The 134,866-nt window shown below is 45.9% G+C and overlaps 19 protein-coding genes and 1 pseudogene across 24 annotated transcripts; 9 read left to right on the top strand and 11 right to left on the bottom strand.

The window, feature by feature from the left end:
- The first annotated feature begins 2,100 nt into the window (after positions 1 to 2,100).
- Positions 2,101 to 5,888, top strand: LOC101782686 (U4/U6 small nuclear ribonucleoprotein PRP4-like protein). Its single transcript, XM_004984290.4, has 5 exons — positions 2,101 to 2,991; positions 3,859 to 4,312; positions 4,457 to 4,654; positions 4,740 to 4,821; positions 5,555 to 5,888. The coding sequence occupies exons 1-5, from the start codon at positions 2,246 to 2,248 to the stop codon at positions 5,647 to 5,649; spliced, it is 1,575 nt and encodes a 524-aa protein (XP_004984347.1). The 5' UTR covers positions 2,101 to 2,245; the 3' UTR covers positions 5,650 to 5,888.
- Positions 5,889 to 6,424: 536 nt separating this feature from the next.
- On the bottom strand, positions 6,425 to 9,979 carry LOC101782277 (R3H domain-containing protein 1). The gene is made up of 5 exons (XM_004984289.2): positions 9,324 to 9,979; positions 9,157 to 9,228; positions 8,223 to 8,308; positions 7,622 to 7,696; positions 6,425 to 7,465 (listed from the first exon to the last, which is right to left on the bottom strand). Exons 1-5 carry the CDS (start codon positions 9,557 to 9,559, stop codon positions 6,939 to 6,941), a joined length of 996 nt encoding a protein of 331 aa, XP_004984346.1. The 5' UTR covers positions 9,560 to 9,979; the 3' UTR covers positions 6,425 to 6,938.
- A 2,776-nt stretch (positions 9,980 to 12,755) lies between these two features.
- LOC101781878 (monocopper oxidase-like protein SKU5) lies at positions 12,756 to 20,548 on the bottom strand. Its single transcript, XM_004984288.3, has 13 exons — positions 20,057 to 20,548; positions 19,437 to 19,956; positions 18,971 to 19,337; positions 18,515 to 18,880; positions 18,364 to 18,442; positions 17,610 to 17,800; positions 15,868 to 15,964; positions 15,035 to 15,126; positions 14,232 to 14,935; positions 14,084 to 14,154; positions 13,596 to 13,685; positions 13,333 to 13,512; positions 12,756 to 13,141 (listed from the first exon to the last, which is right to left on the bottom strand). Exons 1-13 carry the CDS (start codon positions 20,183 to 20,185, stop codon positions 13,085 to 13,087), a joined length of 2,943 nt encoding a protein of 980 aa, XP_004984345.2. The 5' UTR covers positions 20,186 to 20,548; the 3' UTR covers positions 12,756 to 13,084.
- A 1,623-nt stretch (positions 20,549 to 22,171) lies between these two features.
- LOC101779748 lies at positions 22,172 to 23,188 on the top strand. The gene has a single exon (XM_004986927.1). The coding sequence runs from the start codon at positions 22,172 to 22,174 to the stop codon at positions 23,186 to 23,188; it is 1,017 nt and encodes a 338-aa protein (XP_004986984.1).
- Positions 23,189 to 31,402: 8,214 nt separating this feature from the next.
- Positions 31,403 to 32,384, top strand: LOC105913582 (annotated as a pseudogene).
- Positions 32,385 to 32,451: 67 nt separating this feature from the next.
- Positions 32,452 to 39,074, bottom strand: LOC101781074 (beta-adaptin-like protein C). The gene is made up of 15 exons (XM_004984286.2): positions 38,807 to 39,074; positions 37,303 to 37,500; positions 37,072 to 37,185; positions 36,728 to 36,978; positions 36,498 to 36,633; positions 35,882 to 36,061; positions 35,713 to 35,805; positions 35,205 to 35,416; positions 35,018 to 35,081; positions 34,750 to 34,929; positions 34,329 to 34,421; positions 33,851 to 34,248; positions 33,555 to 33,744; positions 33,262 to 33,465; positions 32,452 to 33,086 (listed from the first exon to the last, which is right to left on the bottom strand). The coding sequence occupies exons 1-15, from the start codon at positions 38,891 to 38,893 to the stop codon at positions 32,790 to 32,792; spliced, it is 2,697 nt and encodes an 898-aa protein (XP_004984343.1). The 5' UTR covers positions 38,894 to 39,074; the 3' UTR covers positions 32,452 to 32,789.
- Positions 39,075 to 44,542: 5,468 nt separating this feature from the next.
- LOC101778520 (protein IQ-DOMAIN 14) lies at positions 44,543 to 48,039 on the top strand. 4 transcript variants are annotated; one of them, XM_004984279.2, is made up of 5 exons: positions 44,543 to 44,795; positions 45,298 to 45,448; positions 45,567 to 45,878; positions 46,020 to 46,262; positions 46,977 to 48,033. In XM_004984279.2, the coding sequence occupies exons 2-5, from the start codon at positions 45,356 to 45,358 to the stop codon at positions 47,766 to 47,768; spliced, it is 1,440 nt and encodes a 479-aa protein (XP_004984336.1). In that variant the 5' UTR covers positions 44,543 to 44,795; positions 45,298 to 45,355; the 3' UTR covers positions 47,769 to 48,033. The 4 variants fall into 4 exon arrangements, with proteins under 4 accessions (XP_004984336.1, XP_022678841.1, XP_022678842.1 ...); XM_022823106.1 differs by having other exon boundaries at positions 45,000 to 45,448; XM_022823107.1 differs by lacking the exon at positions 44,543 to 44,795 and adding an exon at positions 44,805 to 45,188.
- On the bottom strand, positions 48,001 to 50,877 carry LOC101779467 (probable diphthine methyl ester synthase). Its single transcript, XM_004984282.3, has 6 exons — positions 50,460 to 50,877; positions 50,223 to 50,347; positions 49,451 to 49,680; positions 48,979 to 49,018; positions 48,627 to 48,718; positions 48,001 to 48,474 (listed from the first exon to the last, which is right to left on the bottom strand). Exons 1-6 carry the CDS (start codon positions 50,607 to 50,609, stop codon positions 48,293 to 48,295), a joined length of 819 nt encoding a protein of 272 aa, XP_004984339.1. The 5' UTR covers positions 50,610 to 50,877; the 3' UTR covers positions 48,001 to 48,292.
- Positions 50,878 to 50,999: 122 nt separating this feature from the next.
- LOC101779860 (sanguinarine reductase) lies at positions 51,000 to 54,123 on the bottom strand. Its single transcript, XM_004984283.4, has 9 exons — positions 53,620 to 54,123; positions 53,216 to 53,328; positions 53,031 to 53,084; positions 52,846 to 52,930; positions 52,311 to 52,416; positions 51,883 to 51,969; positions 51,699 to 51,796; positions 51,492 to 51,601; positions 51,000 to 51,264 (listed from the first exon to the last, which is right to left on the bottom strand). Exons 1-9 carry the CDS (start codon positions 54,077 to 54,079, stop codon positions 51,199 to 51,201), a joined length of 1,179 nt encoding a protein of 392 aa, XP_004984340.1. The 5' UTR covers positions 54,080 to 54,123; the 3' UTR covers positions 51,000 to 51,198.
- A 2,457-nt stretch (positions 54,124 to 56,580) lies between these two features.
- On the bottom strand, positions 56,581 to 59,467 carry LOC101780276 (50S ribosomal protein L6, chloroplastic). Its single transcript, XM_004984284.4, has 3 exons — positions 59,315 to 59,467; positions 58,112 to 58,420; positions 56,581 to 57,106 (listed from the first exon to the last, which is right to left on the bottom strand). Exons 1-3 carry the CDS (start codon positions 59,347 to 59,349, stop codon positions 56,770 to 56,772), a joined length of 681 nt encoding a protein of 226 aa, XP_004984341.1. The 5' UTR covers positions 59,350 to 59,467; the 3' UTR covers positions 56,581 to 56,769.
- An 821-nt stretch (positions 59,468 to 60,288) lies between these two features.
- On the top strand, positions 60,289 to 61,682 carry LOC101780672 (uncharacterized protein At5g39865). Its single transcript, XM_004984285.2, has one exon. The coding sequence runs from the start codon at positions 60,430 to 60,432 to the stop codon at positions 61,030 to 61,032; it is 603 nt and encodes a 200-aa protein (XP_004984342.1). The 5' UTR covers positions 60,289 to 60,429; the 3' UTR covers positions 61,033 to 61,682.
- A 1,384-nt stretch (positions 61,683 to 63,066) lies between these two features.
- On the bottom strand, positions 63,067 to 66,133 carry LOC101778124 (E3 ubiquitin-protein ligase SINAT3). 2 transcript variants are annotated; one of them, XM_022829856.1, is made up of 4 exons: positions 65,907 to 66,133; positions 64,897 to 65,122; positions 64,194 to 64,580; positions 63,067 to 63,716 (listed from the first exon to the last, which is right to left on the bottom strand). In XM_022829856.1, exons 2-4 carry the CDS (start codon positions 65,095 to 65,097, stop codon positions 63,396 to 63,398), a joined length of 909 nt encoding a protein of 302 aa, XP_022685591.1. In that variant the 5' UTR covers positions 65,098 to 65,122; positions 65,907 to 66,133; the 3' UTR covers positions 63,067 to 63,395. The 2 variants fall into 2 exon arrangements, with proteins under 2 accessions (XP_022685591.1, XP_004984335.1); XM_004984278.3 differs by having other exon boundaries at positions 64,897 to 65,119; positions 65,907 to 66,132.
- Positions 66,134 to 71,762: 5,629 nt separating this feature from the next.
- On the top strand, positions 71,763 to 78,520 carry LOC101777709 (protein DGS1, mitochondrial). The gene is made up of 14 exons (XM_004984277.3): positions 71,763 to 72,104; positions 72,557 to 72,671; positions 72,783 to 72,986; positions 73,271 to 73,399; positions 73,480 to 73,644; positions 74,241 to 74,435; positions 74,706 to 74,806; positions 75,523 to 75,612; positions 76,683 to 76,755; positions 76,834 to 76,862; positions 76,966 to 77,089; positions 77,314 to 77,424; positions 77,739 to 77,839; positions 77,921 to 78,520. The coding sequence occupies exons 1-14, from the start codon at positions 71,848 to 71,850 to the stop codon at positions 78,051 to 78,053; spliced, it is 1,827 nt and encodes a 608-aa protein (XP_004984334.1). The 5' UTR covers positions 71,763 to 71,847; the 3' UTR covers positions 78,054 to 78,520.
- Positions 78,521 to 81,781: 3,261 nt separating this feature from the next.
- Positions 81,782 to 83,564, bottom strand: LOC101779358 (annexin D4). The gene is made up of 4 exons (XM_004986926.2): positions 83,400 to 83,564; positions 82,887 to 83,305; positions 82,558 to 82,782; positions 81,782 to 82,446 (listed from the first exon to the last, which is right to left on the bottom strand). Exons 1-4 carry the CDS (start codon positions 83,440 to 83,442, stop codon positions 82,171 to 82,173), a joined length of 963 nt encoding a protein of 320 aa, XP_004986983.2. The 5' UTR covers positions 83,443 to 83,564; the 3' UTR covers positions 81,782 to 82,170.
- Positions 83,565 to 84,429: 865 nt separating this feature from the next.
- On the top strand, positions 84,430 to 86,366 carry LOC101776883 (annexin D3). The gene is made up of 5 exons (XM_004984275.4): positions 84,430 to 84,785; positions 84,898 to 85,043; positions 85,174 to 85,629; positions 85,721 to 85,810; positions 85,916 to 86,366. The coding sequence occupies exons 1-5, from the start codon at positions 84,701 to 84,703 to the stop codon at positions 86,117 to 86,119; spliced, it is 981 nt and encodes a 326-aa protein (XP_004984332.1). The 5' UTR covers positions 84,430 to 84,700; the 3' UTR covers positions 86,120 to 86,366.
- Positions 86,367 to 86,502: 136 nt separating this feature from the next.
- LOC101777289 (mitochondrial fission 1 protein A) lies at positions 86,503 to 89,160 on the bottom strand. Its single transcript, XM_004984276.3, has 5 exons — positions 88,968 to 89,160; positions 88,365 to 88,494; positions 87,484 to 87,605; positions 87,279 to 87,342; positions 86,503 to 86,896 (listed from the first exon to the last, which is right to left on the bottom strand). Exons 1-5 carry the CDS (start codon positions 89,058 to 89,060, stop codon positions 86,784 to 86,786), a joined length of 522 nt encoding a protein of 173 aa, XP_004984333.1. The 5' UTR covers positions 89,061 to 89,160; the 3' UTR covers positions 86,503 to 86,783.
- A 3,974-nt stretch (positions 89,161 to 93,134) lies between these two features.
- Positions 93,135 to 98,202, top strand: LOC101775941 (haloacid dehalogenase-like hydrolase domain-containing protein 3). 2 transcript variants are annotated; one of them, XM_004984274.4, is made up of 6 exons: positions 93,138 to 93,607; positions 93,909 to 94,015; positions 95,740 to 95,848; positions 96,736 to 96,897; positions 97,009 to 97,182; positions 97,788 to 98,202. In XM_004984274.4, exons 1-6 carry the CDS (start codon positions 93,338 to 93,340, stop codon positions 97,827 to 97,829), a joined length of 864 nt encoding a protein of 287 aa, XP_004984331.1. In that variant the 5' UTR covers positions 93,138 to 93,337; the 3' UTR covers positions 97,830 to 98,202. The 2 variants fall into 2 exon arrangements, with proteins under 2 accessions (XP_014660054.1, XP_004984331.1); XM_014804568.2 differs by lacking the exon at positions 96,736 to 96,897 and having other exon boundaries at positions 93,135 to 93,607.
- A 4,550-nt stretch (positions 98,203 to 102,752) lies between these two features.
- Positions 102,753 to 104,157, bottom strand: LOC101775529. Its single transcript, XM_004984271.3, has one exon. The coding sequence runs from the start codon at positions 103,819 to 103,821 to the stop codon at positions 103,108 to 103,110; it is 714 nt and encodes a 237-aa protein (XP_004984328.1). The 5' UTR covers positions 103,822 to 104,157; the 3' UTR covers positions 102,753 to 103,107.
- Positions 104,158 to 109,123: 4,966 nt separating this feature from the next.
- On the bottom strand, positions 109,124 to 110,223 carry LOC101775127. The gene has a single exon (XM_004984270.4). The coding sequence runs from the start codon at positions 109,943 to 109,945 to the stop codon at positions 109,370 to 109,372; it is 576 nt and encodes a 191-aa protein (XP_004984327.2). The 5' UTR covers positions 109,946 to 110,223; the 3' UTR covers positions 109,124 to 109,369.
- A 9,629-nt stretch (positions 110,224 to 119,852) lies between these two features.
- Positions 119,853 to 130,189, top strand: LOC101778540 (phosphatidylinositol 4-phosphate 5-kinase 4-like). Its single transcript, XM_022829777.1, has 15 exons — positions 119,853 to 121,225; positions 121,798 to 121,962; positions 122,058 to 122,223; positions 122,319 to 122,432; positions 122,752 to 122,945; positions 123,054 to 123,293; positions 123,474 to 123,760; positions 126,220 to 126,517; positions 127,780 to 127,944; positions 128,041 to 128,206; positions 128,303 to 128,419; positions 128,552 to 128,745; positions 128,823 to 128,929; positions 129,020 to 129,089; positions 129,376 to 130,189. Exons 1-15 carry the CDS (start codon positions 120,105 to 120,107, stop codon positions 129,671 to 129,673), a joined length of 3,702 nt encoding a protein of 1,233 aa, XP_022685512.1. The 5' UTR covers positions 119,853 to 120,104; the 3' UTR covers positions 129,674 to 130,189.
- The last annotated feature ends 4,677 nt before the right edge of the window (positions 130,190 to 134,866 follow it).

The raw sequence follows: 134,866 nt of genomic DNA, 5'->3' as shown, positions 1-134,866 counted from the left end.
GGGACACTCGGGACAGTGCACGCCTTTCACTCGAGCACGCGCGCGACAGAGACGCGCGGCAGCCGAGCCGCGCCGCGCCGGTCGAGCCTATTTAAGCACGCACGCATGCGTGCGTATCGTCGTCGACGAGGCCCCGGCACCGGTAGAGATTGATCTCGTTGATGGCGGCGAAGGCGCCCGTGCTGCGGACGACGAGCGCGGCTGTGACCGTGGCCGTGGCCGCGATGAGCGTGTGCGTCGTCGTCGCCGCGTCGCTGGCAGCAGCGGCGGCGACGGTGAGCGGCGACCCCGTCGCGGGGTTGCCGCTGCTGATGGCGGCTCGTGGCGGCGGCAGCAGCAGCAGCAGGGTGGAGGACGAGGAGCCACTCGAGATGGACTCGGAGGCGCACCGGAGGGTGGTGCTGGCGCTGCGGGGCGGTCTCGGTCTGTCACCGGGCAACAGGGCGCTCGACGGCAACAAGCCATGGTGCGAACCCCCTTGCACGGGCGCATCGGGTGAGCCGTACGTTCGCGGCTGTTTGAAAATTTATCACTGCCCGGGCGCAACCAACGCCCTGTCCGATTAGGTGTGGCTCAAACTCGCGCCAAACAACTTGCGTCGCAAACGACTGGTCTTAAAAAAAACACAGTGAGCTGTGAGAGAGACTTTTACCGTTGGAGCCAAGGCTGCATTCCAAAAAACAACATCAACAAAGCAGTGGCATCATATATATCTTGTTTTTTACCATCGCCCATGCATATTCTCATCAATAATCTGGGAAGTTCACGTCTGTAGTTTAATTCACCGCTTCTTCCTTGGGTAATTATGCACCTTCTGCTTTTCCTTTGCTAAAAATATGCTACAGCGTGCTTTATGTTGGTAATTATATCATATTACATGTGTGTTCAATAAAGTTTGCGAACATAAATGAGTCTGCTCGTGCATGACAATTGGTTCAAGGCATGCAGATCAATCGACATTTCAAACTTTTTCTCACTGCTTGTTCAAAGATGATACACATGGCTAGACTTCCTCCTCGCTATATTAAAAAATGACATTGGTACAAAACCATCATACAGGCATGCACGATGGCACACTCTTGTCAAATCTTGTCATTAGCGTATTAGTCCGTAAAAATATGTGGCTCATATGCCAAATATTTGTTAGGAAGCATCATATTAATCCATAAACCCGTGGTTTGCGACAGGTGGGGTTGGAGGGTTGTAGGTGAAAGTTTTGCTCGGTAATTTCGCCAGTGCCAGCAACGGCGAGGTCTTGGGGCGTTGTTGCGATGCCTTCGCTTACCTCGCGGGATTTGTTTAGGTGAAAATTTTGTTCAATTATCTGAACGGGTGATGGCGGCACATTCGTGTTGTTTCCTTTTTGAAGGCATCGCTTCGACACGCTGCATGCTTAGAGGTTGCTTCTTGACGGTTTGCTTGAGTTCATGGTCGAGATCAACTTAGTGCGGTTTCTACATGGGTCTATGGTTTTCTGGCAGATTCCAACGTCAAAAGTATCAAAAGTTTTTAAGTAAATGTAAGATGTCAATGGTATGACATAGAAGTTCTTTTTAACTTTCTTTAGTCTTTCTAGCTTTCTATCTTGTTTTACATGCTTCTTGGCCTCTTGTAAGTTGGCTATATATGTCCACATGTGAATATCGAGGTCGGCTTTCTATCCATTATAAAATAATAAACCTGTGGCTCATATACCAAATTTTATTAGGAAATCTGGTACAATATGAAATATGAAAAGCAACTATAAAAAATTATAGAATCAATAGATAGTATTTTGTTAAGATCTGATCCCGTAGTTACCTAGAATCAATAGATAGTATTTTGTTAAGATCTGATCCCGTAGTTACCAGGGCATAGTTATAAATTCAGAACTACTTAGAGCATATCATCAACTGGCATAAAAAATATTATATGATAATTGTTTTTTAAGAAAGACAATACACGTATGCATGGTTTACCCGAGATAGAGTTATAAATTTGAAATTAAAGTTTTTTAAACATGTTATAGACGTAGGTATTGACATACGCGCATGCGTTGCCATGTCGTCTGTAACTTGCAAGTATAAAAAAAATTTATGACTAGTTTTTTTAAAAAATATGGACGAGACATCAAACCGCTGCCTCTCCATCCGTCGTCCTCCGTCCCGCACGCACCGGGTTCCTCCTCCGTCTCCATCGCCGCCACCGCACTGCTTCCCACCTCAAAACCCTAACCCTAAACCCCTCCTCGCGGGAGCTCTCTCCCATGGAGAACCCCAGGCCGCAGCCCCCGGCCCCCACCCCTCCCATGGCTCCGCTCCCCGTCCCGGTCCACCCGCCCATCGCCCCCATCCCCGTCCCTCCGCCCCGCGCGCCCATCCCCGCCGCCGCCTCCTCCATGGCCTCCACCTCCGCCTCCGCCGCTGGGGGCGACGACGAGGCAGAGTACGAGGTCTCTGACGACCACCGCGCCGCGCGGGAGCGCCACGAGCGCGCCGTGCAGGAGCTCCTCCAGCGGCGCCGCGCGTACGCCATGGCCGTGCCCACCAACGACTCCGCCGTGCGGGCCCGCCTCCGCCGCCTCGGCGAGCCCATCACGCTCTTCGGCGAGCGCGAGATGGAACGCCGCGACCGCCTTCGCGCACTCATGGTGCGGCTCGAGGCCGATGGCCAGGTCGACCGCCTCCTCCGGGCGCAGGAGGACGACCAGGCCGCGCGCGCCGGCGAGGAGGAAGAGGAGGAGGAGCAGATCCAGTACCCCTTCTTCACCGAGGGCACACAGGAGCTGCTCAATGCGCGCGTCGACATCGCGCAGTACTCGCTGCCCCGCGCCAAGGCCAGGATCGAGAGGGCCAAGCGCCGCCACGAGGATCCCGATGAGGATCCGGAGGCGGAGGCCGACCTTGTCGTGAAGCAGGCTGGGGAGTTTGTGCTCGAGTGCAGCGAGATTGGAGATGATCGCCCGCTCACCGGCTGCTCCTTCTCCCGGGATGCATCACTGCTTGCCACCAGGTAATTCCTCTTAATCATACAATTTACATTTGGTTTTGTTCTTGTAGTCTGAGCCTCATAGGGGGGGATGCACAAAACTGCTGGGTATCGATCTTACTTTACTTTAGTAGTTAACTGTGGTCTCTGGATGTGCTCTTGATAATTGTTGCAATTATTGGATTTTGACTCAAACCAGTTGAGAAAAATTTAAGTTTCTGTTGGGCAATGATGGAAAATAATCTGCTGCACTTTTTGTTAGATATCCATGTTTCTTCAGTCTTGTACTTTTACATGGAATTGCACTTGTGCAGTTAATCTTGAACACACTTATGATGACTGTTTCATCGCGAACCAACTGTAACTAAATAAGTTCAGACATACCATTCGAAAACTCACTTTTGGAATTAATAATCAAGTATTTTAATGTTTGAAGTCACTGAGCTGTTAAGGATCCAGGACCAGATTTTTTCTCTCTCAACTTGATGCAGAATATCCAAATAGGTAGTCCTGTTTCATGTGGGTTGAAACAGGGCTGGATCCAATTTGCAGTATCCTGCCCTGTCCAGCCCACCATTGGTATAGCACAAAGCTGAATACCTAAGCATTATCTGAATAATAGCAGTGAGGATATAGTGATATTTACTTGAGTTTTTTTATCACAATTAGTTAGCAGTTCACATGCACCATAAATAAGTTTATTAACAGTTAAAAAGGCTCACTGTGCTGGTGTTTTTTCGTTGCTGATGTCATGTGCGATTGGTTGTTTATTTATCCTCACATTGGTTACCATATCTTTACCTTTGTTTTGAACCTTAATACGGAAGATTATGTTCTTGTACTCTTGCTTCTTTTTCAGGAAATAACCCTTTGCTTATCCGCATTCTGTAGTTCCTGGAGTGGATTAATCAAAATATGGAGCATGCCACAAATAACTAAAGTTGCAACCCTGAAAGGTCATACAGAACGAGCAACTGATGTTGCCTTTTCTCCAGCTGATGACTGCTTAGCAACAGCTTCAGCTGATAAAACTGCAAAATTATGGAAACCGGATGGATCACTTCTAATGTCCTTTGATGGTCACCTTGATCGTCTTGCTCGCGTTGCTTTTCACCCATCTGGAAAGTACCTTGGTACAGCTAGCTTTGACAAGACTTGGAGATTGTGGGACATCAATACTGGAAAGGAACTGCTCCTTCAAGAGGGGCACAGCAGAAGTGTTTATGGAGTTAGCTTTCACCCAGATGGTTCTTTGGTGGCATCTTGCAGTCTTGATGCATATGCTCGAGTGTGGGATCTGAGATCGGGAAGATTGTTCTTCACCCTTAAGGGGCATGTGAAACCTGTAAGTTCATGTTTTGTTTTAGCATGGAACTTTAGAAGTACATTTCCAGTATTTCCTATGAGATAATACATATTTTCTTGTGCAATTGTAATCATTAAGGGAATGTCTCTCTTGTTATGTAAACTAATTTTATTTCTATTTCAGGTCCTAGGAATCAGCTTCTCTCCTAATGGTTATCTAGTAGCAACTGGAAGTGAAGACAATTTCTGCCGAATATGGGATTTGAGGAAAAAGGAAATGTTATATTCTATACCAGCTCATAAGAGTCTTGTTTCACAGGTGAAGTTTGAACCCCAAGAAGGGTATTATTTAGCAACTTCTTCGTATGACACCAAAGCAGCTGTAAGTTTGACATGTCACTTATTTAACTTTATTGTTTTTCTTCCATTACTACCCAATTGATCTCTCATATATTCCATATTTTCAGCTGTGGTCAGCTCGGGATTACAAACCAATCAAAAGTTTGGTGGGCCATGAGTCGAAGGTTACTAGTTTGGATATTAGTGGAGGTAAGATATTAGCTTATGCTTTTCTCTATCCTTGTTGAGTAAATAGTATTTGTTCAGAATCCTTTCTAGAAGTGACCAATTCAATCTGGTGAAAATGAAGTTTGGCTATTCAATTGTGGGGAGGGGGAAAATAACTAGTTTGACTATTCAATTGTGGGGAGGGAAACAATAACAAGTGCAGTGCACTTTTAGATCCTTCCTTAGATTAACATTCGAGTTTCTTAACCTAGGAGTGGTAATTTGAGCAGTTATGCTATTTTGTACTCCCTCCAATTCAAATTATAGGTTGTTTTGCCTTTTCTAGATATATAATTGTTACTATGTATCTAGACATAATATATCTAGATGCATAGCAAAAGCTATGAATTTAGAAATGCCAAAACGACCTACAATTTGGAATGGAAGGAGTAGTGTTTAACTAGGATATTTTGTCTTTTATGATTAGTTGAGCTGTGAGAAGCACCACCATTTAAATTTTATTGGAATTGTACATTAGGATCTTAAGTAATCATTTACATCTTTATTGTGCCCTGCTTTGTTCTTTTGATGTCTGTTCTTCTGTAGTTCTTTTCGGGGAAATATGCCCCTAAAGCTGGACTTTTGTTCTCAGGAAATGTGCACTGTTTACTCTGTATGTTAGGTGACATTTGTAGGTTAATGATCTGCGTGTTGCGTTGTCTCTGTTGTCAACATGTTCAACTTCTAATTGATCATGCATGTGTGGTTTATGCAGATGGACAGCAAATCGTGACTGTGGCGCATGATCGTACAATAAAGATTTGGTCATGCAGAAGCAGCATTCAGGATAATGCGATGGAATTGGATTGAAACGTGGCTTCATTGCGCTTGCACTGTTCAGTTTGTCAGCTAGAAATAGATGTTCTCCCTTTTTCTGATCGGCGGCTCAAATTAATTGTTCTTGCATAGCACAGAGCTGTTTTGTAGCATGTATAAACCCTTAGCTTGAGAAATATGTTGTGCTATGCAAACTTTGAGGATATGCCTTGTCATATGCTAACTTCAATGGAATATAACAACACAATCATTCGCACAAACTTTTAGTGGCATTTGCTGGGGCGATTCCCTTTTGTTTTTTTTTATTTGGTATAAATAGGTTCAATGCTTTAAGTCTCTATATGAAATTTCTAAAGTTGGATGCGTTTGAATTTGGAGTTTTGCTAGTTGGACATGTTTCATTTGGTTGACTGGTGGATGTTAGAATAACTGAATGGGAAGTACGAACTTTTAGTTGAAAACATTCCAGTCTCTTGAGTGGGCTGTTTTAAAGTTCAATTCGGAAGTTCAAATTTTAATGTTGAAAATGTATAGTTACGAAGAGTATGTTTCACCACCAGTTGAATATGCTCACTCCCAAATTCTGTGTCAAGACGGAAGCAGTTGCATCCCTTTCGGCAAGTTGAGTTCCCAACTTGTTGTCAAAAACATCCATCAAAACCGTCGGTCCCAACAGTATCTTGTCAAAAATATCCATCAAAACCATCGGTTCGGGTTAAAGTACCCATCCTGTGGCTTCTGTAGGCTGGATGGGGTTACAACTTACACCTGCTTTTTTTTTTAAGGTTTAGGCAAGGGATGTTTCCGATTCCGAATAACATTGCAGTCGAAACTGCATATATTAAACAAAGACAATGTAAAGTCTAATTGCAGTATTGTGATACGTGTCTCTCCATAAACATACTACAAGAGTACACATTGCAGCTGACTGGATAAAAACACATACGACATAGTTGAGTGTCACTGATGACACTGTTTCTTCCACTCCTGTGAAGCACTTGGCATGCCATGTGCATCCGGCAAGCTCTTTCCCCAACTGAGCTTGCTTAGGCCTTGGGATTGCTTTGACAAGGATGTGGCAAACTACGCTCTTCTTCCAACCAGGACCACAGATCCTCTCGGTCAGTCCAATAGTTTACATCCAACCATGAAGACCTTCCATCTGCTACCAGCATCACAAAAGCCATTTCACAGAAGCAGATGAACACAAAAGAGCACCAACCATCACAGATTCATCTCATGCCATATGCGTGACAGGATAAAGAGTGCAGTCATAGCATGCATTGGCAAGCTTTTCCAATTCACAGCATCTCATCTCCAGATTACTTTGGTTTAGGAGGTGCACCATAATTTCCTTGAGCTGCAGACAGCCCCAGTGCATGTGCAAACATTCTTCTAGCTGCTCCAGTCTGCTCTTTCTTCAAGCTCTCAGCAGTAGCAGCTCTACTGTTAGCGGTGCGGCACATTTGGCTGGATGCAGTTTGATATGAATTCCTACTGGCTGAGTTTGGCTTACCATTTCGAACATTATTCTCTTCTCTATTATCTGGTGCAACTGGGTAATAGTTGTTCCTACTACGTGTCGGAATATTTGGTCTGTTCGGCAGCTGTTTTCCTCTGCCTGCTGTCGAGGCAATTGTCTCTGTGGAATTTTGAACTTTTTGACCAAGTGCATGTGCTATCATCCGTTGAGCAACAACAGGAACCTGTCTACATTTTGCATATGATCTACCATTTCCCTTGGCATCATCCCCAGAGAAGATTCGCTCACGAGCAGCTCGATAAGCAGCTTCCCTCTCCTTCAGTGATACTGCCGGAGAAACCACTGACTGCTTCAGAGGCTTCAAATCTGAAAGGTATGGGTTAACTGGTTACCCTTTCCCTCTTCAAAACCCACATCCTCTTATGTCAAAATTATGCTGAGATCCATGCAAATAAAATATGCAAGTTCCTATTTATAACCAGAAGACTTTTGGCCGAAAGGTAGAGTTCATGTTCTGTATACCTGTAGCATCTTTCAGATGCGAGCTTTTAGCGGAAGTATCTTCTTGGACATCTAACTTCCAAGGCTTTTGGAAATCTGCTTGAAGAATCACAACTTGTTACGCAGGAGCGAGTGCTCGAAACCTTACAGTGTTATGTCTAATAGTGGCCATAGTAACATTAAAACTTGGTGGTACTGTATTTAGAGTTTCTGAGGATAACAACAGCTAAGGCATGGAGTCAAAACAAGTATATCCTTTGAAGTATCAGCGTATGGCTGACCAGGTAAAAAAGGATATATCGGCTATCCACCCACTTAAAGCCCACATGGAGCAAGGCTGCAGATTTACTTCTTCAACCATTTTTTTAACATCTCAAGTTGCCATATATTGCTCACAAAACATTGCAAGTGAAATAAATTTGATTTTGGCCAAGTGACAGTCACTTCCTACTTCTTGACAGTTATCATGCAATCAGTAACTGTCATGATTGTCTACACTCTACAGCTCTTTAATAGGTACGTTACAACTGTCCGTAAGTCGACATACCAGATGCACATGATACAGCAGATCAAAATACCTCTTTATAAATGTGCAGCTATATTTAAACAAAGAGTGACTCACCTGTATCATTTCTTGTTATCACAACAGATGTGGAATCATCACTGTTGTCAAACTTCCATAACATATCACTAACAAGGACGGATGGACTGCAACGAACAAGACAACTAATTCAACCTAAGGGTAAAAGAACAACTGCTGAGGATTTACTCGATCAATGATACACGGCATAGTTTTCTAGATAAAAATAATATAGAAAGAAAAAAGCAGGCAAGAACAACAAAAAAGGCAATTCCAACACAATGAAAGCAACACATAATATGCTAAGGTTACAAGCTGCCATTGAATTGGCTCATGATAGCATGGTACCCAAAAGAATCTTCATAGATCCAAGTGACAGACAGTTTTATTTCAGCCCCAGCACTCCGAGGAACAGAATGAGATAAAGATACTCTAAACCATGGAAGTGATTATGTTGGAACTAGCCTAGTGGTTAGAGCACCTGAGCAGGCCCAGGTTCGAGTCCTAGATGGAGCAAATTTACGGGGCTGGAGTTAAAAAAAAAATCCCCTCGCCAACAACAGCCGAAGTTCAGGGGTTTTCTCAACCGTGGTCAAGGTTGTCTTTTACCTCTCACACAATGCCTTCAGGGAGGGCTTCCCCCAACGGGTCGAGTTTTTTTAATAAATTCAAATAGACCATCTTCCTACACAGGGACTTTGGATACAGATATACAATTGGAAAGTCATGTTAAGAAATAGACATCTGCATGTGTAATTGACTGTAATTTCATTGCTCTTGCATTCATCCGAGCATCAAGTGCTGGCAGAAAGATCCTTGAAGTACACTAATGGTGTGGTACAATAGTGATTGTGATCTAATGTTGGAATATGGTCTACGAAACACAAAAGGAAAGGTGTATACATGACAGACAACAGGTAAAGAATACATCATTATCTTATCAGGGAGAGATTTGCAAGCAAGCTTGGCAACATACATGGCTGTCTCAGGGCAGCGCTGGAGGACCAGATGTCGATCCTCGCCTTCACCAACCGATTCATGTGCGAACCTAAGCACAAGCAGGCAAAATTAGCTCTTGCACAGCCAGTCGGAAGTATTCGCAACATGACGCCCGATTAAACTAGCGCTAGCAGGCAGCAATACCCGTAGATTTCAGCAAGGCGATGCAAGAGGAGGCGGTGGTAGGCCCCGGCGGGCTGGAGCTCTATGGTGTCCGCCGCATCGTCCACCTCTTCACGGCCACCGTCGTCGCTGCAGCGCAGCTGCTGGAGGGCGGCGATGAGTGCCTCCTCAGTGGAGAGGATGAGGTGCTTGCTGTGCAGGTTGTCCTTGACGAGCGAGGCCAGCTCCTCGACCATGGCGAACTGGGTGGTGGCCATCTCGACTGGATTGGATCGGATTGCTAACGGAAGCGGCGAGCCAATCCAATTTCAATCTGCCGAGAGCAAACGGCCGCGGAGGAAACCCTAGCCTAGCCCCGCCGCAACTGCAATTGGAGAGGGAAAGCAATTGCCAAATTGCGTAGGGGAAACTGAGATTCCGCGAGGGATCGGAGGAAAACCCTGGCCTGAAGCAAAAGCAGCAACCAGCTAGGGCATGGACGCCGTGGAGGAGAGGGAGCGGGGATTAATAAGCAACGGTAGTGTACGCCATGGGTGTCCGTACAGGCGGAGGAGTCGGAACCCGGAAGACGGAGACGAATTGGAATTGGGGATTCTGGTGGCGTGCGGCGCGCAGGGACGGAGACGCGCAGACGCGGGGGGAGGATCGATCGGTCACGGGCTCTCGACGCTGCCGATGGTGCTCGTCTTGTCTATGCACGGTTTAAACTTGATCCTAAACTTAATTTCAAAAACAATGATCCTAAATTTCTATAATTGCTAGAAGATTTTTTTAAAACATAAATCTAATGATATGAATCTGTTTGGTACATCCCATCCTTGTAAGCAGAGATGTGTGTATGTTATGCACTTAGGGGATGTTTGGATACTCAGTGCTAAACTTTAGCAGTGTCACATGGGATGTTCGAATGCTAATTAGGAAGACTAAATATGAGTTAATTATAAAACTAATTGTAGAATCCTGTGCTAATTCGTGAGACGAATCTATTAAGTCTAATTAATCCATCATTAGCAAATGGTTACTGTAGCACCACATTGTCAAATCATGGACTAATTAGACTTAATAGATTCGTCTCGCGAATTAGACTCCATCTATGCAATTAGTTTTGTAATTAGCCTATATTTAATACTCCTACTTAGCATCAAACATCTGATGTGACAAGTGCTAAACTTTTAGGGGGTGTATCCAAACACCCCCTTAGACTTCTGAACATCTCTAAGGAAGTAAATCAGCAGACCTAATAAACTAATTTTGTCATTTTTTCAATAGTCATTAAATTGCACCCGCTTAAAATAATGAAATGGGATAATACAAATTTTTAATTGAAAAATGGACAAGTTGAATGTTGAATATGAATTAAAAGTTTGGGATACTGAATACGCCATGGTCTTCTCTGCTTGCATCATCGGCATCTCCACTAATGCTGCTGGGATTTCCCCCGTAAGACTATTGTTTGATACGTCAATATAGAACAGGGAGTGTAGGGTGTTAATCCAAGATGGTATTGGGCCGGTAAGTTGATTGTTTGATAGCAACAACATCTTCAAATTTGTGAGCTTTGATAACCAAATCGGTAGATTTCCAGACAATGAGCAGTTATGTATGCCCAGGACTTGAAGATTCTCAAATCCATCCATTGTTTCATCTTGTGTTCACCCCAATTAGCAGGGCCTGGAGGTTCCTGGAGCTCTTGAGGATGTGAAGAGTATTTGTTATATTTGTAAATTTGTTGTAGGTAAGTGATACGAAGGTGAGGGACTTCAGATTTTCTATTCTCTTTGACAACTGACCATGGAACCTGTTCACGGATAACCGCAGCACAGTCAAATTGCTGCATGAGTAGATGCTCTCTGGAATTGTACCGGTGAAATTGCTGCTGTAAAGATCTAAAACTTTTAGATTGGATAGGGTGGAGAAGTTGATGTTGGTAAGCTCTCCCTGGAAGTTGTTCCTCCTGAGGCTGATGGTTGTGAGACTTGCGCACTTGCTCAGAGACGTTGGTAGCTCTCCTGTCATGTTATTGTGTTCCAGGTGAAGCTCCTCGAGTTTCTTCAGCTGCCCTATAGAATCTGGGATCTTGCCACTGAGCCCAGTCATTGCTAAATCCAGGAAAACCAGTTTGGTGAGCTTATACATATGTGCAGCATCAAGTGCTCCTTCCAGCCCATTGTTAGAGAGGGAGAGATATTGTAATGAAAAATAAGCAAGAGTAACCAAATCAGGCCTAAATAAAAGTTGTTTCTCTTTTGCTGGCCCCGGGGGGGCTTATCCGCAGCTATTATGCTATGGGCTGTCAGTTTGTTTTGAACTTCAAGGAAATGCAGCTTGCGTGTTAAGAGATCAGCTGATTATGCTTGTTAAACCTTGAGAAGGACGCTTGACTCGGCCAGTCTGTGCCCTGTTGTCTTTGTATGTTTGGGTGTAGAGGGAGCCAAGGATGCAGTCTTTCATCTGTATTGTTTGTATTTATTAAATTAAGCTCTTTTGTCATGAATAGAGAGGATGAATTTTTTCTAAAATAAAGGAACATCAATTCCAAGCAGATGCAGGTAGCCTCCTTATCCCATCATGTACTTTGTTTGCTTCTCACGATGTGGGGGTTGACCATTGTTCAATCTTTCTTGCACTGTGCATGTGTCATGCGATACCTAATGGTGCCCGGTTTTTTCAGGCCAAGCCGTGGGCATGCTATGGACTATGCTCAGGTGCTGAGGGAGGTGTGGAGAGAATCGATCGGTCACAACGCTCCCAGCATCCTTAAAAAAAAAAAAAAAACTCCCAGCACATTGGCTGCATGTTTATGGTCACGAAAACCTACAGTGAATTGCTAAGATTTGCCAATCAGCCAGTACTGCTTGGATAGATACTGTTTTGGAAGGCACATATAGTTTGGAGCAATGTTTACAGTCTACAGTGTCCCAGCGCAGGTACCCGTTCATGTGTTTCTTGACCTGATGCTTCTATTTTCTGAAGAATGTTCCGCATGGTTTCCAAGAAGGTTGTTTGTCTTTTGCTGGCCCCAGGGGCTTTTTTACAACTGTTATCTTAGGGGCTATCACCGATCAGATTGATTTGGACTTCAAGGAAATGTGCCTTGCGTTAGAGCCTGTGTCCGAGAGCCTGGCTACAGCTACAGGTCAACTGCCTACGTTTACTAGCTAACCCTTGACTTGACGCTTGACTGGTCAGATAGTCCGTGCTCTTCGTTTGTTATTACTCTTTTGTCTGCATTCTTTGTATCGAATTTCTGTTATCCTCCCTCCATTTCAAAATATAGGTTATTTTAACTTTTCTAAATAAATAAATTTTGCTACGTAGGTGCGTATCAAGATCTATGTATTTATAGAAAAGCCAAACTGATCTACGTGTCATTTTAATTTTTCTAGATACATAGATTTTGCTATACACGTAGAAAAGCTAAAATGACCTACATTTTGAAACGGAGGGAGTACGTAGATTGGGTGACTTAACTTTTTATAGATGATAAAGGAAGCTTTCTTCCCGTATTAAAATGAAGTTCTAGCTTTGCTCTAAGCAAGTTCAACCTCTGCAGCTTCAGGTGCATCCAACCACTGCCTCTGTACAATTTTTGCCGCTTGTCAGAATAGAACATTCATGTTGACAAATCTTCACAGGGAGGACAGGTGCCAAAACATTCATCTTCATGAAGGCCTATGCAAAGGGGGGAATTTTTGAAAGATCCATCAATGCTGGAAGTGCTAGGAATGAGCGTGTCAAAGGGCCTATCTGAACTTTGCAGCCAAAGCATCCATCCATCAAGGCTATCTAGAACTGCTTGGCTGCTTCGCTTCCCCAGCTCTTTCGATGTCAATCGCCCCCTGCAATATCATTAAGAGTCAAAACCAAATGCAAGGTACAAGCAGAAAACAAATTGAATGGAAGAAGAAAAGAACATTCCTAAATCACACAAATAAGTGAATAACCATTGTGTAATAGAAATTTTACTGCACTAAACACAAATATCTGAGCGTTAGCATGACGAGCTACTGAAAAGGAACAAATACTGTACCATGTCAGCAGGAACTCTATTAGGTCTGTTAGCATCTGAGGTTGCTTGTCTAATTGGTTCTCTTCTCTTGTGCAAGGTTCTATGCAGAGAATCTACCGTTGAACCTTCAGGCTGCTGGCCACTTCTATCAGTTGGATCCGGGTAGCCTGGACCCCAGGTATACATGACAAACTTCCGGACCTGTTAGCAGTGAAATAAATATGCTTATCAGGGAGGCAATCAGAAAGATATAATGTGCATAGTTGGATCAGGACATCCTTCACCTTATCCCAATTCCGTCGAGCACGTCGTTTGCTCAGAATTTTCAGCATTCTGGTATCCTCATCACGAAGCTTCTTTATCCTAGCTTCGCACTGAAAGCATATATGTTAATATCACAAGCAGTTGCAGTTTTATTTTTATTTTGCTATGTAGACAGATTATTCATGGTTATTCCTTTGTTTTAGTGCCACAGAAAGCCAGAACTTTGCATGAATAACACCGAATGGTAGACTAGACAATTCCTTATGTGTCATTAAAGAAACTTGCAAGCCTTTATTTGCCATAGGTGTGTCAATGACACATGGGCCCACCTATGTCACTGACAGTGGCAAATAAGGGATTGTTTAGAGTTGGACGTGAGGGAACCAAATAAAAAGACAAGGGATGCAAAAATTTAGAAATCAGTGTAGACTATTTAATTTCATTGGTCAAAAATGGAAAATGGGCAAAGTTTCCACGGACAACAAAGCAGATTTTTGCATTGACTTACTTGGGACATGAGGCAGAGACAAATTGCCACACTGAAGGCATAAAGGCCACCAATACTCGCAATAACACTAACTGCAGATAATCATCTACATCAGATGCTAGAAATGTAAAATGTGCGCGTAAAGGACATGGCTTCATGAGAGACTCACCTGGACCTACTACACTCTCATTGCTGATCTCCACAATGTAGTCTGAGAGATAACTTATGTAAAGAGTAGTATTCACCACTCCATCACTGGGGTTCTGCAGGGACGCATTCAAGCTCCCGACATCTGAAAACGCAGACCCTTGGGTGAAGTCCTGAACTAGTGGCTGCAACAGCCTCAGGTTGCCAAGTTTGTTGTATATCTGAGGGAACAACTGAATCTTCAGAACATTGGAGTCTGGCCCCCTGAAAGTCCTCAGCTTGCCATCATCGGTATAACCGTCAGAGTTCATGGTGCCACTCACAAAGCTCACGTGCTTGTCGTTGCCGTGCTGCCTCGCGGTCAGGTTGAACTGGAAGCCGACGGCCGCGGCCGGTTGCCCCGGCAGGTCAACAAACTGCCAGGACACAAAATGGTCTCTCGGAGGCATCCGGCAACCGTTGCACTTGAGCGTAATGGATGGCCCCTGGCTCGTGTTTGCACAGCTGTAGGTGAACATCGTTGGCAGGGACACCAACCTGAAATCCATGTACCCCGGTGTCCCCATTGCGAACGTCGAAGGTGCAACTGCTTGAGCGCAGGACATGCCAGAGATGGTGGTGATGTGGAACTCAAGATCGTTCACGAAAGACAGCAGGTCTGGAGCGTTGGCTGGCTTGACTCGATGCATCTCAATGCTGCGTCTTTTGATAGCTTGATACAGAAGCCTGTGATAACCGATAATAAGTTAGCAGACAGTAACTAATGCTAGAAGCAAGCAGAGCAGCTGATTAATTCCAGTAAAAAGGTCTATGGGCAGCACTCACACAGTTAACAATCCGGTGAAGAGGATCAAGCTAGCCACTGAGCATGTGCCACCCAGCTCGGTCTTCCTTTTCCTTAGAACTTGCTGATCCCTCTGAATGTATTCACGAGCCAAAACAATGCGACTTTCAGGATAGACGTTTTCAATTTCCAACGAGACATGAGAGAATGAACATCAATTAATCGAGCAAAAATGTATGATCCTGTATGATAAGTCTGATAATCTATTCTGGGATGACAACAAGGGTGTTTGTGCATTCAGATTCGGCTCAGAATATTGCAATTACATGTAATGAACTACAGGATCAGAAGGGACAGCAGGGTCAAACTGACCTCGCGAGGAAAGTTTTCAAGAAATTTCAAGGACCGCAGCTGCATTATAGAAAAGAAGCAATGCAAGTTGGAAATTTTAGTTAACTTATGGAGAGGAGGAATCCAAAACACGGTGGCCCAAACCAGGGAAGCCGTTCGTCGATCAAACTAAAAACACTTGTTCAATGGTTGGTGGTATTTAAACTCAAGTTTTCTGGTAGAATGGTTCCATAAACCCTCAACAAAGAGAAGCATGTCCATAATTTATTGTAACCTTATTAGAAAATATGGCAATAATTGCACCTAGTCAACTAGTGAAGACAAGTGGCTTCATAAAATTTTCAAAATTCGAAACTACAAAACTTACTTCCAGATAAAAGTATGAAGGTCCCATTTGAAATGCGGGGTGGAAAACATTCAATTCCCAAGCGCATTGAAATGTTCCTTGTAAAGTTTCTACAGAATTCTCATGAAATTCGTGCAAACAGCAGTAGCGAGCAAGGAAGATGAATGGGGAACGGACCGCCCAGTGGCTATTGTCGAAGAGGCAATCGAAGCGGCTGATCCAGTACCGTGCCCGGAACAGCCTCCTCTCCCCGCGGGGGTCCCGGCCGGCGAACCTGGCGGCGGCGCAGAAGGCGAGCCAGGAGAGCAGCGCCGCGAGCGCCGCCTCGAGGAGCACGGCCTGGGACTGGGTGAGGCGGCGGACGGCGTCGATGGGGAGCACCGGCGCCAGGAAGTAGAGGCTCTGGTTCCGCGGCGCGCCCACGGCGCCCACCTTCCAGTCCCCCCACCCGCCGCCGGGCATCGGGGCGCAGCTCCCGGTGCCGTTGCCGCTGCTGAGGTGGTAGTAGTACCCGGGGTCGCACGCGCAGAGCGTGGCGTTGTACGCGAACATGCGCGCCGCCGCGCAGGACGCCATGGCCGACCCGATCCCTCCCCGATAGACCACCAGCTACCGAAGCTGCTGTGCACAACAGCAGAGAGAAGAAGAATCCAGCAGCAGCAGCTTTAGCCTTCTTCAGAGGCAGCTTTCTTTGCTTGCTTGCTCAACTCAACAAGAGAAGAGAAGCTGTGTAATTATTATATGCCTACTCTCCATCCCTCAGATCAGAGACATGCCGCTCCCACTTTGTTTACCATTTCTTTTCGTTGAAGACCAAACTTTCTTTAACCTTTTTATAGCGAATATCATGTGCAGAAAAGAGAGATCCAGAGCAAACAAAACGTGTGTGTGGATGCCACATCCCTGGATGTCACTGTCAGTCAAGTCAGCTGCTGATCGCCTACTCTTGGATGCCGGGGGAATGGCCTCAGCAGGTCAGCTTGCCATTATCTATTGATATGGTCATCATCAGTAGCTCAATCAAATCGGGCCAGGTCTTAAGCATTCACATTCCTGGTGGAATCCATGTGAAGAGCAGTACTCTGCCAGACGGACCCTCATGGCGATTGGGTCTCTTTTCTGCTGGAGTAGCAACGATGCTGGAGTAGCTCGCTGCAGCATTCAAAGTTCAAATTCAGAGTGGTCAAGACGGAGGAAGGACGAAGACAGCAGCAGCTGCCCGGCCACTGGGGACTGGGGTTCATCTGCACAACTTGACAGAGTGCTGGCCACCAACAACATCCACGTGCTGTCAAAGCATTTGAATCGGTACACGACTATAAACAAACCGCTACCACGGCAGAGGCAGGGCAGATTGAGCTGGACATCACTAGAACTTCAACACGATTTGCATTTTATTTGTATTCGACTAAGTAAAACATAGTGGTCTTCAATGAATTAACCAGTCAAATTACATACAGAACAATCAACTCACCTGACACCAAGTGCATTATTTACCTGCACTTGTCGAGGAAAAAATATTCTTACCCCACCCCTGAATCTCTCCCACTTTTGGGAGTTGCATTCAGGTCACTCAACGCTAACCAAATCAACAATCAAACGCTCAAAAACGTCATCCAGAATGGTTTTCTCTCAAAACTAGCAATTTCCCCCCGTTGTTTCATACCCCCAGTAGACAAAACTGAGTGTGGACTGCATCATTGCAACCATATAGTGAAGGAGGCCAGCAAAAATAGGAGCGAAAACGTGTTCCTCCACAGGGCAACAGGCACCGCATCTGAGTACACGAATCTATGCGATTGCTCTCTGCAGAGAAAAAAAAATCGACACCAAGTGCTATGTAAGAATTGGTAGGAACTAGTAAAAGTTGTGCTTGTGGTGCAAACTTTATAAAATGCACAAAGGCATAGGAATCTCACTTTTGTAGGCTTGAGAGTGCACCACAGAAAATTGCGTTATCAGGAAGTGTGCTGCTGTTGTCCTCTGGGTTAACCACATTGATGTACACTTCTTGCCCCAAGTACCAAGTGTCAAGATTCTGCACACGCAAATTCCATATGCCTGCATTGTCCAGAAACACAAGAATAGCTGTCCAAGCCCCAGGGAATACCTGCAATCAAGTAGACACAGTCCCAATCAAAGGCATGCCAAGCTAAAGGCTGTGCAACACTGCAAGTCTGCAATGATCCCTCACAAAGCAAATTTACAGTGTTAATCTATTTATAGATTACAGAGATTTATTAACCTGAAGCCTAGATTCATCCTAAACACAAAAGTTAAGTCAAGATAAATCAATCACATGTAGCCTCAAACTAATGTTATGGTTTACCGTCAGAATTTGCAGCTTCTCACTTTCTGTAAACTTATGAAGTCTTGTGTCATAGAAGTTGCTTAAACAAAGAAACTAATTATCTAAAATCATATCTATCCTTATTTGAAATTACACGAAATAAGATGGCGCAGAATTTACTCTAACCACTACAGGATTTCTTCAGCCAAAACCATGCAGGTAATTTAGCTGCTACCTGCCACTCCAACTAATATTGAAACTACAGCTAATAATTATCTGTTGTCAGTTGTGTTTTATGGGATTAATGTTAAAGCAGGGTTATTGATCATACTGCAACTAATGTGATGGTTAACTTGTACATCCATGAAGACAAGTTTGAGAACCTGGATTGTAGAGCGTGCAACACCATCCCATTTATTATAGGTGCCACGACTGTTTTCTGTCCATAATCCATAGTCCATCCTGAGAACAAACAACCGTGAGGAATCAAAGCAGATCTGGATAAAGAAGTGGGGAATATGGCTTCTGCATTACCCAACAACAAAGAATGCATAGCCATCCAAGTGGTAACTCTGCACGGTTGTGGCATTGTTTTGGAATATAATCTCCATGAAGCCCTTATAGGTGCCATTTATAATAGATGTGTCGACTTTTGGTAGTCGGTTCATGGGATGATTAGGAAAATCCAATTTGTAGACTCCTGGCACATTGAATAGTTGTGCAAGTACCAAAGGAGTTGATGGAGCAATGTAAGAAATCTCATTCAGAGTAGAACGCAGCTTCCCATCAATGAGCTCAGGTGGTCTACTCTGCAACAGATACACATCTGTCACGGTAATGTCACCATAATGGAATGAACCCTGAGGATTGGGCCGAGCACCACTAGCTGTAACATTCCATCTGAAACAGCACAACAGTTGGAGGATACATTATGTGAGCAAACCCATTTCGAAGTCGTGAATAGGAAAAATCCAAAATCTACTGAAGTACCTGATGGATCTTGCTTGGTTTATAGAGAATGCCGTGTCATACTGATCGTTCGGGGGATCTGGAAGAGGGCCAGAGGCCGGACCCTGGGAGTTGGAGTAATGGAGAACAGCGACACCAGTCAACTTATCAATGATGGCAGCATCAACAAAGCGAGCGCTCGCGACCACATAGTAATCAGTGCTGGCATTCTGATCCATGGTGACCAAGAAGGAGTAGGACTGGCCGACATGGATGTCCAAGTTGGTGTAGTTCTGCTGAGAAGTGTAGGAGCCTTCGGTCTCCACAAGGAGCAGGTTATGGTTCTGGATCCTGAAATTGAGGCTTGTTGAGACCCCAACATTGTGTACCCGAAACCTGTAGGTTTTCCCTGAAATGACAATCAAGATGATACTGCTGACTGCACCCCCCCCCCCCACCCGCTTTTTCATTTGGGCTAGCAAATAGAAATTCAAATGCCAATGCAAACCTGGCTCGACATTGATCCGCTCATAGACGATCCCCGGTGGAACCACGGACTCGTTGTACTGGTAGGGTCCCAATCCGTTGATGAGCACGCCATCTGGGGCGCCGAGCAAGGTGCCACCGTCGAGCGCTCTCCTGAGCTCCTTGTGCCCACGGTTAAACCAGTCGCCAATAAAGAGCGTGATGTCCCCGTCGGGGAACCCGAAGGGGATTGGTATGACGTCGCGGTTGTTGATGGTGATGGCGCCGTATCCCCCGGCGGCGCGGTGCAGCGGCGTGGAGGGGAAGTAGAAGAAGCTGCCGACCTGGTCCTTGACCTGGAACGCGTAGGTCCAGTTCCACCCCGCCGGGATGGCGCAGTTGGTGCCCAGCACGCCGTCCTGCCACGCCGTCTTGCGCTGCTGCACCCCGTTCCAGGTGAGCAGCAGCGGCTCGTCCAGCGCGTTGCGGACGTTCACCACCACGTTCCAGTTGGTCGTCACGTTCAGCGGCGGGCCCGGAAACTGCCCGTTGATGCCAATCACCTGGTGTGCCATTGCTGGTGTCAGCGCCGATGCCCACTGTTGCGAGGGGAGGGCCGGAGGGGAGAGAGGAGAGGAGGAGGAGAAGGAAGACGGATGGCACCTTTTGCTTGACGCCGAGCGGCTGCGCGGAGACGTACGACACCTCCCAGTCGTAGTAGGCGTAGGGGTCCCCCGCCCGCGCCGGCGCCGCCGACGCGGCTAGCAGGAGGAGCAAGAGTAGCGGCAGCATTGGCGGCGGAACTCGGTCGGGTCGGTCCCGGCGGCGCCGTCGACCTCGTCGTGGGGATTCGAATTCGAATCGCGGGTGGCGAGCCGGCAAGACGCAGCGGAGCACGAATCCGTTGGCCGATCAAAATCGAATCGATCCCAAAGCGGAACACGACCCCGAGGCAAGCGAGCCTACACGCGCACGCCGGTGAGGCGAGGATCGAGGAGAGGACCGGCGTTGGCGGAGAAAGGAGCGAGCGGACAGCGGAGCAGTGAGGCGGAGGGGACAGTGGAGTGGAGTGGAGACGGGAAGGAAAGCAGCGGCAGCGACAGCCGTGCGGGGGAGGCGGCGGAAAAGAAGCCGGCTTCGCCTCCACTCTGGAAAGAACGGGCGGCTTCTCCTTTCGCTTTGAGCTCAGCCCAACGGTCTGGCGGACGACGGATCGGGCCAACTTTGCTGGAGGCCAGCCGACGACCCTGATTGTCCAGCCCACCATCTTGGCGCCTTGTGTTGGGAGTGCTCTCTCCGATCTTTAAAATACTCGCCTCCGTCCAAAATTTTACTCCTCCATGCTAACAAAAAATACAACTATCGCTTCTAGTCAAAAAAAAAATTTCAAATTTGATCAAATTTATATAAAAAATGTACTAATATTCACGTCTTAAAATACATTTAGTATGAAAATATATTATATGATTAATTTATTGATATTTATTGTGTACCATAAATATTAGTTCTATTTTGTATCAATTTAGTCAAATTTAAAATTAGTTGACTTCTCAAGAAGCGAGAGTTGCATTCTTTTTGGGACGGAGGGAGTAGATTGTTATATATATAATAATTTTTATTATACATTTAAATATACATTATGTATAGCAAAAATTATGTATTTAGAAAAATCAAAACGATCTAAATTTGAAATGGATGAAGTAGCACTGACACAACTTTGAAAGATTTATAATTTATTATAGTATTTTAGGGTATAAGGTTTAAATCTTTGACGTAGCTTTTTCAATAAACATGATGACCTTTCGCGACATTATCTATTATACTATATGAAGAGGCTCCAAATCTTAGAGCTTTAGTATACGTATACAAATAAGGTATTGAAAAGATGTAGGGTCCCTTGGACCCAGGTCCAGCACAAGGTTTGCCTAGCCTGACTCGGCAAGCAAAGTAAACGAATGTTAGGTTGTTTGGATATTTTGCTGGTGCATGGAGCATGTTGTCTAATCCAGTTAGGCTTACTCGGAGCAGCTAAGGCCCCGTTTAGATTAGATTGTGGATTTTGAAAAACTGGATTTTAGATGGATTTTCAAAATCTAGATTCTAAGCAAAATCCGGATGGTGTGGTTTGGATCCTAGATTTCAAAATATGATTTTATGGTTGTTTGTTGCTTAGATTCCTTTTATGCCCTTTTTGCCCAATAGAGTGGAGAGTGGTAGATTTGGTCATTACAAGAAGGATGATAGGCAAAAATGGTAAAATGTGCATGCAGATTTTCTAGGATTATTAGAATCCAAACTTTTAGTTTGTGGAATTTGAGCTAGAATCTGTCCCGTTTGGAGGCATATCAAATTTCAAATTTTGGAAGTTAGAACCACGTAAATCGAGTTCCTACCCTCTAAACCAAAATGAAGTCAGTCAAAGTAAATCTGACCCGGGTGAACTTTTCGGCTGGCGTCGCCTCTGCCCGAATCTTGGCAGAGTTCGTGATGAACAACGTCATCGTAAACTAGTCAAATCTATGACCATAGTCAGTACTCGATTGTCAGTTAGCTTTTCCTTCTGCTCCGCTAGCAGAATCGCACTCGGTCAAAACAAAAGCAGAATCGAGCTCGGGTCTCAGACAGGGCGTCCGTATCGGACTCGCAACTTCTGAAAAGTCATCCGGTCAACCCGACCCTCTGTATAAACCCTTGCCGTGCCAACGTACCACATCATCTCCACGCCCCGTTCATCCTGGTGAGCGCTGCGATCGAGTTGCTAGTTTGCCACACCACGCCATGGCGGCGGACCGCGTCCTCCTGTCGCGAGACGACAGGACGACCTCCCTGGTCGAAATCGCCAGCGCCACGGCCACGCCCGGTGCGGCGGCGACCGTCGGCTTCCGGATCCTCGTCGTCCAGTGCTACCGCGCAGGCGTGCTGGGGGACGCTGATGAGGACGACGACGACGTGGACACGATGGAGGACGTGGCGTGCCGTGTCCCCGTCGACGAGCTGGTCAAGGGAGGCGAAGCCGCGGCGGCAGCGGTCGACCGCGCGTTCGAGGCGCTGGTGTCGAGGCTCGACCACCCGACGCTGATCCCGGAGGTCGCGCCGGAGGCCAGGAAGGCGGCCACGCAGGTCCAGGCGATGTGCGCGGAGCGGGAGATCGGCGCTGCCCTCGCCGGCGTCGAGTTCCGCCTCCGCCTCGTGTTCTTGGACCCGCTCGAGGACGAGTCCGAGCCGGACTCGGAGGACGACGAGGAGGAAGAGGTCGGGAGCGACCTGGAGTTCGACGACGAGTGCTGGGAGCGCGGCAGGTTGGACGACGGCGACACGGGGTACGAGGACGCCCACGTCGTCCCCAGCGACGACGACGGGGCGCTCGTGCAGTCCCAGCCGGACGGCGGCGCGTGGCGGTACGAGCACGGCCACGCCGCCCTCAACGACGACGACGACGACGAAGACGGCGGCGGCCAGTTCTCGGCGCGGCCGTTCGACGGCGCCCTGGCGCGTGAGGTCGAGCCGAGCGACGGCACGCTGCTGCTGTCGGGCTTCGAGGCGCGCGCCGACGGGCCCGAGCCGGGCGAGCAGCACGAGCTGACGCCCCGCGACGTGCGGCGCCTGGTGCGCCTCGCGTTCAGCGGCGGCGACGTGGAGGGCGACGAGGCGTACCAGCGGGCGCTGGCCAGCGGCGAGCCCGTGTCGCCCGCCACGCGCGCCGCGATGCTCGACCGGGCGCTGCGATCCGCGGGGCGGCGGCCGCTGGCGCCGTCGCCTAGCGGGATGCCTCCCCGGATGCGCACCGGATGGTAGTGGCGCTGGCGCGTGGAGTGCCGCGGAACCGGTGGGCGGTGATCCTTCTTCAGACTGTTTTCGTTTTTGCAGCTTTGTAGGTTCGTTGTTTCGTATTGTCATGTGTAATGGTTTGAAGCTGCATTTTTGAACTGAACTTGTTTTGATTGATGCTGTGCAAGCTATTCTTATCAATGTTAAATTAGAAGCAACGTCTTATATCTACAACCAAAGAATCGTGCGTAGCATCAGAACTTAAAGAGATTTTCTGCTATATCAATAGAAACACACTCGTCGAGTGTTGTTCGTTCAAAAAAACCCAAAGAGAAATCCATTCACAGTCATCTCTGATTTATGCACATTGTGCATTCTTTGTTGTTGTAACAAAAGAATAATGGTATTCCTTCATTAAAAAATAGTCATCTCCAATCTCCAACAATTCAAACAGATACTTCGAAACGGCAAAGCAATCGAAAATTGATCCCTATGTTTCTTACTCTCATCTGCCATCTCCTTATTCATTAGAGCATTTCTAGCAATCCCCAATAAATTAATATGGATATCGCAATATCATTTTCATTATTATTGGGAGAGTTGCTTTTGCAATCTCCCAATAATCTCATCTCAATCCAACTACCGTATTGGGAGTTACAACTCCTCCTTTATTTAAGAAGAGTTGGGGTGAATTATTAGGTTGTCTATTATTGGGAAAAGGGAAAGATAAAGGGAGACGGCTGGAGCACTATTTTCTTATTACCTCTCCCAATATGCTAGTTGGATTAGGGAACTGCTGGAGATGCTTCGTTACATCTGGAGGCTTATAATGCAACCAATATTATGAAAACCGGAGCTGTCCATGGCCTAGTGTGGTTGCATCGTGCAGCAACCCTCCGGCTGCCAGAGAAGTACATAGAAAAACCTACATTTCGTGGAACTACGTACTTGTGATCTCTGAAGGGCAGGGGCATCTCCTTGCGAAGGATGCATACTCCTCTTGCTAGCCCTAACTAGGGTTGGGCCAGCCCAGCTAGTGCAACCAGCTATGTTTGCTAGCCTGGTCTCCCTCCTGGGTCAGATCCTCACGGTGCAAAAATGGCCCACCAGCCTGCACCATGTGTAACGCAAAAGTCAACCATTTCACGTAGTGCAGGCCCGCGCGAGCGTGTTTTCATGGACGTGAGGGAAGGGTGGGAGACCGAGCGGGCTGGCGCCAGAATTTGGGCCGGCTAGGGTTACCTCCTGTTGGTATTTAGTGGTAGCCTTCCCAGCCGTGTTGCCTCCTCCCCCGCAGACGCATCGCCTCCACCGACTCCTCCACTCCTCTCTCATGTCTCCCTTTCACACTCGACTCCTCCACTCCTCTCCCCTCATCCCGGCGACTTGGAGGCGATGGTGCGGCTGGTGGCGGGGCGCCTGATCCGGAGGCGTCTGTGGTTACCTGCACCAGTGGGTGCGGGTACTTCTTCACCAGCGAGCGTGGGTACTTCTTCACCAGCAAGCGCCTGGTCTTCATCAGCAACGAACACTGGATCCGTGCTTCGTCTTCGTTACCAAGCAGATCTGCTACCTCTTCATCCCCGGCCACTTGAGCATCCTCTTCGCCCCCGACGTGACCTCCTTCTTCCTCTCCACCGAGCAGATCTGCCTCGTCTACTTGCTATTCCAGTCATCCCTCGGGTCCTCCACCGGCATGCGCTACTTCCTCATCTTCCCCACGATGGTCGTCTTCATCTTCGCGGAGCTATGGCCTGGAACTACAGTTCTCTTGCACTTAGGATAGCAGTTCATCTTGTCTGCGATGGGGTAGGGTCTCCTACGATGGAGTCTTGCTATTGTTGTTCGATCTTTTACTATTTGTTAGATGAAATCCGGTTATACGCGTGAAGGGTTAGGGTTTCCTCGGAGGGGATCTGAGATTAAGGTTTATTTGTGTGGTTAGTGGGGTATCCTCATCGGATCTGCATGTCTACTTCTTCAATTGTCCTTGTTTCTATGCCTTGGCTTGTTGTTTACAGTTGATTCAGGATGTTATTTACAATTCATGTGTAGTTATCAAGCGGATGTGGACTTGTTGCCATGAACCTGTCTGTATTGTTGTATTGTTGGTCTGTGTTGCCGACGAGGAGCCTGCCCATGGCTAATATAGTTGTTCTGTGATGTTTATTGAGCCTCTGAGAGGCTACCTTGGGTAGCAACCGTGGCAATGATGCTGTTGTGGGGTTTTCTTTATTGGATGACATTGAGGAGGAGCCTTTGGAAGGTTACTTTTCATAGCAGCCATGACATTGGTACCTGTTGGACCTGTTTACTTGTATGCTAGCTGTTTTTGGTCGATGATGTGTTCAGGAGGAGCTCCTGGGAGGCAACTTTGGCAGTAGCCAAGGTAGTGATACCTGTTGGACCTGTTGACTTGTTTGTTGGGTGGTTTTTGGTCGATGATGTGTTGAGGAGGAGTCTCTAGGAGGCTACTTTGGTAGTAGCCAAGGCAATGATCCCTCTGTTGCCATGCTGCCGTATACCGCCACACTATAGGATGTCTTTACTTCCATTTCAGTAATTAAATTCTAAAATTTCTTTATTTCCATGCAATAATGTAGATGGACTTGCATGAGTACCATGCTAGGATGGTTTCTCAAGATGTTGCTCTTGTTGTTGTATGCATTGCATTTCTATACAGTAGGCTTAGGAGGGGCAGGTCTGATTCAGATGAGGAAGAGAACTCTGTTTGGGTTCCTAGGGTAGTGGTTGATGCTGAGAGGCAAACAAACCTAGATAAGATATATAACCGCACAGAGGCTAAGTCTGTAAGCATATAGCTCCTTTCTTTCAGTTGGTTAACCTGTTTAGGGAGAGACACCTCCTGGGGTGGTCCATCACACCTTTAGGAGATCCATAAAGACTGTCAGTAGGTACTTTGCATAGGATGCAGTTGGGGAGCTAAGGGGTGAGATGATCAGAGCCCCTGATGGTGCCACCCATCCTAAAATTCTTGGGAGCTAGAGATGGAACCTATACTTTAAGGTACTTGGGTAGTTTGTATTGTACATTATTGCTGCGCTTTTATTTACATAATACATGGTACACTGATGCATGCATGTTAATTGTCCTAGGACTGCATTGGAGCTATTGATGTAGGCTGCTTTTAGAGGCCGTAAGAGCAGCACAACACGGGTCGCTGGGCCATGGGTTCTGGAGAGCCACTGAGTGTCTTCTCTGGATTTGGCGAAACAACAGAGAAGAAGGTGGACAAGCAGCAGCTGGTTGACCTCACCTCGACTTAGCAGGTGGACCAGAAGATAGTCACCAAGCCAACTGGCTCTGGTGAGGGTTCAAAGGCCCCTGGATTCTGTGCTGGGAACGAGAGGAAGAGAGCTGCCATGTCAGAGGAGTAGGTACTTGTCCTTACCAACATGACAGATGCTGTCAACAATGTGGCTGCTGCACTGAGGGAGACTGGGCCTGAGCAGGTGCACCCTGACCTATACAATGTTGTGATGCTGACCCCTGGCTTCTCTTAGGAGGCCCTCATTGTTGCTTTTAGCCACCTCTTGGACAGCAAGTCCCAAGGCAATGCGTTTGTGAAGATGGGAGAGAACCACCACACCCTTTGGCTCACGACCTGGCTAGGCAAGCACTACTACATGTGATGTAGTAGCTGCTACTGCCTTCTAGCTCAGGGAAAACAGTTGAGCAAGTCTCCATCCCTGACCACTCCCTTCTTTTGCACAGATCTCTATATACGTAGGTCTTACCGATTAGGATGTAGCCTCACTTGCACCTGACCTTTTGGGTTGGATTTTGGATTCACATGGGGGTGGCTAATTACTAATTAAGTTCTATGGCAGCATGGTAAGGTTAAGAATATTGAAACTAATTATTTGCTAAGGAACTGCATGGTAAGTAAATTGAAACTAACTATTGTACTGCTATATGCCTGTGATGCTTGTGATGTGATGCCATGTATGCCTGTTTACATCAGATGCCTGTTTGTTTTACTTTAGTAATTTGCCATCTTGATATTTTCCTGATATGCTTTACTTTGGTATTTGTTTTGTTTGGATGATCTTAGCCTATTTTTTGCCATGTTGACATGTTACTGCTATTGTTTAACTTAATATTTATCTTGGTGAAAGTTCCTACTCTTACTTACCTACTTGTTTCCCATGTTCACATGCTGGTTCTGTTCTTTAATTTACTATTTAACTTATGATCATGTTCCTTCTGTTGTTTAATTATGTGTGGAACTTGATACCATTTTTCTGTTGTTCTTGATCTATTTGACTTGTTACCTTGTTGCTGATGTTTTTCCCCTTTTCCTTTGGCCTGTAATGATTAATATTGGGTTGGGCAATGATGAAGTCCCATTTCTGTTATGGTTCTTGTACATGGTGTTCTTTATTTAGTGTCTTTCAGCTTTATTGCCTCTATTCTACTCTTTCTTTCTGTTCTTCTACTACCACATTGTTCACGACTGTCAGCACGCCAATTTATCAACCGCAAGCGTACGGATCAGTTGTAGCTCTTCCCTCAAAGTATTCCCCCAAGGTTTATCAATATGTGGAACTTATAGCACAAGATCTATTTCAACTAGTATTGTTAGTATTAACTTGGTATTTATGAAAGATACAGATCCAATCTACTAAGCATGTACAGATAGATAACAGATAGAGCAAAGGTAACCAATCTAGAGCAACCTAGACTATACATATGTTGTAATCCAGAGCATGGATAGCAAAGCAACATAGATATGATCTTAGTAAAAAGCATCTTTAAATCTACACCTCCGGTTCGGATTCCGAAACCCGCCACCTTACACAAGAAAGATCCTGTCACGATCACCTCTATCAGCGCAAGCAAGTTAAGGATATGATCATAAGAACATGTCATACTCATCGGTAGATCAGGCATGCAAATCTAGTCATCACGACCAAATAACACCCTAGGCAATCTATCATCGATTCATAGATTGAAAAGCTAGCAAACCCAATAAACTATAAAACCATCAAAGGAGATACTTAAATCGCTAAGAATATGAGCACATCTATTACTCCACCATGAATGATTGTACATCATAAGATTTACCACTAGGATCCTACCTTGATCTTGATGACTTCTAGCTCTAGAACTCTAGCGTGATCTTCCTCGCAGGGTGATCACGCCGGCAGAGGTTCGCCTATGCTAGCCCCCGACAACTGCATGGCCCTCGGCTCTCCAGAGAAGTGTCCCTCAAGCTCTTTCTGCTTCTCTACTGCTTCATGTCGAGTACGTCATCTTGGATATGGGGCTCGATGGATTTTTTGGGGTATTTATAGCCCAAAGAGCGCGTGACAAAAAATGGAAGGTGAGGGGGAAAAGGAAACCCCCAATATGATCGGCCTGGGAGGGTCTAGGACAATCGGCTTGGGCCTTCCTTTTGGCCCCTCGTGTCCTGCTTCATCTCCAAGTTTCCTCTGGTGCTCTGGAATCTTCTTTTCACTTGCATGTGAGCCTGGCACGTCGGTAGCTTCGGGATAAGATTGGTCTTCAATGACTTTCCAAATCTCTGCTTGATCTTCTCCGACTCCTCTTTGATCCTGAGTTGGTCCTTGTCATATCTTCATAATTTAGCCCCTAAGTAACTTTGGAGGATTGTTTGCCAAAGATGGGCACCAAGGGGCACCAGAGGGTGCCAGGCCGATTGGCCTGGGCTCATCAAGGCTGATCGGCCTAGCCCCTTCCTGGGCCCTTTGATCTTCGTCTTCGTCTGGTTCGATGCTCGTTCAATGCTTTATCCAAAAATATACTTCTAAGCCCAATTTCCTGCAAAAACACAACATCTTATTGCATATGTGAAAATGACCGGTTTATTGGGTGTAATCAATAGTTTAGGTATCAAATTCATGTCATTATTGAAGATAAACAGGGGTAAAAGTGTGTCAATAGTGAGCGTCTACACGCATTGGAGTCCACCTGTCTGTATGGCAGTTTGTGGATATTTCACTTATGATCTGAGGTCCCTCAAACTTATTTCTATGCATGTGATGCACTTGTACTGAGACAATCTCATGTTGGCTGTTGTTTTATTATGTTTGCTTATTTGGAAAAAATGAGCTTAGTTATTTGTGCTCTGACCCAGCATATTCTTGATTTAACCCTGAGGTTTTTTATGATTGAATTGCAGTTTTCAATCCAACTGTTTGAGGAATGATTTCAGACTGGTGAGGCAACTGCTTTCAACATGGTGAGGCTCCTTTTTTTTGCCACTTTCTTTGCATGTCTTCCTCATGTGTGTGGATGATGATAGGTTAGCTTGCAAGTGCCGAGCTAGGGTTGTATTCCCCAAGCTCGATGTGGACCTTGGTCATGTTGCCGTATGGTAACTTCACCAACATTCACTCGAGCTTGGCGAGTAGGACCTCTCGGTAGGACACAAGCAACTCTCTCTGACACCTCCATGTTCATGGTGGTAATGATGTAAAGGTGGGTATCATGCATGCCGCAAGATGCTTCCTACGTACTGAGGCAAACGAGGTATATCTTGCCTTAATTGCCTCACTATTAGGTAGCTCTTTGGCGCGTGCATCTGCACCTGAGCTGAGCCTAAAGTAGAAGCCATGTCACTTATTGTGCTACCTTTTTTTATTTTTCATCAGTTGTGACGTTTATATCCATGGTGATGATGATGCACGGCGATAACTGAACGTCTTAGCAACTGCAGGATCCTTGCAGGTGTTAGCTCCTAATGATGCGGTCAAGGGTTCCTCTGGCTGCCTCACTAGGAGGCAACTCATTCATGTGTCCTATTTGGTAGGCAAGTACTCAACTTCACCTGAGCCATGCTTTACTTTTTTTCCCAATGATGGCAGAATTTCCTTTTTCCCAAATACCTTCTGTCTGAGGCTTTTATTCAAACCTACATAGCTTCCCAGACTTGTGAATTTTGTTTCTATTCCCCATGTTGGTGGTTTCGACTGATGTCAATGGTGCTTGGAGATGTTTCCCACTGCTGCCCAAGTTCATGATTTTTCATAGTATTTGTTTCAAGAAGATTGGCTCCAATCATATTGCATGCACAATTTCTTCTGTTGTTCCTGTTGGAGTTATGTGTGGGAGGTCGTCACAAGATCAGTTGACCTAATTTCATGTCAAGTTTCCTAGTATTGTGGTTCTAATTTCGTTTATTCAAGTCATGTGTGCAAGTGTACATTGTTCCTTCTTGGTTCACATGCAATTGTCATGCAACATACCTCTTAATGTTGTTACCATACTTGTTAATTACTTTCTAAAACTGATGTGATTAGCTTTGTACGTAAATTTATGTTATATTTAAACTGATGACCTTCCTAATTAGGTGTTTTGAACAAGAGTTATGCATTCATCATTTGTTATGTGCATTTCTGTGCACCTATAGCTGGGTGGTAACCTTCACCATCGCATGCGCATGGTGAGGGTACCTGTCCCTTGTGCAGGCTACTAAACGCCATCTCTAGATGATAGTTTGGGGTAGTTATGAGGGGCCCACAGCCAGCCCACCATAACAAATACAATCCGGGCCCAGCCAGCATCATGGGGTGCAGATTTGCCAATCAACATCTCTGCGCCCCATGGGCCTGGCCCGTCTGGCTCGAGCCTTACTCACGGGCCCGGCTGAAGCTATATAGGCTGCCAAACGTGCCCGTAGTACTTACTCAACCGGCGAAACGAGACTCCACATCAACGGAATCTGAGCTGGAGGTGAGAGAATAGGAGGGAGAGAGAGAGTGTGGAGCGGGCTGCTTGTGAGGCGCCCGGTGGAGACACAAGAACCGAGATAAAAGTTATCTGTTGTTAGAGCAACTCCAAAAGCTTCCTTAAAATTGCTCCAAAATCTTATTTAGGGGGAAAATAAAAAAAATTACCTCCAACAACTCCCCCATCCATTCCACTAGCCAACCATACAGCTCACGGGATGTTCAGCTGATGGTTTCTGTGGCTGATAAGCTGGCTGATGCTGTTTTGTTGTAAGAGAAAACACTGTAACATGGTTGATAAGCCAGACGAATAAGTTTAAGCGGGCTGAACAAGCTATAATGTTGCCTCCATATGACATGGCAACAGCAATTAGCTTTCAGCTGGCTAAATCATTAGCCATGCTCTCATATAGCATTGGCAGGATTGCAGGAACGACATCACTGAAATCCACAAATGGAGCAACTTGATACAGGCAACTGACATTACCTAACCATTGCATTCTTCATGTCTTGTCAGCTAGTAGAACACATTCTTCCAGCCGGAGCCGGCAATCGGATCCCAGTCCGCAAGCCAAAATGTTACCCCACAAATATTCAAATCTGACTCTGCGAGGGATCGGAGAGCAATGCTACCGGCGGTGAAAGCGAATATTTGAATCGGATCCGGGTGACACCACTGGGCCAAACCTGTCTATAGAATTGCTCACCGCCTCGCCTCGTCAGCTACTGAGTGCTGGTTCAAAAAAAAAACAAAAAAAAACTAGAAGCGCTAGGCTGCCGCGAGCTCCACGACGATGGCGGCGGAGGAGCTCGTACTGCTTGCGCAAGACGACAAGACGGTGTCCCTGGCCGTAATACCGGCAATCACGCCGTCGCCCACCGCATCCGAGCCGGAGGTGGCGGCGGAGACGGAGGCTACTTTCCGGCTCGTCGTCGAGCAGAGCTACCGCTGCGGCGGCGCCGAGGAGGTGGACACGATGGAGGACGTAGCGTGCCGCGTCCGAGCTCCGCGGCGCGGCGGCGGTGGACCGCGCGTTCGAGGACCTGCTGACCGGGCTCGACCACCCGACGCTGCGCCGGGAGGTCGCGCCAGAGGCCAGGGAGGCGGCCGCGCGCGTCCGTGCGCGGTGCGCGGAGGAAGGCGACGACCGGCTCGGCAGCGCCGAGTTCTGCCTCCGCGTCGTGCTCGTTGACTCGTTCGACGACGAGGACGAGCCGGACTGCGAGGAGGAGACCGGCAGCGACCTGGAGCTCGACGAGGAATCCTGGAGCCGCGGCAGGTCGGACGGCGGCGACTGGCAGCACGAGCACGGGCACGACCCGGCAGTGATGCGCGCCCGGGCCCGGCTACAGAAGCATGGGGTAGCTTTTAATTCCGGTTCTTTTCGATTTCATAGGACACGCTTGCATTGTTTCGATGTTTGAGATGTTTTGTCTTACCAGATTTCATGTTCCGATTGATTTTGTTGTACAGACCAAGTTCAAGTTTAATAATGCTTCTCAGAATCATGCACCGCACCTGTGGCAAGAAAATGTCTTAAATTCTTACTCCATAGAAGAAATGGTAGCAGAAGGTAGTCAGGGGTGAATCAAAACAACATTGTATCCTCTGTTACATCAGCTATGTCGAAAACTAGTTATATTTCATGTGCTATGCATTAACAAGAAGAAAAGGTTCGAGCCCAAATGGGCAAATATACAAATCATGCTGAGACAGGAACGGAACATCTCCAGTATTTCTGGGGGGAAAACTTTGGAACCAGGAAACTAGCAGTTTAAATACTGTAATCTAATACAAAACAACAAATACATCTCACACCAGCTTCCGTGAAAAAAATTCCCGCATCCAAAGGCCTATGGCAGCTCATCAACCGATCGACTTTTGTAGACACACTGATCCGTTAACGTTGTCATCACTTGGTAAGAGCCTCCATAGCTTCGAAGAAGAGAGGGACCATCTCCTTGTTTGCCGTTTTGACTGCACATTTCACACCAGGAACACCGACCGCAGCTGTAATCTCTATTAGGAAGGGAATTCCACGGGGCATCTTGGCGGATAGATACAAAACGTCCATGTTTGCATTTTTCCGCTTGGCTATAAAGAACACATTTGCAGCTGCAAGGCGCTCGACAGTTGCATCTATGCTGCTGATGACAGAGCCAGGGAATTCTTTTGTAAACTCGTGGTCATCAGGTAAAGATTTCCAGCCCTGCAGTCAGAAACAAAATCGTTTTTGAAACTTCATATGAAAGAATCAAAACGTGGGTGACTTGAATCAACTCTTGACTGACTTAAATCAACTAGCACTGCAAGCAATGCCCAACCCAAACCATTTCACTGCCCAAACAAGAAAAGGAAAACCACACAAACATTTTGCTCTTTACCTCGAGAAAACTGGCTCTCTCCATTTTTCCATCTTCACCGAAGAAAACATGCAATGGAATTTTGTCATTAAAGTACCACACTGGCTGCTGGTTATTTTTCACGGCAACCTGCAGTATCGAGTTTGGTGCACCAGGGGCGATATTTTGGAACGGCACCATTTGAAGAAGTGTCCTTGTTGTTGCTCCCGGTTGAAGTGGAGGAACCTTAATCACAGAAAGACATCAAGCTCAGTCCATGAAACTGAAACTAAAAGGTTACTGGTGTAATTTATCGAATATAATCACTGTGGCACCTTAAGTGCTTCGCCAGCAGCAAGACCAAATGTGTTCTTGTTAAACTGAATCATAAATCCATCTAGGACACCCTGGGTTCCATTTTCAAAAGATATATCATAATATATCTGGCCATCACGCCGCGTCAGTTGTGCACTAATCTGCAGCCCTTGGCCAGTAGTTGAAGGCAACAACACAGGTGGCGGAGGGCTGCAAAAGTAAAGGATGACATATCAGTATGGTTAAATACTTGTACAAGACACACAATGGATAAGTACCAGAGTAGAAATCAGATTAAAAAAACATTAAAGCTTACCTGGAAGGTGCTGCAGCTTCATCGACAGGGACAATAGCATTATCCATACCCATCAGATCACCTAAAAGGTCTGGCATTGCAGCAGGAGCAGGTGGGGATCCAGCTCCTGGCTGTTTCACAGGTACATTAGAAGAAGTGCCAACACTTGAGGAAGGTGATGCCCCATCAACTCCCTGTGATGGTGATTCCGAATACCCTCCTTCAGCTGTATCAGCAAACTCCTCATCGTCCGCCCTAGGCGCTGCCTTAACACGGCTGACAAATGATTCTGGGGGCTTGTGATAAACTGATGAAAGGGTAGAAATGTTGGCTAGCAGCTCATCAAGAAGTGATGAGTCAAGCTGGTTGGAGTCATCACTAATCACAGGTTTCTCCGCCAAAACAACATCTTTTGCAGCCTGTTAAAAGCCAAACATAGCTCAGTGGTTGGGTGAATATCTCATAAATCATTGGATCGAAAAGAGCAAACATGAAATACCTCAGGATCAGTAGAGAGAAGTCGCCAGTATATGTAAGCTCGATCCCTCAAATCAGGATTGTCTGTCTCAACTGTTGCATTATTGAGAACAGCCTACAGGCAACATTTATGCAATTTAGCAGTGAACTGTGGTAGGCATTGAACGCAAATGTTCATCACAACATTGAAGATGAACCAAAACATTTAGAAGGAAGGCATTATAGGAAGAAGAAAAAAACTTCCAACAACAACCAACATTATTATCAGTGCTCTCAAGACACCACCATGTCATCCATGATAGGCTGCGAGCTCATGGTAGCAAATAAGTAAATATCCAGAGACACACTAAACCAGGTGGAAAGTTGCCATGTACTCAATGCTCTCTAATGTCTAAACAATATTGCACACATAAGTAAACAAGGTAGCATCTGAAAATCGCAACCTGTATCATCTGCTGCGGTCCCTCAGTTGGCTTCTTAAGAAACAACTTAACAGTAGCAGTTAGCAGCTGCAGTTGAACTAATGCCGGTTCTTCAGGGAATGTTTCCAAGAAGCTCTCAAGAAGTTCATCAGCATTGTCAATTCTTTCAGCATATTCTCCAATTATCCAGATCATTGATGCCTAAAGAAATTAAGACACGTGTGAGAAAAACAAAATAAGTTTCCATATGAAAATACAATAAATGAATAAGATTTGCATTGACTAAGACCTTAGCCTCTGGTTCATCTAAGGTGTCCAGACTTTCACAAAGTGTCGCAATGATAGACTCGTACCTGTAAATATCCACAAAAGACAGTTATTATACGCACACATCAATTATTGTGCAGAACAAAACGGGAGTTATTACTTCGATAGTCCCATAATACGTAATATGAATCTATGCAGAAGCAACTCACGTGTTAGGGTAGCGTCTGAAGATGTCTTTGATAACAATTATAGCTTCCTGAACAACATAGTTAACTTTTATCTTAATCAGCTCAAGCAAAACGCTGATGCACCTTTCAGCAGCTCGCTCCAATTTAATTGCACATCTCCCAATAGCACGAACAGCTTTCCGCACAAAGTCAACATCAACCTCTGTGGCATACTCCTTAAACTCCAAGAGCACCTACAAGAAGCTCTGTAAGCTCTTGAACGGAGATAAGAACAGAAATCACTTAGTACCAACAGAACTCTTTAGTTTCTAACATCAAAATCAGGTTCAACTAATTTAGCAATTGAATTTTTAAGTCTAGGTATTGAACAGTATTTCCAGAATACATTCTTTTGTCAATTTCTATACTTCTCTTGTGTATGAGAGGCCAGGAGTAAGGACTAAAACTGTAGCTGAAATGATCTTTGACTTCAATCAAACATGAACAATAATCAATAGTAGCATACAAGCAAAAAGGTTTGATTCTGTACCTGATCTATGTTTCGATCTGAGGCAAGCTTTATCATAATCTCCAGCTTTTCCATCTTAACATATATAGGGTCATTGTACTTGCAAAAGAAGACCTAGAGAAAAATACACAACTGAGTTAATGGAACACACTTGCATGATCGAAGAATAAGAAGAGCTCAAAAATGTCACCTTAATTTCATGAGCAAGTATTGTAGGCCTCTTTTGAACTATCAAATTAATGTTCCTCAAGGCCACATACTGAATTTCAGGCTCTGCTGACAAAAGAGTAACAAGAGGGGGCGCCATTTTCTTACAGAGATTCCGGACTACATCCGTGCTTGTAATGAGCTCCATTTGTAGAAGGATTATCTAAAAACACACAGAAAAAGAAGCATTAACAAAAGCTCCCATCTTGTGTAGAACAGAAGAACAGATAGGCTAAGCTTAAAAAAAACAAATGAGCAAAACTATTTCAGAAAAAAAAAGGAAATGGTGCTTTATTAGTCGCTACATGACATCACAGTCTAATGAGAGTGTACCAGTAATCCTACACACTCGAAAGGTCAAAAAATAAAAAAAAATCCAGGGCAAGGTTCATTGGTTCCAACAGAACATCATGGTATAAATTCAAGTTGAACAAAGAAACAAGTCTACCAATCTACCTCCCATGCAATGAGAACGAGAAAGTACCTCTAGTCAGTCTCGTAATAAGTTATAGGTACTGAATAAACATATATACAAACTACACAAGAGGATGCCTAAACCTTATGATATTCCAGTAGACAAAAATCAGGTAATAACATACCTTGACAGCAGAAAGAACAACCGCACAATTTGCATGTTGGAGACGGGGTGTAACTCGTTCCACTATGTTTTCTGCTTCCCTGGCATCTGCTGCTTTGTATCTTGACAAAGAATCCAGAATGAAGACTTGGCCCCACCTGCATGTTTACCAAAAGGTTAAAGGGGCTGCTTTAGTAAATTACCAAGAAATTCAAAACTCAATATAACAAGAAGTGTAGAAGTGTAGCATACTCTGTGCATTCATTCAGAGCTGTCAGAAGCTTTGACAGTGTATGGCTGGTAATTTCAAAGATTGGACGAACACTACTGTCTTGAATCTCAGCCAGAGCAGCAACGGCATTTGCAACAACCATAGGATTATTATCAGATATTAAATCCTTAAGGGCCTCTAGAAACCCTCTGTCCTCCACTAGCTCAGCATTTATATCATAAAGCTTAGCAACACAAATAGCTGCAGTCTTCCGCACATAGGGGTCATCATCCTGTGGGAACAATTTACATATATGGTCATTTAGAACATTAGATGGAAGTGGGATCAGTTTGATTCAAAAATGTTCTAGGAGATGAAGAAAGACCTTGAGGCATCTTTGAAGTGGATCACAGAGATACTCTGTGATTTTGTCCACACGGATACAACCCATTGTCCTAACAGCTAAAGCACGAATCAATGGATTTGGGTCTTGCGAGTCCTGCAGAAGTCAAGTCATCAAGCAAATTATTAGATGATATCTCAGCCCCATAGTTTGCATACAGTAATCTTTTTCCCTGCACAAATGTTAATTGCAAGTATGGCTATACTTTCTTACCTTAACAAATGTGTTCACAGCAAGTATGGCAAGATCAGGCTGACTTTTAGCATAGTTGATGAGATACAAATATACTAGTTTCTTGAGCTCCAAGTTCTCAGTCTGCATGCAGTTCACGACATCAGTGAACAATGATGAGACATCTTTTCCAACAGTCATGGCAGCAATCACTTTCTTGACAGCATCCTTTCTCTTGTCCTGCAAGCCACATTTCAAACCTTAGACATCAGAAATTGCAGAAACTACATTATACTTACCGAAAATCAAATAAAAAAACTTGGATGGCATAAAACAGCCCAAAATTATAGAATCCTTAATTTGTTTCTGTTTGCAACAACAATGATAATTTTGGTAGCACCTCAGTGAAGGTACTTATTTTTTTAATAACAGTGTACAAGGCCCAACTACCATGGTCCGCAGTACATAGTAATTTGACTCCCCAAGTAATCTCACAATAAACGCCTAAATAATACATAAATTGGTACCATGATGAGAACATGATATTTGACATCATCTTGAGCCAACTAATTTGTGAACAGTGAGGGCACATGGTATGACTGCTTACCTATTGGATAAGTTTTTTTTTGTTTCGTTCAGCCATAAACATCATTTACAGCATATGTGGAACACATTTACAGCATATGTGGAACACTTCAATGTATAGCCAAAAAGACGAATACACAGACAAAGAAACAACTTTGGCATCACCACTGGATACAAAACACACCTTGAATTCACCAAACACCAAAAAATTGGAATAGCGTGTGTTTGCTTGGGGCACAGAAAAGTAGTGAATCCAACCAAGCACACCTTAATGTGTCACTATTTCACATGCGCACGATTGCACATGAAGCATAGATAAATAATTGAAAACAGTTTATTGAGCAACAAGATGTGCGCTCTACATCATTTACAATTTACGAAATGAGAAGATGTGTACGTGGATATAAAAAGAGTATGTCCAGACATCGTAGATGAAATGAACTGCTATGAACCCATGTGCATACATTTTGCGGTTTCTACACTTATCCAATGCGACCCACCAAAGAAGCAGCCTAACCTCCAGCTAATTCATCCAAGCATAAATTGAACCATGAGATGATCCAAACAAGTTCCTACTGAGTGGCTACAGTCCAAGCTTCAGATGGATCAGAGATCAATCCATTCGTATCATTCTAATCCAACCCCATTTCTGTCCGAACAGGTCTAACGTAGCTCGAGCAGCCCCATTCATATCAGCGCTGACTTCTGCAAATTGCCAAATTCCAGCTCATTCATCCCAACATAGCACCGAAATGTGCACTTTCGGTGCAAAATCCCATCTCCCAACACGCCCATACCCCACGAAGAAACCAACCGAGACCCGCAGATCTAGGAGTGGCCGCGCCTGGAACCCCAACGCCGCGCCCAGATCTGGATCCACGCGCAGGGACCAATCCACAGGCGTAGCAGGTCACGCAACGAGAGCGAGGCAGGGACGGAGAGGGTGTTAAGGTGGGGGCACCTTGTACTGGGAGTTGAGCTCCTCCTTCAGCTCGGGGATCTCCCCCTTCTTGGTGGTGGAGAAGTACTTTGAGTCGTGCCCGCTCATCTTGCCCGCCCCGGCGAGACGAGCCTACGCTGCGTGACGACGCTCGCCGCCTGCTCCGGACGCCGCGGCGGCGCCGGTGGTCGCGGTGCTGGGGCGCGTGATCTGGCGCGCGTGGGCGGGTGGGTGGGGAGGGCAGAGAGGCTGGAAAGGAGTTCGGGGATTTTGTCGATTTGAGAGATCGGGAAGGAGGGAGAGGGGGCGACGACGACGACGGTGGAGATCTGATCGGCTGCTGCCGTGCCGCGCTAAAACAGTTTCGTTTGTTTTTCTTTCCCCACAGATTCATGTAAAATTTCTTTTCGAAGTCAAAGACTTTTAAGAAGAAATTTTCATAAAATCACTGCCCTCCGTTTCACATGTAGTTATGACAGTATGACCCAATGTTTCTATTCGTATGACATGTATTTGAAGGTTCAAACTTTAAAGAGTAATTAGTCGTGATACAAATCTAGTTTTTTTTTCCTCAGGATCTTCAACTAAAAAGTAAATACGAGTGTTGAACTGCGACCTTTTTATTAGTATTCCTTTATTATGGACAACCGATAAGGTCAAAAATATATTTTTAAAAAATCTGTTTTGCAGATCATAAAGTCAGTGGCATGTTATAGACTCAACTAGCTGTCACATGGTTCATCAAAATCATACTTACCAGCTTTGAAGAAAAAGGTTTTGATTTCTTTTTACTGGCAATTGCTTTGTTGAATTTTGATACAAATGTAACATTTGGAGGACTATATACGTTCTTAAAAAAAAGACTATATGTAACGTTTTTTTATTGATAACAGTATGGCTCATCATTTTTCACTATGGCTTCTTTGACTCGATTCATCAAGACTAACAAAGTCAAAATTTGAGGTTGGATCAACTATGTACAGAGTTTGAAAGAACTTTTTAGGCTAACCAAACATATTGAAATTTAATTCCAAGAGCATCCAATAAGACTAAGCAAGTTAAGAATGTTCGAGCATGTTAACGTTATAGCAAAAGTTCATCAACTACAAACACCATTCAGCAATATATTTTTTTATGTCAATACCTATGCATTTTGTATGTAAGTGTGAATAGTGTTTACAAATTCTACCGTTAGTTTTCTAAAATACTCGTTTTTTAACCATAAATGATATATTTTATTAGAAGATAAGGATTGAAAGTCTACCTTCAAATAATAGAAAAATATGTTAAAATATAACCTAAATTCCTCCCGCACGTGGAGCCAAATCTTGCACAAAGAGGGAAGGGGGCTCAAGCTCCCCTCCTACCGATCCCTAAATGGGCAGGTAATGTTATTCCATTTTTTTGACCAATTTGACTACTCTACTATTTTTCGAAACAACATAATAAACATGACAAAAAGGTTGCATCAGAAATATTATTATTTATTTGATGAGATGCATTTGTTACTTACACGAGTTCCCTATCATAACTCTCCTGCTTCCACTAGCTCTAACTCACGCCATTGGCACCCACTGTCTCACCTCGCATTGCCATGAAGCCCTTCTCTTCTCTTGGCTTGTTATTAAACCATCTAGATAGTCATGTTTCCACCCAGTTGTCCACCACACCCTCGCCCCCCTCTCCAAAATCCATATAAAAAACCGCATATATCTATGTTCCAAAATCTTTGCACAATTTACGAGGACATAAGAGCATCTATGTCTGTACCAGCATGCCTGATATGAATTGACAATGTTTATTTCTTGTTAATTTCGAGTCCAACTGCAAAGAAAGGCCATAGCTAAATCTGCAAAGATCACAGACTCTTTATACAAGCTTATAGCCATAATAAAAATCGAACTATTGTGAACCTGAAATAAATTAATGCAAATAAAAACCATAGCTAAATCTACAAAGATACTTTTTACATTGCTACTAAATTATGTAGATTCGTACCGAAAATGGTGGGTAAAAATTGAAAGAAAGTATATGTCAATCATAATTTTCAGCACTGCACGCCAATTGCATGTCCTCAAATATACTTTTGTAAGGTACATATATGTCAGCGTTTCACTGAATAGCAAAGTAAAATTAAAACATATACTACGAGGAGGATCATGAAAACAGTCGAAACCATGTTGTTATACATGTTATGTTAGGAGCATACGGTAGAGAGAGCGGGCAATAGACAGAAAGTAGGGAGGGAGGTCCTGCCGATTTGAGGAAGAAATAGAGCATGCTTTGCTAAACAGAATTGACCTGGAATCAAATCAGCAGCAATCAATCTTGAATGACACAGTAACCACAACACAAGCCCCTATCGGACATTTCACCGAGCCTCTGGTGAGCGGCAGCTGTTTGAGCACAGCAAGGGAAGCAAGCAACATGATTACAGAAACCTATAGCTTGGCAGTCGCAATTGATAGCCAGCTTGCTGACTGCTATTCCAGGCCACAAACATGGTGAACATCCCTCCGCCTGCTCTGGCCTTACGTTAGGCTTCTCCACGCACGAGAGAACACCGCCGTCAGCCAGCTGCCGTCGTCCCCTTCACGCAGGATGGGCACTGCTGCGGCTGCCGCGTGTAACTGGGCCGTCAGCCGGTCACAATTCACAAATTCTGTATCTCTGCGTGGCCCTTGTTCGTTCTCCCAAAACCGGGCCCATTCCTTCAGTCTCACTCAGCCGATGACGACGACGATTTCCGAGCGTCCGTACGATGGGCCGGCCCACATCGTCATCACGCGTGGACAGACACGAATCTCAAGCATCATCTCCTCAGCATGTTTGCAAACTTTGCAGAAAATTATGCAGCTCCCTCCGTATCAAAATATCTATGCTGTTAATTTTTTCTTGTGATCTTTGACCATTCATCTTATTAAAAAAATTATCGTAAATACACGGAAAGATAAGTTAAGTTTATAATACCTTTGATGGTGAAGTAAGTCACAAACAAAATGAATAGTACTTACATAATTTTTTAAAATAAGACAAATGGTCAAAGAAAAAGTTAATACTGTTTTTCGATACGGAGGTAGTACTTGTAGCTGAACAATTTAGCCCTGCACTTCCGGTTTATAGCTCCTAAGTAGCGGTGGCTAAGCAGATTTGCAGGTCTTTGACTAACCACAGAAAAGAAAACAGATGGAGTACTATCACTTCGTGCAGGCTAATTTCGTTGAAACATCGTTAGCCATGTGGCCCCTGCCATTGACTGCATTCCGATCCTCACGGACAGGAAAGGCACTGAACTTAATGAAAACCTAGAGATCCAGCTGGTTTGGTTAGCAGCCACCTGATGGCTCGGAGCAGGACATAGCATATGCGTCATCCTAGCACCGTGTTAGCATCGCCTCTTTGATTCACCACGGAAAAGGCCAGCCTATAGTACCCTTTTTTGCGCCCATGAGAGGAGAATTAGATAGGGTACTTTTCCGTGAAACGATGTGGACGGAGCAAGCGAGTGAGCAAGTAACAACCTTTGCCATCAACTTTTGTACGTGCCAACTACGTAAATTCGATCAACGAAAGGGATTCTTGTTAACTGTTCTCCGGAACCATTCGGTACGATTGAGATGCAGGAGGAAATGGCTTTCTGAAATGAAATGTGCATTGCATTTTTAACGATGAGAGCACTGATTAGCAGCACAAAAATTACACCTTGAGCTTTGAAAATGTAGTGCACCTCATGCCAACCACAAGCACCACTTGGTTTCATTCAAATGTTCAGTAGCACAGTAGTAACAGGAGGATGCTACCACTACCCAATGGAGTTAAGTTCTCAAGAGGGAGTTAGATTTCCCAGTTCAGCTCAGAGTCAACCAGAGTTGGCCGTTGGATCTTGGAGCCAGACAACATCAGTTAACTACTGGACTAGCAAGTACCAAACCTTCAAAAATCAACTCGATTCCATTTATCCACTTCAGTTTCACTGCACTAACCACCAGCAACCAGTAGCCACTTCTCTGAACCACAACAATTTGGGGGTGCCAAAATCTCTGGCAGGGACCCCAAGTCCTGAACAACTGGCCGCAGCAGGGCGTGCAACATGTTTGTGAGGATGTTTGTAGGAGGCTCCACATGCCCCCACCACAAGTTGGATGCATATGCAGGTCTCAGCATGTGCAGACTGCATCTCAACAGGGAAGGGGATAAGGCGCCCTCGCTTGATCTGTGATGCGTGTGTGGGACGCAGCCTTGTTTCTGGACTGGCTATTTGGGCTACCCAACCACCCTGAATGACCTCTATCCTCCATTGCGACAGTATATCAGTACACTGCAGATCAGCACCTAAAGAACACCAGCTAGTTTATGCAGTGTCACCGTTTCCTTCAGTTCAGTTCCCTATTCCATCCAACCTCTCAAACTGTACTAATTAGGAGTATTAAATATAGGTTAATTTCAAAATCAATTGCATAATTGAAGGCTAATTTGCGAGACGAATCTATTAAGTCTAATTAGTCCAGGCTATAGTGAATATGTGCTAACTAGTTAGGTTGAATACATTTATCTCGCCGAATTAACCACGACTTATGCAATTAGTTTTATAATTATTTCACATTTAGTCCCAAACACTCCTTAGCGTCGCGTAATCCAGGATCAGTGGCCGAGGAAGCCTGTGGCGGGGTGATTTGGCACGAATCACGTCAGAGCCTGTCTCTTCCTTTTTCTCCATGTTTAGCTTTGTCAGTGTTCTTTTTTTTTTTTGGAAAACAAGCTTGTCAGTGTTCTGTTCATCAGAACAGATGACTTCCTAGCGCTTGTGAACGGCTGCTTCTGTGCTCGGGTCATCTGAGGATCCATTTCCCTGTGCCCTGGGTCTCCTGCTCAGTGGAGGAGCATGGCCTGCCACATGGTTGATGCCATAATTGCCTGCCTGCCCCCACATGGCGGATTGGATCTGAAGGCCCAGCTTTGCCCGGCGGAAAGCGAGTCGATTGGGCACTTTTCCTGGACATGAATGGAGCAAATGCCTCTTTATTCAATGGGATCCCAGCTCTAGCCGAGAAGAATCGATCAACGCCCTGAATTACTCACGGTTAATTCGTCCATCGAATGTTCTAGTTATTAGTTAATGGACTATATTTTGTTTTATTATTATACTTTGGGGGCTGATCGAGCTGCCGAGTGCGGACTGTGGAGTGACATGTGCACGGGAGACCCGGACCCGGATGCTGGCTGGCGTCCCCGCACGAAAGCGAGTCCTGTATTTTTCTCGGCTTTTCATCAGATCTCCCCATGCAGGGCGCCGGTGCGCGGCCGCAACGACTTTCAGGCACTGCGCTCGCCGCGTCAGGGAGTCACTTTCGCTGCCTGCTTTTCCTTCTTTATTCCTCTCCAGCGGGGCCCACTTGTTTGTGCTGCAGTGCTGCTAGTACCAGTGCTCGATTGCATTGGCCACTGCCGGCCATGAGGAGCGAGTGACCGCACGAGTCCAAAAACCGCTGGAATTCGAAGAACCCGTCGAATGCCCATTTACTGTCAGTAACAGGCCACCTGTATTCTCGTATTCTTTCCCCCGTACCGTCAGTCAAAGAACAAAGCTGGGCAAACCAACCCACATGCAGGTCAGGGTCGTGATGATGACGACGATGCGAGCAGACATGGCGGAAGGCGAAGGGTGCCTCGCCAGAGTTGCCCCATCTCGAGGGCTCCCTCCCTCTCTGCAAACGTGCCATCTCTATTCTCTAGTATATAATAAATTGGACAGGCGCGAGAGATTCTCGTGTGGATGTGGGGTTGCCTCCCTTGTCCATCTCTTTCAGATGGGGAGCTCGGCCCGCTGGCCTCCCACTGGACTCCCCTGTTCTCCTCTCCGATGTGGCGCGAGTGAGCGCGACAGCTTCTCGTCTATCTGAGCCGCCTGTCCCGTGTCCTCAGCTGTCCGTCCAGCTAGCTCCCCGCCGGAAGCGGAGAGCGTCGGATTGGATCCCCTCAAGACCCGGGAGGAGTCGATCAGGACAGGCAGGTAGGTGCTCGGGATTTTCGGCTCCTTCCTGTCCCGATGGCGATTTGTTCCTCTGTCGCGTCTCCCAATCCCTCTCGATCCGGAGGGGAACAGAGCGGCTCAGATTCAGGGGCGACGAGTTCCTGTCATGTTTGACTGCTGGCCTGTTTCTTTCTGGTGTCTGTTCAGTTCTTGTTTATTGCCATGACGCATCTGTGTCACCAGCGGAGGCGTTCAGGCTTCGGATTGCTGGCGTCGGCAATGGCGACCCTCCTGATTTTTCTTTGGTTCAAGGACAGAAATTCCTTGCTGATTTCTTGATTTGCGCGGGCATTTAGTGTGGATTGTGTTCCCGGCAAAGTTCCGTCCTGCCACACTTTCAGTCTATATTTCCGTGGATCTCGCGATCGAGACGTGTGAACAACCGCTTCTTTATTCTTTCTTTTTAATCCTCTAGTTTTTATTTGAGTTTTCTTTTGCATGTCTGGTGATGCTGATGTAGTGATGCGTGTTTTTGCTTCAGATAGTCATCACTCGGCAGATAGAGCGTCGCCAGTAGCCACTATCGCTCGCCCGGCGACATGGAGAAGGAGAAGAAGAGGAGGAGCTGGTTCGAGCGCATCAGACGGCTCTTCACCTCCTCCGAGCCCAAGGAGAAACCGAGAGCTGACAAGGTTCGATCACCCCTCATGTCACTTTTCTTGTGTTAGCCTTGTGTTTCGATCGAGGAGGCAAGCTTTGTCGATCGGTGTCCATGGCAATGGCGGATGATGACGATCGATTCCTGCGCAGAAGTCGAAGAGCAAGCGGTGGCTGCCGGGGAAGCTGAGGACGCAGCACTCGTTCGCCCTCCCGGCGCCGGCGCCGGCGCCGGCGCCCGCGGCCGCGGCTGCAGACCACGAGATCAGGCAGGCGGAGGACGAGCAGAGCAAGCACGCCATGACCGTCGCCCTTGCCACCGCGGCGGCAGCCGAGGCTGCGGTCGCCGCTGCGCACGCCGCCGCCGAGGTCGTCCGCCTCACCGGCCAGCAGCCCGCGCCCCCGCCGCTTGAGCAGGAGGAGCATGCCGCCGTCTTGATCCAATCTGCTTACCGCGGGTACCTGGTACGTGACACGGCTAGTTGATCCAGCAATGCAAATTCTCGATTTTGTAACGGGGATCACTAGTGAATTGGACCGCTTTTGCCATGCTTTCTGGGGGGCAACATCCATGTCACTGACTGACGCTGGTCACTCTGAATGCAGGCTCGGCGGGCGCTGCGCGCGCTCAAGGGTCTGGTGCGGCTGCAAGCGCTGATTCGGGGGCAGGCGGTGCGCCGTCAGACGGCGGCCACCCTGCGCGGCCTCGAGTCCCTGATAAGGATCCAGGCCCGGCACCGCTCCAAGGCCGGGGGCCCCGACCACCTGAACGCGCTCGACGGCGCGGACGACGACGACGACGCCCTGCTGCTGCGGCGCAGCCGGGAGCTCTACGCCGCCGCGGTCCACGTAAGTCACGCCTGTCCTGCTCCAGGCGGTTCCGGTTCCGCTGGCCGCCGGAAGCGGTGCCGCGGAGGCGAACGTGCGAATGATTGGCGCCGCACATGCGCGGCATGTGGGTAGAACCGTAGAAGGGTCGGCGGGCGGCCGGCAAGGCGGAGGCGCGTCGCGTCGGCGTGCCGTCCGATGGGCGCGCACGCCACATGCCCGTGCGACGTGCGGTGACTCCTCTTGGGGTTGCCGGCCGGGCCGCCTCGTGTCCCGGGACCGAAGCTACTCCAACTCTACCCCCCGCGTATAGGTCTGCATCGGGCTTTGGTCGCCGTGCACGTGGGTCGCAAGCTGCAGAGTAGCAGTAGAGCACAGTAGCGCGCGACCTGCCTTCCTGGTCTGTTTCGACGCGTCCGGAGTAGTTCCAGCCGTGCTGCGCTGTGGCCAGCTACTTGCTGCTCCCTGTGCAGGGCGTGGACCGCGGCCTCGTACTGGAAGTGGCAGGTGTGTGTGTGTGGACCGCGGGATCTACTGCTAGCATAGATGTTGCAGAGAGGAGGACGCGTACACAGTGCGATCCGATCGTGTACCACGTTCACAGTTTGGCCAGCCGCCGGCCGTGGCGGCCGCCGTGCATGGCTTCTGCACGGTGTCGGTAGGGGAAGAATGGCGGCCTATGATTCGGGTGGTATGGTCTCTCTGATCCAGTGTTGTCTTCTGTGTTGCGCGCAGGAGCAGCAGCAGGCTGGCAGCAAGGGGTGGGACAGCAGCATCTTCTCCAAGGAGGAGATGAGCGCCATGTCGCGGAGCCGGGAGGAGGCCGCGCTCAAGCGCGTGCGGGCGCTGCAGTACGCCTCCGTGCAGAGCGAGAAGCTGGGCATCCGGCGGCCGCCGCCGCTGTCCAGGGACGAGGCCGCCGACGCGCTCACCCAGCGCTGGAGCTGGCTCGAGGAGTGGGTCGGCTCCCAGCCCTTCGACAAGGACGTACCCGTCGCGCACCAGTCGCCCTACAACGCTGCCGACGGCACCGCCAAGGCCCGCCAGGCGCTCGCCGGCCTCGGCGGCGACGCGGACAGGCTCGGCTGCTCGGCGCGGCGGTCCTTCGTGCGGACGAGGCGCGCGCCGGCGCGGGCGGGCGACTACTACTACGAGGACGCCGCGCCGTGCTCGCCGGCGCCGTTCCCGGGGTACATGGCGTCCACGGCCTCCGCCAAGGCCAAGTTCCGCTCCATGAGCACGCCCAAGGAGCGATCCGCGGGCACCGACGCCTTCTCCGAGCACTGCTTCCCGTTCGCCGACCGCATGCTCTCACCGATCCCGTCCATGTCGCCCATCCCCTCCATCGCCAGCGACATGGGCTTCGCCAGGTCCACCAGGCCGCCCGCCGCGCAGCGGTCTCCGAGGGTTAAGGGCCCCATGACGCCGGCGAGGTCGCGCTCGCGGAGGTCGCCGAGCCACCACAGCTTCGGCTCCGAGGCTGCGCTGCACCAGCTGCAGATGGAGCACTACACACCAGTTCGGTGAAACAAAACTGGAGTGCCTTGATTTTGCTTTGTGATGCCATACCCACCCAACCGTGCAGTCAGTCCATCGGTGGCTCATCTTTTGTGAAGATACAGTTCCCTGTTCACATTCTTTTGTTTGTTCACCTTTCTTGCCAGGAGGGTTCAAGTGTTGTTCAGTAATGGAATGTAACAATGCAACATGAATCGCAAGCTTAGGTGACCAGCGCCACAATGTAAGAACAGGAATTATATGAGCAGTCAAAAGTATTTTGCATTGAGAAGAACATACACTCCACCCCTCTTTCATTCTTGTATAACAATTGTAATCTGAGCAAGTAAACTACTAGTGCACCCAATCGAAGAGATGGAGCAAACCTTGAAAGTGTTGTTTGAGGGCATTTCTATCCACCTGGCTACAAGTTGCTCCTTTGACAACTAAGTGAGAAAACATGTATTGATCTAACAATGCTGACAGGAAATTGTCCCATGATTCCCTTCATCGATACAAAATGTCAAACACACATTAAAAAAATTCTGAAACTACTACATCTTGTAAAATTCTAGCATCTCTTCTTCCAAAGGATGAGTCTCCCCCACTATAATCAGGCAGTGAAGGGGTGGGCCAAAATCAACGTCTAATAGCTTCTCCATAGGCCCAGCAACAATCTTCTGATCATCACTTCCAAGGCGTGCCACTCCTATGCACAGTGTATTCCTGCCATATGCTGGAGGCAAATGATCTTTGTCAATTAATGGAGCACTAAGGGAGAACTACTATTTTCGCATAGCAAGAATAAAGACATCTTTTCCTTTAACAGGCAGAAAGTTACTGCTTGGAAAGAAAGCAAGCTAAAGAAATGAAGTTCAGATATTCTACCAGATCCCCCACGCGATTCCTCCACCTCCAAAAGCTGACTTATTGCAGTGTTTACAGACATGAATCTTGGTGGTTCATAGACTTTTTTCCCTCTGCAAGTGGGCACTCAAAGTAAATAAATGAGCAAAAGATGTACCTATCACTTATCCAATAGCAATATAAACTGAACCACAGCTAGTGAGGACCGCTTCCATCTCACTGTCACTGAACACTGAGCAAGCCTTGAGACAACAAATGCATTGGCAGAACATTTTCAGTGCCAAACTGATCCTCATTAGGATGCAGTTATGCACTCCAAGGTAATGAGAATGGTAATCCAGAGGCAGCGAAGTATGCTATATTACATTATTACCTGGCTAAAGATTCCCATGTCGGTTCCTTCACACGGATATCTACATTGAACACATTAAATCAAATATTTTAACAACGATATCACTGAACCAAGCCCTCATAGTTACAAGAAAAAGCTATAGCAGTACAAGAAGATAAACTAGCGGTTTCCATGCTTTTGTTTAATGTGTCATTTTAATCTTATATAGAGGAACAGAAATGAACATGATAAGAAAGATCTTGTGCTTTAAATCACATAGATGAGGGACTGAACAGAACTATACCTTAATTTTGTGGCAGTCTAATAGTTTAAGCATTGCTTGTATTTGCTTACAAGATACAAGACCAAGATCTAATCACTTATCAGTGTATCATGTGCTGAGATTTAACTTTAGGTCACATTACACATGGCCATGAACTAATGATCACTTGCCTATTTTCTTGTTAACAATGGATTAATATAACATTGAAACGGTCAGGCAAGAATCACAAACCAAGTAGGCAAAGCGTGTGCAGCCCAAGCCGGGAATTATTTTGAATCTTCTCGTAGAAGCTATCTGGTCTCCATTCCTCTGTGAAGAATGGTATTGAGATAGTCTCTCCATAGCGGTAAAGTTGCAACCCACAAACTCCAATTGCATTCATGACGGATGCATTGTGAATCACCTTCACTTCTACCCCCATTTTCTTGGCACGAACAACCAGATCGGTATGTGTAGTTGCCCTGAAAATCCCATCCCAATGAAAACAGAGAAAAAGAAATTACTCATAACACTAACAAAAGCTTACAAGCAATCCCAATCAGACTTCCAACATGCGCAATGGCATACATGTGTTTGTACATAAGCAGAAAACAAAGAAGCTCTTGCCTACTGTTCAACAAAGGTAGGTGTAAATATGTATCTGGCATAAATTTATCATGTATAGACATGGCACTGGCATGATGAACAGATTTCAAGCCTCAAGGAGACAACCAATCAACTCTAGGCCTAGAAGACATCTATGAATCATGGGCTGACACAATCCAACAAATTTAGACGAAATTCATGCATACAAATCCACCTAAGAACATCTTGGTACTAACAGTGCTCGGTGTGTGCTCCATCATTGGTATCCTCAAGTTCATGGACACCAACTCAACAACAGAACGCCAAATTCAATCACTCGTATCCAGAACTCTATTTGAGAGATGAGCACGCATCTGCCATCTACAGAAGCTCCAGCACAGCCAGCTCAAAAACGGGAAAGAAGCAAAGCGACAGTTACCCAAACGGGTCGCCGACCACGAGGAAGGCAACGTCCGCGTCGGCGGCCTCGAGCAGCACCTGGTCGACGCGCTCCTCCACCATCTCCCGGTCCGCGACCGTTATCTCCTTCCCGTACAGCTTCTCCTGGACGCAACAAACGAGCGAGCGGCGACGCCTGTGAGCAACAGCTCCCCGGACTGACCACGGAGGCATTTCATTGAACAGGTGGTGGGCGGACACGAGAAGGGAGCCGTACCAGGTTAGCGAGCGCCGCCGGGTCGAGGCCGAGGGAGAGGAGGGAGGTGTAGGCCTCCATGTAGATCTTGGAGCAGCTGCGCACGGCGTCGAGCCCCCGCACCGTGATGTCGCGCTCGTCGCCGAGGCCGAGGCCCACGATGTAGAGCATGGCGGCGGCGGTGGGTGGGCGAAGGACGGAGTGGCGGCCGGAGGAGGCAAGCCTCCCCGGGCAGGGCGTTGAACCCGAGGAATTGGGAGGAGGAGGATCGGCGAGCGAGGTGCCCGGCGGCGTTTGCGCTGCCTTGCTCTGGTGTAGCCGGCGGCGGCTCGCGTGTTCGGGGTGGGTTTGTCCTCCGGCTATTCAGCGGCGCATGCTTTCACAGCCCTAAAGCGTTCGAATTCGGGCCGTTGGGCTTAGATCCGACGGCTCACGGTTGGGGGATCCATGATATTCGGGTTGCAACCGATGAGCGCCGCGCCGCCGCCTGCCGTTCTCCGGCGAGGCTCCAGACTCTCCGGAGCACCAAGGTCAAGTACGAACCATCCAGAAGAAGATCCATCCAGTGATCCAGTACAATTGCACGCAAACGACCAAATAAATAGTCCTTGCAACTCGCAAGCGTGTGGCTAATGACCTAAATCTCTGTACACGGCTGCTACAATTATAGTTACTACATATGCTGCTTGCCTGCTTCTACGGAATTATGCACGCTACAGTATGATATACAGTGTGCAATAGAGATTCCCCGTGAGTGCCACTATGTTGATTGGGCAGAACTGAATAGCTGCTCCCATTTCACCGGGTCCGTCCCAGGTCCTTCGCCCTGAATTAGCATGATTACTCCCATCTCAGTCCAAGTTAAAAGAGATTATTGCAATTGCTTGCCAGAAAAAAAAAAGCACAACTATGTAGCCAGTGAGGTCCATTTTTTGGTATGCGATTCTGGTAACTATATTTTTAGTCTGAAAGGAAGCACAATTTATGTTTGCAATGGGAAGAATGATAAGCATAGCATGTCATAAGCACCAATTGCGTCGTGCCCAAGAATACCTTCACTGAATTAATCTCGTATATCTGTCCTTCAGTGGATTCAATATCTAGAGCTTGGATACAGGCCTCTGCCACCACCAGCCTGCTAACTTCTCCCACAAGCTTGTCACCTAGTAGGATAGCGGGAAAGTGTTAGAAGAACCAAAAAACTTATTTTTTTTTTAAAAAAATCACCATAAGATGCAGCAGAATAACGAAAGGAATAACCTTTGCCTATGACTACTGCTCGCCGCTCTCCAGCTGTGGCTTTAAGAAGTGTATTAAGATCATACGAAGTGTACGGCCCATCAGTCAATCTTCCAGGCCTGTAAACAGCTCATATCATGTCAGAATAATATATCCATGATGTGTCCACTGTCCACCAATACAATTTCCTGTGTATAAGATGAACCTGATAATGGTGAACGGTATCCCGGAACTGCGGACAAAGTCCTCTGCCATCTTCTTGTACTTGAGCACACCAAAGAGATTCATGATACTGAAAAATGCACAGCATAATCGCTTAAGGACCAAGGTTCAAATTATGTGTAACATAGGACCCAATAGAATAAGAAATGCTATCAAGGTGAAAAGAATGGAGACCTGAACTGTAGAAAGTAGAATTAACAAGTCATAATGTTAGGTTCGCACAAGAAATATTTATGACTTCCTGACAGAAAATCAATTGCTAAATAAACTAGTATGATTTTGCATATATAAACTCTACACATAAGACGTGTTGCATATTGTTTTACAGGTATCATAACATTCATCATTACTATTATGTCATGAACTTCAATTGTAAATACTGAAATTCTTCCTAAGAATTGTAAGGTATACCTCCATGGTATTTCATTGTATTTTGTAACACCAATGGATGACACAAAAATCAGTCTCTTGATTGTCCGTGGAAGAGCGCTAACAAGATTTCGGATGCCATCCCAATCTATCAACAGGAAATGTGTGGTAATTAGTGAGAAAGCAGTAAGATATTGTCTCAACTCTCACCCATTAATTAATCACTGGCACTGTTAGCTTGCATATGTGGCAAACATGGATATAGCAATAATCATCAATATGCGTGATATTACCAGCAGAATGTACATAATAAAAACTTAAATGGATGTTTAGAACGTGAGACAAACAAACAACTCATTAGCCCTCTAGCACATCTACATTTCAGGTTTTTTTTATTTGCCTCATTCTGGAATTGAAAGTCTCCTACATCAAGATTATCCTTGCAAAAACTCTTTCATTTACTTAACTTTCGTGATAGAGTATTTAAGAGAAGTTTAAGTGCACGTTCTTTTTAGCATTACAGCAGCATCTTGGGTGAAAATTTAAACTCAACTGCAGAATATCAGGCAGTGCATACCTACACGTTCTGGAGTGTTATCTCCATCCCAGCGCTTTGAAGGAAATGCTGTAGTTCCAGTGCAACATATCACATGTGTAACTCCCTATGAAAAGAGACCCCTATATTTTGACTTATTCAATCATTGCAGAAATATAGCCCATAAAACAGATAAATTGTAAGAACTCAAAGAAACAGAGTTCAACCTCAAACATTTGTGGATCCAAATCATTAGGATTTCTTGTGTCCCCTTTGTAAACCTGTCATAAAAGATAAACTTGTATTAGCACTTTGGCAGGAGTCACTCTAGCTCAAGTCACGACACAACGCATATTATTTTATCTCGAGAGCACCTGGGAAGAAAAAAAGAATGCTAAAACTACAGATGTACCTGCAGCACACTCTCATCCTGCTTGCCAAATAGAGACTCTGCCTTTTCGGGGTTTCTTAGGAGCAACCTTGACTTGATGTTCCTGCTGAGCAAAGATGCTACAACCAACTGCCCTGCAAGGATGTACTCAGTTAATATTTTGAGAATTTATCTCGCAAGCAACACAAGAACTAAGGCTGCAGGACACAGCAACACAAGTCGGAGAAAACGTATGATGTAATGCAACTCAAACATGCCATCCTTCGTCCAACAGTATTTAGTATACCGCATGATTCAAACTCGGTCGTTGATATTAGGCTATTGTAAAATTCAGAGATAAATGAGCTCTGCAGCTTTACTGTATAGGAGCCGAAATACTAGCAATGCTGGAACAGAGACAGAGAGCAGCGGTATCTCTGTCTTACCAACGCCGCCGGTGCCCCCGACGACAAGAACCAGCTTGGAGGACGCCTTGGGGGCCACCGCGGCGCCGGTCTCGCCGGACGCTTCCGACCGCGCCGGCTGCTCCTGCACGGCCCGCGGCTCAGCCGCCGCCGCGAGCCGCCACCTGCCGCGACCTACCACCGCGCCGCACGCGAGCGGTCCGAGGGAAGCCGCGCGCGACCGCAGGAACGCCGCTCGACCGCTCCTGCCCGGCGGGGCGGCGACGAGCGGCGAGAGGAAGGGGTTGAAGTTGAAGCAAGCCACCGCCATCGTGGGGCCAAGAGCAACAGCGGGTAGAGAAACGAACGAGAGCACAAGCGTGCGCGGCGCGGCGGCGGCGGGAGCAAAAGATATCGGAAGGGAAGGCGAGGCGCCGAGGCGGGAGGGGACGCGAGCCACCGGATGCGGCGGCGGCCACCTGGCCGCAGTCCAGCCAGGCATCGGACGCCCCGGTGGGGCCCGTGCGGGTGAGTGGCTCGACGACGACGACGAGACGCAGGCACGCAACTGACCCACAGACTAGTGTTCCGTAATTGTGCCTCAGATTTTTCATGCATTCTTCATTCTGACAAATTCAAAAACACACCTTTCACAACCTAGATGTGACCCATTCTCTTGTTAGTCCGAGAGGAGCTGGCAGTCTGCCATGGCATGGGCATTCAACTATTGCAGTGTTAGGGTCATCTTCACGACTTCACCCCAGGCTACAGCAAGCGGACTCAAACCACCTCCAATTTTATCTCCATGATCTTGCTGTTCTCTTGCACTCCAACTTTCAGGCCTCCAATAACATCTGGTCAGACCATTCCATGCCACTCTAGTATATCACAAACACACTGACATGGGCCAAAACAGGAAACAAGTACACCATTAACTGACTGCGCTCTTGTCGTAGCCGTTCACAGTGATCCCGATGTTAACTTTCAGGCCCTTTCTCAGGGTTTAAAGTAGATACTTTTTTAATGAACTATGTAGAAGGGCTGATGATTATATTAAAAAAAGAATAAGTCCCAGAGAGTAACAAATAACATCGGTCAGTATTTTGGGACATCAGCACGCGCCGCACCACTCAACTAAACTTAAAGTATAGCTTGATGTTACCTGCGGTATGTTAGAGGTGATTAGATTGTCAATTGCCACAATGAGTTTGGTGTTTCAGCATGTTGTTTGGTTGGAATTTTCCAAACTGAAACATGAACTGTTTTCTTGTGCAATAAAATGGCACATGGCATTGGTCTCTGTTTCTAGAAATGAAATCGGGTAAAAAAAAATCTAAAACTACACTATGAACCCTTTAACATCTGATCTCCAAACGCACCATGTTGCAACCCCATCTAGAATGTTTGAAGATACTGGTGCAAATAAAATGCCAATCTTTTTTTATCAGGATCATGTTAATATGTAACATATACATTTCTTTGCTAAAAAAATATACATTTCATTTCCCTTCTAATATCTCATCTGCTTTGGTTGCAGACTTTATCAAGCAGCCTGAATTTAGTGCTTGCTTCACATTTTTGTAATAAGACGATAAAGATAGGAGGCGCTGTTCATGCACTCTTCATGCTGGCAAATTCAGAATCATAGCCAGGACAATCCATCACATTTATAGGATGATAAGATAGGAAGGCCCTATTCATGCATTTTTCATTCTCACAATTCAAAATCGTAGTCAGGATAATCCTGAATACTCCTTGTCATTTTTCATGTTATGGAGCATAGATGCTGCAAATTGCACAACTTCAATAAAAAATTGAAATGATATATGGAAGCCACAACATATACAAATGAACAATTTCTCCATTCCAAATCAAGCCTTTTTTAGCTTTCTGGATTCTAGCAAATTTTATGTTATAGATCTAGCATCATAGATCAAATTGTAGGCTTTACATCAAAGAAAAATAAAATAAATATATGAAAGCCATAAGAAACATAGAAACCAGTTCTCTACTTCTTGCTTTGGTAGCGTTTGAAAAAAAAAAAACCTCATCCGACCAATTGCCAATTGCGCTTACATTTATATAAAAGCTTTCAGGGCTCCGATATGGGCCACCCGTGTCGTTCGCGTCCTGCCGCTGATCATCGATTAATCCAATGTGCACAGCGACTTGGGCATCAATTGATTCAACGTGGGGCTATTCTCCACTGCAGCTTCCGCATTGGTTGGAAGCAATCGATCAATATAAGGCCCAGCGTAAATAAAGATAATCGGAGTATCTTGTTTACCATTTTCCTGGTAGAGCCTAGCATCGAAAGCACCCCTCACATACTGGGTTCCTACTTCCTCAGCTAGCAAACCCTGAAATAGACCCATGCTATTCATCACACTCTAGGCTTGCCAGAGCATCCAAACCAATGAAGCTTCTGTGATCGGCACGACTTTCTAGCGATTCACAAATCTAGGATGATGAGAGAGGACGCCCGGTTCAGCCAGTCACCTAGCCAGACCGCTTTCAGTCTTGAAGTGGCTCAGTCAGTACGTTCTGGGCTCAGTTGACACAGATCGATCAGGCTTGTGAATGAGAACAAATATGGACACAAGTAAGGCATGCTCTGAGCGCACTCTCGTCGCCCCCGCTCACAACCTGTCACAGTGATCCCGCTGTTCCCTTTCACTTCAACTTTCAGCCCTCCTTCCCTAGAACTTCTGGAACAGCCTCTGGAATTAACCAAACTTCTTAAACCCATGGAAACAGGAAACAGGTATCACAATAAGGCCTAATTTGGAAACTCCAATCCCTCTAGGATCCTGGACTTTTCACTGGATAGGTAATCCATGAGGATATAATTTTAATTATCATCTTAGTTCTTAGTGGGGGTTTTTCCATCCCTGGGTTTTGCTCCTCCTTGCTTCCAAAAGGTGCCTAAAGGATATTCCTACCCATCTTAGCCTTTGGTTACCACTTGCACATTGATCAGGGTCCCAGGCATTGCAGGTCAAGTATCATCAGTGCTGCTGTTCTTTCTTTTCAGTGGAGTAGCATAAAATGCTTGGAAGGCCAGGGAATCGTGGGATGGTGAAAGTGTAGATCTACATGCCATGATAAGAAAAGGACGGGATTTTCTAAGGGCGGCCTTAGTACGTGATGATCATTACAGTGTAAAACCACAAAAAAACAAAGAAACAGTTTCTATTTCTTCTTCCCAGCTTTGCCCTCCTTCCTTCTGACAACCTCATCAGCATATCGGATACCCTTTCCCTTGTATGGCTCAGGTGGTCTCCACTTCTTTATGGTAGCAGCAAACTGACCGATTGCGCTCTTGTCATAGCCGCTCACAATGATCCTGGTGTTCTCTTCCACCTTGACCTGCAGGCCTTCTGGAACAGCCATCCGGACAGGGTGCGAGAATCCCAGATTCATCACGAGATCGTTGCCCTCCACCGCAGCACGATATCCAACACCCACTAATTGAAGCTTCTTATCGAATCCTTTGGACACACCAATGATGATGTTGTCGGTCAATGTTCTGCATTGAAAATTTGCACCTAAGTATTTAGAGGAAGACGTGAAGGACAGACAAGATAAAGAATCCATAATATGATTTCTCTAAGAAACTTTCAAAGATCACTCAGTAAGGAGATCATTGATGCTTAAGGCAAACAAAATGTACATACTCTGAGTGAACTAGCAAAAGATTAAACGAAGCACAAAGGATAAAACAGATAGAGAATATGGTGATGTATCACACCTTTACATTCAATTCTTGACCGTACATAAAGTACTCTTATGTGTGTATCTTAGCCAAGGTGGGTACTTTCCCCACGATATCTCTGCTCCTTTTATTCATTAAGATAATGCCAGGATAAATTATAGCCCAAGTGGTACAGACACTTGATGATGTTTGTTATAGATAAAAGAGATTTCACAGTTCCTGAATACCAGAAAGAAGCAATAGCATAGTCTATTTCCTTGGCACCAATACTGGACAGAGAATGGTGAATGCAAGAAGATAGACATTTGTATGCAAATCTTTTTCAGACCAACTAGAATGCGGCTATTTTTCTTAAAGCAGATCGTTTAAGTGTTTTTTCTCAGGTCTAGAACAAAGCAAAGCCATCACATTTACTGGTTATTGGCAAGACAAGAGGTCAGAGAAAAAAATAAATACATGAAGCACAATATCGCTATCTAGAATCTGAATCCTTGTAAGAGCTAATAACATCGTAGGACTGTTTATCTACGCATATACTGAAAATAGCATGTGTTATACAAATTATTCAAGGCACTGGTGGTATCACAATGAAATATTCATGAGAATCAATACTGCTCCTCAGCTCCAGACTATACAAAGTGATAGCTCAACTATAAGAGTTGTGACAAGAACAGAGAGCTCATGATTTGGCAGCTAAATTTAGGAATACCGGGAGAAGATATATAACACAAGAATAAATGTAGTGAAACACATTATGGGAAGTAAATCAGCAAAAAATGATATGGGAAAACTCATTTTTAGTTTCCAGTTGCCATTTACCTGAAAAGTCCATGCATCTGGTTCGCCCTCTTAGTCTCCGCAGTCTTATAAAGTCTTAGCTTACCAGATTCTTCTTTCACAACTTTCACTTCACCTGGATAGCTCAGTGATAACTCCCCCAGCGGACCCTTAGCTTTGACAAACTGTTCCTCTAATGTGAGAGTAACATTTGATGGAACATCGATGGGCTTCTTTCCAATTCTAGATTCCTTGCACTCCACTACTGTTCTGACAAATCCAACTCTGCCAGCAGGGATAACACGAGGACGAATCCCTTGTGTCTTTCCAAGGAAGCCAGTTCTTGAATTGCTGGTTTATTTCAGAGAAAGTAAGAACCCCACTAAAATTTCCATATTATATTTTAGAAAAACAATCCTTCCTATTAGACAATAATGGATCAATTTGATTTAGACACTTTATTAGACCAAAATGAATTTAGACCAAAATGAATTTAGAACATGAATGCTCAGCACAACGTTTGCTACTAACTAGAAACATGGGATCTTCTACTTCTAAAGACCAAACAGTAAAAGCTACCAACCCAAAACCGGTTGCTAAACTGTGCCTTCACCTTGAACTTTGTAAGTGCAAATCCAAGGCACCCTGTCATATGTGCTAGTGCTAATGAGGATCATATAGCAGTAGATTATCAATCAGTGAGCCCTGGAAGCAAAACAAGGTCCTACATCCAAGCTATAGGCACTGAACTAATAGGTAACATTTCTGTAAGACAGAACACTAAACCCATCCAAATTGCTGTCCCATTCGAGATACAGCGCTTCCATCAGGAGCCTGCGACCTCCTGCGGTAATGCAGGAAGATGTGGGTGACTGCATTTAACGGAATTTCCCTACAAAACTAGTCCGATTGTTGGCAGGCGCCCACTCCAACTGCATCAGGATAAAGAATGTCTGGATTCACCACCAGCACTCCAACAGTCCAGTAGTCCACCCTTCTCCTTTTGATGGCGGAGCAGCAAGACAGTAACCAAGAAAATGTCGGTTCTTGAAAACAAGAAGCCCGGCAAATCCATCCAGGGCAACGAGGACATACGCCACGCAGCAATCCTTGACCCACGATGCTGGAACCGCAGCACTTGGCGCGTGTCAGTGGAGGGCCGAGAAGAAAACCACTCTGTCCTACGAGCCCGAGGCAGCGAGGGGCACTGACAGGAAGGAGAAGAGACGGCGAGGAGGGGCGTACCAAGGGAGGTGGAGGGAAGGGGATAGGGACGCCATGCTCGGGCGCTCGCAGTCGCCGGAGGAGCTGCCTCCGCTCGGTCGGTCGGTCGGTCGCCCTCCGTGCAGGGCCGCGCTGTTTTCTTATCCTGACGCTCGGTGGGAGATAGCACACAACCGGTTGCCTTGTTCTATTATCCAGGTAGCACACAACTCTGGGTACTGGGCTGGGCTCAGACCAGGCCCGACATAGATATGGGCTCAGCCCGTAAATGCGCCAAGGTTAAACAGCCCGTTAAGATTTCTATAGAAGTTTTTTTAAAAATAAAAATAAAAAAAGAGAGAGTACAGATGGATATGGGTACAGGTGGATTTGTTGGGAGGGAAAAGTTAAAAGTTATATCAGATTGGAACATCTTATGATGTAAGACGTTAATCTTGGCTCTATAAAAACATTGAAAAGAGGATTGAGATAACTAACCTATAAGAAGGGCAATGGCACCTAAATTCAATAGAATATGAGAGGAGATCTTTTCACATTCGCAAAAGCTTCTCTCTCGACGCTCAATACATCACGATCACAGTACAATTAAAAAAAAGTAAGGCAATTATTACCTCCATTTTATTTTGAATTACAGGTCGTTTTAACCTGTTTGTCTATAGATTTTGTTATACAAGTATATAGGTATATTATAAGTATATATGTATATTATGTTCAGATATATAGAAGAAACTACATATGACGGATGATCTAATATTTGAAATGGAGGGAAGAGATTAGTTGTCAACCTTTTGTCAACCTTGTGTGTAATGGTTTTTTTTAAGGATCCAGGAGCAATGGTCCTGTTCGCTTCAGCTTATAAGCCGGCCGAAAAGCTGAAACGGCTGATTTGTTGTGAGAGAAAATTATTATTTGGTGGCTGCTAAACCGGCTGAATAAGTTGAAACGAACAGAACCAATGTCGTTAGCCGAAAGCTTCGTTGTCATCGTCAGTTCGTCACCAATAACCCAAGTCAGAAGTCACAAACACGAAGGCACCAAACCACCAATCCTCTCATTCCCCACACTTCGTCTTCCCTTTCCTCCCGTCGGAGCTCGGAACCCTACACAGTACACTTCACCGGAGGAGGCAGCCGGAGATGGACGACGTCAGCGGCGGCGCACCGGGGGCGTGCTCCAAGAACAAGAAGTCGCGGCACCTGGCCCGGTCGCTCACCTACCACCACCCGTACCAGGGGCGCCACCTGCCGCCAACGCCGCCGTCGCCGGCGCCCAACCCGCAGCGCCCGCAGTCAGTGGTCCTCTACACGACGTCGCTCCGCGGCGTGCGCCGCACGTTCGCGGACTGCTGCGCGGTGCGCGCCGCTCTGCGGGGGCTCCGCGTCGCCGTCGACGAGCGCGACGTCTCCATGGACGCCGCGCTCCGGCGGGAGCTCCAGGGGATCCTCGCCGCGCGGGGCCGCGGCTTCTCGCTCCCGCAGCTCCTCGTCGGGGGCGTGCTCGTCGGCGGCGCCGACGAGGTCCGCCACCTGCACGAGTCCGGCGAGCTCCGCCGCGTCCTCGAGGGCGCACCCGGCCAGGACCCGGCCTTCGTCTGCGGCGCCTGCGGGGGCTTCCGGTTTGTGCCCTGCAACGCCTGCGACGGCTCCCGCAAGGTGTTCGTGGAGGCGGAGGGGCGCGCCCGCCGCTGCATCGAGTGCAACGAGAATGGCTTGGTACGCTGCCCCAATTGCTGTTCTTGATCGCTCAGTAGATGAATCCACCATGTTAACAGTAGTACGAGAACCAAAGTTAGACATGCGGAGAGAAACAAAGAATTCCTTGTTTCCTTGGCCCTGCACACATTTGAAGATTGGGTGTGCTGTTAGTGTTTGGGAGGAGAACGAATGGTTTCTTGGCCCTGCACTTGTGAAATCTGCAGCGCGATGATCGCACCTGGTGATTAAGGTGCCATCTCAAAATACTATACATGTGTTGTGTCTATGAAATGTGTCGGGGAACCTTCTTCATGTAGTAGAAGATGAACCAGAGGATTAGAGATTTAGAGGATGTACATAGAAGAAAGGTGGAGCCTTCCTTGTTTCCGTTGCCTGTTGTATGTTGTAAACCTTGTGGTTGTGTACAGAGTTGGAGATTGGGTGTGGTGAATGGCGTTAGTGTTTCGGTAAGATACCAATATGCCAATAGGGTTATTGGCTGTATAGTTGTATAAAATCTGTGCAATGGGGAATCACAAGTGGTGATTAAGGTGCCATCTGATGTATATTTGTGTGTCTATGAAATGTATATTGAAAATTGATGTCTGGAGTGGGTTTGATCAATGTAGGTAATGGAGGCTGTGCTAAACATTATTCATTGTATATATATCCCCCTATTTTGCTGTTCTGTTTTAGACGTTTGCTTGGCTCCTAGGTAAGCATTTGTTGTGCTCTGAATTCTGAAACATGTGATGTGCATCATTTTTTTCTTCTAAAACCATGTGCATATGATTTTACGCTTATGTTATTCCTAGATTAGTAGTGACACATTATTTTACACAAAAAAATGAAGCATCGCATGTCTTGAAGAACCCTAGTGCTGTGGTTTGCAATACTATGATCATGCAGGTCAATAGTCAAGTTATATATTCAAGAACCTCATCTGTAACCGCAAAGTGTGCAATCCGCACTTTTGTCTTGAAGAATCTGCTGTGTAGTGAGTTGTGATGGAGCCAGCCCTTTAGCCTGATAGAAGTCTTTCCACATGACAGCTTGGGGGGGGGGGGGGGTATATAGATGGCTCAACATTTCAGAGAGTTAAACTAGTAGAAGATCAGTATTGTGAGTCTTTGTTCCCAGAATACTAATTCGAGTTGGTGAAATGTATGAAGTAGACAGAGCGACCCACTAATCATATTGATAGAATGAACCGATAATTTCATCATCATTTAAGGTGGTGTTTTATTGCAATTCACAGGAAGGAAACCAGTAACTAAATTGTAGTGACTCTTCAACTGAAAGTTTTTTTTTCCGAGCAATCTTCAACTGAAACTTTGGATGAGCTTGAGTAACCTGAGCGTGGGAGCTCATGCCTTGTACATGGAAGGAGTTTTTAACTTGTAAAGATATGGTCATTGTATGAAATAAAAAGCTTGTCTGTTTCTTTCATATTTGTCTGTAATGGCTGCTCCTGTTGAAGATTTATAATTTCCGATTGTACAGAAAAGAAATCACGAACTTCAGATGATACTTCTTATAGGGGCATTGCTTGTCTTTTATATGTGAATAAACTGAAAGTTTGGATTTAACAATTGCGTAGTTGTTATGACATCATATAGAAAAGTACATGTTTTTTTTCCCTTGTAACTGTGATTACGCTTTTGGGACACATGCTCAGTTTCTGAACTATCCCACTATTCACACGAACAAGATCTATAGAAGGATCAAATCATGTTGCTGAGACAAACTTCATTGTGTACGTCAGTATGTGATGGATGTAAAGGTCAATAAAGAGTTCGAACGGAAGTCTGAATGCCCGGTGCTGAGTAATTGCTCGTAGTACAGCTATTTGTTTCTCCAGGGGTTTGTCTCCCGCGATGCATAATTCAAACTTTTTGCAATATACATTTCAAAATCCTGACATCTGGAGCCTACCTGTTTGAAACCTTTCTCCTTTTTTTTTCAGTTTACTTAGCACTTCATTTCCTATCTGCTCTGGAAGATGGCATGAGATGTGTTGAACCCTCCTTTTTTAAAAAAAATCTTGAACAGGTGGCACTCCAGAAGGGGTCCTTTCTAGCATTTCACAATACTTAATTCTCTAGCATATATCATTCGCATCTCATGAGTTGCCATTAGATTCTCCTATACCACAGAATGGCAGCTCCTAGACAGTTCAAGCTGAAGAGATCTCTACGAATTCTACATCAGTACCGTGCTGGTTTACATGAGATGAGCTACATCCACCAGAACCAGGAGGCTACAGAAGCCAGAAGACAAATAGCAAACTAGAGCAGGCTAAAAAAATTACGAATTGTCAGTTCCTGCACGCGGCTACAGCTCTTGCTAATGTGATTCATGACCTCAAGAGGTCAGTACAGCACGAGGAGGGTGGGCTCCTGATTATCCTACTGCTCCTTCCAGATTCTCCCGGTGACCCGCAGCTTGAGCTCCTTCCTGTCACCGCCTGAGAAAAACAGGGCCATGTTCCGCTGGATGATCAGCCCATCATAGCTGTCACGGACCTTCCGATGGCTGTCTCTGATGCTACGGGGCACTCCTTGCCAGATCATCTTGCGCCCAGTGCCTCCCACCTCCAGGCTGTAGCTGTAGTTCTTCGCTTCCACGTCGTCTCCCATGAACCTCAGGAAGGCAATGTAGACAGGTGCCATGCCCAGCTGAAAGGCTTCAAAGTGTAAGCAGAAGTATTGGCCAAAGCAGCTAAACACCTGCATGAGATAATTATAATCAGTTTGTTTACTTCATCATTCATTCAATGGTAATGACAAAATTAATAGACATCACATTTTTGTTGCACTGGAAGAAATCCATGAGAGAAGGTTTCAGATAAAGAAGCAATTTGAAATGTTTTGCGCTCTTGACTTGAAACAGTCAAAGACTGTTCATCAAAATTAGATGAACATGGATCTGTACAAGCAGTGCCTTTGTATAAGAAAATTATTTTCAACCCAAAAAGTGTGTGATGATCAGCACCTTTATTGTATTTTTATATGTGTGACAACTAGTTGCAGGTTGATAAACACATGCCACACTAATATTTGACAAATATGCAGAAAGTTTCACTTCAGAAATGTCCACAAAAAGCTATAGAAAATTGAACTTCAATCTTTGCGGAAGTAAAACAAGTTTCGAAAAAAACACCTAATAGAAATTGTTAATCAACACATTGATGAAACGAGTAATACCGTAAGCATCCAGGTGGCATTTTCAACTTCATGAGGGTTTGGCTTGACATAACGATGGTTGAAGGTGCAGCCATTGTGCATGTCAACTTTGTGGTCATCTTTCAAGTGATTTACCAAGTATGGAATGTCACCAGCAACCGTGCATTCAGATCCAGCATATGGACAACTATAGGGCCTATATTGGCACTGTGACTCATGCTTCAGTTTGCTGTAGTAAGGATATATGCCTGAGCACCCAAAGGTCTGGTACTTGCATGGAAGTTCAAGAGATGCAGCCACCTTCTCGAGAGCAAGGCATCTTATGTTACCCAATTCATGCCTACATGTTGGACAGCGATTATGAACCCTTGGTTTGCATCCAGAGCACAATGTATGACCATTGGAGCACTGCACAGAGAAAACATGACATTACTATCATATGAAATAAGATTTTACTAGTTTAATAGGAGATATACAGCAGAGCATCTTTCTGTTCCGCACCATATACCTAACAGAAAACACATTTGTGGTTTCTAAACACTGTAGATTGAACATCTCCAGGAATTGAGATGGACCAGACTAAAAATGTGATAGCAGTTCATAATACTGAAAGCAACTCTTGAACCAGTAAACCATAATTTCCATCCAAATGACTAGATTTGAAGAGGGTTAATTTAATACAGGCATATATGTAAACATGCAATGGATCGGTACGCATGTGCACCTGATGAATAGGAGGATACATGGCACTCAAGCAGACTGGACATTCCAGAAGTTCACGCACACTGCTAGACACCACCACATTCGGTTTTGGTGGATGCTGAATATGGTCGCCAGCGAGTTCCGTAACGTCTAGTACCTCAGTCTTTGGGGGATCAATAACCTCAGAACAGGAATCATCAATATAACCAGCTGTAGCCATCATCAGGGTCTTGGAATTATATATCCTGCTAAGAGAAAAGGACAGATATATTAGTATATTACATTACACAATACTATTTAAAAAGCACGGGAAAGATACATTCAGTCAGTCAGCAGTCTGTATCATTTCATTACCATCTCTTGAGTATAAGCATAATTTTACATGACCGGGCACTGTTAAAATATTTTGAAATAAATTATAAAAAAGAAAAGATTTTGAAATAGATGGAGCACGGTCTCTAGGGTCTAAGTGATGCTTTCAAGTGTTGACCAGGCAGGTTTTCCTACTTACGCAACAGATATCTCACAAGTCCCATGGACTTGTTCAAAGTTTCCGGGTAGACCTCATATCGAGCTTTTATTAGTATGCCTTTCACAAGAAGAAAAGGTGTACAGTGCTAGTCATTTTTCATTCGTTTGCGTGTAATCTCAGTTCCTTCGAATTGAACACTGTGGTTAACAACCAAAGCTTTATTCTTTTCTGATCTCCTATTGATAAAAAAAATCGCATCCTGGTGAGGAAGCAAGGAGATTTACACAGGGAAGAAGCGCATCGAAGCGGCACGAAATCGCATCAGATCGAGAAACTAAACCCCAAAACAAACCCTGCTCAAACCCTGGCAAACACGCAGTTAATCTTAAACCCCTTCGCTTCCATCCACTCGGCCGCATTCGAATCGCTCGAGCAGAGGCGGAGTCGCCTCGGCAACTCCTCCCCACCCTCCCTCCCTAAAAACCCAATCTTTCGCCCGGAAAACCATAAAAAATTCCCCAAGAAAAATGAAGCAGCAAAGCCTTAGAGCAGGGGTTTACCTCGGCGGAAGAGGGGACGGAAATGCGGAATGGGTCTGCTCGGCCGCCCTGATCTCGCCCGCTTGGCGGCGGATGGCTGGCGAGGTGAGGAGGCGGCGGCCGAGATGAGAGAGAGGCGAGGGATTTCGAATGAATGCTCCCCTCTCTCTCACTCCCTGTCCCCTCTGCCCTCTGGTTGTTTTTGTTTTCTTCCTCTGGTTGTTGTCTCGTGAAAGTCGTGAAGCTTTTTCGTTCCGTGCGCTGCTTGTTTGGATCCTCCGGCGCCTCGGGACTCGCCCTTCCATTTATTCAGCCATATTTATTATTAAAATAAATTAATTTAAAGAAAGAGCCATAAACAAATTGGTACTAGTATGGTCTGCAAACAGTCAATTTGACCCCTCTCTTGGGAAAACTTTGACTAATTTTGCGTCATGATCCAAGTGTTTATTTCAGCGATGTAGCCGGCCTCCTTGACCGCTTATCCTTCTCGCCAACCGTGTAAAAGGCGTCGCCCACGCCCGACGGCAAAGATTGGAATTGCCAGCTTACCTGGGTGATAGGCACCTGGTAGCTACGAGGGCCCCATTATTTTTTGCCCGTCCAAACGAACAAGAAGCATTACTATAACAAAAATAAAAGAAAAAAAATACTCCCCGTATAAAAATATACTACCATGTCATTTTAGACTTCTGAAGTGCATTAAGATAATTCCTTATTTGACTCCAGACAAATGACTCGTTACTTTATTAACTCTCGAAATTTCTTCCTTCCTTATTTGACACTGATTTCAACTTTCATTCCCAAATTAACACTCTGATGGATTTTCCGTCCGAAGAACCGTTAAATGCCTTGCGAAAAGATGATTTTGACCCTATAGGCCCCACCACTCTTCTCCCTCCTCTGCTCCACACCGCACAGGTCCTCGGCGCTCCTCCTCCTCGGCGCTCCTCCTCCTCGCGCTCCTGGCCACCACGGTGTGCCTCGCACACGCAGGCGCCGAGTCTGCAGCGTCGCGCTGCTCGCTCGCCTCCGGCGGTCTCTCCCCGACCGGCCCGGGCTCCGACTTGGAGTGCTGGCGGTCGAGCAAGAAGGGGCCTACCGCGCGGGAGGCTCCGTCCCGAGGCCTAGCGGCGGGAGGCAGGTGGTGCCGAGGCGAACGGGGTTCGGGCTGGGCACGGCCGGCGGCGGCGGCGGCGGCGCTGCAAGCGTGCGGCCGGCCCCGGCGCTGCGGCTGCAGGCGGCGGATGGCGGCGCTGCACAGGGACGACGCCGGTGGCTTCTGGGGAAGCGCGTCCATGCTGCGAAGCTTGCCTTGTCCTGCGCGACGAGTTGCCTCTGTGCACCAGGCCCTCGCGCGTCTCGGCACCGGCGGTGCGGCGTCGCAAGGAGGCACGGCCACCGAGGAGGGAAGCTCCGACATGAGGAGCGTGAGTACAAAGAGTCGCAGGGACGGCCGGGGTTGTTCAAGCCATGAGAGAGGGGAGGGAAAAATGGTCTTTTCACATGGCATCTAACAGTAGCTTGACAGAAAATCAAACGAAGTGTCAATTTAGGAACGAAAGTTGAAGTCAGTGTCAAATAAGAAAGGAAAAAATTTTGAGGGCCAAGGAAGGAACGAGTCATTTGTCTGGTGTCAAATAAGGAATTCTCTCTTTTATAATTTCTAGGCACTTCTCTCATCTTTCTATTTTATCATTTCTAAATATAAATTCTATCATCTCATTAAATGATATATTTCTTTCCAATGCAGTATGAAATGAAGTGCATCAAAATCGCTTGATCCATTCTCTTGATTTATGTCCACAACTCTCCTACTCTGTGCCTTTGTGGTTAATTTAGGGATTACTCCGTATTTGGTTTGTCATGTGAAATATGTGGAAGTCAATTAAAATTGTTTCATGGTTTAAATATAATTAACATTTTCTCTATGTAAAGAATTTTAATGAAAATATTGGACCAGGAAGGGACAATGGTCTCCGCGGCCCTGCCAGCCCCTGTAACAGGCTCCCTGGCCATGTCTAAAATCAGCAAAGTTTGACAAAGTTTGACAAGTTTAGGTAGCGGTTTGGTTACACCAATAGTTATGATAAGATTTCTCATCAGCAAACTAAGTGAGGGGTATGGGTACCCTATGAGTCTTTATCGATCAGGATACTGGCCGAACCTGACAAGTGGGCCCATCCGATCAGGACGTGCGGGTTAAGGATATGAAGATACTTGGAGTACACGCCAAAGAGATCGGGCAGTTCAAACCAGTCCGGATATTGTGGAACGCGTATGGTAGTCCGACTCAGATTACCTTCCACGTAACTACCAAGTAGATTAGATTCAAACCGACTTGTAACCCTAGGTCGTCAGCCTATATAAGGCGGCCTAGGCACCCCCGAGGGTATCCGAACTATTCAACGCACCAACGCAAAGCAATACAATCCAATATACAGGACGTAGGGTATTACTCTCCGGAGATCCGAACTTGTCTAAAATCCTCGTGTCCCTCGTGTTCTCGCGATCACCTTCAAGTTTTTGGTTTCACAATCGCCCTCACCTACAAATCAACCACTTGGGTAATCTCCTGGTGGACTGTCAGGCTTATAAATCTGATAGTTGGTGCGCCAGGTAGGGGTGATTGTGAGATCCTCCCTAGCGAGCTCGATAGCATCTCGCCCCGGTGTTGTGTTCCCCAAGAGCATGAAAGACATCCTCGCTAATCCGATCCAGTTTCGCTTGGGAAGCATGCCGGTGGACTCCGACTCCACCACCTTCTTCGACGATCGGCGTCCACCGCCAGTTCAGCATCCATCAGATCTACTTCGACGGAGCAAGGTCTATACCCAAGGATCATCACGCCGCTTGCCCAGCAGGTCGACGATCTCTCTCAGAGAGGGTCCCACACATTCTCGTGGCAACCCGCTCACCTGTGCCCTCCGACCTGATTGCGGGGCTAGATCGCGTTGTCAAAGAAGTCATCCAGCCAGGCACTTGTCGGGCGGACGGCTGAGGCATCCAATCCATAGAACATCGAGCACCTACGATGCTTCTACCTTTTGGACTTAAAAGCTATGTGTTTTTTTCCTTTTTATTGAATGAATAAAATCTGAGGTTCTTTACATACCTACTGCCTTATTGTTCCTCTATCGAGCTATTCCTAGCGCTCGAGGGTTGTCCGACCTGTTCGACAGACCACACGCTTTCAAGCTCGGAGGCTTCCCCTAGGCGCCAACCTCTGGGTCTTGCATCCATCTCCTCCCCCTCTCAAGGCAAGACGACTAACTCGTGTGGTCGGCGTTCTAGCTCACGAAACCTAGACAACCTTGTGTTCACCCCTCGTACAAGCTCGAGATCCGCTCTCAGCAGGATGTTGTTCAGGCAATAATAGGCGCTTAGGGGCTACAGGCCTCAGCTACACGCTGTCCTGCCATATACACCAAAGGAGACCTCTTTTTTTCTCCGCATACGATTAAATCAGTTACATCACATGTCTTGTCATATAGTTTGATACACTACAAATTTCATTTTACAGGTCCAGCTTCTTAACGACGTTTTCCGACTTGACGTGCTTCTGTGGCTCGGCCGGCTCCTAGGCTCGGGGGTTGGGCGCCACAGATGACTCAGCGTGCCTCCCGTCGCTCGACTGACCTTTTTGGCTCCGGATGGGAGGCGACTTAGCGTGCTTCTATGGCTTGGCCGACTCCCATGCTCGGGGGCTGGGCACCGCAGATGACTCGGCGTGTCTCCCGTCGCCCGGCCGACCTCTATGGCTCGGGGTGGGAAGCGACTCGACGTGCTTCCTCGACTTGTCCGGCTCCCAGGCTTAGGGGCTGGGCGCCGCGGACGACTCGGCGTGCCTCCGCGACTCCGCTAGTCCTAGTCCTCGAGGGTTGGACGCCTATTTCAGGTCGGTGTGCCTCCGCGGCTCCGCCAGGCCTCATCCTCGGGGGCTGGATGCTAGTTTCAGGTCGGCGTGCCTCCGTGGCCCTGTCAGTCCTCATCCTCGGGGGTTAGGCGCTTACTTATGGTTGGCATGCCTCCACGGCTTCGCCCTTGTGTTCAGGCACTTGGACTTGTGATCAACTTTTTCGTTTTTGACCATTGGACCGATTATACTAATCGCTTCAATGCTTGAAGGCTACTCCTATGGAGTGCGTCTTGCGACGCCGTCCATATCCTTCGTTTCGACTTGCTAGATGCCCAGCATCCATCAACTCGGCACTCAATTTCGCTCTGTGCGATGGCTCTGTGTTCGCTCGGATTTTCTTCTTTTTGGAGCACTGTGCAACCTCTTCGTCACCATGACATCATCGTCGCTTCAGTCGACTTCATTTCAAACTTCACTGTGATGACCTCAAGTTCCTGTTCGCCTACACATCGCTCAGGAGCTTGAGGGATATGGGTACCCCATGGGTCCCTACCGACTAGGATACTGGCCGAACTTGACAAGTGGGTCCGCCCGACCAGGACGTGCGGGCCAAGGATATGAAGATACTTGAAGTACACGCCAAGGAGATCGGGCAGTTCAAACCATCTCGGATATTGTGGAATACGTATGGTAGTTCGACTCATATTACCTTCCACGTAACTACTAAGTAGATTAGATTCAAACCGACTTGTAACCCTAGGTCGTCAGTCTATATAAGGCGGCCTAGGGCACCGAGGGTATCCGAACTATTCCACGCACCAACGCAAAGCAATACAATCCAATATACAAGACGTAGTGTATTACTCTCCGGAGGCTCGAACCTGTCTAAAACTCTCGTATCCCTCATGTTCTCGCGATCACCTTCGAGTTTTTGGTTTCACAATCGCCATCACCTACAAATCAACCACTTGGGTAACTCTCTGGTGGACGGCCGCACTTATAAATCCGACACTAACTTTCATATGTTCATGACTTAAAAAATTATGGCAAAAAATTTCTTATACTTGCCAAATTGTGATGTCATCATGTTCCCCGTACAACTAAGCTCAAGAATGGATATGCAGAGCGTGGATCGACACATTTTAAATTCTTAGTACAAGGGGTATATCTTTTCGACATGATGGATCGAGACTTTTTAGAACATGAACCACCTGCTTTTCGGGATGATAGCTTGGAACAATATATTACAGAGAGCTTCATATAGGTAAAAGAAAAGTATAGAAAGAAAAGAAAATAAGGAATGGGAAAGAAATATGCAATTGGGCTAAAAAGAAATATGCTACTTGGCGGCGGTTGCTAAAAAGACGTACGTCCTCCAATTGTCAATCTTGCATGAATAATCGCTCAGACACTATGCATTATCAATAACAATCCTTTTGTGAAGTTGGTATACAGGCACATACATAAAATGTGACTTGGACACTTCACGGCTTGTTGCTTGTGCTACTCTCACTTTTCATAAGATTGATAAATATTAATATTCAGGCAATCAGGCTATAAAAAATTCAATGGTCTCGTCATTCTATCTAGATTTATTTTTTTCAAAATTTTATTTACTTTGTAGTGTCTGACTTTGGTTTGTATTGCTTTGTCAAAGAGTGAAATCCAACTCCACACACAAATACTGAGAACTTGCATATTTGAACAACAATACAAATGCAACTATTTTTTTTTGAAAAGTGACAGAATATAACTAATTTGCATGAATTATTTGCAGAGTACTACCTCCGGTCTTAATCTTATAACGTTTTGGATATTTGACTCGTGATTAGTTACTTTTTGCTGTCCAAAATGCAATAATCTAATTATGACTGGAGAGAGTAAATTTTAAATGGACTCAGCTGCTGTGGGCTTCTTTTTTTATTACGGGATTGTTTCATACATTTGCTAAAAAAAACTTTTTAACGAACAAAAAAACTTGTTCAGCAAGAAGAACTGTAGACATCCTCTTGAATCAGAAACAAAAAGTCAAACTCAAAACCCCAAGGAAAAATTTTCGAACCCGAAACCCACTACTGCCGTCCCCCCGAATTCCCGACCCCGATGGCGACATCGCCGCCGCAGAACCCTAGCTCCGGCGACCCCTCCGACCCCTCGAGCCTCGCCGCCACCGCGCTCGACGTGTCCGCGCGCGCATGGAGATCCCTCGTCGCGCGCATCCCTCCCCTCCCGGACACCTCCGGCCTCCTTGCCGCCGTCTCCGACCTCCAGCGCCGCTACTTCGGCGTCCGCCGCCGCCGCCGGCGCAGGCGCGCAGCTCTGCCTCTCCCGCTACGCCCTGCGGCCGCACACTCCGCTCGGTGAGAATTCCCTGCTACGATTGGTTTGCGCTTGATGCTGTTCCTAGCTACCCGCGTGCTTGGGATTCGAACTCTGAATTGTTAGCTGACCTAGGAATGTCACTGAGGTCGATCATTTAGGAAGTGTCACTACGAACTTTTGTTGGAACAATGTCGCCCAGGTCCTTCTGTGGGATATAGCTTTGCTTGTGTTCTTATGTTAAACTGCAGAGTGTCGACTAGGCTCTCAAACTTGTGCGAGTTTTGGGCTATTACAAGTTGTGGGATTCTTAGAACGGGGTATGATTGCTTAGAAATTGTTCAGTAAAAGCAAAGGCCAACCCAACCCATGATTTTTCTTTAGCTAATAGTTTGTTGACCTATTTACTATGGTCTAATATTTTTCGTATGCAATTGGTAACCGTGATAAAGCATGATTACTTAAGTTGTATATGACTATTTATTTTTTTTAGGATTGCTGGAGAGATGCCCAAAGCGTTTGTCATCTTAGATGATGTTGTGCAACACACCCTGACTAATTTGCACAGTATTCACAAAAGCTTACTATTTTGGCAGGCCAAAGCTGAGGTATTGAGTTAATTCATTGGCCTTTGAAGTAATTTTAAGATCTAAGTATTTAGGGAGATGCATCTTATTCTTTGTATTGTTTACTTTTACCTGTGGAATACTTCTTCTCAGGGAACAAATTCTCAGAAAGTGTACTTTATGATCTTTGAGAGAGGTCCGAGGGCCTTTGTTGACACAACATATCAAACACTCACTAGACTTGGGAGCAATGGACGTCCAGTCCAATACATTCTGCATTCTGCATCTGATATGGTGTCAATAAAACTTGCTGCCCTGACAAGTATGCAACACTGCTTGGCTGCTTTTCTTGCAGAGGTTTGTTTACTATACTTCGAGTTCATTTACTTCACTTCATTAATTGCAATTATTATAACAGACCAGTAGTAATCCTGTAATTGCGGTAGCTCTGCTTATGCCTAGTAGAGTAAAATTTTATCTTACATTCAGTGTTAACTTTTTGGGTACTTTCAAACATAACTGATGTGCTGCTCTGCTCAAAATTCAAACTCACAGTTTTCATCGTGGATTATAATGCATTGTGTTACAGGCATATACATTTTACACACATTAATTTTAACTCTAACTTGCCTCTTCTGTAGATTCATTCTGAAGTTGATAGATGCAGAGAAGGGTTAACTGCAAACTCAGATAAATCACTGCATACATTATTCATTGTCTTAAATACCACATTCTCCAAGCTGGAGGTATCACTTAGAAATGCTGGCGAGGTATGCAATGCTTATGTTCCGTATCTTCTGATGTTTTATGCACAACAGACTTTTTGTTGTTTTTGACTAGGTGCTTTCAGGGGCAAGATGAACTATTTACATATGATGGAAACTCATATGAACTGTTTGAGAAATTGCCAGAAGTTGATGTAGAGAGTCCAGAATGGACAGAGGCCTTATCAACAGATGGTATAAGTTTAATCTATCAAAACCTGCAGAAGTTAGATAGTTTTCTGTCCTCTCAGGTAAGCAACTCTATACTCCTAAGATAACCACACATGTGAAATTTCTGCTTAGGTTCAAGACCAGTGATCTTTATTGTTGAAAACCATTTAGAGTGCAATGCATCATATTTGATCTATGGTTATACTAACAAAGTTTGACTTTTGACGCCACCTGTTCGTGCTGCCTGTAAATAATGTTTAAATGCACACAACAGCCACTGACTTAGCTGATTAGAAACATTGGTAGGATCAAAGCGAAAGCTACCAGCAAGCACAATGTACAAGTAATGAAAACCAAAATTCATCACCTATATAAGCTGACGATCATGCGTTTGAGTCGGATTTCTATAGTTGTATCTCATTATTGGAATACTAGTGTACCATTTTATGAACCTTTTTAATTGGCACTTTCTCCTGCTCTTTTAGTGCTGTTACAGGTAATTATTCTGTGGTACTTGGCTATTTGCTAGAAAAATAAATTTGGCTTGATCGCTAAATTGGCTGCCGTAGTTCCTTTTTCTCTTATAGTGCTGACAATTTAGATATGTTTGTTCCTTATGAATCTATTTAAAGTAATGTGTTGATTAACTATCTGAAAAGAAGTTCTGTAATTGCAGCTCACAAGCCATAAAAGACCAAACAAATTGACCGTATACTGGTTACCCTACACATGTGGGGCATTGGGTCTCTCTGTATGTTCTCTATGGCTTTTACGCCATAGCAGCTTGATGGGAAGTCCTGATATTGATAATTGGATTCAAGACGCTAAGGAGTCTGTGGCTGGATTTTGGGATGAGCATGTTGAAAAACCTGTAAGATACTTTGTATATATATATGCACTTCTACATTTTCCCCCTAGTATTCTAGTGTAAGTCACTGAAGTAAATCAGAAGTGGGAAGATAGTAAGATGCTTTTCTGATTGTCTATACATGCTTTTCCCCTAGTACCCATATAAGAAGTTATGTGAGAGTGTTTTCAAATCGCTCGATTAATCATGATTTATGGAGTTCTAAAATTTTGAACTTAGTTTTACTACTGTGCTCACTGTGTGACTGTTTGCTCTGCATTTGTCACTCATTAGATCATTTCCATTAGAGATGAGCTTTTCGAGACATTCAAGCAAAGAGATAAAGGTGTAATGGAAAATCAAGAAGTCCAACTAACTGAAGATTCATTGCGCAGGTTATCCATCAAATGCTATCTCTCTAATTTCTACCGACATGCTGATTTCTTGAAGCCAATGTCTGCTTTTACTTAACCATCAAATAAATACAGCAATATTGTTGAATTTCTATCTATTTGGCCTACTTTAAGCTTCAAATGTTTTATTTGAACAAATTCAGGATAGCTTTATATACCTGTTTTATGATTTTAGAAATGGGTATGTCTATTTATCAGTATATGTCGTTTCAATGTTGTACCAAACGTAACTGACTTAAGCAAATACAGTGGGGAAAATGACAAATGGCCCTAATTCCCTTTCACAATCCAACTCAGGCCTTAACCATTTTTATCTCACAAACATATAAAATTTCTGCCCGGCCCTTTTGAGTCCAATCCTTCAAATTTCTAGGCTAAATTTTTGGGCCCTTTACCACACCTGATTGTATGCAACTATCATACTCTTCTGTAATGTTTTGGTTATTAGGTCATTTCCCTTCGTTTAATTGGTCTTATTTGCTGTTGTGAGGTACTTTTGGTTTATAATTCAAACACTAGCATGTATGTGTGTAACAGTTTCACGCCAAGTATACCTATTTGCACAATGTTCATATAAACATGTGCTCCTGAAGTAATGTCTTTTTTCCTTGTCTGTGAACTATTGCTTCTCATAAAGTATGTTTTGCATTGTTTAACCCCAATAGTTACATTGTACATGTTGGGTTTGTCATTTGTAGGATGCTAGTAGCCTTCTGTGAGCAAACAGAAGGTCAAAAGTTGCCAGAAGATTCATCTGTGCAGGCAATGTTGGAGATTCTCACGAAGAGGTAGAAATGTTTGAACTATGCCAACTGTTGTTTGACAAACTTGACACCCGTCTCACTAGCTGTAGCTGTTGCCATTTCTAATCTCAGTAATATTTCATATGCTCCAGTTTTTTTATAATGATTTCCTTGTTCTCAAGAGAGCAATTTTTTCTGTTCCATACATCCGTTTAACAAATTATAAATTCTACCGCATTTAAAGGAATATATTCTTCTTTGTTTACAAAAGGAAAACTTGGCGTGTGGTACGTTATATATCTTATTGAAGTTTTTAGTAGCTTTATGAACCTATGTTGTATTGTTCCAGGAACTAAAGCAAATAATCGACCAGAAACTCGTATACACAATTTGCCCCTTTCAACTTCATGGTTGACTCATTCTAATACTATCTGACCTGGACACTATCAGCCCTCCAATTTTAACTGGTGATCAAATAGGTTCCTTCTGAAAGTTACAAGTTCACAGTGGATTTAAATTAATGTCGGAGATCTCAAAATTCAAAATGGGCATGACCTCAACATATTCTGAAAATCAATTTGGAGCAGATTTGATCCCATATGTGAATAGTGAGTAGCAGAAAAAAGTTGACTTTTATCCAACATTAGTTTTTTGTTTACATTTGGTTACATGTAAAAATCCTGAGGAAACTTCCCACTGCTGGTTGCCACATGCTTCAGTAACTAGGAACCAACATTGCCATATAGGCAATCGCTTCTATGATTCGGGGATAAATATCAAATTTTAGTCCTAGTCATGCCACTTGTTATGACTAATTAGCATTGTTGCATGACATAATCTGGTATTGCACCCACAAGATTGAGATTATTTATAAATGTATGTTTTTATAGCTGCTGTACTTCTACTGAGTCAACTGGCTGATATGTGAGTTTCTCTGGTTTTGGGAAATTAGTAATGCATTAAGTTTGGTAGTCTCCTTTCGTTCAGAGGTGAACGTTCACATTTTATTAACCTGTTGAGTGATGAAATTAGGGACCACACTCGTTTTCGCTAGTATCTTTTGATCATTTTCTTTAAGCATTGAAGTGTATTATATTTATATGTGCATTATGCAGATATGAAAAGGAATTGATACACCCAATGAAAAATCTGTTCAGTGGAGAATTAGCCCGTGCCATGCTTATTCAGGTTCCTTTTCTTCTTACTGTTTTCAGGTGCATTCATTGAAATTGAGTGTTTCACTGACCTTCAATTTTGAAATTTCAGATTCAAAAGCTTAAACTGGATCTTGAATCGTAAGTTTAACTAATCGCTGAAAATTTGCTGTCTATTAAATAAGGATATATTTTGTCCTGTCTATCATTCACTGTTACTGATACTTGAAGTGATCTTACACAGGGGACTTCTGGAAATGGATCAGATTCTTAGGGCAAATGCTATAAACTTTGCCGTTCTTGCAGCTCTTCCTGCTTTTGGTCTTTCGCTTCTGCTGCTCATGTTACTGCGAACATGGATTCAGCGTGTATGTATATATGTATATAGACCATTAAAAACATTTTGTCGTTTACAATTTCACTTCTGGGATATTTGTAGGAGCTGTAGGCCTACTAGATTTTGGGACTTTTTTTCTTTAAACTGTTAGTCTTCTCTTTACGGTTTATGTTGTGTGAAAGTGGATATGGAGGGTAGGAACTAGAAAGGCAAGTATGTTAAATTTGATTAACTAATCATGTACTTGTTCAACAGGACCATGGCGCAGAGGGAAGAGGTAATATTGCACGATGTCAACGGAGGCTGCTTCTTGTCGATGTAGAGAGAAGGCTTATGGAGTTTCAGCATTACAGAGATAACGGAATGGTAATTTCATCTACATCTGAAAATCAGTCCTACTCTCATTGTTCTTGTGAGTTTAACATATTTATTGCTCAGTGTTAGGGCGCACTTAGCCTTCTATTTGTGATTGTCTTTACTATACTTATAACACTTAAGACTTCAGAGTTTCCTCTGCCTCATCTTGTTCTATCACCATATAAAGTGCCAAAAGTCCAAAACCGCCATTTAGTGTTTTGCGTGTTTACTAATCCAGTAGGCACCAAAATTTTTGAACCAATTTATAAGCCTTGTGATTGTTGATATCATCATACGAGAATTCCTTGAATTTTGTCTTCTAGGAGGAAGAGGCACGGTACAAGTTTGGATTAGTACTTTACACCCTTGATAGGCTGTGCAAAGCTGTTGAGTCACACGCAAAAGAAACAGGGGAATGGTTAAGGTCAGTCTATCCGTACAAAGCCCTTCACCTCTCTTCTAGCTTAGTTCTGATCTGATGTTTATGGAACTGTTTGCAATGCAGCTTGAGAGAAGACATTTTTGATCTGGCAAAGCTCGACATGGGAATGCCAGACAAGATGATCGTCGTGTCACGCCTGAAGTGGATGTATAACTGCTTGCTTCCATTCTCATCGAGCCGTTTGCCGCGTCTCTAGTTTTCTTGTGTGGCGAGCTGAACGTCACGCCTTTTGTTTTGGCCACTCTGTGCGTTAGTTCTACAGTAGATTACTACGGGATTGAGTAGGTCAATTTTAACAAAGAACCTGGGAGGTTTGTTGGCCCTTGTGCGTTGTGACGGAAGAATGGTTCTCTTGGACACACGTGATGTTTTGTATAAACTAGTGGAGATGCACGTGCCACATGTCAAGAGTTAGGAATATAATCGTTGAGGTGCATGTAAGAAAATCATATTGGCAAAATTGTCTGGATCCAATTTCCAGCCCGGATCATTTGTAGGGTTTTCATGAAATTTCAGGTGCCATGTCTTGATTTTCTTTTCGGAAAGGAATCCATAAATTCCTCTACATTCCTTAGAGAATCTGTCCACCTTTGTAACATTAATTATGTATATCCTACATATCCTTTCTTTTTATAGTAAGAAAACAAATCTGATTGACTTTGATATTGAGCATTCGATTCTACGGAGTGGTTCAACCTTAAATTCAGAGAGGAACAATCAAACCCAATTCAGCATATCATATCCTTTAGCTGTGTTTCTGTAAGGTTCCTATATGCTCAAACCTCACATCCCTCACTCTGGTCCAAGGTGAGATTGTTTTTGTAATTGAACCTTTCAATATAAAGATATGCAGTTCCTCTGTGTGTGTTTGGAAAAAAAAAACTAATTTCAGCATATCATATCGTAGCCTAGCTTTTAGACCTGCTACTTGTGCGTTTCGATACTTAGTCGCTAAACTTTAAGTAGTGTCACATCGGATGTTCGGATGCTAATTAGGAGGACTAAATATGAGCTAATTATAAAACTAATTACAGAACCCTGTGCTAATTCGCGAGATGAATCTATTAAGCCTAATTAATCCATCATTAGCAAATGGTTACTGTAGCACCACATTGTCAAATCATGGACTAATTAGGCTTAATAGATTCGTCTCGCAAATTAGACTCCATCTATGCAATTAGTTTTTTAATTAGCCTATATTTAATACTTCTAATTAGCATCCAAACATCCGATGTGACAGATGCTAAACTTTAGGATGAGGTATCCAAACGGGGCCTTAATCCGCTAGAGATTTTTCTCTCTTTCTCTCATTCCCTCTCATTCTATCCAACTCCATGTTTTTCTTGTGGTTTAATTTTCTTGTTTATTTGCTATTGAACACTATCTTTGCCAGTCCCAAGCCTAGATCAAAAAATGTGGAGGGAACTGCAAGTTGCTCAGTTCAATGATTGGAATTTAGGAACTTGGGCAAACTGGAGTATGAAGTTACAGGGAAGAAAAGGTGGCTTGTTTTGTTCGCTTGGTTTGTTAAAACAGCTAGACGCTTGGTCAGAGAGAAGCACTATTTAGTGTAATGTTGATTTAAATTAAAAAATCTAAGCAATCTTCGTTTTTTTTTTCACTGCAAGTTCTGCATTTTGTGGATGCAAGGCTGTACTCCATTAGAGTAGTAAGTCCAAGAACAATTGGAGAGAGTGAGATAAGCACAAATGTGCTTCAGTATGTAGTCCAGTTGACTTATCATTTGTTTTCTCATAATTGTTCAATAGTTCTGAAAGAAGAAAGATGCCCATGGTCAAACAATGAAAAACCAACCAGCAACTCAGTGAATTAATTGAGTTTACTGTTTCCAATTGGCTCCAAATACTCACATCATAGATTGGCTTCAAATTCTCGCATCACAGCACAGATCGGCTTCAAATTCTCACATACCAATCCTGAATAGGGGTACTCTCAACAAGGCTACCTAGCCGGTTCCATTATGAACCCGAGGCCACCCTCAGATCTCAAGATCCATCTAAAATAATAAAGCCAATTATGAGAAACCAAATATCCAGGAAGTGCAAACCTTTACCATATCTAAATTATCATCAAGAAATTTTTTAAGAAGCAATTCATCTACTAATCTACTAAAGTTCTAATGAATGAAAATCAATTGATTAGTAGGCTAGTGCTTGAAATATGGTTCTATCTTTACTACTACAATGATTTTCCCTTCCTAATTCCTGAGTTGTCGGTCTTTTTCCCTAAATTCTCTGCAGTCCCATTCCTAATTCTGCAGTTCTCACCCTTTGTCCCCTAAAATTCTACGAGAAAAGAGATGTCTGATTCATGGGCATTGGGTAGTGATCAGGATAATTGCAACCATTTTGTTGGTACATTCATCCACCTCCTCATTCAGTAAACCATGAAATTTGTTTTGTTATATCTTCAATAGGGTGTCCTAACTGTCTATTGTCATGGCAACCATAGCTGGGATCACTTGTGACAGGTTCTTCCGTCTTACTGAGGATATGAAATATACATTGTGAAAACCTGGAATATCTTTCAGAAATACTAACAAAATATTATTAAAACGAGCATAGCCAAAATTTTGGAACTACTAAGCTTTGTTGGGGGTATTACCTACATAGACACGACATGCGACTACAGAAAATAACCTAACAAATATATATAAGAATAAGGTCTTATAGGATATCGCATAAGTGAACCACATAAATGCAAAGCCCCTAGAGATAAAAACAAAGGCTGACTGAAACTTCAAGGAATCAACGAAAAAGATATGCGCACTTACTGGAACTTCAATAAATTGGTGAATAAGATATGCACATGATTGTTCTTAATAACCATCGGCCATGAAATAAGTTATCCCTTCTCAGCATATGGAAACTTCTGACAGAGCTAACAATATGCCTTTAGATACTTAAAAATGAAATAGAATGCCTTTCATTAACCATCGTCTCTGCTCTATAGTCATCAAAATGCAAAAGGACAAACGTGATCAATGCTTTCTGAAAGTGAATGAGGTTTTCAAATAAGCATGCTACATTGGAAGAGTTAACGACCAAGCAGATTGGAAGAGTGAAGCACATTTTAGCACATAGAAAGTTCCATTCCTTTCTTCTCCTACTATATAACATAACAATTAGTAGTTCAGTGGTGCAGTAGACTGGCACTTGCTATAAAGAGCATGCACACATATACAGAACAAATAAACATAGTAAAATTTAACTCACACACGTACCTGTGGTGGGAGCTGGGTTGTTTGTTTGGGCAATTATTGACGAAGTAGTACCCCACGTTTCCTGACTCAAGTTGGATGCTCGTCTTTCGGCCTTCCGACGATGCCTTTTGCCGCTTACGTTCCCTCTGAGTCTCTGAGCAAGCTCTCCATCAGCAAAAAACACTTTGAATTGTAGACAGTTACAACGCGACTTGGAGACAAAAAGACCACATGAAAATAAAGTTACGATGAGATACCACGTTGCTGGCACTGGACAGCAGGATCACAATTTTGCCTTCATCCTGCGGGCCGGGGCTGGTGTTTGGCTCTTAAGATTCGGACCAGAACGACGATTGCATGCATGTCTTTGTGACGTCTCCGAGTGAAATCAAAATCTGAGAAGGACCGGTGAATCCTAATCTTACAGAAACATGACCTTACTTCCTTTTTATAAGTGTTGTTCATTCATAAATGGATAGTGAAATGAACATCTTGTGAGCAAGATTTTATAAATGAATGGTAAAGCAATTGATCAAAATTGGAGAAGGGCCGGCAAAAACCTAACCCTAACCTCGCGGAAACATGACCTTAACCTTACTTCCTTGGTATTTCATTCATCAATCTATCTATCTATCCATCTATGTATCTGTACCAACAAAAGGATGACAGATAATATAAACAATATATGAAAAGGTGTTTGTAGCAAAGCAAAGAAGAAGTACAATGAGTCATATGCAGTGGCACGTAAAACTCAAATTACGAGGCTCCAACGTTCACGCATTATCTCCTTATTAATGCTAACCGCGGCTATTGGAGCATTTAGTCCGAGTTTTAGAGATTATTAGTCATGAATGGAGAAAATTTCAGCAAATATATACGATGACTAATTGATGATGGCAACGCAGGCCGTTCCAACGCTGGATGATCTGATGTGGCCGCCTCAAACGAAACCTCTAGACACACGATCAGCCGAGGCCATCGCCATGAACGGACCGACCTGAGAAGCCTCCGCAATGTGGTATCCAAATGTATAGCATCTCTTATTCTTGTGAGGCGCTAGCGGCCACAGCGCCGCCGCCCTGGGTGTCCTTCACTTGCCGATCATGGCGAGCAGCGCGTCCTTGTAGTGGCCGTGGGTGTTCTTGGCCACCGCGTCGGCGAGCTTGGCCCCGTGCTGCTTGGCGTAGGTTTCCTTCATCTCCTCCATGTCCACGTCGGCGCGGGACACCACGACGCGGGTGAGAGCCGCCTTGGCCTGCTTGTCCGCGTCGCCCCTCAACGCCCTGCCGATCACCTCGGCGAAGAACTTGGGCGGCGAGTCCAGGCACCTGACGGTCTCTTGCAGACACGGCTCGCCGGCGAAGTCCTGGTCAGATTTATGTGCGAGCGAGAAATTAATGTAGGAAATAAAGAGCATGTAAACATTTGTTCCGGAACAAAAAGAAGAAGAAAGGAATCGAGAATGGAGCAGAGAGACCTCTTCCAGTGGTTTGCCGTGGAGCTCCTTGTAGATCTTGAATGTGGCCCTGAGCTGGGGCTTGCTCCTGGTGGCGAGTATCCTCACCACCTGCTCGTTCTGCACCAGCCTCGCCGCCGGCGCGGCCCTGACGGCGGCCGCCAGCGCCTTGGCCTCCTCCGCGGCCAGCTCGTCGCTCACGCGCGCGCCCTCGTACCGGTACGCGGTCACCAGCCCAACCAGCAGCTGCAGCCAGGCAAAGCAGTTGCGACTTGTCAGTGTGTCACCGACCAACAAGGCAACAATGGCGAGTGCTGGCGGAAGGGCAAGCAGCAAGCAGAAGCACGCACGGCGGCGGTGGCGTCGTTGACGCGGTATGCGACGTCCTCCTCGAGCGAGCGGTGGTAGAGCGCCTGGTACGCGCGGCGGGCGCCGAGCAGGTCGTCGGCGGCGCGGGTGCAGGCGACCTCCACGAGGACCCCCGGCGGGTGGCCGTCGCCGCCGTGCAGGACGTGGTGCGCCCACCGGGCGTCGCGCTCCCACGGGTGCAGCGCCCACAGCACGGCGGCGTCCTTGAGGCGGGCGAACTCGTCCTCCAGGTGGCGCAGGTACTCGTCCTCGCAACGCTCGATCCCCGCGGCGGCGCCGGCGCTCGCGGAGAAGAAGCCCGGGAAGCCGCGGCGGAACTGCGCGCGCCGCTCCGGCTGCCGCCGCCACCGCCCCAGCGCCGACACCAGCGCCGCCTCGTCCACGCCCAGCCCGCCCAGGCCTTTGTTGTTGACCGTGCATGGACACGTGCACTCGTGTCAGCATTTCGCGCGCGCATGCGCAACACAGGACAAGAAGTATATATGTATATGTACCTGCGAAGGCCCTGGTGAGGTCCTGCTGCTCGTCGGCGGCCATGGTGGGCGGCGGCGCCTCCCTGATCTCCCTTTGCTGCGGGTCCCTCTCCTGCTTCCTCGGCGCCGGCCTGAGACGCGGCGGCTGGGGGGACGCCGGCGGCGAACTGTTGCTGCTGGCTTGCGCGAGGACCTGCTGCGGCATCGGGTTCGGGCTGGGTGGTTCTCCAGGCCGGTATGGTTCCTCCATATGTTCTGCAGCAATTTATAACTTGATGCATTGCATTGCACGCTACCGAGTCAATTCACATACAGAAACGCTGCAGAATTTAATGAAAGTTTCATGGCGTCTATTAAATTCGCGTTGGCCAGGTTGGCAACACGCGGCCAGGGAGCGTTTCGCGATGCGCCTGCACGCGCGTTTGCTTAGCTGATGAGTGAGGCGCCACTCCGGCGCGGTCCATCGCGCTTGCCCAGCTCAGTCGGCGCGGCTTCGATGCGGCGAATGGCGCCGTGCGCCTCCGGCGTCCTCTCGTGTCAGCGGCAGCGGATGAGGTTGTGGTTCCAGCGTGGGTGGACGGCGGCGGCGGACGGGCGGGAGGAGGAGACAATCCAATCCAGGGTTTTGTTTGAAAAGTTGCAGGGGGCTGTGTGCAATATTTGGATCGCGATCAATAATTGCTATCCAATATAGGGGACAATATGTAAATAATCGGATCGCGATCCAAATTAGGGGGTTATTCGTAAAATTCCGGGTCGCAACTATCCAATCTAAGGGGCTTTCTACAAATTATGCTCGGCCGGCCACACGGCAAGCCGGCAATGCCGCCGCCGACCTTCGCTTAACCCCGGCGGCGTGCCGTGGACCTTCCTTCGCAAGCCAGGAAGGAATCCCAGGAAGGTACCCAGGGGGTGGACGGTATTTCATTTACCGTCCACCCCGGGTGGCTCGCCGGAGAGCCGCCGCGTCCCGCTGGCATCCTTTGAACCCCCTTACGATACGGCCTTTCCCTGTGTCTCCACGACTCTACCAGCTTCCACCGGCCATGGTCACGGAGGGCAAGGAAACAGAGTCCTCCCGGCAGGCGGCAGCTCCTTGATGCTCTGCTCTGGTCTGGTGCAAGTCCAGCCTGGAGAGACCTACCGGCACGAGCACTCTGCTCTGGTCTGGTGCAGGGTCGTGACTCACGTTGCTCGACTGCCTAATTCCCTGCATTATTGTTCATCCTTCATTCCTTCCACGTTTGCACGTTACCTACCCTCACCGATCGCCTCCCTCCTCCACGTCCGGCGCGGCCGTTCGATCCCGCGACAGCAAAGAGATGGCGCCCATCGCGGCCGCCGCCATCCCGAGCCCCGCGCAGGCCGCGGCGGCCGACGCCGAGAGCCTCCGGAAGGCCGTGCAGGGTAACGCTCGTCGATCTGCACGCGCATTCGCCTCGATCTCTCATCGTTCGTTCTTAGCCTCTGATCGAGCTCTCTGGCTGCTGCTGCGCGCGCGGCCCGGTCTCCGGTGCAGGGTGGGGCACGGACGAGCAGGCGCTGATCGAGATCCTCGGCCGGCGGACCGCCGCGCAGCGCGCCGAGGTACGCCGCGCCTATGCCGAGCTCTACAGGGAGTCGCTCCTCGACCGTCTCCGCTCCGAGCTCTCCGGCGACTTCCGGGTACACACGCGCAACAGCACGAAGCTTCATTTCCTTCCTCCTCGGAATGCGTCACCTACTCACCTGTCGATGATCCATGGCTTATTCTGTCCGGGTCAACGTGTTTTCTCCTCCTCCCCAACGAACTCAGAACGCCATGGTGCTGTGGACGATGGACCCGGCGGAGCGGGGCGCGCGTCTGGCCAACGGCGCGCTCGCCGCCGGCAAGAAGACCATCGGCGACCAGCACGCCTGGGCGCTGGTCGAGGTCGCCTGCGCCTCCGCACCGGACCACCTCGTCGCCGTCCGCCGCGCGTACCGCTCCCTCTTCGGCTGCTCCCTCGAGGAGGACGTCGCCGCCTGCCCGGCGCTCCAGGACCCGCTTGGGAAGCTGCTGGTGAGCCTGGTGAGGTCGTACCGCTGCGAGACGGAGCTCGTCGACGGCGACGTCGCGGGGCTCGAGGCGGCGCAGCTGGCCGAGGCCATCAGGAAGAGGAAGCAGCCGCACGCCGACGAGGTGATACGGATCGTCAGCACGAGGAGCAAGCGCCAGCTGCGGGCCACGTTCCAGCGGTACGAGCGAGACCACGGCGCCGACATCGACGAGGTACGTACCTGCCGTTACCCAATCCGTGAGCCACTCGCCGGCGATAAACAGCAGCCACTGAACTCTGGACTCCTTGTTGCCCTGCTGCCAGGACATCGCCAAGCATAGCAGCAGCCAGTTCTCCAAGATCCTCAGGAGCGCCATCTGGTGCCTGACATCGCCGGAAAAGCACTTTGCAGAGGTAAACTCGCGATGGAAAGATTATAGACCTTGCTGATAGATAGGCTTATTGGGTGAAATGTTGTGACTGGACTGGATCTTGTGTGTGTCCTTTGTTGTTCGTCAGGCTATCAGATACTCCATCTTAGGATTTGGAACGGACGAGGACACACTTACCAGGGCGATCGTGTCCGGGGCCGACATCGGCATGGAGAAGATCAAAGAGGAGTACAAAGTCAGGTTCAAGACCACGGTGACCAGCGATATCGTCGGCGACACCTCCGGGTATTACAAGGACTTCTTGCTGACCTTGGTGGGGAGTGAAGAGTAGACAGCCTGCTTCTGTTGGGCACTTGGGCATAGCCGCACAGGATGACAATGTGTATCCGCAGCCACAAAATAAAAAGGTTTCGTCAGAGATCCAGAATGCATCTTTAATTGTTCATGCTGTGTGTTAAGGATTTATCTTGCACTGGAAACATGGAACTGTGTTGAAGATGTACAAAAACACAACATTGCTCTTTTCAAGATTTCAAAAGGACCATATAATGTTCAGTCGTTCAGATCAACCAAAACTACCTTTTTTGTGTAGCTATTTGATAGTTCCAAAAAGCTCCTTTTCCGCTCGAAAGGGCAATAAGCAGAATGTAATGCGGCCATACAACAATTTGCAACAAGTATAAATTACAGAAATTTGTGATTTGCAACGAGGAATGAAGTAATCTCCTTCAGGTTATTATGAATTCTCTTATTATATGGTGACAGCATGTTCTGCAGCAAGTGTACAACAATCCGATACTCCGATTCACAGTGCCTCACCCTCTACTGACAACTATCATGTTATTAACAATACATAACTCTCGTTTGAACACACAATGCAAGGCTGGTCTCACACTACCAAAAAGCGTCCCTTCACAAGAAGCACAAAAGTGATGTCCGACTTGTCATCAAGTTTTTGCCCATCTTGATTTCTTATCACTTCACACAAGAGATCCTCATTTCTTCCTGGATGAAGATGACGAGGACGAGGCAGCAGCAATTATACCACCAGCAACAAGCCCCACAAGTCCAAAGGCGCCAGTGATGATAGCCATGCCAATCATACCATCTGCATTCAAGCACCACCAAGTAATGTTAACCCAAGTCAGACGAACAATAAACAATTCAAAAAATTTAACTTTTCTATATGTCAAACATGGAAGATACAATTTTAAGATATGTTCAAGTTATTCTGTCTTGATCTCAACTTTTATGGGTCCCTAGCTGACAACAGTGGGTGGGGAGGTCCCAGATTGGGGTACATGTGAAACTTCTCTCCTGATCAATACACTTGATCTCCTGTCAATGGGCGCTAAAGTAGGAAATGGTAACTTATTGGGCATTCATTTTCCTACCTTGATAGTGGCCATTATAGGAGGGAATGGGGAAAAAATGCACGGACAATCATTTTCCTACCCTGAAAATGGACAGCATAAATACTATATACACACCTCTTCTGGTTTTTTCTTCAACAAGCCGCTGCAAAGTCAGGGCTTGCCTCCAGTCAGGTTGAATCTGAAGAAAACATGAAAATGCCTTAGTCAACATGCGGGCATCAAATTCAGGAGTGTCTTGGTTAACGGTACATGAGTAGACAAAAACAGATTTGGAAGATCTCAAGCAAACAACAACAGAGAATGAATTTTGTGATCAAACCTCTAAGCATCTTTCCAAAAGCTGTCGGCTTCTTGTATAATCCCCAGTTCTGTAATGTCCAACAGCCAACAAATAGAGCTTCTCCCTTGTTTGCAGCGGGCTGCTAGGCCTGTCCAATGAAGCTGGCAACAGATACAATCATGAGCTCCCAGTGAGTGAAAGGAGAAAGGTCAGACTGAAAATTTAGAGGGCCAACAGAGAAAAAATATGTTGCAGTGAACAAGAGTCAAGAGTGGCTTAATTTAAGTGAATTGTGCATGGCTCTGAGCCTAGGATGAGACTAGCCTAGATTGAAAAGAATAGCAGTTTTCGTTGTTTGTAACTCTTTTGTACTAGTTCCTTTAAATTTTGCAGCTTCCCCAGCAATATAGACCCCATGTTCATGACAGTGCCAACTGGGTCTCTCCAGTGGAGTGTGTAGGAAGTCGAGTAAGACATTTCGTATAACATGGCATGTAGGCCCTTCCTTCTACATTAGCACCACGTTTCAACATGATAATGATGATGTTTACACAAGTTTTAATGTTCTAAGCACGCTAATGAAAAGGTGTGACTTGTGAGGTCCGATTATTGAAACATGGGTAAATGGTCCGAAACCAGAGAAATAAAGAAAACAAGCATGGAATGCAAACAATTTCTTGTGCCATTTTAGTGGAGCTTTTTTATTCAGGTCAAACAACTGTGTAATAACTAAATTCTGTATTGTTCACCTGAGAATACTAACAATTTTTCATGAACATAATCAGGAAACAGGGCAAATATTCATATGTTGAGAGCAGTAGATTTCCATATCTATATGTTCTCAAATCTCAAGTCATATTTCACAAACAAACTCCCAACTACTAATGCTTTGGGAGGTTAACAGGATATGGATATATCACCTTGAAGCATTGCGATGCCCCGGTTGACATCTTCAGGCTGTCTAGAGTGAACAAGCGCCCATGAGAATCTCATAAGGCTATCATTTTTCTGTTCTTCATTTGTGGCGTCAGCAATCTCCCTCTCAAAACCCTGATAAGAAAAAAAATTGATGATAAGAATGCATGGCACGGATTATGCCTCAATACGGAATGATTACACACGAATTGACCGGATAACATGATACAATCGGATAATTGTTTCGTTTTCCTCGGCAGTCGCAGTTGCGCGACAGCGGAATGGAAGCTGATTCGTTGATTCAACAGCAGACATCTAACGTAGTTTTAGTGAATTCCCATGACGGCACGGAATCTGTCCACATAATTGCCCGGAACCAGCGACTCGGCAAGTCAGCAGCAAAGGCAGCGAACCCCGAGCCGATTCGTCAACCCCTCGCCCCTCGCGCGCATTCCACCCCAAATTCGCCACCACGACGAATTGGCAAGAAGGCGGAGAAAGAACACCACCAGGCCTCCCCAGGGATACATCGGAGGCCGAGACATGGTAACTCGGTGAGAAGCGAGGAGGAAAGAGGGGGAGCGAGGAGCTGGGGAAAGGGCGCTTACGGCGATGATGTCGCTGTCGCACCAGGGGAGGACGTCGCCGCCGCGGAAGATGGAGCCCACCGAGTCCATGAACTTGCCGATGTGCGTGTCCATGCCGCGGCCCTCCCTTCTTTTTCCTTCCCTTTTCCGAGGTTTTTCGAGGGGTGGTTTGATCCGTTGGAAGACGGTGCGAGCTTTTATACGGGGTTTTCGGTGCGGCGGAGGAATGGACCGAGGTAACCTTGGAGGCTAAGCAAAGAAAGGAAGCCGTTAGCGAGCTGAGGCACCGAATCAGTGGTAGTGCGACGAAAGGTAGCACTTCTTTCCAGGAAAATTAGTTCCATTTTACTAACTCTAAAAAACTCGTAGCTAAATACGTCTAGCTTCACCAACTCAAGCTCCAGAAAAAAATTGAAGTTAGGATCATATCCACGTTTTTGGTGGAGTACCTCAAGAAGTACTCCAAAAATACTCGTTTTAGACATCCTGAGGGAGTTGTAGGTTATTTACCCACCATTGTCACTCGTTACACAACTTACCGGTTCGCAGAACAAAAGAATTGACGTTGTCGCTCGCCTACCGCCCGGCACGGGCGCCTGCCCGTCGCCCCCTCCACTGCCGCTCGTCGGGGCGGCCCCGACACTGCCGCACCGTCTGCCACCGCGCGCCGGGCATTGGCCCCTCCAAAGCTGCCCTTACGCTGTGGCCTCGCCGCCACCGCCGCCCCCACACTGTGGCCCTAACGCCGTCACCGTCGAGTGGAGTAGATTGGCGGGGAGGCGACCAAGGCGAGCACGAGCAGAGGAAGAGAGAGGAAGAGAAGGGGAGAAAAAAGAAGAGGATGACATGTTGATCCATTTACAATGAGTAAAATAGATTATTCACAACAAGTCTTCATGTTTTTGGAGCTGGAGCACTGCAATCAGCCATGTACATCAGCTCCATGTTTTTCTGGAGTTGGTGAAGTGGAGCTCGGAAAGTGTGGAGTTGGTGAAGTGGAGTTGATTTTTGTGAGGTGGAGTGCTACCAAACACCCCCTTAACGACGATCTGCCCTGTGAACACTAGAAATTTTTATAATCGTACGACACAAACAATGATTATGATTATGCCAATATTACTTCCTCTATTTTCTTTTGATAGATTCTCTTTTTTTTATAGTGATATTTGAGTCGCCGTCTGGAGCATGGCACCAATAACTTTTCATAACTTTTCAGTTCGCACGCAGAGTAACTTCTGTAGAAAAATATAGGATGATATCGATGAGTGCTCGTGGAAAATTGGATGTTATGATTAATTGGATAATAAGCAAGAATATTCACCTTGATCATTGTGCTAATGTGACAAAGAATGGAGGGTAACTACTAACCATACTATAATGTTCAGCAAATATAACTTTATTCACGGTATATTAAGTGTTAGAGATAGATTATTCTTCATGTTAAGGAAATCAGAGAAAAATTATAATTGGTCCGTCAGTCATGTTTTATTTTGTAATATATTCTATATTACTTCGCTGCAAATATAATATGAGTTGAAACATGATAAAGAGAAGTGGCAGTGGAATGATTTTAAGACCTCAATTGCATCATGGCTAACCTTAAATTAGTCAGACTGTATTAGAAAAACTTTAATTAGTAGAGAGTTAAATTCGTAGATTTACTGCAAGGTGTGTTGATGTCTTCCCGTAAAGAAAATGTTACAATCCTATCGTTAGCCATCCTAAAACTCCCATGAACAGAGTCGAGAAGTAATACCAAAAGAAATAGGTGGCGGTTTGACTGAACAACCCACCCAATTTACTCTCTCTTTTAATAATGAACGAGTGCTCGTGGAGATGTGTTTAATTCTTTCTGAGCTGTACTGTATATACCTCCTCTAACAACTATTTCTTCGACAACCTTCAGTAGGAGCTAAGATGAGTGTCCATTAAAAAAGGATAGTTATTTGTATTAAGCAGATTGCTCTCATAATATCTACTTATAACAATTTTTTTTGGCATAAACCACCATTGCCCTTTGTCTCCTGCTAACAACTTTTGCAAGATATATATTCCATCTACATTTTTTATTTTGGGTATGCATGTGCCATTTTTCTTCATCATGAGCAAATATAGTGCAGCCTTTGCTATTTTTGGGTTCTATTGTTGTAGCTATAGTTCTTGACTATCTTGCAAATGTTATACTCCTTCAATTTGTACTAACTAAGAGGAAGTGACCTATAGAGGAATTTCATTTTTTATGCTATGTATATTATTGCTTATATCAAAGAGTGGTTGCTCTCTGATGGTGGGTCATCTTTTTGATGATTTCTATAGAAAATCTTGCGTTCCATCCTTTAGCATATGCTATATAGTCATCTACCCGACAACTTTACAGAGACCTTTGTTTCCATCCATTAGAATATTGTATATTAACTTATTTTTTACCTTTTTGTGAAATTGGTGTCTACTCTATCAATTTCTTATACTTTAGAGGTATATTTATTAATAAATTTTTTTGAGATGTACTATCCTAAATTACTGTAAATAAAAATTAACTACTAACCGTATCAATGTAATGACTATAAAGTAGATAAATGATATGTGACGTAGTCGAATCTTCATATTTATTGAGTGCGACGTATAGTCATTTTAAATCTAAACATCACCATCAAAATGGTAGGATAACACGTCCTACTTCTACATTGTGCGTGGTTTTGAAAACCACACCTAAAACAATGCCAACCATAATAATTCATGCAGTCCGTTTCTAGAAAATTTGATCACAAATCAAGATGTTGATGTGTACATCTGTATTCTACTATAGAATTTCTAAGAACTATAAAACTTGCTAACTACAACATGTTTGCTTACATGAAAAATATATGTATTTTCTAACGAAATATACTAAATTCTTATCTTCCGTTCAAGCTTCTTTTATGAGAAATGAATCTATATGAAAATAATATTCCTCATAACAAAATCAAAATGTTGTTTTTAGATAATATCTAAACAAACTCTTAAGCTAAGGGCCTGTTTGGATCCACCCATCTACAGTTTAGAAGTTTATTTTTACTGGCTACGTCTAAACTTTAGTGAAATGCTAGTTGTTACCATACTACCCTCTGGTGGGCTTATCATCTCCCTTAGCTCACCCTTCATCCTTCTTCCTCTTCATCCGCCTGAGCCAAGAACTGAGCGAGCAGTTGGCATTGCCGCCCACCGCCGCCCGCGTGCTCCCACCGCCACCTACATGGTGTACCGCCTCGCCGTCGGTCGGGAGGACCTCACCTCCGCCGACCGGGTCGTCGTGGCTGCTGCCACTCCTGTCCGCTCCTCGATAGAACTTCGCTACCCTTCTTCTCCAAGTCGCAGTCACGGTCCTAGTCCCTGCCCCCATCACCACCGCACCCGGCGAGGAGGTCGGCAACGTGGCCTGCAGCCCTAGCCCGTCGCCATCCTCCTCCACTGCACCTAGCGGTGGTGGATTGTCCTCCTCCTCTGGTGGCTACCACCTCAGGCCGCCGTGGCCGCTTCCCCGTGGCAGCGGTGGCCGGCGGGGTGGGGGCAGCGCATGGGGAGAGGCGGCGCGTGCGGGGAGGGGCGGCGCGCGGGGAGGCGATGCCAGAGGGGAGTGGGCGCGGGGAGGAGTGGCGACCGGGCCAGCGTCGGCGAGCCCAGGGGCGCGGGGAAGGCAGTGCATGCAGGGAAGGGAGGCGCGCGGGGAGGTGGCGCCGGAGGGGACGGGGCGGTGGCCAAAGCAGGTAGCGGCCGGGACCGGCGGCGGCGAGCCCAGCAAGCAGCATTCCCCCAGTGAGGGAGTAGCGGGCAGCAGGACAGGCTGTGCGGGAGGAGATTTTCCCGAGGAAAAGTGGAGGGGTAGTTCAGTCATTTACCAGTTTAGTTGGGTTGGAGTAGCTAAATGAATATTTAGCCAACTAAAATTTAGCTGAATATGTTTGAATCCATAACTACTAAATTTAGCCAGCTAAACTTTAGACGGTGGATCCAAACAGGACCTAAATAGGGTTCAGGCTTAAATCTAAAATTGATCTATCATCGTGGTCATTCCACAAGCTTATCAAAGAGGCAAGCATTCAAGAGGTCCAGGTGAACATTCTCCAGAGAGTCCCGAACCCAAGTGGCGAAGTGGTCCAAAACCAACCGAAAACCCTTCCCGAAAAGAAAAGAAACCGAAGCAGCACACACCAGACACCACACCCAGTCACCCAGCAAGGAAAGAGCAACAGAAAAGCCACCGCCTGCCGCCACACGCCCGCACCTCTGACCTCCCTCGCCTCGCCGCGCACATCTCTCACATCACATCTCCACCCCCAGCGCCGCCGCCCATCACATTTCCTGGTGCCCGGCTGGGCCCCCAGCTCCAGTCCTCCACAACCGCACCCGCGGAAATGGCGGCGCCGGCGCTGCGCTCGGCGGCGGCGAGGGCGCGCGCGGCGGCGTTCTCGGGAGGGCGGTGGCTGGGCACGTCGTCCGCGGCGGAGACGGAGAGGGAGAGGGAGAGGGGGAAGGAGAAGGAGGAGGGTGGGGCCGGGTGGGAGCTCTCGGTGGCGAGGGAGTACTACGACTACCGCAAGTCCATCTACGGCGACGTTACGCACCGCGCCCTCCTCGTCGACGCCGTCGGCACCCTCATCGTCCCTGCCCAGCCCACGGCACAGGTCAGTGCGACTCGCCGTTCCCTTCCTCTTCCAGCCCTCTTCTTCAGGTTCTAGCGACTTGCTGCGTTAGTGATCTTTACCTCAGGGAGTAGTGTGATACTGTGATGTGCAGTCTGGGTGGCGATTGCGCTGCGCTCCTGTAGCACGATAGGGTTGCCTTCTGATCAATGCTGCTCGGATTGAATTGTTGGGTCTCAGTTTTGCACTGCCTGTCTGGCTTAATATGGCTCCTGGTATTCATGATGGAATTTGCCTGAAAAAGTATGTTTTCTGAATCGTGTTGTTTGTTGCCTCTGTTTAGGTGTATAAGAGCATTGGTGAGAAGTATGGAGTGAAATACTCAGAAGATGAGATCTTGATGAGGTACAGGCGGGCATATGAGCAACCATGGGGCGGATCTCGTCTCAGGTGCGGACTTCTGATGCATATACATGCCATTTGCTGAAAATTTGTCTCACTCTGCCTGATGCCTGTGCAGGAAGACCTGGTTATTGACAGTAATCCCTTAGATATTGTTATGCCGTACTGCCCTGTTTCCTGTCTGCATATTCTTTTTGGTTAGACTTAGTGAATGTTCGTTGGTGTGATGCAAGTTGATTAGCTCAAAGGTCAATTTGCTGACGTTGAGGATTACTCTTCTTCCTTTTTCAGTGATTTGATTTCATGCAAGTTTTCTATGTTGTCAACTCCATGAACCTGCATGAGAATTGGTGTGTGGTGCCATGCATGTTGCGTAAAACGACATTTAACAGTGCTCGGTCCATACAAGGATTAAGGACTCCTAGTACACGACAGCCTTGCCAGTTGTACGCATAAGGGCTCTCAGTTCAGCTGTTACTTATTAGCAGCCCTAGATTCGCAAAAACGACAAATTGGGAAAATCACTCATAACGGCTCTCAGTTCAGCTGTTATTTATTAGCAGCCCTAGATTCGCAAATAACCAGCGTGTTCGGGGCGCTGCTTTGCAGCTGCCTGCTGCTGCTCGGGTGAGAGCAGCGCAGCTGCAGCTGCAGCAGCAGCAGGCAGCGTGCAGTGGCAGCCGTTCGAACACGCTGAACGACAAATCGGAATCACTTGTATGCATAACGGCTCTCAGTTCAGCTGGTACTTATTGGCAACCCTAGATTCGCAAAACAAATTGGGAAAGAAAAGGGAAGATTTAAAAATAGTGACGTGTTTAGATGAGGCATACTATTGCATTGCTTTGCCATTTTTTTTCAGTCCATTTATTTGAGCATCAAGCATTCAAGCTTCAACCTTAAAATAGATTTTCACCAAAAAGGTTTCTGCTTAAGGCTTCCATATCCTTATGTTCCCAGGCGCATATTGTTAGGCATGTCTTTTATGCATGCTCAGATAACAAACTATGCAAAATTATTTTGTTTCAAAAGAAGTTGTATAGTTAGCGGAGAAGCCAATGATTGTGTATTAGAACAAGACTGCAGTGTTATTTAATCTTATTGAGTGCTCTAAAATTAGAAGGGAATTACAGTTCGATTATTTATTTATTATTTGCATCCTAAGTTATCATTTTGTTCATTTCTTTACTTTCTAATGTTATAGTTTCATGATCTTATAATTCATGTAAACACATTAATTTGTTTCTTTCCCTAATCAGATAGTGTGATCAGAACCTTACCTTGAAGGTGCACCCTGTCACATTTAATCTGACTTCATGCTCTTCTGCTTTTCCATTACTTAGTACAGTAGCTCTACTTATATACATTGATTGTTTTTTGTTGCTAAATGGGCCCTCTTCAGAACTACCATGAGAGCTTCCCTGTTATAGACATCCAGTAAGCTGTTAAGTTCACTTTTTTTCTTGCACTCATTTGTTTTTTCGTGATTACTTACTGGCAGCACCCATTTAGGGAAACCATCCAGAGATAATGTTATTTCTGGACATGTTTGGATGTGGGTCAGGGCTGATCATTGCTGGCCTTTTATTTATTCACTCATTTGTTTAGGTTGTCTTTGCAAACCCATTCCCTATTAGTGCTGTACCCGTTGTGCTGTAGTACTTCATGCTCCTTCTTTTCTCTAAATTATCTTCTTTTTTTTGTGTACTGCCTATTCTATATATTATCATTGATCCATTTTGAGATTAAGTTATTATACCAACATGGACCAGGTATGTGGATGATGGGAGACCTTTTTGGCAGCACATAGTAACTTCTTCTACAGGCTGTTCAGATGCACAATACTTTGAGGAACTGTATCAATACTTTATGACAGAAAAGGTTACATTAACTATGTACTCCCTCCGTCCCAAAAAACAAGTCATTCTAGAGTTATCTTAAGTCAAACTTTCTTAACTTTGACCAAATTTATAGAGAAGAATATCAATGTTTATGGCATCAAATAGGTATATTATAAAAATATATCTTATGATAAATCTAATGTCACTTATTTCATACTCCTTCTGTCCCAGAATATAGCTACATTAAGTGTTCAAATTTTGTCCCAAATATAACTACATTTAGAGTTACAACACCACATTTTACATATGAAGGGACCAAAATACCCTCAAACCACATCTCCCCACGCCCATAACGAATTGACGGTCCTCTCCGCATGCATCGTCCCTCGACTTAGGCCACGGTAATTAGCGTTAATACGTTGATTGGCGTCAATTTGGTATGGGCTGGCGGTAAGATTTTCCATGCTGAAACAATGTTTGCATGTCGCAATTGCTTGCATGGTGTCAAATAAATCAGAATCCCAAGCGCTGTTTTTTAGCCTCCATCAAATCAGACGCCAAAGAAACTCTGGTGTGAATGGCTCATGCACATCTGATGCCATGTATGCACCACCAAATTAGCACGTCATTATCCTATAAAGAAGCTGTGGAAGTTGACTAAGGGCAATTGAGTCTTTTTGTCAGACTTCTTAATCTGTCTGAAAATGTCTTAACGTAGCTATATTCTGGGACGGAGGGAGTACCATAAATATATGTAGTTTTTTCAATAATCTTGGTCAAACTTAAAAAAGTTTTGACTTAGGACAATCCTAAAATGACTTGTCTTTTGGGATGGAGGGAGTAGTCAGCAAACAAAAATAACTTAGAATATTGTCTTTGTTGTCTCTGACTTGGGCCAGTCTAATAGAAGCCTTTTATGCTCGCTAGGCTTGGAAGCTTTGTGATCCTGATGCTGAAAATGTATTTAAAGCTTTAAGGAAAGCTGGTGTTAAAACTGCCGTAGTCTCCAATTTTGATACCCGCCTACGGCCACTTCTGCAGACCCTGAAATGTGACCACTGGTTTGATGCAGTTGCTGTCTCTGCAGAGGTCTATTGACTTATATTGTCATTCTTCAGCTTCATTTTATTGCTGTATATTTATTATTTACAGGAAATGTACTGTATTGAAAACTCTTGTTTCTGTATACTCTACAAACAGGTTGCAGCAGAGAAGCCAAATCCAACAATATTCTTGAAGGCCTGTGAGTTTTTACGTGTGAAGCCTGAAGAAGCTGTGCATGTTGGCGACGATCGCAGAAATGATATATGGGGAGCTAGAGATGCAGGCTGTGATGCCTGGCTCTGGGGTAGCGACGTTCACTCCTTCAAGGAGGTATTTCTATTTTTTCTGTACACTTTACCCCCAAGCATTTACCATTTTCTTTTATCTGGGCAAAGTAGCTCGCTTTTCTTGTTATGTTGGTTGCAACTTGCGAGAATGCAGAGTGGTTTGGTAATTGGTGTTGGTATCACTATGCTGGTGGCATGGGTAGAGAGAGGTTTCATCCCTTGGCGAGCTAATAAATTCCACCATCGGAGCACATGCCTGGATCGTTCGTTCGTTGGTTGGTCTAGTGACAGTAGGATTATTGCCGGTACGGCTCACTGGGCTGTGCTGGCTGCTCTGATTGTTGATGAATGGGTAACGGCAGCTCCGTCAGACTGCCACGCACTAGTGGGAAATGATGGATGGCTGCATTTGTGGCCGAGTGAGTACCATTTGTCATCACGGTCTGAAGAATAGTCCAGATGCGACCGGCATGTGAAATTGTGGATAACTGGATATGCAAGAATTAAACATTTATTCCCCACACTTACATCTTCAAATGTTGGCTCGTTTTTTGGGGGTACAACGTTGTAGTTTTCAGATGAGAAGCAGCAGTTTGCCGCAAAGCAAGGCGTCTGATACCTGTGCCCGCTTGCTGTCTCGGTGTGCAGGTGGCTGAGCGGATCGGCGTTGAGGTGACCAAGGACAAGTGATCCAATTCCAATCCACCGGTGGTGCTGCCCGCTTGGCAGCGACGAGTAGAGTACAGTACAGCACCCAGGAGCGCGGTCGTGGAGATGACGATGTACATAGGATAGAGAGTGGATTGACCCATACAAGTTCTCTGGAATGGAACATGTAAAACTCTGGTGGTACTATTATCTCGTGGTCCTCCAACTCTGGAGCCATGTTTGGTGATGGCGCAGCCGTGCAGATGCCAGACTGTTCTCTTGCAGGATTACCGGGCTGATACCTAGATAGTGATTGGTTCGTGCTAAGGTAATGTAAACGCAAAGGGAATCAGATTACAATGTATTTGGAGGTGGAACAGGTGATTGCTCTCTTTGTTTGGTTGCACTCAAGTAATTACTGTGTGGGTGCTATATCTGATTACGGTGGGGGAGGAGGGGAGATATTATTTAGGTAAGGGATTCGATTACAGTATCAATTGATTACAAACTACCGCAACCAAACATATGTAATGGATTCGTTACCTTCAGTAATCATAATTAGATTACACATATGATTCGTTACCTTCAGTAATCATAATCAGATTACGTTACATTTAAGCTAACCAAACACTACCCTAGTCTCCAATTTTTATTAGTTTTACACACAAGCAAGATGCTCGACATCCCGCCGCGGCTGCCCACAGTAGTGGTGTGGTGGAGTGGTGGACGAAGCTCCGGCGCGGGCGCGGGGCAGGGGGGCTCCTATGTGGAGCACGGAAGCCAGCTACTTCATCTTCTTCCTCCCCCACCCCCGTTCTCTCCTCCTCCATCCTGGCCGGCGGCTGCCGCCCCTCACCAACTACCGCTGCCCGCTCGCCCGCCCTTCCTAATCCCATGGGCATCCTCGCTCCCGCCGTCGGTCACCAGCCCACCGGCCGTCCACCCCGCCCGGCCCGCGGCGCTACCGCGCCGCCTCGCCTCCGTCGCCGGCTGAACCGCCGCCACCGCCGGTCCTTCGGCGTCCCCACCCTCCTCCTCTTCTATAGTCGCCGGCCATTGGAGTCCCCACCCCAGCAACCCCGAATCCTAACCCTAACCCCGCCGCCGCCTCCACCACCACCCCGGCCGCCGGCGACCTCGCCGCCGGTCGCTCCCCACCTCCCGCCCGCTTCACTGGGCTTGGATTCCTCGACGGCGCGGGAGGCGGAGGCGGCGTGGGGAGGTCCGTGGCGGCGCCAGAGAGGAGAGGAGAGGAGAGGATAGGATTGGCGGCGGGGCAGGCCGCGGGCCGAGACATGCTCTGTCCTCGTCTTTCTTGCTCTCGGTCACAGCCCATATCACCAGCTCCATCACGTGGGCCGTTCGTCCTCACCCGCAGGCTCAGGATGACGGTCGGGCCGTGACGCACGCGGCCAGGCATTTCCCCTTTGGCGCCCGTGCACGCCGACTTTTTTTTTTTGTTTTTTAAGTCCAAAAGATTCTCACAAATACGTCCCTAACTGAACCATTTCAAAATCTGGACTCTTAGCTGGCACCATCCAGCTGGCGCCAAGCTTACACATCTCGACGCCAGCCATCCTGACGCCAAGGTCCATGCGCAGCTGCTGACGCGGATGCCGACGTTGCGGGGCTTGACGCCATCCATCATGACGCTAAGCCTTGGCGCCGTAGATCTTGGCGCCGAACAATTTACCCATACATCTTCGCGTTTCGAACGAAACAAGTATAATTATTTCGAGAAGTGTGCAACAAACTATGCTGCAGTTTAACTGGTTAGGACATGGACTTATTATCTCAGAGACCTGAGTTGAAACTCCTGTTCACATACATCATGTCAAGGAGGCCGCAAGATATTTTCGACCATCATTGGCGGGCTGTTCAGCTGGTTCATTGGGAATGTTTTTCCTTATGACCACTGCCATGTGGCTGTGGCCTTTCTGAAATTCATTTAGGATGTCGTAGAGGGGCATATCTTCGAAAACGCTGGCATTCATCAAGGCACAGATGTGTTAACTGAATATATAAAAGAAGGTCGTGCTATCGTAATATGTTCCAGAAAATGACGACCCAAGCAGAAGGCCACCAACTTTCAAATTTCTCAATATAGAAAAAAATATCTTGCGGCCTCCTTGACATGATGTATTTGTCAAGATGTATGTGAAATTTATAATTTTCATTGTTGATCTGGGAGGAAGAAAAAAAAATAAAATGTAGAAAAAAAAAGATTCAACACAGAGGTTTGAACTCAAGGTCTCTGGGATAAAAAGTCCATGTCCTAACCAGTTGAACTACAATGTAGTTTGTTGTATACTTCTCGGAATAATTATACTTGTTTCGTTCGAAACGCGAAGAGGTATGGGTAAATTGCTCGGCGCCAAAGATCCACGGCGCCAAGCCCTCGCCACCAGTCATCCGCGTCAGCAGCTGCGCGTGGACCTTGACGTTAGGATGGCTGGCGCTGAGACGTGTAAGTTTAGCGCCAGCGTGGATGACGTCAAGCTAAGGGTCCAGATTTTGAAATGGTTCCGCCGAAGGTGTATTTGCGAGAATCTTTAAAAAAAGAAAAAAAACAAAAAAGACGGCCCGTGCACGCATGGAGCACCTGCCCGTTGCGTTCTCTGCCTAATTACTGCGAGTCTGCTGTAGCCGCCGACTAGCCGGTGCGCGCTACGACAAACATATGGACTATTTCCCAGTCGATGTCTGTTGGAAACATGCATGCTACGACAACCTCTACCGATTCTTTGGAAGGTGACCAACTTGGCGACAGTTATACCATTGCGGAAGCAAGCACAACGTACTGCACAAAGCACGTCGTTCTTCAGTTGAGCTTCCTGCCGGCGGCGTGGTTCTTCCGTTCACATGAGCTAGGTCGTTTAGTTATCCGACCTCGACCATATGGACACTCATACGATCGAGGCGATATGGGATCATCCGTGCGCGCGTGGCGCACGAGGGTCGATACCATATCCCTGCACGTGTACAACGTGCGTGTGCCAACGTACAAGTCAAACGACGATTCCAAAAGGAGGGGCCAGCCAGCAGCACCTGTCGCGCCGGCATGCAGATGCCTACGTACGCTACGTACATGTCCGGTTTGGCGTACGACAAAGCACGAATCGACGTTGGGAAGGGAAAGGCACTGAGCAACCGCCGCGTGCGTCTTTAATTTGTCCGCCATCGCGTCGCTCAAGCTAGCCAGTACTTAATTTATTAGTAATGAGGAAGCAAATTCAATTTGCTGATGTAGTTGATCAACCTCTGCTTGTTTCTGACTTGCGGTGCGCACATGTATAATGAGAAACGTGCTGACCAGCCCGTACTTCCTTCGTTTCATTTCAAATTATAGATCATTTTAGCTATTTAGATGTATAAAAAGTTCAAATATTCTACAATTTGGGACGGAGGAAGTAACAACCGTCCTCCGACAAAAATGATGTGTGCGGTACTGCTGCGTGTATACGGTACTAGCAGTTCCACTTGAGCGTGCAAGATGAACATACATGCATGTGGTACGTTTTGATATCGCTTGTTACTGCATATACATTCCGAGATATGTAATATATGCACTATGTCATTCCACCTTTGTTCTAAATTAATTAAACTTCTCTGATTTTAATCAAATTAACGAGTATATACTCGCATATACAACAACAAAGGAATGCAATAACAAGATTCATTTAGTGGCGTTTCACAACAACAACAAAAAAGGGCCAATTTTGTGGTGGATTTAACTGGGCCAATTTTGTGTTATGGATATTAGTGTATTTCCGTATAGGTTTGGTCAGATTAGAGAAGTTTGAATTATGATAAAATGAAAACGATGATTTATACTTCTTATATATCACACTCCGTATATAGAGCATGCGTCGCACGTGTGAAAAGCATATACATACGCGAATGAAGCTCACGACGTAACAAAACACGATAGCTTTGTCAAACTGGAACCCAAAATGATGTCGTCGCTCCACAAGAGATTGACTAGCAGCACCACACAGTTTACTGGTCCTACTAACTAATCCAGACATGTATGTCAAAATACAGCCGCAATGCAAGCAGCAAGCGGCTGGTTAATTAATTCAGCCTTATATATATAATAATATACTGTAGACCGGATCGATCTCGTCGGTCGTCTCCACGACGCACGTACGTGCGTGCGTGCTTGGAACCACCGCGCTGACTAATAAGCACGGATTATCGGAAGAGAAGAAGAGGGTTAGTTGCCTAGCTTAAAGGGCCTGGCTGTGTCAGCGCGAGGCACTGAGCACGTACAAAGATTACTATGACGGTGTCTGATAACGTAGTAGCCGGCCGCTGGTTGAATTTACTCCAGAACGAGAAAGCTAAGTCAGATCTTGTCTTGATGAATTGTTGCTTGGCAGTTTCATGCTCCGATCCGGGTGAGCAGATGGAGTACGTGCATGCAGATGCATGCGTGTCGCGTTTGGTCTTCGGTTTTGTGCACCTCGTTCCTATGATCCGGCCGCACGCTAGGCAGCTAGAGCGAGCGAGACGCACGGGACAGTCCCGTGCGCATTGCCACTGTTTGTTGTCTAGTTGTGCCGTCGCATCCGAAATGGTAACGGTGACAGCAAGCCTTTAATTTTGGGTTGTGCTACGACAATGCATTTCGAGGCCGGCTGGCGCCCCCGCCGCGCTCCGCACGTCTCGTCGCCGCCCGCGCGAGTGGCGCTGGCCCGGCCCGGCCGCGTGAGAGGATCCTCTCCCTGGGCGCCTGCTGATCGATGGCGGGCGTGCTGCTTGGCCCGCCCAGGGCTCCCCTCCCTGCTGGAAGTGGAACCCGTACGTCCCATCCACTGGGTTGATCCGATCCGCGCGGGCGTTTCGTGCGTTGCCCGGCCCTCGTTCAATCAGCAGCGCGCGCGACCGGCCGAGGAGCGCCGCCTCAGACATACGAGGAAGCTGCTTACTTGGGCTCGATGGACATCAACGACGCCAGCCAAGTTGGGATTCCGATCCGGTCGCAGCAGAGACACGCCCACATGCGTGCATGCCTGTACTGTATGTGTATTCATGATGGAATTCGGATCGGCATCTATACAGCTGATTTCCTCCGACAAAACAAGAGAGATTGCCGGCCTGCACTTTGCACATACTCCACACTAAACTACCTAATCATCTAGCAGCAGCAGCAGCTGCTGCTGATCGCTCCCTCCGGATCCAATTGCTTCACCGGCGACCAAGTACCACGGGCACGGATCACCAAGCTTGCTAGCTGTTCTCGATCGAGCAAGCTTCCCACTGCACCTCCATGGCCATGCTGCTAGATACGTGCAGCTCCGCCGCACGCTAGCAGCTACTATCTATCTCCTTTGCCGTCGAGGCGGCTGAGGAGCCTGACGGCGACGGGGGAGAGCCTTCCGGGGCTGACCGCCGCGAATCCCCGCCTGCCCTTGCGCTCCTTGATGGTGTCCAGCCGCGGCGACCACGCGCGGGCGCCCCTGCCGGCGCCCACCAGCTGCTCGTAGTGCTTCCGCAGCTCGGGGGTGCTGCACAGCGTCCCGGCGCACGCCTCCTCGCCGCCGCCCTCTCTGTCTGCTCCGGCGGCCCTGGACGACGTGATGGCCCCAATGAGGAACTCCGGCGTGACCTTGATCACGGTGCGGCCGTCGTCGCCCTTGACGTACTCGAAGGGGCTCTTCGGCCCGCCCGCGATGGACGGCCCCCCGCCGGCTGCCGCGGCCCTGTCGTAGGAGAGCGCGGCGAGGGACGCCGCAGTCAGCGCGTCGTAGCCCTGCGGGAGGCGCTCGACGGGGAGCACCAGGTAGGTGCCGCCGGCGAGGAGCCGGTCCTCGATGGCCAGCACGGGCGCGGGGCGGCCCAGGTAGAAGGCGTCGGCGCGGCACACCACGGTGCCCGCGAAGTCCAGCATCACCTGCCCCGCCAGCTTCCCGTGCCTCGCCGCCCGGGACTCCCCGCCCCACAGCACCAGCCGCGCCGCCCGCCGCCCGCGACGGGACAGCAGCGCCGCGCAAAAGTACGGCGCCAGGAGGCAGCCGCCGCCATTGGCCATTATTATGTCCGGCAGCTAGCTAGAGGTGATCGGCGATGAACAGTAGCTGCCGCCGGCAGGCAGTAGGGTTTATATTGCTGGCGATGGATGGATTATGGATGGGTCGATCTGTACACTAGCTAGCTTGTTCGGCCGGGCTGGTTGCTGCATATATCTGCTATGGGTGTGGACATGGCCGGAAGCGGAAGGGGTAGGTTTGACCGGCGCAGTGCATGTACGGGAGCAAAAACAGCCGGGCCGCAGCTCGTCGGCGGTCAAAGTCGACGGCGTTCGGCGCGCGTGCCTCTCGCCCGTTTTGCGTTGCTTTCTCGCGAGAAAAAGTCCAAGGAAACCCTTTTTAACCAGGCGTACTGTTTGCGTGAGTGTGAATGTGTGATGACTGGTCGGTCGGCCCGGTCCGAGCAAGGTCGTATTTGCGCCTTTAATGCGATCGATCGAGCAGGGATGTGTGATTTCTATAGGCTAGGAAGGTTCGCTCTCGTTACTTCTATACATACACACTGTATTTAGTTGCATAGAAAAACTAAACGGACGGAGTAAGTAATTAGCATGCTTATATTTCGAATTGAATGGGAAAAGAGAAATTATGCATTGATACCAACTCTTGAATCTTGATGAATTATTAACTAAATGCGAGTGGATCCTATGAAACAGCAACCTTAAATTATGCATTGGTTGGTTATTGATTCAGAAGTGATCCACATATTATTTCGGTGTTTTGGGTCCCCAAACGTGTCAAGTGTAGGGTAGATGGATAAATTAATCAGACATCATTGTAACTTGTATGGTGCTTCCATCTACTCGCAGATGCCGTACTAGTGTGGATTACTCGAGTAGTCTATGCGTAACTAGCTGGGTTTAAGACGAGATCTTCCTTTGACATTTCTAGCCAAGTTGCCGCATATCACGGTTACTAGCTCATGACTCCTTGCGTACATCTTGGGTAGCTTTTGCTCCTTTCGGTTCTGGACTTCTAGTGGTGTTTTTCCCTTTTTCTTTTTTGTGACGGTGAACTCCGGTGCTTCCCCCCCTCCTCACAATGGAAATTCAATAAAAAAAACACCTGAAGAAAATATATTAAACCAATCGGTCTTCGATTCTTTTTTTTTTATCCTTGGCCAAAGTTTTTGCCCATTTCCTATCCAGTCCCATTTGAGTTTTGAGATACACTATTTGAGCTCCCTGAACGAAACTTGAACCAAACTAGCCAGATCCGGTTCATTGTGTATGCTGACCACAAGCGAGATAAAAAAAAACTGAAATAAATAGACATCCATGTGCATGCTTGCGATTGATCAACTACTGGCTTTCACAGCACACTATTTTGTAAAGGATTTTTTTTTATCTCACGCGATCTCACTTTCGTGGTTCAGATATTCTATTAAAATAAAGCATTCATGTGTCAACAGTTCTTGGGTTTAATAAATGTTTCTCCCATGATGATATTTTTTTATAGGTAAAGAAAAATCGTTCTGGCCTCTACACCTCTCCCATGACGACATGCTGAAAGATCTGCCAGCTCAGTCTCCCGAAAGTGCTCATGGGAGTAAGGCTACATGTGTGTATTCATAGGGATGAGCGTGCATGCGTTTGTGAGCGTTTGCATCTGTTCTGTGATTTGCAAAAAAAATGACGATAAGCTGGAGAAGGGAAATAAAGGGGAAAAAAGTAATTGATTGGCAAATGTACGCATCCATGGTTCAAAGTACACATAGCCCTCACCTCCAGGGTTTCAGTTCCGAATTTTTTCCATATCTGGGAAGTAGTATAAGATTCATGCATGGATTATTTCTGGAATTTTGTTTTGAATTTTGGTTGTGGTTTAATCAAATTTGACATGTGTACTGTATGTTTCGCAAAAAGAATGAGAATAGTCCTACTTTTTGTGGTATGTAATTTGGGTTTATAAGAGCAACCCCAAGAGCTCCCTTTTATCAACCCCAATACCTCAATTAGGGAGATGAGGAATAAATCAGACACTCCAACCGCTCTCTCAAACTGTCCACATTTTTGCGGGGACGCGAAAAAGGCTATCATTATCCCGCATATTTTCGCAGCCCCCGCTCTTCCCCAATCGACCTCCCGAGCGATTCCTTCCCCCGCGTACTGCTCCGCTGCTCTGCCTGGGCCTACTCCGCCCAAGGCCGGCGCTGGGCAAGGCGAGCGCATCTACCTACATGCCGGCGCTGCTAATGGCGGCGAAGCAGATCCCCTGCAGCGCAGCGCTGTCGAAGCTTGCCTCGCGTGCGGAGGTGGCTGGTGGCATCGCAATTGGAAGTGGCTGCGGCAGAAGCAAAAGCAAATCGAAGTTGTTTTCTCTCAGTAACACACAAATTGAACTCCCACGCAACAAACAATGGCTAATTTACCATTATTTTTTAATTCAATTTTGGGAGCAACTCTCGCCGAAGCAACTCTTCCCTGCGGCCGCTTGCCTTGCCTCGCAGACGCCACTTTAGCCTCGTGCCCGCCTGCCTTGCCGCACGCCGCCGCCGCTCGGCCTCGCGTGCGCCCGCGGGAGGCTAGACGGGGAGAGAGCGGGGCGGCCCGGGCTGGGCCCAGCTACGATGACGTGACCTATTTTGAATTATTGAGAGTAATTTTTAATGATGTTGTGGGCTGATATGTTTTTAGGGGAAAATTTTTTTAGCATAACCCCCAATACCTCGTTTTGGGAAGAATTTTTTGAGGAACTCTTGGAGTTGCTCTAACCTGAAATAGTCATAATTTTTTTCCTTAAACCGTGGAACCACCAATCATCAAAAAGGAAAAATGGGAATAGCCGAATACATATGGCTGGGATAAAAAATCCTAGCACATGGCATTTATGTTTGCGCGCGGAAGGGTGTTTTCTGTCATACAGACACTTGCTGGCCAAAAGAATTCAAACGAAACATTTTTTTTTGTAGAAAGCATATTTTCCGTTCATGGCTAGAAGCACCAAGTTTCACAGAATTTCAGCAAAATTTCACTGGAATTGCAATCCCTGCCACCTCTATTTTTATTAATCACTTGATATCCGTTGACAGTAGCTAGTTGTTACGAATCGGTATTTGTCTACATTGTCACTCCAGGACTAGTTAAACGACCTGAAAGTAAAGGCAAACTTAGGTAAACTCAACCGCCAATCAACTTAGAAACTTACTCAACTCTGCATGTTTTATTTGAGCTGAAACGATCAATGGTCAGTCTCATAAGATTTTGATCAGGCCAGCCAGGTCCGTAAAGTACCCGGAAAAATTAAACAGTATTAGTCAAAACTAATTACCCCGATTGGCTGTTTTTGGTCAGACGTCACGATCAGTGAGGTCACGAGTGATACGTCAGAGCCGTCACAAGAACAAAAGAAACAGCACGGGCCGGGGTCCCAAGTCTTCACATGGTGGTTGGACAAAAAGTCTCAGTTCAGACGGAAAACGAATTATTCTTGCTTAATTTACAAGGATGGGAGCTAGATTAAAAAAGAGAGAAGAAGATTAGGAGAGCATTTATATGTTCCAACGAGGAACACATGGGACTCGACATTATTTGGTCAAATTCATGATCACGCATTTCCACAGGTTCCGTCAATTTTAAAGTTCATGCGTATTAAATCAGACTAATCAGAAATAAACCTCGCACTGATGGTCTATGCGTGTAGGTTATTGTTCTTTTTCAGTTGAAGCTTTAATTTTGAAACCCCACATCGAAACTATCGAGCCTTTTAATGAGCTTTTTCCCAAGGCGAAATATAATCTTGTTCATAATTTAGAAACAGCTCTTATTCATTTTCATGCATGCTCAGTCAACCAAATTGCAGTTGAATTCACATGGAATGAATATCTATTTACAGTGCATTCTATTAACGATACACCTGTTTGTTTTTCGTGGGGTGGAAATGGATCATGGTGCAATTGGGTAGATCTGTCCACCTGCTTTCTTACTGTTTGGCCGTTATTTGCTCCACACCTGGCGTTAACAGAAGATCTTCATTCCTAGCTCTGTTCCGATTCCGTTACCACTTACGCAGCAGGAACCAAACAATTCATGTGTGGAAGTAGTTGCGTGACGACTCAAATCCGAGCACAATCAAATTACGTTAACGTTTATGTTACTCGCGCATGGACCAAACGCTACCTTAATTGCGTATCTCGGTAGGAAAACGAGTGGGGATCGGATCGGATCGGAGAAATTTGCAAATGAACTTAATTTTTGCGTACTATAAAAACATCTAAGGATTCTCTTAATTTCTAGCCACAAGTTCGAGTCCAGGTTCTTGAGCAGCGACAGGCCCCTAGCTTCCAAGTAAGACACGGGAATGTGACAGTGTATAGACCAGTTGCAAAGCATCCTTCGCGTCCATGATGATTAGTGAAGAATGTGCACGCCACGTCAGCCCCTTTGGAAAAGGGATCGGAAGAAGAAGAAGGAGAAGAAACACCACGGCCATTAACTGCATTTCCCTTTCAGACAATGAGCTCATACGCACTGACAAAACAAGTGTGCGATTTTTCAACGGTCAGTCCTCGCAATCTCTCTTTGCGTTGGCATCTATGCTAATTGCTCTGTACGTGTCAGTTGCTTACTAACTTTGACCTTGCAGCAGCTGGTACGTTTTGGAGTAGCGACATCTATCTATCTGTCTCTCGTCTGGATCATCCATGATCCATGTGCCTAGCAGCTCTCCATTTGTTTAATTATGACCTCGTCGTCGGTCCAGATCTGCTTTTAATTTGGCGTCTGTTCATCAACCAATCCATTATTCAAGATTAAGTGGTTCGTAAGCGTTTTAGACTTTTTTGCGCTGCACGGATGATTATTTGTCCGAATTCATGTGTATTTTAATGTGCAAAATGCAAAAGTCTAGAAAAATTTAGTGTAGACTCCAGTCTTGGAAAAGTCCGATATGATGGATACATGAACCATGCATGGATTGAGCATGCACAATGCAGCTCGCCTGCAGCTACCACGGACTCCTTGCGACAGTTTCGTACTGGTAGTAGACTACTGCAGCAGGCTACCTGCTAGTGCTAGATGTGGCTCAGCGATCGCCATACGTGTGGTTCAATTAATAAACAATCTGCAGCTTGTCGTAATTAATTTAGGGAGGCTGGTCTACGTACGGTTCTTGATCGGTAGATTAGTACTCTCTACTTGCATTTGGGCCGCATGTGGATCATCTTGATCTCCTAATTAAAATAGTAGTATACGGAGTACGTAGCTGCGGTTGTTGATAATAAAAGGCATAATGAATTGATCTCTCTTTTCTTTGAGATGAGAACAAGTTGACTCACTAATAGCACGTAGAAATCGTTGCATGCGTGCATAAAATTCTCGACCCGTTATTCAAAAAATATCAGTACAAAATTACAAGTACAAACTTTGGGTAATGACAAAATACATGTAGGTATGAGTGCGCAGCGGCACATTTATGTGTGTATGTATATACCAGTATATATATACTTTGGATCTAGCTAGCTAGATTGCAGAAGAAGGCTTGGTACGTGGCATGCTCTGAACCGTCCGATCAACCCGATCGATCAAAAGCACGTACGTGTTGCTGTGCTAGCTACCTGCACCAGTCGTTGCAGTTGTCGGACTTGCAGCGCTGGTAGCACACGCCCCACTGGAAGAGGTTGTTGATGAGGCACTTGACGCGGCACGTCGCCTCGCAGATCTGGCAGTCGATGCTGCTCACCAGCTTACTCCGCGCGCCGTCGCCCCCGCCTCGCCCGCCACCACCTCGCCCGCCGCCGCCGCCGCCGCCTCGCGTGGTGCCGTTGCCGTCGGCTTCCGCGTCGATCGCAGCCGCGCCCTCCGCCGTCGGGGCCTGCTGCGCGGCGGCCGCCGGCAGGAGCAGCAGCAGCACGCAGATTATTACCGCTTCCGCCTTCACGGCGGCGCCGCCGGCCGCCGGCCAGCATGTATGGCCCATAGGAGGCACGCGGTCGCCGGGGGAGACGACGACCAGCGGTGGGAAGATCGCGGGCTTGATTTGGCGCGAGACGATGGAGGGATTGCTTTGTACGTGCGCGCGCGGCGGGCGGTGCATGCAAGGCAATGCCTTGGGCGTGATGGCAGCGGCCGGAACGGTGCTGGTGCCCGGTGGTTGGGTCATGGCATTGTACGTGCGTCGTCTTGTCATCCCCCTGCCCTGCGCCCCTGCCCCTCGTCAGCTCCATCTCGGTTTGAATGAAAAAAAAATGATGGCTTGATGATTGGAATAAGTAGAAGCACCCAAAATAATTCTGCCCAAAATATGTGACAGTGAGAGCCAGCATAGCCTTTTGCAGCTTTATTTGGATGGCAAAGTGACATGTCAATTTAGTTATGCAAGCATACTCTCAGCTAGAATTAAAATGTGACGAAATTGGTAAGAACCGGTGAGGATGTTGGAATGTGTAGCTTACCGTATAGTGGAGATAAGCCTAAAATTTACCCGGACACTTGTACTAGTATGCTATACATTTTACCGGACACAACCTGTATTTTGACCATTTGATATATTGCTAGTGACCGTGCGGACCGTGCATGCCGCACGGCTGTTGTTCAAGGTTAGTACGGCGCAAGTCGAAAAAGCTCGTGAGGAAAGAACATCGGATCGGAGTACAAGCGCTGTACCTTATCGGCTGGCGCTCCGAAACCTTTCAGAATACAACGATGAGAGATGTGGGACTAATACTAGCATGTAGTACCAGCGCGCCGGCGGGACTCGCTCGATGCCTCCCGCCACCGCGGTCATGCCTAGCTCGCCGCACCCGCGCGCTAGCGGTGGCCGCCGGCCGGCGAGGCGATCACGAGCGGCGTGCACTGGAGCGTCCGCGTTGCGGGCTCGCGGGGCTCTCCAGATCGTGTGGTGCGAGCGGCGCGGTTTGCATACTTGCGGTCGAAGCGAAGCACGGGAACGCGACGGCGCGCGCGGGGGCTGCCTTGGCGGTCGTCGTTGGTCGGCGGCCGCGCGGCATGCAAGAGGGAGGGATGATGGGTTGGTTGAGACGGGGCCGAGAATAAAGTATACGGCCCAAAATTTATGTGGATAAAGCCCACCATCATCATGGCACCCATCTAGCCCAAGAGTAGCTAAGACGACAAGTGAGAGAGGCGTACCAAACCAAATTAACCGTACGTGTCCTTAGGCTCTCTTCTTCGTTCTTCCCTCCAAGAGCATGCGAATCCTGCATGCATGCATGCAATGCGATGTGAGCTGGAGTCGGTACGGCACCGTATCGTCGGTGGGCCGGTCACCAGATCATTCGAGTGAATGCACAGATATAACGTTGACTTTGTTGGGTGGTGCATCGCACCTGGCTGGTATTACGTACACCATCGGGCATCGACAGACGACAGGGGATGCAATGCATGAGAGACCATGGATCGAGCAGACAAGAGCTCTGTCACGTAACGTCGCGGTTGTCGGCGTGTAGTGATCGATATATGCATTCATGCCAGGGTACGTGTAAGCTAATTTAAGCCCATCGTCATATCTCATATACAGAAGAAGTACGTGCAAGGAAGGATTGTGATCACCGCATGCATGCACGAGCACGAACCCCGCAAGTATCTCTCCTTCAGGTTTTCCTTCCTTTCCCTTCTTCTTTGTCAGCGAGATCAGTTCGTGCTCCAACTACAACTTACTTGGAATGGGCCTGACTGAAGAAGGCCACGCGTGGCCTACCCCGCCCGGACCGGGCCGGTACCCTTGCATTGTTTACCACGAAGGGAGCCCAATGTCGTCGTTTGTTATGCTTCGTGTGCCACAACGCAAAGCCCACAAAGCGGCAATCGATCGATTGGTTTATCACGACGTCGCCTTTATTTATTATATTTTTTTGCGAGTGCCTTTATTATATATTTACCAATGAAACTGTTCAATTTTTTTGTACCTTGTTGTGTATTTTAAATATGTATACCTATTTTGATGTAAAATCCTGGTCCGGCAGCGGCACGGTACTGCCACGGTAATAAAGATAGTACCGTTAGTTTCTGCGGGTTCACTAATTAGTTGGCTTATAAAACGAAGAATAATAGATTAATTTGGTACAGGAATCTGATTCACCCGGGCTCCGATGATAATGAGAATCCTAGGAAGGAGGGTGGGGCCCACGCACAGCTAATGAGAGAGATGACACGGCAGTGTCAGCTTAATTGGCAGTCTCTTTTTGACAGACGACGGGCACCAACATGGATAGTATGGTCGGAGGGACGGCCAACACTGGGATCACAGACAAAAGCACACAAACCGGACTCGTGACCGTAGTGCATGCTGCCAAAGTTTAATTTTATTGTCAATCATGATCGATGTATACTAGCTAGCTAGTATAGTAGTGATTAGGGACGAACAGAAGAACATATATACTTAATACATATATTGGTAAAAGATCTCTTAGTAGATGAGAGTGTGCGGTGCATGTAATAAAAGATCTAATATATGATTGACAGATTGAGCACAGAGCTCTAATAAGAAAAAGATGAAATAAGAAAGTCTTATGTGGATCAACGAGAAAGGAAAAAGAGTGTTAAGAGAGAGAGACACAGAATGAATATGAGGATTCTTGATTGAATGAATTGTCTGGTTACATATTTATACAAGAGGAAAAGGCATGCCCAAGGGACAAAATGTCCCTTGGGAGTTAGCTCCTTCATGAAAGGTCCACACCCTTTCATTAAAGGTCATCTACAATTATCTAATATTAATTGATCACTAATTAAAATGTTTCACAACACTCCCTATGATCAATTAGCTCCTTGTAAGCTTCATGTAATCCTTGTTCAATCATCTTTGATTATCATATGGGAAAAACTCCTCCAAAAACCCTATCGGAAAAATATTGAGGAGAATCCAATTTGTATGTCCATATGCCACTAAAACTCTTTGAAAACTCAGTGGGAAAAATATAAGGAGAAAATGATATAGCATATTTAGATTATTGTCTCATTGCAAACTCATATGAGAAACCTTTTGAAAAGGAAAACTCATAAGTAAGTTTGAGATCAATCATATTATAATCTGAGGATCATATTCGACTCACCTTCCCCAAAACACAATGGGAAAATATCAGAAGGAATTGTATATCTTTTATATCTCCTTAAAAACTCTTGTAGAGAAAACAGAAGATAGGACATAATATGTCTTGAATACCACCTTTAAAAACCTCGGTGGGGAAAATAGGTGATATGATATATATTCTTGTATTGATGTTGCCTTATTAAAACCTTTTATGAGAAACCTTTGTGAGGAAAAACTCATATAGGTAAAAGAGTATAATATGATGTTTGGATAGATTAGAATTTTAGGAGAGTCTCCCCCTGAGCCTTGCAAAATTTAAAGTTGTCACTCACCACTTACCATAAACACCATTCTACGATGTAGTGGTGGATAAGTACATTAGTGAATATATTTTGATGTTTATTCCCTCACTTTGTAAAAACTGAGGATAAACATTTTGGACAATCAGTTAATGATATTGCTCATATGTAATATGGTTTCATCCAAGCAATACAAGTTGCATTATCATTTATGGATAATGTTTAGTGATTTGATGGAATCACGTTTTATCATTCACTGAAGTAATACATATACATGTGATGCTTCAGAATGACAGATAAAAGTTTCTATTAGAGTCAATTTTAATGACTCGTATGAAAACTTTATTATCAATATCAGTCTATGATCTGGCAATATGGGGATCAATTAGCCAGTATCTTGATGTCCTACTTTGTCATGTCTCGAAATAATGAATCAAGACTTTTTAGTACCATTTAGATATTTGTGGATATCTTTTTTGACTCCCACCAGTATGGTGTTGTTGGAGTTGCACTAATTTGTGCTATAGCAAGGTATCTACAAATGCAATACCAGGTCTGTTGCAATTTGTATAATACACAAGCATTTTGTTGGCACTAAGTTTATCATCCCAGGGTCTAAATGGATATTGATCCATCATTAGGGAGTGAATGACCATAAGTATTGATGGATATGCTTGTCTAATATAATTTGAATATTGGTATACAATATGAATTGAATATTGATAAACTGATATATATATATATATATATATATATATATATATATATATATGCATAGTTTAGTTTTACCTAAATTTCCATCTCAATTCCATCATAAAATGTTTGCTTGTTTGTTTGTGTGTTGAGATGATGGAAAATCCAAGTCGGATCATAGTTGGAGTAATCCTTCTATGGAAGATACTCTCTTAGTGAGTTGTACCACAATCAACTTGACTATTTCAAGCCATGTATTGAGTTATATACAATATATGTTGTGATTTCTATTTAGATTTAGAATGTGAAGTCTATTGAAGACTTGTATATCCAAATCTATCAAAGTTGTTTGATCCGCCAATGATTACATATAGGAATGTGATTTTCACATATATCACGAAGGTATGTTGCTCGGTCTCTGCGTGAAACCATTGCTACAATCTCTCATTATCTCACCACCATGCTTTCAAAAGAATGTATTTGTGAGAAGATGATATTACTGTGGTAAATACCTCTCATCAGTGAACAAGAGAAAATTCTCCATAATTGCGACCTTTGCTTTGACCCAATTTGAGTGTTGATACACTCTGTCTAAGACTTTTGATATGGATCCAGTTTAAGGTGTATAGCAATTTTGAGGAGTTTATATCGACAATGGAACCAATATAGCATGCTTTAGAACTCTTATCTCATGTCCCACTACGATAGAGTTAGGGTGTTCCAATGATCCAGTGCCTAAATTTATGTGCACATGTACTGGGTTTTTGAATGATGAACATTCATAGGCTTTGGATTTCAATATCCATAAAGTGTCTAACAACATGTATGATGTTAATTTGCATTTACTATCTTGGAGAATGTCTCCCCCTATTTCCGCGGATGCTTGTAATAAGCTATATCCCTAGTGACCATACTTCTCCTCCCTCTTATTTTAATCTGGGAGTTGAGTGATTCTGTTAGATATATTATCACTCTTTCTGGCACATTAATTATAGGGATTGTATAAGATGACGCAAATGCATTTGGCAGGTTATTTGTAATGTGTTACAAATAAAAGATGTTCTGAATTGTTGGTTCAGATATTCTTTGGTATGTACATAGATGTGAGGACTGAATGTATGTAGTATTCATTTTGGATTCCTGGTATTCTATGTGTAGTATTAATCTCTCCCTAATTCTTAGAATTATCCTTAAAGTGTTATCAACATACGGGCTTGTATGTAAATCCTCATAAGATACGGTATTATATGAATGACGGATAATAATACCTTTTGTGGGTCTCTAATTCCCATGATGTATGTTGAGGTGGTGATATTGTTATGTGTAAAACGTAACCAACATGCAGATGAGAAATATTTAGCTGTGGCTAAGTTTTCACGTACTAACTGCAACGAAGGGATCCGTATGATTGCAGTTTTATGAATTTATATTATGCGGTGTGTAAGTCCGCATATTATCAACTTAATGTTAATAAATTCAATTCTATTTGGATGGTCATACAAATGAGTTATCTCAATAAGAGATTCAATATCTCAATAAGAGATTCAATTAAGCCATAATTGGTATGAACATAGGGACTTAGTGATTTAGTTCCCAAAACCAAATAATTTCATATGAATGAATTTGATCATGTGTCGAGGAAAATTTGATCTAAGTTGAAAAATCCGAGCAATTAATTTGGTAAAAAGTGTAGTGCCTTATGATCAATAAGGGACACATTTGGGACTATTTGCACATGCATTCATGAGAACTTTAGAGTGCCTAGATAGTCCATAAATGACTGAATATGGCCAAATTATCTTGAATGTGTTCAAGAAATTTAGTGGCTCATTATTTGAAATTTTAAGGTAAGAGGGTCTTAAAATTATTTTTCTTGTGTCACATGCGGTGCACAAAATCTGAGGATTTTGGGAATGTATGCTATAACCAATAGAATTGATAATAATTTTTCTTATCATCTATGAGTTAGAATGACCAGGGCTATCATGCCAATTCTTGATATAACCAAGATTGAAAAATTGTTTTATATGCAACATGTCATACAGGATTGATGTATGTACATATAACATACCCCAAAAAGGAATTTTATGAATATTTAATTTCCATATCCATTGTACCAAGTGGAGTGCTGATATTTCATCATTACTCTTAGTAATAGATTTTGTATGAAACCATACAAATGTATGTCATGAAATCATATTGGGTATTTGTAGAATACATGAGTGCATCTACTTAATAATTGAATACCCATAAGGAGAGTATATATCTTTCATAATTGTGATAGTGGTTATATGATCCACTAAATGAAATTCCTTTTCTTTTTGGTTTGATCCAAAATGAATACTATGTAGGAGATATATGATATTAATGATAGACAATATACTACACATATATAGTAGTATAATATTCAACTAATGATGATAATTCTAGGGATAATATGGAGATTTTTGGATGTCTCATTTTTGAAGTGAGTTTCAAATTGATCCCATGAATTCGCTTGCCTCCAAAGAAGTGGAGGTATTGTTGAACCAAATATTTAATTTGGAAATAATGTGTACTGAAATGTACAACCACTAGATAAACGTGGGATTTGTCATTATGGTTACTTTTAAGAAAAAAATATTTTGTATGAGCCATTGTGTTGTGCCGCTCCCATGCGTCGGCCGCCGGTTGCTGGCCTTTGCCGGCCGTTGGCCTAGGCCGGCTGTTTGGAGAGGCCAGGCCCGCAGCGGATACCCGGGCATTGGTCTACGGCTGCAACGTGGCCGAGGGGCCTGGCCGCCGAGGGTGGCGACGACTGGGCTATGGCTGGGGTTTGCCGTGGGCACCGTCGCCTAGGCCATGGCCGCCGCGTGCCCGAAGATTTGGTCGAGCGGGAGTGTCGCCGCTGATACAGCCTTGGAAGAGCGACGTGGTGCCCCTAGGTGGCAAGTCCTTAGCACCAGAGGACGGTGAGGAACTCCTCCACTGCTGGTGGTCGTCAGCACTCTCTGTGGTACCAGCGTTGCTGGGCCAGGTTGCTAGACCTGTCCCATTGGTGGAGAGAGAGGAGTTGGCGTCCATGATGTGAAGTCTGACGGCGAGGTCCCCATCAATCCCTTCGAGCGAAAACAGTGACGTCTGCGGCAACCATAGAAGTAGCGACCATGCCATCCGTGACGTCCTGTAGGACAACGACCATGGCATTGTAAAGATCAGCCACCCCTTCTACGGAGGCAAGAACCAGCGTCCAATGCTCCAACGCCAGGACCGTTCAGTGCAACGAAACGAAAGTCTTCGGGATTCATCTTACCCCGTGGTGTTGAGGCCTTCTGGCCCTGTCTCCTTCTTCATGCCCAATGGAGAGCATACATGTCTGATAACGTGTTGAAAGTAGAAAGAGAAACATAGAGAATGAATCTGAGGATTGAATGAATGGTCTGGTTACATATTTATACAAGGGGAATTGGCATGCCTAAAGGGCATCATGTCCCTTGGGAGTTGGCCTCTTCATGAAAGGTCCACACCCAGGTCCTCTACAATTATCTAATATTGATTGATCAATAATTAAAATATTTCACAACAAAAAGAACAATCAAGTTATCTCTTATTCCCACGCTAATCTCGCCTAGTAAATGAGACTACAAAATTGTCGACTGCTGACTCAACTATTCACCATCTTTTAGTTTGACACATGCATCATCAATAAAACAGTAATATATATATATATATATATATATATATATATATATATAGAGAGAGAGAGAGAGAGAGACATCCTTGAGATAGACCATTGAGAAATTAGTTCAGTAAAAAAATTTTAGATGATATGTACAATCTTAGAGCTAAAACCATCGATCTCTAGCCATTATAGGTGGCCTAACGTGGCTAGTCTTATCCTTCCTTCGTTCTCTTATAATATAGGGATATTTCCAAATCAGAAAATTTTTCTTTTGATAGTCACGTCCACTTAATGATTGTCTCGTGCCTAGTGCGTAATTCTTCATTCTTCCACGCGAGATTGGCTATGTGAGCATCTAGAAGTCCAGGCCTTTATTAATCGCTTGTTTACGACGAATAGCTAATGGTATAATTAAATGGATGATAAGTAGAATAGTTTTCCTTAGTCATTGTGTCAAGATGAAATAGGACTATGAAAAGAGAATGGAGTGAGTGCAGTATAACAGCTTATCTCTATTATTGAACTTGCTCTTAGATTTAGCAAAACCGAAAAAGGTGGCCTATGGTCAAAAACGAAAATGGTACTATCAACCTAGCTAGGCTGTCCAGGTTAGGATAAGGTAACAACCTTGCATTGTTATCTGAACCCCAAACATACCGGTCCTAGTCAAGCTATATACTCCGTATGCGGCATTATCCTAAATACCTAGGCCTAATGTCCCTCTCAATCACAAAATCGGCACAGCTTTGTGGCGTGACAGTTGAAGGCTACCTGTGATGGCGCCGTGTAAATTCTGAACACGACGAACGGCACAGAATCCTGCACTGGTTAATCAGACACTAATCTAATCAATCATACGAGCGACCAAGCAGGGCTGGAGACAGTTGCTACGAAAATAATTTAGCAACGCAACGCAATCGATGACGATGAGGATCGGCGCCGTCCCAGTCCCAGCATCGCCGAGAGCGAGGGGAGGCCGGCCGGCGCAAGGCGGGGCAGGGCGGGGACAGCGAGGGGGCACCGGGTCGGGGTGGTGGAGCACCCGGCGGGGCCCCGGCCGGCCACCGTGTCGCCCGTCCCGGCGGCAATTAACCAGCGACGGCCCGCTCCCCTCTCTCCCTTTTCCGCGCCATGCCATGCCATGCCAATGGCCGTCCGTTCCGGGGCACAGCTGCGAGCTGGTGGATTAATGGAGGCCAACCGACCGTGTCTGCTGCTAGGCTTTGCTACGCGCCGTCCCGTCCCGTCCCGTTCACATGGCACATGATGTACTCTTGTCCTTCCTCCTCCCATGGAAGATTTACACGCACCGCGTGTTACAGGACAGAGGATGTGCGATCAAATTGTAAATCTCCATCTTTGAACTCCAAGTAAAAACATAGCATGTTTCATATCAAGATCGGCTGGAGAAACACATCACGGGGTTTAAGAATGGGAAGAGGGGAGACGTGAAGACATTGGAGCACTACGCCAAAGTTTTCCTTTTCCATTTCCAAGTGCCAATAAACTTCGCCTTGGTATGGACTTTGGTGGGAATCAAGAAACTAGCCTTCTTTTAGTGCTGCCTTGGCGTTTTTACCCAGCAATTTGGTTTCCTCTTTCCCAACCAATATACTATATTGGGAGCATTTCTGCTAACTCCGTTCAGGAGAAATTAGTCTATGCCGTGGCAAAGGTTTATATAGGCACTTGCTCCTTTGTAGGTTCGCTACTTTTTGCTCCATAGAGCATGAATAACAATCTTTATAATCCTACAATGGCTTATTCGATAAAAAGAAATCATGTTTATAGTTTATACCTCTTGCTTATAGAAAAATTGTTTTCAAATAATACTTTTTTGAGTTTTGCCCACTACGTCGCGCTATCTTTTTGGGGCTTTGTTAGTTCTACGTCTTGTTGCCTAGTTCTCTCCAACATTTAGCTTTTTTTCCAACGTGTCAAACCTTCCCTCGCGCTGCCACGCTGCCAGTAGTCAAACCTTCCTTGGTAATGGCTCAGATTATTTTTTTTTGAGAAAAGGAGTGACTCAAATTATGTTTATCGGCAAATGAGGCCTGCAAATAGAGTGCATGTTGGGGTCTGCAAATACAAAATCTTATCCATCTTATCAAATGCTATATAAAATACTTATACAAATTATTATTATCCATTATTGTTCTTATTATATTGTGGAAGTGAAGCATCATCATTCTAGTGTAATTGAAGCAAATCTTCGGCCCATATAAAAACCATCGTCCAGCGTCTAGAAACATTTTCATTGATTGATGTACACGCCAAAATATTAGTTGTTGACGCCTTGATGGAATGGAATTATTTGTAGGGATATTACAGATCCGGAGATAATATTCCAGAATAGAAAACCTAAAAAATCACGAGGAAAACAGAAAAAAAAAGCAGGCACCTCGTTGCACGTTCCACCTCCCTCTCCTCCTCCACTCCTGACCCTCCGACGCCGCCCAATTTTTTTTTCCCTCCTCCCTGGTGGAAGTGGGCCGCCTCCCGATCTCACCCCCACCGACAATGCCGCCGCGCCGCGCGCGGGCGCGCGGCCGCCGGCGTTGCTAGGATCCCCGCGCGACCCCACGCCGCGCCGCGGCCGGAGGAGAGGCCCCCGACCACCATCCCGGCGGGCCCAGGCCGACCAATGCGCGAGCGCGCCCGGCACGCGACCCGCGTGTCACCGATGCCGCCGCCCGCGGGTGGCGACGACCCCGACGCCGACGCGGCGCCCTCCTGCAGCGGCTCCGCCGACGAGGGCGACCCGCAGGAGCGGTCGCTCCCCAACGGCGACATGTACACGGGCCAGTGGCGCGGCGCCGTGCCCCATGGCGCGGGCAAGTACCTCTGGGCGGATGGGTGCATGTACGAGGGCGAGTGGCGGCGCGGCAAGGCCACCGGCCGCGGCAGGTTCTCCTGGCCGTCCGGCGCCACCTACGAGGGCGAGTTCCTCGACGGCTTCATGCACGGCGCCGGCACCTACGTCGGCGCCGCGGGGGACACCTACCGCGGCGCCTGGGCCAAGAACCTCGAGCACGGCGCCGGCGAGAAGCGCTACGCCAACGGCGACCGCTACGACGGCGAGTGGCGCGCGGGGCTCCCCGACGGCTGCGGACACTACGCCTGGCGCGACGGCACCGAGTACGCCGGCGGCTGGCACGCGGGGCTCATCCACGGCCGCGGCGCGCTCGTCTGGGCCAATGGCAACCGCTACGACGGCGGCTGGGAGGGCGGCCGCCCGCGCGGGCAGGGCACGTTCCGCTGGGCCGACGGCAGCCTCTACGTTGGCTTCTGGGGCCGCGAGGCGCCCGGTGGCGCCGTCCACCAGAAGGGCGTGTACTACCCGTCCCCGGCGGCGGCGAGCGGCTCCCCCCGGGCGCGAGACCCGAGGGAGGTGTTCGCACGGGAGCTGCCGGAGTGCGTGCGCTCCGGCACCGAGGCTCAATCGGCGCTCACGTCTCTTAGATCGCTCAAATGGCTGATGCGGTCTGTCAGCGGGCGCGGAAGCAGCTCCTCCGGCCGGAGCAATGGCTCGGCAGGCAGCCTCGTGCACTTCTGGGGGTCCGATGGCGAGGTAAAGTGTGACCTTGGGGATGACTGGAGGCGGCGGAGCGTCAGGGAAGGGAGGGGGTTGCCACCGCCATCGCTGGCCCCAGTGCCACACCTGACCAACGGCGCCCCCCTGCGGGTGTTCAAGCGGCAGGGGGTGACCATTGCCAAGGGGCACAAGAACTACGAGCTAATGCTCAACCTGCAGCTCGGTATCAGGTGCATTTCTTGGCCTTGATGATTATCTGCTTTATCTTTTTGGTATGAACTGCAGCTCAAGCTGATAGTGTAGGAGCCAAATGAAGCACTTCTCTCTGAACAGTTCCAACCATGAGTATCAAGCCTTGAATTTTTCCATCTTGCATTGTGAATGTGAAACTTTTCTAAAGAAAGGTCTAAAGCCTTGTAGTGTAGAGTAATGGCTTCAAACAGGAACAACATTGCATGTTCCAGATTTTGATGAGTAAGCAGAGGGGATTGGTCGTTGTATTTTCGTCAGCATAGTACTGCCTTCAGAATTGTCATCATTAGTTCAAACCTGAATGAAATTATATTTAGATTGACTCGGTAGTTGGTACTGGTTCTGCTTTGTGAAGAAATTCTATATCAAGATGACAATGAAATATACCTTACCTAATTTACTTTATTATAATCATACCTTTTTACTACATATTACGTAAGCGCAACAGATTCCTTTTTCATATATTCTCTAGGAGAGGGGATTTGTTCTTATCTTCAGAATGTCATACTTCTTTCTGACAACAGAAATAAATTTCTTGTTTCCTGAATAGGCATGCAGTAGGAAGACAAGGTCAAGCTATATTAGACCTCAAATCATCAGCATTTGATCCAAAGGAGAAAGTGTGGACAAAATTCCCTCCTGAAGGCTCAAAATATACCCCTCCACACAATTCTTGTGATTTCAAATGGAAGGATTACTGCCCAAAGGTGTTCCGGTTGGTCATCATCCCCATAATAAAGATGCATAGTATATGTTCTTAATCAGTGGATAGTGTTATGCTCATCAAAGCACACATCTGTCCGATTGCAGGACACTCCGTAAACTGTTCAAGGTTGACCCAGCTGACTATATGTTGTCCCTCTGCGGAGATGATGCTCTTCGTGAGCTCTCATCCCCTGGCAAGAGTGGAAGTTTCTTTTACTTGACGAATGATGATCGCTACATGATAAAGACAATGAAGAAAGCTGAAGTGAAGGTATATCTTTTGCTGTCTTTTTCCAAACGCTTTCTAAGCTTCTTAGATTGGCAGAAGTTTTGTTCTAAATGCTTGGATCACATATTACCATACAGATGCTTCTGAAGATGCTTCCAGCTTACTACAATCATGTCCGCGCATTTGAGGATACCTTAGTGACAAAGTTCTTTGGTCTACATTGTGTAAAATCTGGAACACACCAGAAGAAGGTTAGAAAACTATATTATTGTCCAGTTCATCCTCATTATTTATCCTAGTTTCTTTCTTTTTTTTGGGGGGAAACGAATGGCAGGAGCTACTATTCACTCAAAATAAAAACAGAGTTTTAAAGGTATAAAACTGACAACAAGTGGTTTTGCCAGGCGGATAAACACTGACACACCAATTTCACACCAACACCTAAACACTGGAAACACAGAGTCAAATACCAAAGCTTTATTCTTGTCATTTGTCTATGAACTGAACATGTTAGTATTGAAGCATCATTTCTGTGGCTGATTGTATGTGTCCTTCATACTTACTACTCAGGTTCGTTTTGTCATAATGGGAAATTTGTTCTGCTCTGATCATCCTATCCATAGGCGATTTGATCTGAAAGGATCATCTCTTGGCCGTATAACTGACAAGCCACCGGCTGAGATTGACGAGTATACAACTCTGAAGGACCTTGATCTTAACTTTACCTTTCGGTTACAGAAACAATGGTACCAAGAGTTTCAAAGGTGTGAACATCTTATCCCTGATTCTCATATCATTATGACATGTGCATGGTCAGTAACCTTGTTACTTTTACCCTTGTGCTAATGTAGATGTTAAATATCTTGAAGCAGGCAAGTGGACAAGGATTGCGAGTTCCTTGAGCAGGAGAAGATTATGGATTACAGTCTATTGGTGGGTGTACATTTTAGAGGTAAGAAAGACATATCTGCTTCTGCAGGTGGGTTGAAAACTCAAATCCTGACTTGGTTATGTGTGTTCATTGAAGGTGCCATTGACGTTGATGGTGAAAAACTTGCAACACCTCGCGTTTCAAGATGGGACAGGGATCACTTTCGTTCTGATCCAAACAGGTAATGATCCTAAGCTATAGAAAAATTGTAATTATTGATCCATTTTTATCTAGTCAATTTGTATAAGGTACCAGAACTCAAGTAACCATTCAGCTAATTTGTTCTTCAGCTTCTAATGTGATAATTGGTTATATTCATGCATTCTAACAGTAAGGTTATTAATTTTCTTTGGTTGAGCAGGTGGTCGAAAATTAAACTTGGGGCAAACATGCTGTCAAGGGCTGAGCTGACAATCCGAAAGAATGATGGTGATGTTTTTGGAGAGCCAACTGGGGAGTACTGTGATGTTATATTGTATTTCGGGATTATTGACATACTTCAGGACTATGACATTGGCAAAAGGCTAGAGCATGCGTACAAATCTTTTCAGTATGATTCAGCATCCATCTCAGCAGTCGATCCAAAACAGTATTCCAGGCGCTTCAAAGATTTCATATACAAAGCTTTTCAAGAGGATAAAGTAGACAGCTGAAAGCATTTTCAGACCTTGTGGTTGATATTGTCTGTGACTCCAAAAGGAGAGAGATCAGGCTGAGAACAGTGCAATGCGACATTTTCTTGATAGGCTTGTACATTACTGATTTACTGCACCATACAGCAGTTCAGCAGCTTCCTTACAAGGCAAAAATATCATATTTACTGATGCTCATGGTGGACCCTCGGTTTCCAGGAATCGGACTGGCTGTCATGTAAATACAAGCAATGTGCACAGATACGGAGTTCAGCAATATTCACGAACAGTAGGAAATGTAACTGACAGAATCAAGTTATACATAGAAAAATGCAAGCAAAAGTGCAAAGCAATTCAGGGGTTGTAAATGTTCTTTGCCTCGTGAATTCTTTTCTTGTTTGGGGACCTTCCAATAGATTGAGGGGAAAATTTTGAGATTCTCAGTTTTGCGCTCCACACTTTACTCTGTTTTCCCCCCCTCGAACACACTGGGGAACTGCATAACATTGCATTGCGTTAAGTATTTGTAGCTCCAGTAATATGAATGTATCCATTCAGTTATTATCTGAATGTCTGGATGCTTCCAAGAGCGAGGATCTATACTGGTTTTTGTGAGTGTAAGAGTGAGAAGGCTGTCAGATTCATCGATCAGTTAGTGTCAAGGTGGAACATACTAGCAAATTGTTGAACAATAGAGGAAAATAACTTGCAAAGCACAAAAAGAAAAGAATACAGTGGAACTGTATACTATGAGCTGATAATTATAGCTGTTCTAAGGGAAAAGAGAAGATATAGCCTCAACACTCAGTTAATAATTTGCCCTCAATGGTTGTCAAGAAAAGAGAAATAATATCTAGAAACTAATAAAAGGGAATCGTCTATCCCCCCCCTTTTTTTTTATCTTATTGTCACTAATTAAGAATGAACCACAATCAATGATGAGAATCATTTAACGATGATCAAAGCATAGCCCAGGGTGTTTGGATCCCCGGGCTAAACTTTAGTTCCTATCACATCGAATGTTTAGATACTAATTAGAAGTATTAAACATAGACTATTTACAAAACTTATTGCACAGATGGAGGCTAAACGGCGAGACGAATCTATTAAGCCTAATTAGTCCATTATTTGACAATGTGCTGCTACAGTAACCATTTGCTAATGATGGATTAATTAGGCTTAATAGATTCGCCTCGCCGTTTAGCCTCCATTTGTGTAATTAGTTTTATAATTAACTCATATTTAGTCTCCTAATTAGCCTCCGAATCGAATGACACGGACTAAACTTTAGTTTCAGGATCAAACACACCGTAGACACTCATTTATTATGGAAAGGAATAGGACGTCTAAACATGGATGTGTTCAGTGGTCTAAATGTATTCCCGTGCGGACTACATTGCAGGTGTGTGTTTGAATCGTATCGAAAACAATTAACCAGCAATGAGCTTAAGAAACTATGTCCCATTACCAAAAATCAAATTAATTAAGGGCCGAGAATGTAGGTTTGCTGACACCAAAAGATTGTTTCTTTGAGTTAAAAATATATAAAGACACAAGATACATGTATTATATTATGCGAATTTAATGCAAAGGAAAGGCAGTAAAGAGCAATGAGAGATTCGATAAGTTTTAGGGAAAAATGTTTTCTCAATAAAAAGAAGGAACACATAGAATAGTCAGACAATTAGGAAATTTAGTAAAAGGTCAGATGTGGTATTGTGTAGGTCAATCATCTACAAGCATAAAAGACCCTTAAATCAGAAAAATCACAACACCTTTGTCATCCTTAGAAAATGAAAAGACAAAAGGAAATGCCATTCTTGATAATTAAAAAAACCATATAAAACCTAATGAGGTGATAAAAATTGGTTAATACCAGGTTCCTTTATTCATCAAAATGAAAGAATGCGAACAACTTAGTGCAATAATATTGATGTTCATATGTACTCCCTCCGTCCCAAATTGTAGGTCGTTTTAGCATTTTTAGATTCGTAGTTTTTGCTATGCACTTGAATAGATTCGTAGCTTTTGCTATGCACCTAGACTGTCTAGGTGCATAGCAAAAGCTACAAATCTACAAATGCTAAAACGACATATAATTTGGAACGCAATCACCGAATAGAGTTTTTCTCTCACAACAAATCAGTCGTTTTAGTTTTTCACCCGACTTATAAGTCCAGCCCGAACGCTCAATAAACTGACGCTGCTGGTGATGCATTGTCTTGGGAATTTAGAATAGACACATGGTTGGAGTCTAGAAAAAAGGGTCGAAAGTGGCCGGAATCATGCAAAATCCGAGGCTTTTCCAGTAAGCTGGAGAAGGGTGACGTGCGTGGGTGCTGGGCGGGCACGTGGTGGGGAGACGAACCCGGGAGAGCACACAGCTCGGCGGGGCGGGCAGCGAGCGGGCGCGCGAGCTCGGCGTCGTGGCGGAGCAAAACTTCCGGGGGCGGGGGAGGAGAGAGAAACTATGAAAAGATCCGGTTTTGCGGGGCCGCGGGTCTGGATGGGAACAACACGTGCGGCATTGCGGAGAGGAGGTGCGAGGGCCACGCGGGGGGAGGACGAGGACGAGGACGACGACGACGACGAGGGGGCGCGCCGCGACGGTGAGGGTGGAGGACGCCGGCGATGGGAGGGGGCTGCCGCCGCCGTCGCCGGCGACGGGGCCCTACGCCGGCGGCAGGTCGCGCGGCCCGCGGCGGCAGGGAGAGACCATCGCCAAGGGCCACAAGAACTACGAGCTCATGCTCAATCTGCAGCTCGGCATCAGGTAGGTGCCCACCTCACCCGTGTCTCATTGGTTCTTGCTGATGATCCCTTCCAAAGCAAAAAGGCAATGTTTCTTGGTTCACCTCGTCAGGCATCCAATGTCAATGTTTGACTTGGGAAATTGTTCTTACATTTGATTATTGATATGCAATGCAATGCCATTGCCATGAGGGCCGAGGAATTTGCATTTGGTTTGTGATCCAACGTTTATCATTGGAGAATCAGATCATCCTGGTTCAATGGCAATGCAAAAGTTGACAGATTTTCCCCCTTTTTTTATGAGAACATATATGATTGCTGAACAGAACATGTGCGGTTCCTAAACAATGGCAAGCAACGATTGATGAACGCTTTGTTTTCCCCATCCAGTCATCGATATGGGATTTCAAGTATATATAACCTTGTGGCCGATGCGGTATCTTGCAACTGTTGAGAGCTATAATAATGGTGGCTAATCACTAATGTCCCGGACATTGATGACGTAGAAGAGAGCATTGATTCGGAGGGCATGAATGATAACACCGTGTGCCTTTTTACTGAAAATTAACTGGCAGGGATGAATGCAGACAAGTACTTCAGAGCTTGGCACATGATTTGTGGTTGGACGCTCATGGCTGGAAAGTCATTTTTATATGAGGGAGCCCCCATTTTTCAATCATATAACTTGAAAACATAAGAGTTTAGCAGATTGTACAAAGAGAAGTCCAGATGGAAGGAGACTACAACATGATCTATAATGGCGCCATGCTCTTTAATTTGGCATTTCAGCTTAGCGCAGCAGCTAGCTGATAAATAGTACAAGAGATCAGCCCTTCTGCACTCTAGTTTTCAACAGCATAATTTTTGCTGAGGACATTAAGGCCCTGTTTAGAACAGCTTAAATCCAGCTTATGGCCAAAATAAGCTGAAATTAGAAGCCAAACGGCGCGCTTTTTTGCAGCTTTTTTTGGCCGTGCTTCTCCCCACCACCTCCATTTGTACTAAAACGCAGAAGCTGATTCAGACCCGCTTCTCAAATAAGCACTATTTCAATATTTATACTATCTGAGAACCGCTTCTCCTGGCCGCAGTTCCAAACAGGGCCTAAGTGGTGTAGCATAATAAGAAATATGGGCTACCATGTGGCAGAAGAGAATATTTGTTATTTGCTATTTGATAGTTCAGTTGTCATGTAGACATGCATATTATTTCACATTAAGAATGATGTACGCCTTTTAGTATCTGAATGTAAGTATGTGCCCAATCATCTTTGCTGCATAACAGGCATGCGGTAGGAAAGCAAGGTCCAATTACGCTTGATCTTAAATCATCAGCTTTTGACCCAAAGGAGAAAGTATGGACGAGGTTCCCTCCGGAAGGCTCAAAGTACACCCCTCCGCACAGTTCTTGCGATTTCAAATGGAAGGATTACTGCCCACAAGTATTCCGGTTGGTCATCACTCCCAGCCATAATATATATGTTACACCATCCTTGTGGTGGCATGCATGATCATTGCAGTTAATTTGTTCTGGACTGAATCTCAGGACATTGCGCAAGTTGTTCAAGGTTGATGCTGCAGACTATATGTTATCCCTTTGTGGAGACCAGGCTCTCCGGGAGCTCTCATCTCCTGGTAAGAGTGGAAGCTTCTTTTATCTCACGAGCAATGACCAGTACATGATAAAGACAATGAAGAAAGCTGAAGTAAAGGTTTGTCTGTTGTGTTTGTCTAAGCTCTTAACTTCCAAGCTCTGCAGTGATTTTGTTCTTAATCAACTGAACATTTGTTGTCATAATATCATATAGATATTTTTGAAGATGCTTCGAGCTTATTATAATCATGTCAGGGCATTTGAGAACACTCTAGTCACAAAGTTTTTCGGTCTTCACTGTGTCAAATTAGCTGGAGCAAACCAAAAGAAGGTCAGAAATTATTATTTACATAGGTATCACGGTATAGCTAGTTAGCTGCGATGATTAGTAGACTTACGCTTTCTTACCTTACTTATGTTTGCTGAATCCTGATTGTCTGTTTGCTGTTGTACTATCACCCAGGTCCGTTTTGTCATAATGGGAAATCTGTTCTGCTCTGAGTACTCTATTCATAGGCGATTTGACCTGAAAGGTTCATCCCTTGGACGTACAACTGATAAGCCACAGACAGAGATTGATGAGTACACTACTCTGAAGGATCTTGACCTCAACTTTATATTTCGATTGCAAAAACATTGGTACCAAGAGTTCCAAAGGTGAGAGATGCTAGAGCTGACAAGAAATCATAACAACTTTACAGATATTAACGTGGATGTTAAAACTGTTGAAGCAGGCAAGTCAACAGGGACTGCGAGTTTCTTGAGCAGGAAAATATCATGGATTATAGTCTCTTGGTTGGTGTACATTTTAGGGATACTAGGGATAGGCTATTGACCGGAGGTTGGTTGAAACAAAACTACTTTTTTATAATCTTTTACATGGTTATCATGTACATGTACCTTACAAAGTGCATTGCCGCATTACTTGAAGGTTCATTTGATAGTGACAGCAGCAGAGGATCATCACCTCACTTGTCTAGAGGAGATACGGATCCAAACAGGTAACACAAGACACTCAATTATTCTTGACTTTAGTAAAAGAAGGTACCAATCGAAGCACTTGCTAGATGTAAAAGCATTTGCACCCTTTGGTCCATCGTGCCTTGATCTATTTCCCGAGTAAATCTGCTTGGTATGCTCCCACAGATCCCACCCATATGTCAAAACATCGAGGCCAACATTTTTGCATTCCCTTCATGTTTGCTGGCTGATTTGGCTCTAGTTGCTAATTTTGGCTGCGTTAATGCCTTGTAATCTTAATGTAACAAAGACTGTTTGTTTGGACAGGTTTGCCAAGATAAAACTTGGGTCAAACATGCCGATAAGAGCTGAACGGACAGTAAGAAAGACCGACATTGAGCCGCAGATTATTGGAGAGCCTACTGGGGAGTTCTACGATGTTGTACTATATTTTGGGATCATAGACATACTTCAGGATTATGATATCAGCAAGAAGCTTGAGCATGCATACAAGTCTTTCCAATATGACCCAACATCCATTTCAGCAGTCGATCCAAAACAGTACGCGAGACGCTTCAGAGACTTTGTATTCAAAGCGTTCCAGGAAGACAAGTTTGACTTGTGAAAACACATGGTAGCTCAGGAGCCACCGTTGCTGCTGACATGGATACAACCAGCTTGAAATAGATACAAACATGGTGCTGCTCGCATTGTAGCAGAGCTTTTGGTGACCTTGCTTGCTACTTCAACACCAGACTGCAGCGCAGGACAGAAGCTTCAGCAGAAGGCGTCAGGTTGATGAAGCCCCTTGCTTGCGGACTCTGGGGGATTCAGTTGGCTCTCATGTAGAAATAAGGCTCCAACTCGAGATATCGGTGCATTTCAAATTAAGCAGGTTCAACAGTATTTTTTTCATAAAATAGTTGCTTGGCAAACTGCTTCAGCTCTGCTGCATTTCTACAGCTGCTATGTTACACTGCACTGTATAGCAATGTAGCATAGCGCAGCGGTGCCAAGCTATGCCTAAGACAAAGTATACATGCATATAGAAATCACTGATATTAGTGTAGACGCTGACAACCTACAGAGAAATTTGTAATGACAGTTCAGGGATGTAAATCTTTTTTACATGAGGCGGACAGGTCACAGTTGTTCTGCTTATCTGGTATAGTACTTGCTAGTAAATACGTACATGGAATCTAAATTCTAATGGAATTGTCGGGTTGGATGATTTTAACCCACAGAACATCATAGTGCACCCTGGATCCTCCTTTTCAGAGAGAGTGTTGAGCTCCTCCATCAACTGTACTACTCCCTCCGTTGTCATTTTGGCTTTTCCAAGTTTATAGATATTATTATGCATCCAGACATATAATATCTATGAACCTGGAAAAGCTAAAACGACGTATAATCTGGAACGGATGGAGTACCTCCGTGGTAGAGACATTAGCTATTTGTTTCTGAGGATGTTCTTCCGCTACTTGGTGTGTCCAGACCCGCATTGCGTCAAGAAGAGGAATATTGACATATAGATTCTTAATTACCTTGACAAACGCCGAATTATTGACGGCATGGAGAAGTCTCCTTAAATCATTTTTCTTAACTCCATTAATATCTAAAAAACTTTAAATAAATTGGCAAATGGCAACACACGTAACTAGCATTATTAAATTCATCATACAAATATATTATATTATATTGTTACTTTTTAAAATAAATTTGATATATATTTCTAATCAGTGTGAAAATATTGGATTTATGACGAACTTCTAAATATAGACTTCATCTGTGATTGGAGGAAGTCCTCTTAGCGGAAAGTACCCAGGTGGTGTTTGGTTGGCACAAATGTAACGTAATCTGATTACTGAAGGTAACGAATTGCATTACATATGTTTGGTTGTGGCGGTTTGTAATCAATTTACACTGAATCTAATCCCTTACCTAAATAATATATATACAAGCTTGTTACCCCTCCTCTTCCACTGTAATCAGATACAACACCCACACCGTAATCTTATTATGTTACCAGAGTGCAATCAAACAAAGAGGGTAATCACCTATTCCACCACTAAATACACTGTAATCTGATTTTCTTTGCGTTTACGTTATCTTAGCGCGAACCAAACGTGTTTGCAAACTCTCGCGCGCGCGCGAGACGGAATCTTGAACTCTTGATCGATTCAATTCAACTCCAAGATAGTACAAGACCACGACCTGCGCCCGTCCCTGGACATCCAACCATCCACCGGCTTCACCCGAACTAGAGTTTCTTCCTACCCCTTCCCGTTCCCCCTTGCAGCCTCGTTAGCCTTACCGGCAACTCCTTCCATGTCCAAGACGACGCCGAGCCGGAGGGCGGCCTGGTGAGGTGGGTCCGGGAGGGCCTGGTTAGGGTCACCGTCGACGAGCCCACCCGCCTCCCGGACATCCTCACCGTGTCCCTCCACCTTCGGGCGACCCCCGCCGAGATTGCCTGTCATCTCGAGGGCGTGACCGTGGTTGGCGTCGACCACCACTTCATCGTCCTCAACACCGGCCCCAAGCTACACGATTTCGCCTCGTCCGGTCACTACCTGGTCCACGACACCCGAGAGGAGAAGCTCCACCTGGTGCCCCCGATCGACCTGAACGAGTACAGGGAGGACTTCGGGCGCGTCCCGGTCATCATCACCGGCGCCGGCGCCGGCGCTTCCTCTGATTTCCTCCTGGCCCTGGTGCTGTTCTCTTTTTTTCTTTCTACAATACGCAGGAGAGTTACGTGTTATTCAATTAAGCAGAGGAAAAAAAGTTGTTTTACAACACGGGCCAATTGGGCGCATACACACGGATTAAGATTACGAATAAGGATTACATGACCAACTTAGACATCCCACAGCAACTAGATTCTTAATATTAGGTTGTCATTGCACACCCTAGCCAACCTATGGCCGCCATACTAGTTGCCCCGGCCGAGCACAACATCCTTGCTTCAGCCGCAATTGTCTCTATCAGCCGATGTGGCGTCTTCGTTTCTCCTCTATTGAATACCCTGCTATTACGTTCCTTCCAAATCATCCAAGAAACTAGCATGAAGGTGGAGTCAATCCCCTTTCTTCTGGTGCTATTAAGCCTTTCTCTTTTGAGCAGCCACCAATCCAGCAGAGAGACGTTTGCTGTCGGAGCCATCTGGGGTATGCCAATCACCTGACCAACAGCAAACCAAACCTGTTGGGCATAACTGCAGCGAGCAAGAAGGTGCTCCGCTGTCTCTGATTCTTGGCTACAAAGCGTGCAATCATCGTTGTTCTGCAGGCCGTGTCGCTTACAACGCGCTGCTGTCCAAATCCTCTCCCTGAGGGCCAGCCATACGAAGAACTTGATCTTGAGGGGTGCTCATGCTTTCCAAACAGCTGTGTATGCCGGGTAATTCGTTGAGCCGAAGAAGAAGGCCTTGTAGGCAGAGCGCGTAGAATACATCCCGGAGCTCTCCCAGTGCCAAGCCACTTTATCTTCGACGCCTTGTTGCAGTTGGATCTCCGAAACGGTGTGCCACAGCTCAACGTATTGGTTCAGAGAGCACACTGTAGCGCGCCCGACAACATCCTTGATCCACTGTTTCTCCCTCAGTGCATCAGCTACTGTTCTTGTCCGCCTGATTTTGGGCGTAACCATTTGGCAAAGCTCCGGAGCAAGTATGTAAGGGGACGAGTTGCCCAACCAATTGTCAGTCCAGAATAAGACGAGATTGCCGTCTCCCAGCTCCACTGTAATGGATGTCTGGAAGATACTTATGAGGTTTCTATCACAGTTAAATTCAGTCTGCAAGTATCTCCATGGCCTCTAAGCATCAGTTCTCCTAAGCCACATCCACCGGAGTCGGAGGGCGAAAGACGCCAGACATAGATCCGGGACACCCAGCCCTCCAAACTGGAATGGCCTGCAAGCCACTGGCCATGCTACTGCACACTGTCCCCCAAGAGCTTTGTTTTTACCTGCCCACAAGAATCCCTTTCTCCTTTTGTTGATCTCGCGCAAAACCCAATCAGGCACCTTCAGGGAGATTAGACTATGAGTGCAAATGGAACACATGACAGATTTAACCACCGTAAGTCTCTCTGCCTTGTTCATGAGCTGAGCCTTCCATGTCGGGATAGAATTTGAGACTTTATCGATCAGCGGCTGAAAGTGAGTTTTCCTCAACCTGCCAACAGTGAGTGGCAGTCCAAGGTATTGCACAGGGAAGTTGGCAACTTGTGCAGGGAAGATACTGCTGATTCTCGCGATCTGCTCATCAGTGCAAGCAATGGGGGCTTTCTAGCTCTTGTGTAGGTTTGTTTTTAAACCAGAAGCTTGACCGAAAAAATCAAGCACCTCCTTGATGGTGATGATGTCTTGCACTCGTTGTGAAGCAAAGATGACAACAGCGTCCGCATATAGCGAACATTGGTGGTGAATACCTCGATCAACAGGATCAGCCAAAACTCCCAATTGTGCAGCTTTCTTGAGTAGTCGGTGTAAAACCTCCATCAACAAGATGAAGAGCATTGGTGATAATGGGTCACCTTATCTTAATCCCCTGGCGTTATGTATGACCCTTCCAGGTGTGCCGTTTAGTAAAACTCGGGTAGTTGCCGAGGAGACGAGGATAGAGATCCAATTCCGCCATTTCTCCCCAAAACCTCGCACCTGGAGAACCTGTACAAGAACGGCCAGCAAACAGTGTCGAATGCCTTCGAGATGTCCAGCTTAAGAAGTAAGCTTGCTTTCCGTTTTATGTGCAAGGTCTTAGCAGCCTGCTCGACGAACTTAAAGTTGTCATGGATGGATCGATGTTTGATGAAAGCGCTCTGGTTAACATCCACCAGCTTGTGTAGTTCAGGTGCCAGCCGATTTGAAAGCAATTTAGCGACTATTTTTGCAAAGCTATGCACAAGGCTGATCGGGCGGTAATCAGCCGGGGAGGAGGCAGGGTTAGGAGAGCAGTGTTTAGGCGGCCAAACTGGACGCAGGCTCTTCTGTAGAAAGCATTGAAAGAAGCTATCACATCGTTTTTTATCACGGGCCAGGACGCTTTGTAGAACTCCACCGTGAAACCATCCGGACCGGGTGCACGTTCACTCGGTAGATTCTTTATCGTGTCCCAAGTCTCTTGCTCAGAGAAGGGTGCATCCAGGTGGCTCAGATCACAAGTTTGCATGTCCAGCAGAGCGAGAAGATCAATGATCTCGGATCTTACTGATGGTGTGCCCATGATAGTCTTGAAGTAGGAGAACAGCTGCTCCTCTTTTTGGTCATGTGTGAGTGCTATCACCCCGTTATATTCAAGCTTGGCAATATGCTTTTTCTTCATACGGAAGCTCGCCTGCATGTGGAAGAGCCGCGAGTTTGCACCGCCGTCTTTGAGGAACAACAACCGAGAGCGTTGTCGCGCCATGTTCCTCTCGAAAGACGCCAGACCCAGTGTTTTGCATTTCAACTGCTTCCTCAAGTTCACTTCTTCAGTGGTTAGTGTCCTTCGTTCTTGGGCACGATCTAACCAAAGAACGAGTGTCTTAGCCACTAGTAGCTGCGTTCGAATTTGTCCTAAGCATCTGCTGCTCCAGCTCTGAAGCGCCCTGGCCACGTTACACGCTACACCCAGAAGCACTCCCTGTTCGTGTTCACGGGGAACCACAACGACAACCACTGGATTCGTAAGGAAAGGCGTCTCCCCGGCGAGGTCACCGAGTACTCGTTCAGAACAGACGTATCTTTCCCGATCCATGGCGGGCTCGCCTGCTGGGTCGACCTCAATCTAGGCATCATGCTATGCGACCTGCGTTCCGACGACCCCTGCGTC

Source organism: Setaria italica, chromosome IX, assembly GCF_000263155.2.
Source record: "Setaria italica strain Yugu1 chromosome IX, Setaria_italica_v2.0, whole genome shotgun sequence".
NCBI classification, from domain to species: Eukaryota; Viridiplantae; Streptophyta; class Magnoliopsida; order Poales; family Poaceae; genus Setaria; species Setaria italica.
This window is presented reverse-complemented; position numbering and strand designations above follow the sequence as displayed.

What these genes read in the sequence shown, in the direction of transcription:
- LOC101778520 (XM_004984279.2), top strand. Translation starts at nt 45,356, where the DNA reads ATGGAGAAGGAGAAGAAGAGGAGGAGCTGGTTCGAGCGCATCAGACGG. An exon ending in CTGCTTACCGCGGGTACCTG is followed by an intron (nt 45,879 to 46,019) that starts GTACGTGACACG and finishes CTCTGAATGCAG; the next exon opens with GCTCGGCGGGCGCTGCGCGC. An exon ending in TCTACGCCGCCGCGGTCCAC is followed by an intron (nt 46,263 to 46,976) that starts GTAAGTCACGCC and finishes TGTTGCGCGCAG; the next exon opens with GAGCAGCAGCAGGCTGGCAG.
- LOC101780276 (XM_004984284.4), bottom strand. Translation starts at nt 59,349, where the DNA reads ATGGCGTCCCTATCCCCTTCCCTCCACCTCCCTTG. An exon ending in CCTTCCCTCCACCTCCCTTG is followed by an intron (nt 58,421 to 59,314) that starts GTACGCCCCTCC and finishes GAAATAAACCAG; the next exon opens with CAATTCAAGAACTGGCTTCC. An exon ending in CAGATGCATGGACTTTTCAG is followed by an intron (nt 57,107 to 58,111) that starts GTAAATGGCAAC and finishes TTTTCAATGCAG; the next exon opens with AACATTGACCGACAACATCA.
- LOC101782686 (XM_004984290.4), top strand. Translation starts at nt 2,246, where the DNA reads ATGGAGAACCCCAGGCCGCAGCCCCCGGCCCCCACCCCTCCCATGGCT. An exon ending in TTAAGGGGCATGTGAAACCT is followed by an intron (nt 4,313 to 4,456) that starts GTAAGTTCATGT and finishes TTTCTATTTCAG; the next exon opens with GTCCTAGGAATCAGCTTCTC. An exon ending in TAGTTTGGATATTAGTGGAG is followed by an intron (nt 4,822 to 5,554) that starts GTAAGATATTAG and finishes TGGTTTATGCAG; the next exon opens with ATGGACAGCAAATCGTGACT.
- LOC101775529 (XM_004984271.3), bottom strand. Translation starts at nt 103,821, where the DNA reads ATGGCCAATGGCGGCGGCTGCCTCCTGGCGCCGTACTTTTGCGCGGCG.
- LOC101781074 (XM_004984286.2), bottom strand. Translation starts at nt 38,893, where the DNA reads ATGAGCGGGCACGACTCAAAGTACTTCTCCACCACCAAGAAGGGGGAG. An exon ending in CTGTGAACACATTTGTTAAG is followed by an intron (nt 37,186 to 37,302) that starts GTAAGAAAGTAT and finishes TGACTTCTGCAG; the next exon opens with GACTCGCAAGACCCAAATCC. An exon ending in CACTTCAAAGATGCCTCAAG is followed by an intron (nt 36,979 to 37,071) that starts GTCTTTCTTCAT and finishes TTGTTCCCACAG; the next exon opens with GATGATGACCCCTATGTGCG.
- LOC101779358 (XM_004986926.2), bottom strand. Translation starts at nt 83,442, where the DNA reads ATGGCCGCCGACGAGCAGCAGGACCTCACCAGGGCCTTCGCAG. An exon ending in CCTCACCAGGGCCTTCGCAG is followed by an intron (nt 83,306 to 83,399) that starts GTACATATACAT and finishes TCAACAACAAAG; the next exon opens with GCCTGGGCGGGCTGGGCGTG. An exon ending in ACGGCAAACCACTGGAAGAG is followed by an intron (nt 82,447 to 82,557) that starts GTCTCTCTGCTC and finishes AAATCTGACCAG; the next exon opens with GACTTCGCCGGCGAGCCGTG.
- LOC101779467 (XM_004984282.3), bottom strand. Translation starts at nt 50,609, where the DNA reads ATGCTCTACATCGTGGGCCTCGGCCTCGGCGACGAGCGCGACATCACG. An exon ending in CGGCGGCGCTCGCTAACCTG is followed by an intron (nt 50,348 to 50,459) that starts GTACGGCTCCCT and finishes TGTTGCGTCCAG; the next exon opens with GAGAAGCTGTACGGGAAGGA. An exon ending in GGAATCGCGTGGGGGATCTG is followed by an intron (nt 48,475 to 48,626) that starts GTAGAATATCTG and finishes ATTTGCCTCCAG; the next exon opens with CATATGGCAGGAATACACTG.
- LOC101777289 (XM_004984276.3), bottom strand. Translation starts at nt 89,060, where the DNA reads ATGGACACGCACATCGGCAAGTTCATGGACTCGGTGGGCTCCATCTTC. An exon ending in GCGACAGCGACATCATCGCC is followed by an intron (nt 88,495 to 88,967) that starts GTAAGCGCCCTT and finishes TTTTCTTATCAG; the next exon opens with GGTTTTGAGAGGGAGATTGC. An exon ending in GGGCATCGCAATGCTTCAAG is followed by an intron (nt 87,606 to 88,364) that starts GTGATATATCCA and finishes ATCTGTTGCCAG; the next exon opens with CTTCATTGGACAGGCCTAGC.
- LOC101782277 (XM_004984289.2), bottom strand. Translation starts at nt 9,559, where the DNA reads ATGGCCACCACCCAGTTCGCCATGGTCGAGGAGCTGGCCTCGCTCGTC. An exon ending in CGCTGCCCTGAGACAGCCAT is followed by an intron (nt 8,309 to 9,156) that starts GTATGTTGCCAA and finishes TGTTCGTTGCAG; the next exon opens with TCCATCCGTCCTTGTTAGTG. An exon ending in GCATCTGAAAGATGCTACAG is followed by an intron (nt 7,466 to 7,621) that starts GTATACAGAACA and finishes CATACCTTTCAG; the next exon opens with ATTTGAAGCCTCTGAAGCAG.
- LOC101779748 (XM_004986927.1), top strand. Translation starts at nt 22,172, where the DNA reads ATGGCGGCGGACCGCGTCCTCCTGTCGCGAGACGACAGGACGACCTCC.
- LOC101778124 (XM_022829856.1), bottom strand. Translation starts at nt 65,097, where the DNA reads ATGATGGCTACAGCTGGTTATATTGATGATTCCTGTTCTGAGGTTATT. An exon ending in TGTATCCTCCTATTCATCAG is followed by an intron (nt 64,581 to 64,896) that starts GTGCACATGCGT and finishes TTCTCTGTGCAG; the next exon opens with TGCTCCAATGGTCATACATT. An exon ending in ATGCCACCTGGATGCTTACG is followed by an intron (nt 63,717 to 64,193) that starts GTATTACTCGTT and finishes TATCTCATGCAG; the next exon opens with GTGTTTAGCTGCTTTGGCCA.
- LOC101776883 (XM_004984275.4), top strand. Translation starts at nt 84,701, where the DNA reads ATGGCGCCCATCGCGGCCGCCGCCATCCCGAGCCCCGCGCAGGCCGCG. An exon ending in CCTCCGGAAGGCCGTGCAGG is followed by an intron (nt 84,786 to 84,897) that starts GTAACGCTCGTC and finishes TCTCCGGTGCAG; the next exon opens with GGTGGGGCACGGACGAGCAG. An exon ending in CGGAAAAGCACTTTGCAGAG is followed by an intron (nt 85,811 to 85,915) that starts GTAAACTCGCGA and finishes GTTGTTCGTCAG; the next exon opens with GCTATCAGATACTCCATCTT.
- LOC101777709 (XM_004984277.3), top strand. Translation starts at nt 71,848, where the DNA reads ATGGCGACATCGCCGCCGCAGAACCCTAGCTCCGGCGACCCCTCCGAC. An exon ending in CACTTAGAAATGCTGGCGAG is followed by an intron (nt 73,400 to 73,479) that starts GTATGCAATGCT and finishes AGGTGCTTTCAG; the next exon opens with GGGCAAGATGAACTATTTAC. An exon ending in ACTGAAGATTCATTGCGCAG is followed by an intron (nt 74,807 to 75,522) that starts GTTATCCATCAA and finishes TGTCATTTGTAG; the next exon opens with GATGCTAGTAGCCTTCTGTG.
- LOC101775127 (XM_004984270.4), bottom strand. Translation starts at nt 109,945, where the DNA reads ATGACAAGACGACGCACGTACAATGCCATGACCCAACCACCGGGCACC.
- LOC101778540 (XM_022829777.1), top strand. Translation starts at nt 120,105, where the DNA reads ATGCGCGAGCGCGCCCGGCACGCGACCCGCGTGTCACCGATGCCGCCG. An exon ending in GGATAGGCTATTGACCGGAG is followed by an intron (nt 128,930 to 129,019) that starts GTTGGTTGAAAC and finishes CATTACTTGAAG; the next exon opens with GTTCATTTGATAGTGACAGC. An exon ending in GGAGATACGGATCCAAACAG is followed by an intron (nt 129,090 to 129,375) that starts GTAACACAAGAC and finishes TTGTTTGGACAG; the next exon opens with GTTTGCCAAGATAAAACTTG.
- LOC101781878 (XM_004984288.3), bottom strand. Translation starts at nt 20,185, where the DNA reads ATGCTGCCGCTACTCTTGCTCCTCCTGCTAGCCGCGTCGGCGGCGCCG. An exon ending in TCGACAATAGCCACTGGGCG is followed by an intron (nt 15,127 to 15,867) that starts GTCCGTTCCCCA and finishes GAATACATTCAG; the next exon opens with AGGGATCAGCAAGTTCTAAG. An exon ending in ATAGAGTTCCTGCTGACATG is followed by an intron (nt 13,142 to 13,332) that starts GTACAGTATTTG and finishes ATGATATTGCAG; the next exon opens with GGGGCGATTGACATCGAAAG.
- LOC101780672 (XM_004984285.2), top strand. Translation starts at nt 60,430, where the DNA reads ATGGACGACGTCAGCGGCGGCGCACCGGGGGCGTGCTCCAAGAACAAG.
- LOC101775941 (XM_004984274.4), top strand. Translation starts at nt 93,338, where the DNA reads ATGGCGGCGCCGGCGCTGCGCTCGGCGGCGGCGAGGGCGCGCGCGGCG. An exon ending in CTGCCCAGCCCACGGCACAG is followed by an intron (nt 93,608 to 93,908) that starts GTCAGTGCGACT and finishes GCCTCTGTTTAG; the next exon opens with GTGTATAAGAGCATTGGTGA. An exon ending in CAGTTGCTGTCTCTGCAGAG is followed by an intron (nt 96,898 to 97,008) that starts GTCTATTGACTT and finishes CTCTACAAACAG; the next exon opens with GTTGCAGCAGAGAAGCCAAA.
- LOC101779860 (XM_004984283.4), bottom strand. Translation starts at nt 54,079, where the DNA reads ATGCCTGGCTGGACTGCGGCCAGGTGGCCGCCGCCGCATCCGGTGGCT. An exon ending in ATACCGTTCACCATTATCAG is followed by an intron (nt 51,797 to 51,882) that starts GTTCATCTTATA and finishes AGCTGTTTACAG; the next exon opens with GCCTGGAAGATTGACTGATG. An exon ending in ACGAGATTAATTCAGTGAAG is followed by an intron (nt 51,265 to 51,491) that starts GTATTCTTGGGC and finishes ATGCTAATTCAG; the next exon opens with GGCGAAGGACCTGGGACGGA.